This window comes from Drosophila subpulchrella, unplaced genomic scaffold (assembly GCF_014743375.2).
Source record: "Drosophila subpulchrella strain 33 F10 #4 breed RU33 unplaced genomic scaffold, RU_Dsub_v1.1 Primary Assembly Seq354, whole genome shotgun sequence".
Classification (NCBI taxonomy): domain Eukaryota; kingdom Metazoa; phylum Arthropoda; class Insecta; order Diptera; family Drosophilidae; genus Drosophila; species Drosophila subpulchrella.
The window spans coordinates 2,385,550-2,529,728 of NW_023665577.1; the positions used below are offsets into that span (position 1 = coordinate 2,385,550).

The 144,179-nt window shown below is 40.9% G+C and overlaps 7 protein-coding genes and 1 pseudogene across 9 annotated transcripts; 3 read left to right on the forward strand and 5 right to left on the reverse strand.

Moving 5' to 3' along the window:
• Positions 1–431: 431 nt before the first annotated feature.
• Positions 432–5,603, reverse strand: LOC119560461. Of its 2 annotated transcripts, none has more exons than XM_037873921.1 (6): positions 5,286–5,603; positions 4,906–5,224; positions 3,972–4,846; positions 1,357–3,906; positions 1,087–1,298; positions 432–1,031 (listed from the first exon to the last, which is right to left on the reverse strand). In XM_037873921.1, the coding sequence occupies exons 1-6, from the start codon at positions 5,358–5,360 to the stop codon at positions 710–712; spliced, it is 4,353 nt and encodes a 1,450-aa protein (XP_037729849.1). In that variant the 5' UTR covers positions 5,361–5,603; the 3' UTR covers positions 432–709. The 2 variants fall into 2 exon arrangements, with proteins under 2 accessions (XP_037729849.1, XP_037729848.1); XM_037873920.1 differs by having other exon boundaries at positions 5,283–5,603.
• A 51,188-nt stretch (positions 5,604–56,791) lies between these two features.
• LOC119560628 (homeobox protein B-H1) lies at positions 56,792–61,376 on the forward strand. Its single transcript, XM_037874171.1, has 3 exons — positions 56,792–57,759; positions 57,847–57,969; positions 60,946–61,376. The coding sequence occupies exons 1-3, from the start codon at positions 56,892–56,894 to the stop codon at positions 61,374–61,376; spliced, it is 1,422 nt and encodes a 473-aa protein (XP_037730099.1). The 5' UTR covers positions 56,792–56,891.
• An 8,615-nt stretch (positions 61,377–69,991) lies between these two features.
• LOC119560093 (homeobox protein HMX3-A) lies at positions 69,992–97,234 on the forward strand. 2 transcript variants are annotated; one of them, XM_037873413.1, is made up of 4 exons: positions 69,992–70,837; positions 95,758–95,936; positions 96,591–96,673; positions 96,726–97,234. In XM_037873413.1, exons 1-4 carry the CDS (start codon positions 70,132–70,134, stop codon positions 96,961–96,963), a joined length of 1,206 nt encoding a protein of 401 aa, XP_037729341.1. In that variant the 5' UTR covers positions 69,992–70,131; the 3' UTR covers positions 96,964–97,234. The 2 variants fall into 2 exon arrangements, with proteins under 2 accessions (XP_037729341.1, XP_037729342.1); XM_037873414.1 differs by having other exon boundaries at positions 96,736–97,234.
• A 160-nt stretch (positions 97,235–97,394) lies between these two features.
• On the reverse strand, positions 97,395–98,357 carry LOC119560194. Its single transcript, XM_037873558.1, has 3 exons — positions 98,100–98,357; positions 97,864–98,040; positions 97,395–97,805 (listed from the first exon to the last, which is right to left on the reverse strand). The coding sequence occupies exons 1-3, from the start codon at positions 98,355–98,357 to the stop codon at positions 97,635–97,637; spliced, it is 606 nt and encodes a 201-aa protein (XP_037729486.1). The 3' UTR covers positions 97,395–97,634.
• A 12,960-nt stretch (positions 98,358–111,317) lies between these two features.
• Positions 111,318–116,268, reverse strand: LOC119560196 (annotated as a pseudogene).
• A 4,196-nt stretch (positions 116,269–120,464) lies between these two features.
• On the reverse strand, positions 120,465–124,114 carry LOC119560198 (nuclear cap-binding protein subunit 1). Its single transcript, XM_037873560.1, has 4 exons — positions 124,072–124,114; positions 122,150–123,578; positions 121,188–121,497; positions 120,465–121,004 (listed from the first exon to the last, which is right to left on the reverse strand). The coding sequence occupies exons 2-4, from the start codon at positions 123,565–123,567 to the stop codon at positions 120,465–120,467; spliced, it is 2,268 nt and encodes a 755-aa protein (XP_037729488.1). The 5' UTR covers positions 123,568–123,578; positions 124,072–124,114.
• Positions 124,115–130,191: 6,077 nt separating this feature from the next.
• Positions 130,192–131,753, forward strand: LOC119560202 (UDP-glycosyltransferase UGT5). The gene is given in 8 exon segments (XM_037873565.1): positions 130,192–130,219; positions 130,513–130,638; positions 130,641–130,697; positions 130,750–130,801; positions 130,803–131,191; positions 131,194–131,370; positions 131,481–131,622; positions 131,624–131,753. Coding segments are annotated over 8 exon segments (1,101 nt in total).
• Positions 131,754–140,602: 8,849 nt separating this feature from the next.
• LOC119560324 (homeobox protein bagpipe) lies at positions 140,603–142,064 on the reverse strand. The gene is made up of 2 exons (XM_037873705.1): positions 141,494–142,064; positions 140,603–141,403 (listed from the first exon to the last, which is right to left on the reverse strand). Exons 1-2 carry the CDS (start codon positions 141,954–141,956, stop codon positions 140,700–140,702), a joined length of 1,167 nt encoding a protein of 388 aa, XP_037729633.1. The 5' UTR covers positions 141,957–142,064; the 3' UTR covers positions 140,603–140,699.
• Positions 142,065–144,179: the final 2,115 nt, after the last annotated feature.

Sequence of the window (144,179 nt, forward strand, 5' to 3'; positions counted from 1 at the left end):
ATTTACACTAAGCAAAGAACTAACAAAATGCTATCGAATAGCAAAAAAAAATTCAGAAAAGATTTTTTTTCATTTTTTTATTTGCACTTATTGTATATGCTCATATTGTATATTTTCTATAAAAAAAAAGTGGCATCATTCGCAAGAGGCAGTTAATTTAGACAATCATTCACCCGATCGGCAAGCACTTGTACCGTGATTAAGATGAGTAATACGATTTAAATTTGCTCCGCAAAGGTATCTCGATTTAAAATACGCTCTGCAAAGGTATCACCGAGTGCGTAGTGACGAAGTGCACCACAACAGTGTTCGACGGCGACTAATACCGCATTCTTCGCCCTAGATGTCGCTTTAAAAATGTGTATTTATATACACAGGTAGAATAATCATCTGCTGTAAAATGGATAACATGTAGATAAAATAAGTCCCTCTAGCGGAAGGGAGAATTATTTCTGAAATTTATTGTATCGATATATTAACAATCGGTATTCTTCTTTCGCTCAACTTGGCTCTCTTGGAATCGAATTTCAAAATAAAAAACTTGCGAACTGAATTTGTTTACAATAATGTGGACTTTTAAAGATCTCTATCACGTATTGACATATTTACAAACTTAGGTAACTTTTAAATCAAACAAAATAAAATCGGGTAAAGTTAACAAATCACAAATGATGGAATACAATGGCACTGGTAAGCGGGCCAATACGCCTCACCCAAGGAAAACCACATCATCTTCATCACTTGAAGTGCTCATGGTTTGCAGTCGTCTTCGTTTATTAGCAGGTTCTGGTGGCAATTTACCTAGGCGCCGCTGCTTTCGCCGCTCTTTTAAAATGCGTTCGGCTTGCTCAAGAGGGCATTCGGAAACATCATGCCCACGTTCGATGGTTGAACTGTCGTCGTCAACAACAAAGGAACATTGAAGGTACTGCGAGGAGTCATCCTGCACTGGTTGCGAGAATATGTGGGATTCGTCGCGATACACTCGTGAAGGAGGCATCTTAAAGGCACCTGGTCTATGAATGGGGCTCCTGAAATCAAGACGTTATTACTTTGGAAAGCAAATATAGATCAACCACTACACACTTCATTGCACGGAGGTAAATAGCGTGTGCGTTGGTGTCGTTATGGTCCTCGTCGTCGCTTGAAACTATCACAGAGTCCTTCAGATATGCGCCAATCGTGGTCTCCCCTTCCTCCTCATGGTCTGATCCGCTCTTATCAGCCTCATCCAGAATAAAGGAATTGAATTTACTGCGTTTATGGCGAGGCTTTGGAGGGGGCGTAGGCGTTTCGAGCTGAAAAATATAATTTAAATGTAGGCTAGTTAAATAAGTCTCAAGTTAAGCTAAATACCATTTGCGTGTTCGGAATTTGCTCGTAGTCATCCGACTCGAGATCCGCTTGAGTTTCCGCAACCTGTGTCTTCTGTTCTTCCTCTTCATCGGAGCTTATGACAATCTTGCGCTTTGAGGGACGCCGTGCAATAGGGGAATCCTCATCGTCCTTAGCCAACGGGATGGAAGTATTGGTTGAAGTCATTCGGTGAAGGGTTTCGGCAGCTTTGGCCAGACGACCACGGCCTCGCATACGGTTCAAATACAGATCAAAGATGCTTGGGGATTTTTCCTGTGCTAGAGGATTCGTGCGCTTGCGGTTTTCTGGCGAGTTAAGGCTAACTGAATTCGGAGGAGTGCGAGGCAAAGCCTTTGTCTTTGCTGCCAATTTGGCGGCCAGACTTTTGCCTTGTGGCTTCCAAGGTGACAAGGAGTCCGAGTTAAAGATATCTGGCGATACGGTACGTGAACTGTTCTCAGTTGGGATTACCAAAAGTGTTTTCTTTTCAGTTTGTATTTTTGGAGACAGCATTTCCTTCCTGTGCTTGCTCATCAGTTCCAACTCCTCTGCCATTGGCTCAAGGAAATCCTTGAAGTCATCTTCATTTTGCTGACTAATTAATGCCACTTCTTCTTCCATCGGCTCTAGAAAATCTTTGAAATCTTCGGACAGTATTTCAAGTTCATCTTTGCATAGATTCCCTTGCTGCGGGCTATTTACTTTCACTTGTTCTGCCTTGTTTTTGTTTTCCGTTTTCTGAGAGGTCAGTTCCATTTCCTCATCCATTGGCTCCAGAAAATCATTTATATCGATGTCAAAATCATCTATAGTGGATTCTGCTTCCGTTTTCAGATCTGGGGTGGGCTGAACCGCTACCTTTGTCTCGTCCAAACTCATTGGATAAATCTCACTTTCTTCTGCAACAGGAATGTTATTATCTTCTGTTATGGATTCTAGAATAGGAAGTGGAGGTGAAACTTCAGTCGCTTCAATCTTAAAAATCGATTCACTAGTGTTCATCAACGAATTTAAGAGACCCAAGTTGTCACCCAAATTGCTGGCCTCCACCCGGGATTTGCATTCCTCTTCATCCTCCTCCTGCACGGGTTTGAATTTCAGTCTGCTTTCGGGTATTACTCTCAGGGGCGTGGAGCTATGGGGGACTGCATGGGCGGTTGAAAAGTTCAATTGCTGACTCAGGTACATTGAATCACACTTAACCTCTTCCTCCTGTTCCTCCCATTCCTCCTCCGACCAGGATGTTTCAATGCCACCCAGTTGCTCATTTACTGTTGTCTCCAGATTTCGCAACTCCAGCTTTTCCAGAAGATCTTGCTTCAGTTCGAAGTTGTCAGAGTTTAGGCCCTGTTCCTCCAGACCGTCGAAAATCTTATCGCATATGTCTGCAAACTCTCTCTCCCTCTGCTTATCAATGGGATTCTTTAGATCCCTGAATGTTATCTCCGCCACACCACTCTCCTCTTGAAGAAGCTCCTCCAACTTGTCAGAACCACCGCAAATGTCCAGGAGCAGTTGATAATTATTCCTGGTACGCTGCTGTCGGCTGTTCAAGCGTTCATCAGGAATATTTAACTGGCTCTGGACCTGCATCTTTGAATGGGTTTCCCTCAGGAAGTTGGGATTGCTCTGCAGCAAATAAAGCTTCAGTTGACTGGGTAATTGCTCATCCTGCAAATGGCTTATAAGATCCTGGGAGTCAGTGATCAGTGGTTTGTTGGACTGTATGAGGCGAGTGAGTTTTCGCAGACGTTGCACATCTTCCTGGCTGCTAGTTAATGTTGAGCCGCCCTGAGTTTCAATGAAAAAATTCTTTAGATTTACGCTCCGACGGATGACTTGCTGCTTGACCATTTGCTGGGATGCCTCACTCATTTGGTAGGCTGGCATTCCCTGTAAAATGCCCTGCTGACTTTCCGAGGGAGCGCTTTCCTTGAAGTATTTCCTTAGACTGCCACACTTAACAACTGGTTGCTTCCGTTTCCTGACTTCTTTAGTCTTTGGCTTGGGTTTCTCCTCAACAGTCGGCTCCATGTGCTTCTCTTCGCATTTCGGTTGAAATTGTGGTGGCACCATTCGAGGATTATGTTCATACAGCGACAAATTTACGACGGATGAGTTAAGTAGCTTTTTGTTGATCTGATCCTTGCTGGCCAGAACATCCTTAAGCACCTGCTGCTCTCGGCCCTCAGTCACCAGCATTACCACTTCTCCATTCTTCTTCCTACCAGTGCGTCCAATCCTCTGAACAAATCTTGTGGGATTGGAGCTGCACATGTCGAAGCACACAATCATCTCCACCTCTCCCACGTCTAAGCCCTCCTCTCCGATTGACGTGGCCACCAGCACGTTGCTGGTGCCGGATCGAAAGTCGGCCATGATCTGCAGCTGCTGTTTCTGGGTGAGGGCATAGCTGGCTCCCACCGTGCTGCCCTGGCCAACAAAGCAGCGCGGACGCAGCACCGGCCTGTGTTGGAGGAGTAGGCGATGGATCAGCATCACGGACTCACGGTACTCGCAAAACACTATGGCGCGGGAGTCGGCGTTCGTCTGTGAAACACATTTTTTAGAATTTGTTTCAAATATAAGAATCGTGGATATAAATTATTACTTACCTCAAAGTGCTGGACCAACACCTGCCGCAACTTTTCGTACTTGGCATGTCCAAAGTCCAGATCCGTGGGCAACGGGGGCACTTCTCCGTTCGTCATGGCATGCGTGGTGTAGTCCAGGGGATTGGCGCCCAGCTCCTGCCGCACTTGCTCCACCAAATCTCGCAGATCGCGATCTCTGGCCAAAACGAACTTCTCGCGCCCGTCCTCGTCGGCATCGAAATTGTTCACAAACACCCGAAGACCATGGCGTTCCATCAGCTCCAGCGAGTGGTACATGCTGATGCACATGGCGAAGTTTCCCATTATAATGTTGTGATCCGGATGTCGCTGGCCCTGGGCTGAGCGTTCGATGAAGCTTTTCTGCTCAAAGAGCAAACTATTTTTGCTCACGTTTCCCTTGTTGCCTCTGAAGATTTCCGCCTCTGTGAGCTGGCGCAGATATGGCTCGATGATCTGCAGCAGTCGCTCTCTCGGCTCCTTGATCCTTTCCTTCAAGGAGACCACTATGGTTCGAATGGTCCGCCTGTGTATGTAGGGCTGCACATCGATCGAGGTGTCCCAGCGCACCTGTAGATTGGAAATGTAAAGGTTTTGGCACACTGCTGCCACATCCTCCATCGTTCTGCCCGGCGTGGCGGACAAGGCGAGCATCCGGAAGTTGCGGTTCCGCGCCATCAGACAGTCGGCCACTTGGGTGTAGGCATAGCGACCTTTGGCTCGGTGCGCCTCATCCACCACAATCAACTTGATGGACCCAAAGGGAAAGCTGGACCCGCCATCCGCCTCCAGCATGTCGGAGTGCACCACTTGGGGCGTGGCAAAGAAGACCCGCTTGGTGGCCCACAGCTCGGCTCGTTTGGGCCGAGGTAGCTGACCTGGAAAACGATTAGATATTGTTGAACAGAGTAGGGTTTACAACGCCGTTCGAACTCACCAGTAAGTTGCACAGTATCGGCAGAGGCGAAGGGCATTATCTTCTGGGAGGCGTGGATCTGCTGGGACACCAGGGGTCTTGTGGGGGCCATGAACACGATCTTCCCCTTGGGATACCACCTGTAGAAGTTGTACATCACCACCGCCGCAATAAAGGTCTTCCCCAAGCCCGTGGGGAGCACCACCAGGGTGTTCTTGAACAGCGCCGACTGGACGATACTTTGTTGGTAGGATCGCAGGGGAAGGTTGGTCGGGTAGATCCAATTGTGCCCGGCGGCCGTGTCGAATCCCTCGCAGGCTGCATCGGCTCCATCGTGTCCCTGTGGATCGAGAATACAGGATTGTAAGGCTCCTTGCCCTTTGGATAATTCAGGTAACTACCTCGGTTTCCTGCTGTTCGTGCGACGCCAAGGCCGCCGCCAGTTCTTCGTCGTCGTCGATCCAATCTATATCCATGATAGCGCTAATCTTACGATCGCAAATGGGCGATTAGATTAGCATTTAGAGTTTTAGCGACATGGGCCATGGTCAGATCGTAGTACGATCCTGACACGAAATTAATTTTACGACATTTATGCGCACACGGACCCAATTAGACGATGTCCTTTTGGAGGGGGTATTCTATAAACAGAGGGGTTTTTTTTTGTTTATATTTTTACGATCCTGACAAATTGAACCTGGTATCAAATTCAACCAGCTGATATCGATATCGATTGCTCACGTGCGGTATTTTTTGGTGATAATGACGATGAACGATGATGAGGCTATCGATGTGTGTGAATTTAAATATGATGACTGTCGCGGGTCGAATTTGAGCCCGATAGTAAGGTCAGTATTTAATCGAAAGGAATTGTTATTGTGCCCTGATGTAGCAATTGGGCACACTAGAAAGCCCGAATATGGAAACGTTGAATTGTTGAAAGTCATGGAGTGTGGGAGGTTATACTGCGGTAAGAAACTGTTATATTTTAAGCCATTGTAATTGAATTTGTAATCTCCCACAGAATAAAATATATACTATGCCATACAGTCCTACATTCAGGCGTTGCTCTTGCTTGTTGTGGATTGGGTCCGTTGTTTCGACAATGACAAATCAATGTTTAGTATTTTATAGTCTCTGCCAAAAAATACAACAGTGATTTTAAGCGGATTCTTCATGACATAAAGAATCGCAGAAGCAAACCGTATCCGAAGGGAAAGGACGTGCAAATTCAGTTGCTCCCACAAAATTGCAAAGCAACGCAATACTAAAATTTGAACGTTAGCATGTTGAATGTTTTCAGCGCCAAATTCATGGCTATTGATTGATCAAAATGAGATTTAACAGCTACTATTGTGGGTCGGTCAACAGTGGCGCCAAGAGAATTTTTACAAATTAGAGCCGTTTCACTTATTTTAAATATTTATAATACTTCTTCACCTAAAGTCGTAAAAAGTACTGAAACACTGAATCCATGTGCGTGGGCGGTCCCTTTCCGCTGAAAGGAGTTGCAGCGATTATATATATATGTATATATTGAATTCCTTACGGAAGAAAAAGTCGGTGCAGCGGAATTTGATCTCTGAAGTGGAAAACCCCTCTGTGTGACTAGCCGATCTATCCGGTACTTTAATCCTTTTAGCAAGATTTTGACTTATGCAAAATGCGATCATACCAAAAGGCAATTAGAGAATTAGTGAACATTTTTTTATTAAGCTTAAACCTCTACTTACCGATGCCACTATGGCGAGGGCGTTCGCCATGCCGATATCCGCGATGCAGAACGTCGCGTGCTTCTTGATGGCAGTGATGTTGCAGAACTTTTTTTTACAGAAAATGCAGCCGTGCACCAGCGCATTGAATTAAAAATTTTTTTACCGTATTTTCCGTTTTATGTTATATATTCCTCTTGCTCTAAAAAGTATGCTGTTTGCCCGTTCCCTTCAATAATCGAAATAATATTCATCAATATTTTTTTATTATTATAGAAGTAAAGGACTTTACTTTATTGTAAAGTAAATTACATAAAATTAAATATTAGAAATGATTTTTTATTATATTGTATTAAATAAAATAATAATAAAATTAAATTAAAAACAAGGAAGAACGCTATAGTCGAGTACCCCGACTATCAGATACCCGTTACTCAGCTAAAGGGACCAAATGGAAATGGAGATATGCAAGCAGCAAAGCAATATTGAAATGCGCCACCTACCGGCGGTTGACAGATTTAAGCTTTATGGGCGTTAGAGTGGGCGTGGCAAATTTTTTTTTGAATCAATCGATAGGTATTGAGACCAATACATTTCAGTTAAAATGTTGTATCTAGCATGAAAATTGTGGGCGCCACAGGCTTGGGCGGTTTGTGGGCGTTAGAGTGGGCGTTGCATATTCGCGTAACAAACATGCGCTGCGCTCAAGCCTACGGAATCTAAATCTGGGATCCCAATTCTCTATCTTTGATAGTTTCCGAGATATCCACGTTCGTACTTACGATTTTTTGAAGTTTGTGGGCGGTTTGTGGGTTGTAAAGTGGGCGTGGCAACTTTTGGGGTCATTCGATAGGTATTTATTTTTTTTTTTGATTTGATTTGGGGGTGGATTACATGTGTTTGTGTGTGAGTAATTGCATCATTTAGGGGACCCTGAACGGCAGGTCCGTGGGGTGTCGTCTTTTCAATCGCCGAGGTTCAACATCTAGCACTCTAGACGCGATTGGATTTGGGTGGGCTTCTATTTTGTCTAGATGCCGTCTGCTGCGTTTAGCCACCTCTTCGACCACTGTGGGGAGCTTAAAATCCCTCTTGATCGTGGTGTTTCTCACGTAAAAAGGGGCATTTAAAATTTGGCGTAGTATTCTGTTTTCGACACTTTCTAATTTCTTTAAGTTTGAACTAGCTGCAGTTCCCCAAAGCTCTATGCCATATGTCCATGCTGGTTTTAAGATGCTCTTATAAAGGAGTAATTTGTTCTTTAATGATAATATGCTCCTTCTTTGCAGTAGCCACCACATTTGTCTGTTTTTTAGCATCAAAAGTTTTGCTTTGCCCACGATGTGTTCCTTCCATGTTAGTCTGGAATCCAGGGTCAGACCCAGATATTTGGCTGTGAGCTGTTGCGGGATGACTGCTCCGTTCAGCATAATCGGTGCGGATATACCTGGTCTTAGGGAGAAGGTAATATTCGTCGACTTCCCTGCATTTATGATGATGTTCCATCTTTTAAGCCAAGGTTCTATGTTTAAGAGAGCTTGTTGCAGACCTTGTGCAGCCAGTGGCAGGGAGTCTGCGGAGACTAGTAACGCCGTGTCGTCCGCATATGTACAAGTCATGTTGAGACTACCCGGGCTGAGCACGCTGCCTTGGGGGACTCCGGCGGCCACTTCGTGGATGGGCGACTCTTGGTGGTTGCATCTCACGTAAAACCTTCTATTTTCAAGGTAGTCCTTTAATAGTAGGTAGTAAGGAGTAGGCAGGCTGTGCTTTATTTTGTACAGTAGGCCCTGGTGCCAGACTCTGTCGAACGCTTGCCTGACATCTAGGAATGCTGCGAAGCAGTACCTTTTAGCCTCGAAGGAGTCTAAAATGCAGCTGACTACCCTGTGGTACTGTTGTATGGTCCCGTGAGCTCGCCTGAAGCCAAACTGGTGATCTGGGATGATATGTTTTTCTTCTAGCACAGGCATCAATCTCCTCAGGAATAATTTTTCCAAGATTTTGGAAAGAATTGACAGCAGACTGTTGGGCCTGTATGATCCCAGTTCGGCCTCAGGCTTACCTGGTTTGGCGATGACGATGATTTCTGCACATTTCCATTGTGTAGGGAAGTGCCCGAGTCTCAGGCTTTGATTCATGATGGACTTCAGGTTTTCAATGCAGTTTGGCGGCAAGTATGTAACAAGCAGAAGGAAGCGTTTCCTACCCCATAAAGTATATATATTCTTGATCAGGATCACTAGCCGAGTCGATCTAGCCATGTCTGTCTGTCCGTCCGGATGAACGCTGAGATCTCGGAAACTATAAGAGCTAGGCTATTGAGATTTGGCATGCAGATTCCTGAGCTTCTTACGCAGCGCAAGTTTGTTTCAGCAGAGTGCCACGCCCACTTTAACGCCCACAAACCGCCTAAAACTTTGGCTCCTACAGTTTTGATGCTAGAATAAAAATTTTAACTGAAATGTATTGCTCTCGTCAATACCTATCGATTGACCCAAAAAAAAGTTTGCCACGCCCCCTTTAACGCCCACAAAATTCAAAAAATCGTAAATATGAACGTGTATATCTCGGAAACTATCAAAGATAGAGAATTGGGATCTTAGACTAAGATTCCGTAGCTTTGTACGCAGCGCAAGTTTGTTATGCGAATATGCCACGCCCATTTTCATGCTAGATAAAAAATTTTAACTGAAATGTATTGGTCTCGTCAATACCTATCGATTGATCCAAAAATGTTGCCACGCCCACTCTAACGCCCATAACGCTTAAGCTTGTCTATCGCCGGTAGGTGGCGCATTTCAATCTCGCTTTGCTGCTTGCATATCTCCATTTCCCTTTGGTCCCTTTAGCTGAGTAACGGGTATCTGATAGTCGGGGTACTCGTCTATAGCGTTCTTCCTTGTTTTAGTATTATATACTAGCTTTAATTTGTTAAAATAAAATAAATAAATAAATATGCAGTCTTTCCAGAGAGCGCTAAAATTTAATAAATTCAATAAGAAATTTATCGTTTTAGTTTTTTATTGAGCATATGCCAACTCGCTTACATTATGCAGGCGGCATTCGGCAGCTTCAAATGATCACATTGCGAACGATGCGAAATTATTTTATTAAAAATATGCAAAGCACAGCGGACTGAGCTGGGAATCAGATATTACATTGACTCTGTCTGATCACATTGTTGGTTTGCTGGTCAATAAAAAAAATTTTAAGTAAAAAATATTTACTTATAGATGTTTCGAACAGGGCGGTGACGATCTAGGTCACCAGAAAAATCTCGCTGTCCCTGTCAGTAATCCAGTAATCTCCTGCTGGAACTTTGTAAGATGTCCTTGCTAGACTCCCCTCGGAATATCGCCGTCTTGTACGCCCACCGGAGACGCACATTCGATTCGGTATCGGTATCGGCGAAGTACATTGTTCCTGCTGTACCACTGCAAAATTAACAGGAAATGAAGTTAATTTCGGCATGCCGAAGTTTGTATACCCTTGCAGCTATAATTATTAAATTTTAAAATACAAAAAATTATATTCCCAATAGTATAAGATAATGTGTCAAAAAACACAGAAGCTATAATTTGTTTCATATTATTTTCCCGCCAATTTTCCGATCGTTCCTATGGCAGCTATATGATATAGTTGTCCGATTTTGCTAAAATTAAATTCGAAATTCAGAATTAATTAAAATATGTTATTTCCAAGCGTAGGAGGTTATATGTTAAAAAACACCGAAGCTATAATTTGTTTCATATTATTTTCCACCGATTTTACGATCGTTCCTATTGCAGCTATATGATATAGTCGTCAGATTTCGATAAAATTTTTATTCGATATTCAAAACTAATTTAAAAATTTTATTTCCAAGCTAGGAGGTTATATGTTAAAAAACACCGAAGCTATAATTTGTTTCATATTATTTTTCCACCAATTTTCCGATCGTTCCTATGGCAGCTATATGATATAGTCATCCGATTTTGATGAAATTAAATTCGAAATTCAGAATTAATTAAAATATGTTATTTCCAAGCGTAGGAGGTTATATGTTAAAAAACACCGAAGCTATAATTTGTTTCATATTATTTTCCACCGATTTTACGATCGTTCCTATGGCAGCTATATGATATAGTCGTCAGATTTCGATAAAATTTTTATTTGAAATTCAAAACTGATTAAAAAATGTTATTTCCAAGCTTAGGAGGTTATAAGCTAAAAAACACCAAAGATATAATTTCCTAAAATTTTTTTTTTCGATTATTCCAGTGGGAGCTATAAGATATAGTTGTCCGATCCGGCTGGTTCCGACTTATATACTACCTGCAAAAGATATAAGACTTTTGAAAAAGTTTTAGCCCGATAGCTTTAAAACTGAGAGACTAGTTTGCGTAGAAACGGACGGACAGATGGACAGACGGACAGACGGACTTGGCTAGATCGACTCGTATAGCCATGCTGATTAAGAATACATACACTTTAAGGGGTCGGAAACGTCTCCTTCACTGCGTTGCAAACTTCTGACTGAAATCAATATACCCTCTGCAAGGGTATAAAAATAAAATAAAACTTACAATATATGTGTTAAGTAGTTTTTCCATGTTTAATGTTAAACATCAAAAACAATATTTCAAAGTTTTTAAATTCTGGACGAATAATTTTTTGAGCGGGTGTAGTCGCCCTTCACCCACGCCAAAGACCGTGCTGACAACAACGATCGCAGTACACTTACCGGACTGACGTACACCACCCGGAAGATAGTTCCCGGGATGTTCATTATGGCCACTACCATGACCTTCCAGGCCTAGTGGTTGCGACGTTCGCCAAGTGGAACTCGTCGAAGAGCATGATAAGGGGCTCCGGGTTCCTCAGGAGCCTTCCAAACGCGCTGGTTAACAGCGCGATGCCCTTCAACAGGCTATTCTCCCGGGCCACGTAAGCCAGCGTCTCGTCCATTTCAAACTGTCCTTTTTTTGCGAAAGATATGAAACTTTCGAAATGTCCATTTGGGCGGAATGTTGGCTTTTAAATTCTTTTTTTCTGCTTTGTACCCCCTTACCAATGCACACAGTGCTGTGCTGACCCACCCATGACTAATCAAGTTATAAAACGCTTAATAATTTGTTACATTTTTCTATAATTGGTATTAACTAAATCGGATTATTCGGGAGAAACCATGTCAGCCCCGTCCACTCAGGCTTTGTGGCTACAGAAGTAAAAACAATTCTTCAAAAATTTGACAACAACAAATAACTTATTTACCCCGAAAATTCTATTGGCCAAAAATATAATATTCAATTTAAGTTTAGTCTTAAATCTGTGATTCGATTTTAATTCAAATTAGACATTAGACTTTGAGATTTCAACCGCACAAAACTGCAAACGCTTTACAGAAATTATACTACGAAATTTCGAATGCGCAGAAGTTTCGAGGAATCGAACAGTTGATCGAAATTGTTATCTCTTTTAGCGTTATTAGGGTTTTTCCATAGGGTCCATAGGGTTTTTACATAGGTAAGTCTAAGTAAAACTAAGGCAGGGTAAACCGTTGCACATACATTACTTGCATTTGTGGCCGACCAAATTTTGGACACATGTAAATGGGCAATAGGGAAGACTGGCCGCTTCTCAAGGTGAAGCCTTTTGCTCAGCCCGCAGGACATTGGTATTTTTTTGTGGTCCACACCTCCTCCGTTGGTTGTGCTGCGCAGAGCCGGGACGTTGCCACCTGAGGGTGCGAGGTGTCCGCCTGCGTCACAGACCGCTCCCGGGGGGCTGGGTATGCTTGCAAAGTCAACCTTAGTGTCTGGAAATCTTACTTACGTAACTGTAAAAAAAGGTTGATAACTTTAAATATTAGAGACGTCTATTTTATTGTTGCTTTTATAAAAAGCAATGGGTGTGCAAAATTGAAAATTAATTAACTTTTTTAGTAAGATGGACTTAAATTCAAAAACTCACCGAAGAACACCCTTGCAGGTTGCAGAAGGCTCGGAAATTATGTTATCGATATCCATATCAATGCTTCTAATCTTCAATTTTATTGCCATAACGTCCAAAATCGCCTCGTCCAAATTATATTGAAGATTTTTTTTTTTATCTTAAACGATTGTTTCCAGCCATGAATAATATTGAAGCGAAGTGGTGGAATAGAAAATTGGCAAGGAGCTATAATTAAAGGAACTAGATGAAGAACTTATTTGCGTATCAATTAATCTTTCAAGATTTCAAATTGTCTATGATTGGGTCCTGTTTTGCAGAGTCAAATTTTTCATTTATCATTTTAAAATTGTTGCAATTTTTTTTCTCCTATTTTTATATAATATTTGTTCTTTCATACTCGTTCTTCTCTGTTCCTACTAAAAAGCTAAAAATTTCAATAGTTTTGCGTCAAGGCGCCATGTGTTCTTCCTCTTCCAATAAATGTTAAGATGCAACGTTTTCTAACAGAAATGTTAATGTTAACGGTGCCGTTAGATTTGGATACATCTTAACAGTGCTGTTAGATTTTGATCATATTAACAGTGCTGTTAGAAAATCAGAATTTTTTCGGTCTGGCAGCACGGATGCTTTCAATTTGCCAGTGGCAACGCTTGATTCTTTTAGTTTCTGAGAAATTTTAAAATATGGGTTGTGTCCATACTAATTTTATAAATTTATCCCCAGTGAAAAAATCTGGTATTTTTCTGTATCATTCAATTCATTGTCGCCGCTGAACTAGCGGTGTCACACACCGCATATCCTAAGCAGACCGTTTGCGAAATAGCGCGCACACACACCTATCGATTGGCGTTTAACCCATCTCGAATTGCCAGATTCAACGGTAATTGAAGCTCAAAAATAACAATGTCGGTTTCTGATATTTCCTTAAAGTTTGGCGCAACTAATTAATTAAAGACCGTTAAATCGCTGCGGCTAATCTGCTTCTTGGCGGAAAATTCGATTTTTTAAACAGAAGTTGGGTTGTTTCCGTTAAAGTCGCCTCCTCTGCCTGTAATTTATTTTGTTCTATACCTATTGTTGTGTTAACATTTGCTATACAATTAGGATATTCTTAAAACAGTTAAAATTGCTTAAATTCAATTATTAAAAACTTTCTCGGCCCAAGGGTTGCTTGATTTAAACCGTCAACGCTGTGACAGCTCTTATCCAGATGGCGCCACTTTTGCAACATTTACAAAAGTGGCAACGCTGATCAACATTTAAATTCAAATAAAAATCTGAACTTGTGAGACGTTGAAAGTACACCTATTTTATAAAATTGAATTTTTATTTAAAGTTATCGTTTGATGATCACAATAAGTTCTTAAATAATTTCGCTATATTTGGATGGCTCTATTGGAAAGAGTTCTATTTTTAACAAAATACTATTAGGGGCTTTAAACATCTCTGAATAAGTTAAATGCTTAATATGGTTTCTATGCTGAAATATTTAGGCAAACTCAGACCTCACAACTTGCCCGGAAACAGATTTAAATCAGCATGCCCAAGTCAAGCCCCATTAAATGTCGCCAGTTCGTAATTGGGCGAAGACACTGCGTGTTTTTAGATTGCCCTAGAACTTTTTGCGATATTTCTTCCGTAGATCTTCTGATTGTCTTAAATTAGGCGCTTCCAACGAACGGTGATCCGTCAGTTTTCTTGAGTAAAAAGTTCATGGCAATATTAGGAAAACAGCAAGGGTTGTCAATATAAAGGGTGCAGTGTTATACATAAGCCCATGTTTTTAATTATAAGGAAATTCTAACAATTTTTGTTTTGATCAAATTGTTCAGTAAGCAGAGCAAGCATAATTTTTTAAAATTAGCCATTAACACAAATAAAATAATTTCAGTATGAATGATATATACATATATAATTTATAAATAAACGCGTAGGTTATAAATGTATTATATTTCATAATGAGTTATCAAGTATTGCGCCTACTAAACGTAGGCCAACTTCCTTGGTTATCAAGGTTTATGAACTCTATCCTGCGGCATATTGAACCCACCCTAGAACTCAGATTTAATTCGACCAATCCTTGCTGATGAGGGAAAATGATAATTAGCCGAGTTTGATGGAAAAACGTACGTAAATAGTAGCAATCTCATTTAAAAATCTCCACCTAATGAGCAATGACCGTGAATGGGGCAACTGAAAATGAGGGGGGATGGGGGTATATGTATCCCACACCCACGGAAAAGCAAAAGCAGCGTAGAACGCTCCGAAATGTAATTATATCGCATTATTTGTCATTCCGAGCAAATGAATTGAAACAAATTTAGTGTGACAAATGAATTGTTCACTTACATGGGCGTAAGTGAGTTCGTAGCGAAGGGGGGTCGGTTGGCGGGGTAGCCCTTGGCTGGGACAAAAATACACACGGCTACACGAGACACACTCAATTTGCTGGCTCTCTAGTCAATTTCATTTCATTTGCATGAAGTTCTCCCTCTGTTCGGGGGCCTCTCTGTATATAGACGGTGTATCTGGGTGTGCGCTCTATCTGTGGGATATCTGTGGGCCATGGGCATTATGCCTTTTGCCTAATTCAGCTTTATGAGCCATGTCTAATTACCAAATGAATTGTGCAATTATTTATTTTTGTTTATTAATTGGCTGCCGCTCTAATGAGCCTAATGACCAGATATCCGAGAGTAGATATGTGCCTACGAGTATCCCATATGCACATGGGATGAGTCAGAGATTATTGCGATTGCCGCCCGACATGGCCAACATAAATGTCATGACTTATGTGGCTCCGATGCGATGCGATGCGGTTGCCATACCTTTTCGACTTATCTCCGACGACGCCAAGTCGCCAAGTTACGAGTATTTGCGGTTGGCATCATAACGAGCACTTTCCATACAAAGTTGCCCGAGCGGAAGCAGCCAGCACGGAAAACAAGGCCAGAAAGGGCGCAGACCCATTTATGCAAAGTGCTTTCGCTTGAAGATGGGGGATATGGGGATGTAAGGGGTCTGCAATGTGGCTCAAACAGTCACTTAAAAATATGTACTAAAAATATGTATAAAACAGCTACACTGGTGCAAAAATTAAATATTAATAATAAATATATTCAAGAATTCAAAATGTCGAATACAAAGTATATTAATGTGCATGACTAGTATTATACAAAAGGTTAGTCATACTTAATAGTTTATTAATCAATTGAAAAAAATGTTGTATCCAAGTCAATGTTAAAAATTAATAAAAGCTTTAAATTTTAAATTAAATACTTCAATATTGTAAAACAGCAATAGATGAAAATTAATGATACAAATTATTGTATACGTTGGGAGAGAATATTTATTTTAAAATGGCGTCATTAAGGTAAATCCCTAACTTCAGGTTACTTAATATTGCATAATTTTCATATTTGCAGGTAATACCTGATTTTGAACGTAGAATATATTAAATTTAGTTAACAGTAACTTTTCCAAACAGGTGTTAAATTTTTTCCCAAGTTATAGATGGGATATTTATTTCTTCAGTGCTCGCTTACGATCCATTCCCATTCTGGGCTCTTGAAGGATGCATCTCCGGCTCGTAAATGAGCTATACCTCTGCGGCTTGTGCAACTCATTAGCACTTATTAAAACTAAGTGCTGGGGACCTCGGGCGGAAATGGGCCTGGATTTGCGGTGCCGGTTGCGATGACTTGGCGACAGCTGCGCCAGTTGGTAATCAACGTTTCAGCGATTGTCTGCCGCAGTTGCAGTTGCAATGGTAGTTGCACTTGCAGTTGGAATTGGGGCTGCAGTGGCATTTCACCAGTTGCCAGGTCCCAGGTCCCAGAACTCAGAACTCAGCGGCGCGTGTCGCCAACAGACAGACAAACAAACAAACAAATAAAGAGACAAACAAAGCCAAATGCAGCTCAAAATGGCTGCCAATTATCTGGGCTGCCATATTTGTTTCCCGGTTGTTGCCGGGCAATAAAACATTTCGTTTACTAGCCACCACCCGAAGGTATTCCAAGTGGAAGTTTGACTTAAGGAACACAGAAAGAAATAGTTTGTTATACACAATAGATCTCGATTGGCAATAAAAATTGTCTAATTTATATTACTATTATTATCTAAGATTCGTATTTACTAAAAACTTAAAAAAGGAATTATGTATTTTGTAGGAGGTTCTATGATCTTTAGGGTTGATTTGTATTTATTTTGTATATGATAGTAAAACAAATAATATTTGTTTTCCCATTTAACGGATTTGTATTTAGTTTGTGGACAAGGGCACAATGAGTTTTATTTTTAACGTTTATAAATTAAATTGGGTAATGGAATATTCAGGTATAATTAAATTACATTTATTTAATTTGACATTAAAACTGTTGAGATTGAGATTTCCTTGGGAATTCGAAAATTGAGGCTTCGAATAGTAATTTTCTCTGCGCAGGCACTCGCATTTCGCATTAGCTGAAATTGCCAAAAATTGCAGCATAACTTTGGTTAGCTCGTGTCTGCGAACAGTTAGTGGAATTCGTTTGAAAAGCACCTGCAGGATCAGATACTCCGGACTCGTGCGGACTCATCAGGACACGCCCATTGTGAGCCACGAACACTTCACACTTTCACAGGGCAGAACAAAAGGATGCGTCGTTGTGAGTCAACGAAATTAAATAACAAATTGGTCAACACAATTTCATTATAAAGGCAATAGCCATCTCCATCTCCGCGAGGAACCCATCAACCCTTCATCAGATTACGGGGCAGCTGCAGGCGCCTCTGCCCATTCGATGCTCGAATCGATTAACCCCAGCCCGGCCAATCCTTTGCATACGTGCCGCACCTGTTGTCATGGGTTAATCGGGCAGCTCTTCTAAGTGCTGACTGCCATGCGATCGGCTGGGATCGCCATCGCTTGATGGCTATCGACTCTAATGGCGTCCGGGGCATTAAATCGGCCGACAGCTTTAATGGGCCCAGAAGGGAGAGTCCTTTGGGCCAAGGAGCTCACCCTGGAAATTGGACATGCTCCGCGGCCAACAGGATATGCTTATGCGGGGAGAGCACGCATCCTCGATGCGGATCGGTGGCCGGTAGGTGTGAACTCCCAAAAACTGTGGCGTTGCATAATTATATGCAATTTGTACGGACTGCACCGCCAGGGGTCTTCAGGGTCCTTCCTAGAAGGCCAAGCTAGTGCTACCGAGTTACCTGCTGCGTTTCCTCTTCTCAACTGGAGTGATCAATGAATGGAAACCGCCTATTTGCTCATCTAATGTACGTGGGTGTGCCGGCCTGGCAGCTGGCCAAAAAACACAAAAAACGGGCCAATACGCACGAGATACATGTGCATTTATTGTCGAAGCTCACATTCATCAAATTTAATTTATTTGAACAAGATTAAAATGCAATTTCGGTGCATGATATAATTAAAATAAATATATTAGGTTGTATTAACAGGTAAATTTGTATTAATATAATTACAGTGCTACTTTCTTCTGGTAAGAGATAACTTATCTTAATTCCATTGTAAAATACATACTTCAAGTCTATACAAAAACTCGATTTTTTACAGAAACGATTACAAAAGATTTTAGTACATCCATTTTATTTAAATGATTTGTAAAATTTAAACTGTATAAAAAAATGTAAATTTAGAAGGATTTTTTTTAGAATTGAATTTAAATTCGAATCTTAAAAATTTAAATAAATACTTGATATTGCATAAATTTTTGAGGAGCCTTACAAATAACTTTTAATGTACCATCAGTGGGATAAACATTTCTTAACTATCTAAAGATAAAACTCAGCGCTTTTTAAGTCGAGCGCGTGCTCAAGCGCCACTAACTTGGCCATAACTTGCTTAATTAGCAGTCAATATCACGCACTTCATATCGTCCAATTAATTTAGCATATTACTACGGCTAACTACGAGTTACAATTTGCCGTGTGGCAATTACCTGGCTCGCAACATCGTTGCTCCGGAGTTGACGGCTTCGTTTGTTGCAGCAGCGCCAAGTCAGTTGGAGCCGACATGCAAATCAGAAATCACCATATTGCATGTTGTCATAGTCCCCGAAGCCCCTCTCCCTGGGTCGCAATCCCCCCAGTTCCCCGGTGCCTAATGATAGAGCTGACGGGCGGTGCAGTAAACGTCAAAACGTCAAGCGTCTATTAGCCTGATTTTTGCATGCGTCGGAGCTCCCGTCTCCGTCTTTTTACTGGTCCCGCTCCCTCTGTTATCCGACCCTTCAGTCTGCCAAATTGGCTGCGGGCTATACTGTTTTATAATCCTAGACCCGTATGTAAATATTGCGGTGCACTTCGAAAAACACATAGGAAGAAATGCGTATGAAATATCATCAAGTAAAGTGAAGTGTTTTTTCTTTATTTTACCATTTAAGTGTGACGAAAGTTTTACGTTTATTAAATGATTTTGTATTCTTCTGGATGTAGGTTTGAAATATTTATCATAAGAACGATTTTATAAGATCAATTTCATAAATATACCCTTTATTTATGTTTTACCCTTTATTAACTATAAATTCGAGGTAGAATTTCCCCCTTATTTTTACAATTAAATGAAGTTACAAAATATTCTTATATAATAATATATATCAAAAGTGTGATTTTGTAGAAAGGCATTTTCTACCAACCATTCTCGCAGTGCATGTTCCTTGCATGTTAGGTGCTATTTTAAATCGGCTAACTAAGCCCCGATCGGTAACCCCAACTCCCCTGTCCAGCGCCCAGCATCGACTTTGTTTGTTCGTTAACATTCTGGGCTTAAATGCCATAGTTGAGTGTTGCATGCAACGCGCTTACAATGTTGTCGTAGTTACAATGTTTAGTGAATTTAGGCGTTTTTCTGTTTTGTCAGGGTGTCTCCCGAATTCGTGTCATGCGCCCGTGCAATTTAGCGTTTAATGAGAAGGCGTTCGTTGGTCATTAAACCCCCTCGAATCGCCTCGAATCGCCTCGAATCGCCGGGCACGTAATTGTGACTTGGCTCTTTTTGTTAAATTTTCGTATAGCCGCTTATTAATGCCGGTGCTCTAAGCAGCTCGTAAAGCCACTTGCGTGACACTTCAATGCTCCGGTTTGTCCACGATGTGCAAGCACCCGTAATTGCGGGTTAAGCGACCTTAAGGCCTAAGGAGCCTCGAATTTTGGATGCATTCAGCGCAAACAAGCCAGATCGATAAGTTCGCTTCCACCATCAAAGTCATCATCGTTAGGGCCTGGTTGTGTCACACGTACTAAGCGGAACATAACAGAAACTTTGAGCCATTGAAGTGTTGAAAAAATATATACAATTTTTATTAGCGTATAATATTGGTGCTTTTTGTTGTTTACTTTAAAATCTTTGATTATCACGTCAGCTTTTGGGAGTGTTTTTCTATTCATATGATTAATATGTGTACGGTCATCTTGACGTCATTCTCTCATACTGAGAGATTTCTAGGAATTAATTGCCTTATTTTCAAATATAGAACAATTACATTTACCGTTGCATCAATAAAACATCTTTTCCAGAGTATATTTGTTTTGAAAAGCTATTAATCACTGATTTTCGTAATTTACTAGACATAAACTATTCTGACTGATAGTAGCTGAAAAAGAAGACTGATTATCTTCCAATAATAAATTTGTTTCCTCAATATTTCATAAGTACAGCATCTATTATATTTAGTTATTTTAAGGTATTTAAAAACTTTTTCAATTATTTGAGTCACCTCCTTTTCAATTTTGTAGTCCCCGTTTGTTGTAAATACAAACAACCGTATCAAAGCATCCATCCAAATAATTGGCAAACCCATAATAAAGTCATTATAACAAAAATAATGTGATCTATTTACTTGCTCAGGGATCCACATACGATTGCCATCATTTGCCCCATGATTTCTATTAATTTCGGTCTATTTGGGGCTGAACATTGCATTGCACAACGCGAGATTGTTGGCTAATGGCACTTTGAAAATCACATAAATAATAACCTCAATTAATTTTCATGCAAAATACCGAAGTGCCGAATGCAAGGGGCATGTGAAATGCAATTAATTCAAGAGCGCTAAAGCCACAAAGGCCGGGCCAACACCCACAACAACAATGGCAGCCGACAGGGCAACAAAGTGGTAACAATAATAAAAGATAAATATAATGACAGCGTTGACGTTGCCGCCGCCATATTTGAAATTGTGCCAGCCAAGGCAAATGTTGCCGATGTTGCAGTTGTGTTCGCATTAATTATAGACCCGGCAAGTCACAAAAGTATCTCATTTTCCAAATTACACACGCTAAACAAACAGCCAGCTCCATTCCCATTCCCGATTCCACTGCCATTTCCATCCCCCGGTTTCAATTCCAATTCCATTTTCATTTCCAATTCAGTCTCAACTGCCATTTAAGTTAAATATTTTGTCTGTTTGCTGCATTTAAATTGGCGCATTAGTTGGCTAAATGTATTTCTTGGCTTGCACTTAATGCAGCCGCAACTTGAACGAGACGAACCACCATGACGGATGGCAGTCACTGGCAGAAAAGTTGGGGAAAACCGCCAAGTCACATTATTATATAGTATCTTTATATGAAAGCAGGGACTGCCAATTAAAACTGGTTTAATTGGCTCATCCCGAATCGTCATGTCTTGACCGCCTTATCTTGATCGGGCCGTAATGAACTGAATAAATATTTATATTTTACTTTCCCCTATTCAAATTTTTAATCGGCAATATTTTCTAATCTCTGTCGCAACAAGTTTCAATATGTTCAAAAATATATTTATTATATCATGAAATTGTTTGATAAAAATATTTTTATTTCTTGTCAAAACCTCCGAAATCCAAAACCTATTAATTAGGTAAGGTCTGAATATTAAATAAAATTTATATGTGCACTTTTGAAAAAGTGCAAAAAAATCGTAAACATGTAATATTTTTTTTTTGATGATCTAACACATCAAGCTAAACTCGAATTATACCCTTTTATTCATCTAGCGTAAAAATACAATTTGATGTTATTTGTATATTTATATCCTTGATAGAGGATTGTTATATATGTATATATATAATAACATTTAATTTAATTAATATTTTTTTCTTGGTACATATTCCCAATTTTCGCCCAGTGCACTGGTCTCCCACTGTAGGTCTTCTTGGCCTGGACTGGAACTGTGGGCATGGGTATGCAGATGTGGTTGCCACGCCCTCCTGGGGCCATTTCGCTGCCTGGTCGCCTGGTTATTTGTAATTCATAAGCTCGACGGCGGCTTTTTGATGTTTTCGTCCGTTTTGGCGCATGCATTTGTCATTTGGCGGCAAAAGTTTTCCTCCAATTACACGTTGCAACGATATAATAATGACATAATGTGTCAGGCCACGATAGTCGACGGTCGTAGTGGATCCATATGCAAATGGTTCCCCAGAAACACCAGCCCAGCACGAACCCAGCCATCAGTCAAAAATCCCGGCCATTCTTGGATTTCAGTTCCAGTTCGTAATCCCCCACTGCAGTGGAGCTGCGCTGGAGATCCGATCCAGCAAGTTGGCCAAGTGCATGTGGCAAACTGGAAACTGGCCGCTTTGATTGGTCGGCCAGCTGGCCAGGCGGCCATTGCCACTGCCGCCTTGGCTTAAAAGCGCGGCCCGAAAGGCTTAGCTGGAAATTTGTTTATTGCCTTATGCACCGGCCGCCATGTTGGCAGCCCACTGTAATAAAATCTGGCCAACAAAATGCGTCAGAAAGTGCAGTGAGGTGTGGATAAAATGTCAAAATACACATGGAAAAAATGTCTTGTTCAAAGAACATTTATTTTCGAAGAACTTTATATAGATTTTTATACCCGTTACTCGTAGAGTAAAAGGGTATACTAGATTCGTCGGAAAGTATGTAACAGGCAGAAGGAAGCGTTTCCGACCCCATAAAGTATATATATTCTTGATCAGGATCACTAGCCGAGTCGATCTAGCCATGTCCGTCTGTCCGTCTGTCCGTCTGTCCGTCTGTCTGTCCGGATGAACGCTGAGATCTTGGAAACTATGAGAGCTAGGCTATTGAGATTTGGCGTGCAGATTCCTGAGCTTCTTACGCAGCGCAAGTTTGTTTCAGTAGAGTGCCACGCCCACTTTTACCCCCACAAACCGCCCAAAACTGTGGCTCCTACAGTTTTGATGCTAGAATAAAAATTTTTACTGAAAAGTATTGCTCTCATCAATACCTATCGATTGATTAAAAAAAAGTTTGCCACGCCCACTTTATCGCCCACAAACCGCCCCCAAACTTCAAAAAATCGTAAATATGAACGTAGATATCTCGGAAACTATCAAAGATATAGAATCAGGATTTCAGATTTAGATTCCGTAGCTTTGTACGCAGCGCAATTTTGATACGCGAATATGCCACGCCCACTCTAACGCCCACAAACCGCCCAAGCCTGTGGCGCCCACAATTTTCATGCTAGATACAAAATTTTAACTGAACTGTATCGGTCTCGTCAATACCTATCGATTGACCAAAAAAAAATTTGCCACGCCCACCCTAACGCCCATAACGCTTAAATCTGTCTACCGCCGGTAGGTGGCGCATTTCAGTCTTGCTTTGCTGCTTGCTTATTTCCATTTCCCTTTGGTCCCTTTAGCTGAGTAACGGGTATCTGATAGTCGAGGCACTCGACTATAGCGTTCTTTCTTGTTTATATTTAATTGAAGCAAAAATTACTATAATGTAATAAAGTCGGAGACTATTCACAGTATTTCTGTTTTCGTTTACTTTTAAGACACTGTTGTTAAGAAAATCTGTAGTAAGAATTAATTTAATATTTTAAACATAAAAAGTAGTATATTATTCTAAGGATTTTCTTAAATTTTTAACTATATCAAAATCACTTGGAATTGCATGTTCAGTATTGTGTAAGTTTAAAGATAAAATCAGTTGTATAAAACTATTTAAAACTAAATACATAATCCCGGAACATGCCCATTAGAAACCTGTCTTAAACCAATATTACTTATGTTATGTTTAGCGAGATACAAGCTTTAATTAACATCTATCAAGGGTGTTATTTGTCCTAAGCTCCCACTTCCTTTATCACCGGAATGGCTTATTAATACCTCCTTTCTCCCGGCTCTATTTCTCCAGGTGTATCATTAGACTAACTACGATTCCCGAGGCTGCCTTCTCGGCTTGATTGTCTTAATTGCATTTCGCTTCGTTCTGCAGCCATGTTAACGTAAAGCGAAACTAAATCAAAGTGCTAATTTGATCATGTGTACGACTACGTAAATGGGCTTTGGCCCTGTCATAATTATCAAGTGGGTTTGTCATGTGGCTTTCTGTTCCCAACTTCCAGATCCTAAAGCACTTCGTAGTACTCGTGATCGACTAGGTCGGATTGGAGGGGAACTGAAAGTTGAGTCAGCTGCCCGATTTTAGGCGAAACAACCATTTTGTTGGGAAAGACAAACACGAAAATAAATCAATTAGATCGACTTTGTTTGGACTTGGCCATTTCGTTGATTTGCTTTTGGTGTTAGGCTAATGGCTGGCTGGCTAATTAGTCGCCGACTATTTTTGTGGCGACTGCGTAAATTAATTTGTTTAAAGTTTCACCAATTAGCACATTGTGTTTATGGTAATTTCGGTATCTCCGCCGATATGCTGTATTTGCATTAGTATTAATAGTCGACGGAAACCACACCGTATATGACTTCAATTCGCACATCTCAAAAATATCACGTCTCCGTGGCCACAAAAAGCCGCTAATCAAAATTAGTTAAAACCCACTTGAACCCATTTTAGCGTTGCGCAAATCACCCCCCAATCAGCCCCAGTCTCAGATCTTGGATGTATATTTGGGTATACCTCATAGCAGACCGGGGCCTGAGACAGCATTCCTCGGCGACTCAATTAGAGGGCCCCCCAAACTCCGAGTCACTTGTTTTTATGCTCTCATATGAGTTTCATTAGCAGCCCGGCCATAATCAAGCTAAACAATTAAGCCGAAACAATAGTCATACTTGAGCCATGGCAACAGACGGAAAAAAGCCAGAGACACTGACTGTCAACGGCTGCCAATTAGCATTAATATCCATCAAACAATATTTGAGGTAACTAGAAATCATAACCCACTGACTGGCGATTTACTGTCGGCGCCAACTGTACCCGGAGCTGTGCGGACCGGATTATTTATTCGAGTTTTATTCAAAATAATTGATGACTGCTTAATAAAACCCAACGTCTCGTATAATTCCTAAGAATTCGGCAGTGGTGCGTGCAATGAGCAGACTTTTCCGCAGACGGGGGCGTGACTTCCACAGGCTTTCTGCTTGGCTGGGGGCCTGGGAATCGTATTCGGGATCGCATTCGGAATCGCCCTGGATTGGAACCCATCTGCGATCCCCGATCCGATCTCATGAATAAATGTTCGCTTCTCCGCTGCTTTGGGCTGCAATTTGTGACATCCGGCCCAGATATGGAAATGGATATATTATACATATCCATATGGACGACACAGCCCCGAATATGTGACTCTGCTAATTGGACTGTCAGTTTGGAGCTGCTTTTGGTTGCCGCATTTAACTGGCATAAATTTCACTTTGGTTAGCGTTGACCAAATACGGGGAAAAGCCGATCGCGATGTGGCGATGAAGCACGTGAGCGGTACGGAGAGCTACCGAATTACACTGCCAGAAACTGGGAGCCAACTAGATGATACCAGTTAGCCAGGGCTGTTAATTTTGCGAGCCCCAAGATCAAAGCCGAAACCTGTAAGGTTTTATGGGCACGTGTTTGGGGTTGATAATAAATTACGTTCGCCAATTAGTAATACTTAAAGGCTTTCAAGTATGATTACAAAAAAGTTATTTTCTAAATATGGAAAATTGAATGCGCAGAATTGACTAATAGCAACGAATAAATTGTTTTTAGTTTAAAAATATTTATCAACAATATGTGCAAAAATGTTAAAACTTTTAATTCCCTTTTTAATTCATGTGCCAATATGACATAATGTTGCACTGATAAAAAACAAAGACAGTCCAAAGATTTTATATTCTGTTGAAATATTTTCCTTAATGATATTCAACCAATTCGGTTCTTATTAATTTTAAATTTTTAACCATTATCTTTAATGGACTTACGTCTAAAACTTTTTTGTTATGTAATTCAAATAGGTAATACGACATGTTGATACTATTTAATTGTTATATTAGTTATTAAAAAATGTAAATTAACCGAAGCTCTTAAAACTATTTAAGTGCTTCTCAATTTTGTATTTCCTTTCATCTGCCTGGCAATAAATTGAAGATCAAATGCATCAATTTGATGTAGTTTCATAGTTCCCATTGGGCCAAATATCTAGCAGGCATAGTTTTCCTGTGTGTTCACATCCGAAAAAGCGCTTTGCCCCACGCCTCAGTGACGCGGCACAGTTGTTAATTAAGTGCCATTAACTGAAGGATATAAACGCAATTAGCGCCGAATGGATCTCAAGCAAATCGGCAGAGATACACCCCCTTGGTAGGGAGTATATATGTGTATACATTTGTATCTGACAGATACTTCTCAGATACTCTTGAGATACTTGCACACCCCCGAAAACACGGGCGGCGCTGCTGCTGATGTGGCATGGCCGCCGTTTTCCGAGTGCCGTCTGCTTAATTAGTCTGCAGCCCCAAGATGTCCCCTCAATATCCCCCCCCCTTTCCTGAAGACCCAACTCATTTAAGTCGCATTTAATAAAATCAAAATCCATTATGCGTAATTTTGATTAAAACATTGCCTTGCCGGGCTGCCAGCGAGTGCTCATTAAATTGTCACGCATGTTGTGCGTTCATCCCGCCGCAAGATGCAGCACGTCCTGGCCGCGAAGGGGGCGGCAGGCGGAGGGGCGTGGCCGGGGCGGTGGCACTTTGAAGTGACACTTGCCTGACATGCCGGTTGACAGTTTGCATGGCGGCATGACACTCTTCACACGTTCCCTGATTTTTCATAATATTCCGACGCACCCAAAACAACTCCCCCTTTTCGCCGCCCGCCCGTTCTGATTGGTTTGTATGTTGCTGGCAACGTCACCTCAATCTATTTCCAACATCTGCCGGGGTGGCATTTCAGGGGCGGCGGAGGAGGCGGGGCAGGGCCTTCGGAAAAGCGATTTAATTTAATTTTTATTGTTGACATAAACGTAATTGTCAGACCATTTATCCGCATTAAGTGTTGTGATGCGTAAGGATAACAACAGCGTCCAACAGCAACACCAACAATGACTGTGGCAATAATAAGAGGGGCAACAACAAAGCCAACATGGCGCCGAAGCAATCACAGTGGGCCAACTTGCCAGTTTTGTGGACAGAAAGTCATGGCGTGACTTTTACAAATTTAATTTTTATCTTTGTGCTCGGATCTCCATTACTATTCTAAAAACTTTTAAGTTAAGAACTGAAACTGGATCTGAAGAAAAACTTTTAAGATATGTCCCCAGTATAGTCCCCAGTAAAGTATAAATAAATATAATGTTTGTAGTATGAATTACTGTGGTATTAAAAAATTGCATAGGCTGTACAAAATAAGCAAATAAGGAAAGTTATAATCTTAACTTAGAAGTCTGTTCCAAATATGTTGATATTAGGGCGGTTTTAAAGTACTTTTCACAGAGAAAAATTTAAAAATATTATCTTATTTCTATCACCTCTCCAAATAATATAAAAAAGCTTTCTATGTTGCATAAAACAGATCTACTGTCAAATTAATTTTAACAAAATTACTTAAAGTAAAGGTCAAAGCAGAATAGAGAACCTGGTAAAAACAGCGTGTAATTTTTAGACATTTAGACGAACATGCCATTACCTCCATAGAGTAACATCACCCTGCTCTTCCTAAAACACCCCTTAGACACCACTGTGTCCATCTGGGTTACGGGTAGCATCCCTGATGGCAGCTCAACCACTGGACACGTTAGCAGCGTGAACGTAAATATTTACAATTTCGCACACCGTAAAATGAGTTTAACTTTATCTGTCTTTGTGGTTGTTTACCAGATGCGGGATCCGAAAATATTTTCGTTTGCTTTCGCTGGTTATTTATATGCAAGTCAGGTCCTGGGCGGACGTAATGGCGTCAGGAGCGATTCCCGGGCCCATCATCGCATCAATCGCCTGGCTGGCCACTAATGGAAAACCCAGCGACCACCGGGCCAAATGGCAGGGCAGAAGAGCCACCCCTTTGGGCCCGCTGTCCTGGTGGATGATTTAACACTCGGCTGGAAAATGGCTTAAAGAGGCTTAAATCCACCGCCACATGCCCCGAAATGTTTGCCATGCGCCATATTGATCGGATCGAATGCAATCCAATCGAATCATTAAATTGGTATAATTTTTTGCGCTGCTGACTTATTTGTTTTAATTTGCAATTTGCGGGCTGCCACATGCTGAGTTTTGAATTTCCGCTGGGAGCGGCACGTGGCTTTGTTTTCGATCCGGGGGAATGGGACTGACTCATGTTACACACGTGTATCCACACATATTATTTGAGGCCCTAAACGATTGCCGCGCGTAATTGCCGGTATGCAAAGTTTCCTTGGCCTCTAATGATGATGTAATCGCATAGGCAACTCATTATGTAAAGATCATTTACCAGCGCCTTGCCTATATTAAAATCTAATTAAACGCAAATCGCACGGCACAATAGGCTCGCAGTAGATCCCCGAGTAATGGTTTTAATGAAGGGTCTTTGGGGTTGGTTTGTCGTCTTACCTTCTCGCCAGAATTTACTTCAACAGAAATGTTATACGTCAGTTAATAATACTTCCCATATATGAAATACAATACAATCAATACATCTGAATGGTCTGTTTCTCGTAAGGAAGATACCTTATTCCTTGGTTAATGGTACTTTCATTTATGAAATATGTTACAAAGCAGTCAATGTATCTGAACATTTAATTATAAATATGATATAATGATCTGGTTCTCGTAAGGAAGTTTCTTAGAGTTACAGTCTAAGCTACTATTTATAATACACCATTTTTCTTGTGTTTAATTTTGAATAGGCTAATGGACCCATTTGTATACCCTCAAGGTGCCATGTAAAACAGCAAGTAAGCACTTAACCGAAACAAAATGGAAGCCGAATGAGGCCCGAACCTCTTTCTGTGTGGTCGCCCTTTATTTGCAGGGCGTTGCCGTAAGCTCGGCCCAACGTGGCGTATAATTAATAAATGGTACACGCGCTGCGAACAAATGCTTTTCTCTATAAATCCATATTTCATTTCTTTCGGGTGCTGGGCGTTAATTGCACAAATTCGTTTCTGAACAGTCCATTGGCGGACTTTCTCAGGTCATCAGCCCACCAATTTGTTGGTTTGTTTTTCGGGGAGAGCGCGCGCGTCAAAAGCGGAAATTTGTTTATAATCGTTGGTGGCGTGTGGTAGGGCCCAGAGACGAGAACGGCTATATTTAACCAAAGCCATATCAATTTCCTAAATGATTCCGTTGCGAGCCCTAAGCGCACCAATCAAGCCCGAAACCAAATTGATACATTTCCCCGCGCGAGTCCATATTTCAATTTCAGGGGCTGGGTTGGTTTTCTTCATGGGTTTGTGTTTTTTTTTTTACTTTTCTGGGATGGAACTTACTTCTGGGTGTTCCATCGGCCATATGACATGCCACTTTCTTCGCTTCATTGTACGGCAGTGTTTTTAATTTGTGCGTTTCGTAATTTTCCCTGCCTTTCTTTAATAAATTTTTTATTGTTTGTTTGAGTGCCAGTGTCTGATGGCCATTGAGCACGCTCCGCTGGCATTGTAAAATGTATCTATTAGGCATTGTATCTATTAGTGCGCCCTTTCCATCTTCCTTTCATTCCATCTTGTCTATTTATTGTATTTTTTGTATTTTTTCGGCTTTGGGCAACCAAGGAAACCCTTTGTTGGCGGGCCATTGTTTTGATAAAGGATTTCATTGGTCTAATTGCCCGTGGCCGTTGCCGGGTAAATTGCCGCTCGAAAACCGCAACGAAAATGCACGGCCGGCATATGAGCGTCATTAGAAAATTGTTTTGCCAAATGGTTTTTAAATTGTTTATGCTCCTAATGCAGCCGCTTTCTATTTGGCCAACTGTTGTCTGCTCACCGCTCCGAATGAGTTAATCTCCGACTTGTGGTTCCGATCCCGAACATTTTGTATATTTTCAGACCAGTCGATCCAACAACTGTCGTATGGGTTGGATCGGATGTCGTGGTGTCTTTGATTGACGTCAATTAAAAGGGGCTGAAGTCTGGCAATTATCTATGTTTAGATCGACTGGTACCAGTTGAAGGATGTGCTAATCCGAAACGATGTGGGCAAACTTAGCCAAAAGCGATCGTCACGGGCGCTAATCAATTTCTGCTTATACTCCGTTGAAAGATCTGCCTCCGGGCCATAAATATTTGTAAAATATGGTAAACCGAAAGCGGGTTTCTTACTCATCAATCGACCATAAAGATGGACTTTCAGAAGTAATTCAATTAACTGAAAAAGCCGTCATTAAGGCCTATAAAGTGCCCCCGAACCAACAGCATTTATGCCCACTGTAAGTAGCCCGCTGGAGACCCCATAAAACCGCACAACAAAGTCGCAGTCACACCTCAGGCGGTGAGATAAATCAGAGAGAATACATCGGTTCGCCTAGAGATGAGTGCGTGATGGGGGTTACTTGGGAGGTCGTGACATATATGTATATCTGAAAAAAAATTGAAAAATGTCGATTAATTTGTCTTGAAGAACATAACTTTTAAATTTCTAAGCATTTTTTATATTTTGGAAGGAATCTGCAAGAAAATAATAGATACAAAACAAATATAATTTATATTATAATAAAGACTAATTTTATTTATTAAATTATTTTGAAGGTAATTGCTTAAGTTTTAATTTTAATAGTATATAAATATTTGTTTCTTCACTAGCCGTATTATATTTTAAACCATTTTTATTCATTTTATAGTTGCTTTAAGACCAATTTGATAAAAATGAATTACTTAAATTAGTACCTCACACCAACAATATTTATATAGATAATTTTAATATAAGCTTTAAAAATATTTATTAAATATTTAAATTTAATTATTTAATAACTCACAAGTTCCTCACTAACTCATTCCCAGTTCTTATGTATTCCCACTTAGGTCACCGCTTTCGGGCGGCCAATTTTAATTACCAAAGTTATGACAAAGTTGTTTATGACATTTTAACGTGCGTTTTTGGGAACGCATTCTCCGACAAAATTTGACTGTGAATTTATTGATTTTTAAGAGTCTCTGACAGAGTTGAGGCAATTTATGCGCATGCAGATCCGCTTAGTCGTTGTGCCCATCAATAAACAGCGTTTGGGGCCATAAACGCGGAGCGGAAGACAAAAAGCGCTAAACTGTTGCGGCTGCCGTGGGTTTCGATTGGTTTTCGGTGGTTCCTCGGTGGTCGCCGATGGCTTGTGGCCGGCGGCTACCGTTTTGGTGGGGCTCTAGGCCCCCAGCAATCGTAATTTTCATAATCTGCAGACGCTGTCGACCTGGGATTTTCCCCTCCAAACAACCAATTCAAACACACGAATCCATGATTCGCGAACAAACGAAAAATCATGATCGAGTTGCGGCTACATAAAATCGATTTAATCCTTGCCAGCCAGCCGCGCACGCTCGCCCAGATTAATTGCCCACAAGCAGATGAAGGATGGTATGGGATGGTATGGGATCGCTGGGGATGGGTAGGGAGTTAAGAACCGGGATGGACGAGAAATGGAGACCTACAGCAGCGCAGCGAAGCATGCAGCACACACACGAAAATGCCGAGGTATGCGAGTCTGAGTCTGGGGAATCCAATAAAGTCCAAATTATCAATTTATTTCACGCCTCGAAATCACAACAACCATCAAGGACCAGGGGCGGGGGCCAAAGGGCTGCGGGGCAGTAGAGCTCACCGGGTTCGGGATTGGATTGTATTGGATTGGGCTGGAGATCGGCGATTGAAGGCAACGGCTTAATTACGGTTGGGGGTGTTTCCTGCGCTCTCTGAGGTGTGTTGTGCTGCATGCTGTGGGATCGGTAGGAAGTCGATGATGGTAATGAGTAATGCACATGGGAAAGGATTGGACGGTCGGAGGTTCTCAAGATGGAGAAGTCAAACTGGCCAATCAGGGATACAAACAGACCTCTAAAGTAAGTATAAGAAGTGAATTTCCGAGCCTTAACTTAATTTATCAAAAATAAAAACAATGTGTTTTTCTAACAAATACAATTAGGAGAACAATATACTAATAATGACTCACACCTTTACACATTTTGACAATCTATTAATTTAAATGTACTCATAACTTGAACTTACTTCATGGATATTTTGGCAACAATGTAAAGGTCATTTAAATTCCGATTGAATAATGTAAGACTGTTCTTAATCATTTTAGCCCTTATTGAATATGTCAAAGATTTGTGAAGTGTCCTCTTTAAAGTTGTTTCCTCGGCTTGATAGCAAAAATTTTTTTACGCAAAAAGTTTACCCGAACATAACTAATAGTAACTGCTAAATAATTTTTCAAAGTCTTTTGGCTTAAATTTGTAATGATTTTTTGAATGTGACGATCTTAAAATCTTAAAACAAGGAAGAACGCTATAGTCGAGTACCCCGACTATCAGATACCCGTTACTCAGCTAAAGGGACCAAAGGTAAATGGAGATATGCAAGCAGCAAAGCGAGATTTAAATGCGCCACCTACCGGCGGAAGACAGATTTAAGCATTGTGGGCGTTAGGGTAGGGATCAATCGATAGGTATTGACGAGACCAATACATTTCAGTTAAAATTTTTTATCTAACATAAAAATTGTGAGCGCCACAGGCTTGGGCGGTTTGTGGGCGGTAGAGTGGGCGTGGAATATTCGCATAACAAACCTGCGCTGCGTACAAAGCTACGGAATCTAAAGCTGAAATCCCAATACTCTATCTTTGATAGTTTCCGAGATATCCGCGTTCATATTTACGATTTTTTGAAGTTTGTGGGCGGTTTGTGGGCGTTAAAGTGGGCGTGGCAAACTTTTTTTTGGGTCAATCGATAGGTATTGATAAGAACAATTCATTTCAGTTTAAATTTTTACTCTAGCATCAAAACTGTAGAAGCCACAGTTTTGGGCGGTTTGTGGGCGTTAGAGTGGGGGTGGCACTTTACTGAAACAAACTTGCGCTGCGTAAGAAGCTCAGGAATCTGCTCGCCAAATCTCAATAGCCTAGCTCTCATAGTTTCCAAGATCTCAGCGTTCATCCGGACAGACAGACGGACAGACGGACAGACGGACAGTCGGACAGACGGACAGACGGACAGACGGACATGGCTAGATCGACTCGGCTAGTGATCCCGATCAAGAATATATATACTTTATGGGGTCGGAAACGCTTCCTTCTGCCTGTTACATACTTTCCGACGAATCTAGTATACCCTTTTACTCTACGAGTAACGGGTATAACAAGGGAGAACGCTATAGTCGAGTACCTCGACTATCAGATACCCGTTACTCAGCTTAAGGGACCAAAGGGAAATGGAGATATGCAAGCAGCAAAGCAAGATTTAAATGCGCCACCTATCGGCCGAAAGCAGATTTAAGCGTTATGGGCGTTAGAGTGGGCGTGGCAAAATTTTTTTTGGGTCAATCGATAGGTATTGACGAGCCCAATACAGTTCAGTTAAAATTTTGTATCTAGCATGAAAATTGTGGGCGCCACAGGCTTGGGCGGTTTGTGGGCGTTAGAGTGGGCGTGGCATATTTGCGTAACAAACTTGCGCTGCGTACAAGGCTACGGAATCTAAATATGAGATCCCAATTCTCTATCCTTGATAGTTTCCGAGATATCCGCGTTCATATTTACGATTTTTTGAAATTTGTGGGTGGTTTGTGGGCGAAAAAGTGGGCGTGGCAAACTTTCTTTTTTATCAATCGATAGGTATTGATGAGAACAATACATTTCAGTTAAAATTTTTATTCTAGCATCAAAACTGTAGGAGCCACAGTTTTGGCCGGTTTGTGGGCGTTAGAGTGGGCGTGGCACTCTACTGAAACAAACTTGCGCTGCGTAAGAAGCTCAGGAATCTGCACGCCAAATCTCAATAGCCTAGCTCTTATAGTTTACGAGATCTCAGCGTTCATCCGGACAGACAGACGGACAGACGGACAGACAGACGGACATGGCTAGATCGACTCGGCTAGTGATCCTGATCAAGAATATATATACTTTATGGGGTCGGAAACGCTTCCTTCTGCCTGTTACATACTTTCCGACGAATCTAGTATACCCTTTTACTCTACGAGTAACGGGTATAATTATCCTGTTTTGTTGTTAAAGTAATATCTTTATGCCTTAGTAAGGGTTTCTCTTTCAATACTTTTCTAACTTATTCATTGTGGCTTATCCCATTAATTCACTCATCCATACATTAGCTAGACAATTGTTTAATAAAGACATAAAGAAATGAAACGAAATCCTAATTCCCATTCAATTCCCTTTGATCAGTTTTCCGTAAATATATCCAATTCATCAGTGCGGTCTAACGCTTTCCATCAATGACTTTTGAATGCTTTTTTGGCACAGCTCTGTTTCCTTTCAATTCACCGCAGCCGAGACAAACAATATGCCTGGTAGGTGTTAAGAAGGTGTTATCCTTTAGCGCCTTCGCTTTATCACTGACGAAGGCCACAAAGGCCCAGGATCGCCTCTTCCTTTTGCGGAAAATACACACACGAACATAATTGCGACCCGGGACGCGCAAATACAAAGGGGTATTTACAATGCCCGCCAGGATACAAAACGGCAAGAACGAGGGCCTCCAGGGCCATTGTTGGCCGGGCCAAAGTGCCTCTTTGTGGCCCCATAATGAATGAATTCCATTAAAGATTTATGCCAGTTTGATGATGCCGCTGCCGCACAAGGATCGGCGAACAACGCCCCGACTTCGAATAGGGATCGGTGTGCGGTTGGCTTGATTGAAGGTTGATTTGTTGCATTTAGTGGCTCGGACTGGACGGCCTTTGGTACCTGGTCGGTTGTTTTGATGAGATTAGCACACGTGTTGAACACGCACGCCATTGTGGCACATTGTCCAACGAGCAGATTGCATTCGGATCGATATGATCCCATCCAATTCGATCCTGGGTGCGGTTTTTGCTGCCCTCGGGGGCGTTTCGGCGGCGGCTTGAAAGGCCGTTAAATTTATTTTGACAAATGACATTTCAATCGCCGTTGTGCGCCCAGCATGTGGCCGTGTCCAGAGATCCATTGCCATCGTATCGTAATTCAAAATTGAAACGGCGCAATTCATTTGGCCAAATCAAACAAATCGTAAAAGGCAAGCAGTGCGCGAAAAAGCAGCACCAAAACGTGATTGGAGCCACCTCAAGCTGACGCCAGCAGGTCGGCACTGGCACTCCCCCATTCCCGGCCCCATCCCCGCTGGAACCGCCAATCTGCAGCCACCTTGTGGTCCGTGGGTCCACCAGTGTTGGCAGGGCTCTAGAGATTTTCAAAGATTTTAAAAAAGATTTTTAAAAGATTGAAAACCCAAATAGGAACAAGTTTGAAATATATCAAACAGAATTAAGGTATTATTTGGTTTTTCCATTTCAACTAAGAAGAATTAGATACATAATATTTTTCTTTTAAGTATATTGAGAATATTGTTTGCTGGGGATTGTTTATAATCAGTATTTGGATTAAAGAGACTGCTAGTACTGAATTGAAGTGAATTTTCTACTGACCTAAGGAACGTTTTCTCATCTACATGTTGACCATGATTTAGTCTATTAAAAGATGGTTTAATATAGTATAAAAATATAATTTCATAACTGTGATATAAAGCCAAAAAGAAGCCAGATAAATGCTGACTTAACAGCACTGCTGTCCACCGCCGGCCTACCAAGCTGTGTGGCCACAAAGTGATTTGATCTTTGCACCAAAGTGGTAATCCGCATCTAATAATGTGAAGCGCTGCATTCGGCGCACGATCTCCACCAGGATGGAAACGGAGTGGCTCCGGGGCAGAGAAGAGACCTCCCAGTCTGGCGGATCCCAGGTAACGCCGTGTGCAGCCCGAAAGTTGATTGGAGTCAACGATGGAGTTATTTGTACGATTGCCGTGGCCCCGGATCCCAGATCTCTGGACCCGCTCTCTGGACTCTGGGCCATCTGCTGTCCGCTATCTGCGGCTTTGTTGGCCGCGATCGATGCGCACGTTGATTGTGTGGCGCGAATAACAACAAATTATATGCGTTGCGCATAATTGAGAAATATTGAGACATTATGCCCAAAAGAAAGGATGGTGATGGTGTATGGGGGGTACGAGAGGTGTGGCAGCAATTACCGACAAATCTTGTCTCTGTTTCTAATTGCAACTGGAGCTGGAAATAAAGTTAGCTGGTTCATCGCTATATCAAATTGGTTCTATGGTAAAGAAAAGAAAAATCATTGATTACACTGGAAAAAAATAAAAACAAATTACATATACTTTCAGTTTATAAAAAAATTGAAAAAATAAGTAATATTGCTTCTATTTATAAGTGTTTTTACGTTTTCCCCTTATAATTCTCAACTCGTTCTGGCAGAAAGACTTTTTTTTTATATTTGATATTGTAAAAGACTTTCTTAACACTTTCATTTTACAATGATTCTTGATTTCAGAACCTTTTTCCCACGTGTAAGATCGAGAAAGCCGGGGAACGGTGATTTTGTTTCGTAGATAGATCTCTTAAATTATGGCGCAGCAAGATCAACATCGACTGAATGGCCCAGAGCGACCTACAGCAGCGATTGAACCGATCCACAACGATATATCGATGCCAACATCAATCAGCGAGTGAGTGAAAGAGAGTGAGTCAGGGGTAATAAAAGAGCATACTCCACAATACTGCTTTTTTGGCTTATAATGAAACTGAGAAAGTCTGTCATGCATATTTTACTTATATACACGACAATGCCCGGCCATTTAGTGGAATTAAAAGCTGGGCCTGGGCCTTGGCCACACCCACACCCAGGGCCGCCCATGAAGCGAGAAGGGGGGCCGAAAGCGAGATTGACAAATTGAAATGAATGTGTCCATTCACTTGGAAATGTTCATTAAGCGACACTCCCCCTTCCAGGGATCGGTGGGCGGGAGACGGCATCATAAAACGGAGCAGGACGCAGGAACATTATGACGCCTCACCTCAAATGACAGGCACATGATTGCCTAACTGGCACTCGCACTCTTGACGAGAAACCCATCCACTCCCCGAACAGCCCAACCACGTCCCCAGTGCCAGGACCATCCTCTTGAAATTGAAAATTCCTCGTAGTCATCAAGGCCATGACGATGTGACATTGTGGGGCAAGTTAATGCGGTGCCCGTTTCCTCTGCTGGCATAAAAAGCGTGACGTATTTCCGCTTCCCATTTGCACCTGCATTCATTATCCTGCGGTGGTGGGCATGCGTAGCTAAACTTCAGCAGTTGTAAGTTTTTACGTCCTCCGGAGGGGAGGATTGTCTGCCATATCGCATATTATGAGGGCTGGAGACTGGAATCCCTCGATTCCGGAATCCGGATTCAGCGTACAAGTGCGCGTGGCCAATGCGATTTAATGCAGTCAAGTGACTTTGTTTTTATTAGCACAACTTAATGAACCTGAAGTTTTCAACATTTATTACCATGTACGTACATTTCTCCCTTGCTGATTCGGTGAAATTAGAAAGTCAAGTGATTTATGAACGTGCCGTGACTGAAATGAAGTATCGCACTGCCTGTGAATTGGATTTTTTTAGGCTGACCAACTTGCAACAAAAAGTCCTTGAGATGCGGGCTGAATTGTTTATCCATTTGAAAGTTTTGAACATTTTTTTGTAATATATACCAGCGTATGTGTATTATGTGTATGTTTTGTTTTTTTAATTATTTAGAAACTTAACCATGTGGGAACTTTTTTTTATCATTTTAATAATAATGAATAAATTCGTACAAGCCTAAAATATATTTATTGGTAAAATATAATAATATAATTTAATCTATAAAATATAAACATTAAAAAAATATTAATAATAATATATAGGACTATGAAACCCTAATTCGATAAGCAGCTCAAAAAAGTGATTACAATTTATAGGCAACGAAATATTTCGAATTCACATTCTGGACCCCCTTTACACCATTTTAATCCAATATTTTACCTCTTTTTCCACCCACACACTTGTATTTCCCATTAATTAGAGCCAACGACGCATAATATGGCAATGCAATCAGCAGACAAAATAGCGAGAAAGTTTAATTGCAGGCTTTTGCCTGGAAAATGAGAGTACTCCATAATTATGGGCGAGGGAAGAGGGCAATGTCTTCGGAGGGACGAAAGGGTGAGGAGTGCATGACGCATGCGCGTAATTGCTCTGCACACGAAAGTTGCAAGGGCCGAGAGCTGGAACGTCGGGCCCCTCCGCGGTTCTATTCGCATGCCCACCACTGTGGCCGGCAAAAGCCAATCGCATTCTCATTATAGAAAATCCACACAGAGAAGAACTGCTAGCAAATAAAATTACCGGTATCAAATATCACTAATATTGACCTATATTAAAAAAATATTTCGATGAAAATTACATGTAAAAATTGATAACATTTTTACGTGTCTTGTTAAAAATTGCACATCCATAAAAAACAATCAAGAATAAATAAATATTTCCTCTCTATTTCTATTAATTACATAATAACAGTAGAATAGAATTTATAAATATATGCTTTAAAGATTTGACATAACCAAAATGTATACAATAATGTTTTTTGTAGATTAAATGCTAAATTATTTTATAGTTTTATTTCGTAGCAAGAAAGGGACTTAACCATTATAAATCAATAAACGAGGTAGTGATTATTTTGATTTATAATGTGCATGGAGGTGTATCATTAGCCTGCCAATCAATAGATTTTACATTAGCTATATCAAATTACGTATGGCCTTTTATTAATTTGTAATAAACTTTTAGTATTACCAACTGACACAATTGAAACTTAACTGAAGGGGTACATTTTTCCCTGTGCAGGCGAGGCCCTCATCTCGGTTCCGATCCGGGACCCCATTAACGTCAGCCTCGCGTTAAAAATCGATAGATGGATTGGGCTCCGGCAACTACCGACCGTCGTCGTCGTCACTGTGGTCTCGGCGACTTCTCTGGAGATCGGCTGGCGGTCTTGGTCTTGCCTTGGCCGCGGCGGAAGATCAAAGCTCGCGAAAAACCACCATCATCTTCTTAAAGGTGGTAATTATGCCTCACTTTGGACGTATATGGTCGCCTCTATACGATGCGATGCGATGCGATCCAAGCCGAGATGCGTTCAGAACCGAGTTCTCCTCTGGGCCTCTCGTTGATAAAGAAACTGGCCTTGTTGGAATCTCGTTGTGCCGGTGAAAGCTTCGCAGCAAATTTATACGCACTTCCCTGGCAAAACATGGCCGCCGGCTGCAAACTCGTCGCACATAACCCCAAATTTGGCTCCAAGTAGCCCGATATCGAGCTAAACTGAACCGATCCGAAACTGGGCCCTTCATCATAACTCAGCTGTCAGCTGCATGTCACTTCTGCGGCTACCGATCGATGTCCAATCGCCTCGGCAGCACTTTGAAATTGTAGACGCAATTAGTTTGAAATATTATTATCGACACGTACTCTCCCCCAGATCGGTATGAGATGTTAATGGACCTGGCCGGGGGAACTTGTGGTCGCTCTACAATTAGCCTTAATTGAGGAATTTCATTCGTGTTAAACTCTTTGACCGCATCTCTTTCTCTCCGGCAGACAGATTTCACTGGTACCCAAAAGCCGTTCCGAAACCGAAACCAGAACATAAGGCCGCAAGTCGAAAACCCCAATCCGAGAGCCGGAGGAGCAACTACTATATGCTCAATTGAAAAGCTGCTGACAAAAGCTGTCATTGATGATGTTGGCCGCAGCCCAGCCGCTATTTGAAAATCAAATTGCGCCATTAACTGGCGGCAATTAGTGGCCGAATGGAGCATCTCGCATTATAGTATATAGACACGGGTCTGTCAAACGGTAGTGGAACGTTACTTTTTCAATTATGAATAGAGAATGATTGTTTTGTGCGGAGCCAAGTGACGAATGTGCGGCTGCACTGGGAGAAACTTAATGTTATGGTTGGTTACTAAATACTTCCGTTTAATTGGAAGTGAAACTAAAGTATTCTTGACCTGATCCATTAAAAATGCATTTTTCCCAAAAATATACTTTGAGGTCCGTTTCCACATTTAATAAGAAGGAGGTGTTATGCCTGGAAAACCTATTGTAGCTTAGTGTTTATAAAATACATTTAGTTTAATATACGTTCGGTAAACCGACGCTAGACATATTGGATTAGTAAAGCCTTTTTTATAATTTGTTTAGCTTTATTAAATAATTTTTAAAAATGTACTACTTCTTAGGGACACGTTAGAATTAAAGTTAGTGTTACTAAAAAATCTATGTTAGTTTCTTTGTCAACTGCAGAACCAATCATTATTATTTCAAAAACAAATACCAAAACTATTTTTCCACTGCAGCCCGGATAATTTGAAAAGCCGAAAGGCCTTTTTCGTTGGTCCGCCATAAAGCCTAATGGATTACAATGCTCATGTACTCGTTCCCCGTCCGAGTTAATTAATTTGTGACTGTCCGAGAGTCGGGCTAATTAATTAGACAATGGGCCTCGAATGGGGCCTCTCCACACCGCGAACACGCTGATGGATTTGCTCGATCAGCTAAAAGCTGAAAGCCAAATGCGCCATTATCGTTAATAATATGACATTATAAGTTGGGTGAATTTATGTCTGGGCTGCAGGTAATTTTACCCTGGCCAAATTATACCCTGGCTTCAGACTCCACTCAGTGGTATTGATATTGAAATGAGGAAACGGCGGCGAAATGTCACAATGCCATTCGTCTCCCATGTGAACTCACTTCATTAATTTATTTATGAGTCGACTCGACTCGACTGGCACATGGCAAACAACAGAAAATTACACTGGAATTATAGCCACAATTATTTTAAAATTGAATTGCGTCCAATTACGGGCAAAATGAAATGCAGATGGCATCGAGATAGCGTTCTCATTCGGCATAATGGCCGCCAGAACTTTTGGCATTGGGTTTCTGGGTTCTGGGTTCGGGACTCGGGATCGAAATGGAACTGCAAGATGATGTGGGGGCGGCAGTTTAGTGGGTAAAAACGGGAAAGAAAGACCGAAAGAAATCCAATTACGTGGATGCGAAGTGGTGGATGGGCGGTGGCCGTGTCAGGACGTAAGTTATTATCCTGCAATTAATTTGGCTAAATGTCCGCTGCTCCTCTGTGTATCCAGTGCTTCCTTTGCGCCGACTCCGTTCGGCCGCCTCTGATTGGCTGCGTGCCCCAGTGACGTCACTGTTGCAAGTGGCATGTAAGACACGCCTGCAACTCTCGGAAACCAAAGAGCAAATGAGAGAGATAGAGAATGAGAGAGCTCTCTTGCAACACCGTGGATGTATGACGGTTGTGGGAGTAGGTTTCAAGAAGGCTATACTCTATCTGATTTTGTAAATATTTATTGCGCAGTTTGCATTTATTTTAGCTCAATTAGAAATTGTTACAAGAAGGAGTTAAGTATAAACCATTTGATTTGGTTATCTAAAGTGCATAGTTAAGTCCGGTGTACAAGAACATAAAGAATAAATATCTGAGCAATACATTAAAAGAATCTTAGTGGCTTCGTTTAGCTAAAATCTTTAACATCTTAAATTTCATAAAAACCACTATAGTATAAAGAAACCTTTTTAAAAACTTTTTTAGTGGCCTAAGTATGAATATATTTTTTAGTTCAATTTGAAACATTTTAAGACTTCAAATTTGAGTTTGCGGGAAATAATTTTTTGGAATTATGAAATTATGGGAAAGTTTTTAAATTAAAACGGTTCTAATTGATTCTCATAGTCAAAATAAAAATTCAAATTTATAACTTATACATTTTTGTTTTAAACTGATAAATATAAATCATATCAATTACTTTTAAATATTAGTAAAAATATATAAATATTTATTTTATACCAAATTACGTTAGCCCCTATATTCGACTTACAAATAAACCTTCTAATTCTGAAACGAAACTAATCCTTTTGTCAGAATGAATTTATACAAGTTAATTAAAGATAGGCTAAATGAAGTCTTGGATTATATTCCCCAATTTATCTAAGGCGTTCTAACCAACATTTCCCAAGTCCGAATTCATTCGGAGAATGGCCTAATTGGAATCAAAGCCCCACAGTCATTTAGCTATCTGAAATAGTAGCTGGCCGATGTAGCGCCCACTTGAATGCCCTCCGATCCGATTCGAATCCAATCGAGGGACTATCGCCACACGCATTTTCGGGAACCATCAACCAAATTAATTTTCGGATTGGTCGCCCATCACGCTTATCGAAAATGGCCGAAAGTGGAAACCTTTTAGGCGGGTTCCCCACTTGCCAACGCGCCGTCTTGGGTGGCAAATTAAAATTCGATTTTTCAAAACATCAACTTTTGATGCACAAAATGAATGCGAGTCTACTTAATTCGATTTAGTTTAATTTACTTTTTCATTTCGGCCAGTGTTCCTTTTGTAATTCCATCGATTTGTTGATGTTACAAATGGTACAATCCGGGATCGGGGACTTCGGGTGTGAAGCTCCTTTGTCTAGGGATGCGTAGCAAATGTCCCGGACAAAGGGAATCGGAATTGGCACAGGTTTGCCAGCAGGTCTGGGTCTTTACTTTGCAGAGCAGGGAAAACTCATTACGGAGCGTGTGATAATCCACAGCTCGGCACAAAGGACTCGCATTAGGCACACGTAGTTAGCGCAAGGACCCGAGTCCTTCTTCGTCCTCGGCGTTGGTGGCTAATGGAACCCAGGACTCCGGGACCAAGCACTTTAGTTTTGGTCAATACCTTTCACACCTACGATCCGCTGAGCGTGGAGAATCGTAAACGAGAGGGAGATTCGTCCTTTCGATCCTTTATCTTTGATCGGTGCCGACCCACACAGGTGCCGCTTAGCCCGCTTAGAGCCCGGCCACAATTAGGCGTTAATACGCCGGAGAGAGATTTATAATTGTGTTAAAACCCCGCACTCAGATTTCATGAGAACGGAATCGATATCGATCGCGTCCCAAGCCCATTTCCATTCCCATTTCCATGCCCATCGAGGGCGTTTCTGTATTTGCTGTTGAAATTTTAGGCCAATTTACACATTTCCCTACAACAAACGCGGAGCGAAGCGAAAAATGTGGCGTCACTGTGTTAATTGCCGCCCTTGCCCAGTCATTGCACCCAGATCTATCTGCATCTGCCCCCCGAAATCACGCCCCAAAAATTAATCTCCATTAGCCGGGGATGGCAACCCCAAAAGCAGACAATCCTGATCCTAAAAGAAATAAAATCATTCAACTGCTTTCAACGCGGAAGCAATAAAATCTCAAATTACTTTTCGTTTACATCCTGTGCGGGATTTGCTCTCTGTCCCCCACTCAAAAAATGTTTAACGTAATGATAGCAATTAATTTCCCAGCACAGCACCCACACAAAGTCAATGCTTGGTCAAAGATAAACAAATCGGAAAACATATTTTTATTGTCGCCTCGCAAAAATGCCGCTGGGGGCTATTAATTACCGAAATCCCCCGAATAGAGTATGGCGAATTCTTATCCCTTTTCAATTTCAGCCAACTTTTCCCCGTATATCAGTCTGCTGGGTCCGCACAAAAGTGTCGCCGTGATTTATTGCCCGGGTCGTAATAAATTTCTTCACTCCAGGTGATAACACATAAATCAATCCATTAGTTTTTGCCCACTCGCATGTATCATCGACTTCGATCTGTTGACTCTGGACTTTTGTTTACCCGCGGGGTTACTTGAGGGTGGCTTGCTTTTCTTTGGGGGACTGGATAGGCTCACTGGATTCGTTGCGCAGCTTTTTGGCTTCGCCGGGGGAGTGACAATAAATTATTGGCATGATTAGTCTGAATTTGGCCCAAATGCGGAAACAGCAGGTTCCCACAGCGCCGAGCTAGACTTTCCCAAGATTTGCCAAATACCATTCCCAGGGCGAAAATTGAAAGAAGCGAATGGAGATTGGATTAGCAAACTTCGAGTCGAGGTGACAAAGTGATGGGGCACAACCGTGTGGAACGCCCCAAGGTATGCAGCATTTCGAGGGCCACTCAACTGGCGGCACCACCACAACACAGGTGGCAATGTGGCCATTATGGCTAATGGGCAAAAGACCTGGCCCCGAAGCGATGCGTTAAAGTAAGCCATAAAAAAGACAAAGCCGTCATTTTTCTAATGAACCGGCAGAGGAGAACGCTGGATACTCAATGCTTAATACTGAGGACTGGATGCTGGAACATAACGACTTTGGCCAATCACGCAGCCGCGCCGAACTTCAAAGTCTGGCGGAAGATATGAGCCGCTTAACGCATCCAATGGATACTGTGCGAGCGAGAGGCAGAGAGCTCTTGGCCAGCTTTGATAAATGGCCAGACAGGCGTACAAAGTGGAGAATAACGAGCGAAAACAGGCCGAGAGACGCAGGGTAACGAGCTTCGCAGTGTGTGTATCTGTATCTGTGTCGGCTGTATCTGCTGTATCTGCTGTGGCTGAGAGAGTGTGTATCTCGTAGGCTGTGTATCTGCGGCTTAATCACATTGCCTGGCCATTGGCCAGTCGGCGGCGGCGGAAGATCAAAGATCAAAGCCGTCTTTGGCTGTTAGAAGCGGCTAGCTTGGTGGTCGCTCTGGGCTTTGCTGCCCCAGTCCTCCTGCCCCCCAGTTCCAGTCCCAGTCCTCCTCCTCCTCCTAGAATAATTGGCAGGTAGCCGTGCGGCGGCATCCGACCAAATGACATGCCGATGCCGATGCCAATGCCGCTTCCAATGCCACCAACAAACAAATAAAAGCCAGCAAAAAGCCCTCTTCCTGCGGCACTGCCACCAAATGTGATATTTTCACATTCCCATGACATTCTGCAAGATCGCTCAGCAAAACGCCAGCGGAAGTGGCAAAATGAGTGGCGTTTAAAGACGCCGCCGCGATTTGGGTGGATCGGTTATATTTCGCTGGCGAAATGCGAACTGCTGGCTGCGACAAAAGTGACATGCAAAACTCTGTCAAATTAAAGTCAGTCATTCGGGGCATTGGCTTTAAGTCTGGGGACCCCCGGGTGTCATTAGCATAACTGTCAAAATCTCCCAGAAGAGGGGCCACATCAAAGGCGTCTGTAGCCCCGCCACGCATCGCTGCCAAGCAGACAAATATCAGCTAAATAAATTCGCGGTAGACATTAAAAAAGGGAGGCGATCGGTTGCCGCTTAAGTGGGGGAAAAGTATGGGATATATAAGGAGAATATATCCACCGTTTCATATGGTCTTGAAGTTCCCATGAAATTCAGGACTGATATTGCTTAACCATTAATAAAAAAACTTATTTTAATGAGAAATATTATAGTTGATATAAAAAAACGGTTTGAACCCCTTTCTAATTTAAAAAGCTCCTTAGCCTTTTAAGAATACACTTTTGCATTTCTTTAGAATTTTATTATGTACACCCTCTGGAATCAGTATGTGGTTTGTCTTCAGTCTTAAGGTATTTATACATTCATCAAATGAACATTAAACAAAACATATGAATGCTTTAAAATAATGTACTAAGCCATAAAACAAACAATTTGGTTTCATTTAAAAATAGATAATAAATACTTCGATTGCTAGTATGTATATAGTATTTAATGCTGTAAATTAAAAATTATATTTAATCCATCAAGTCACAAAACACAGCTAATTACAAAGGAAATCCTTTAATTGTTGTTACATTTTGAGTAATATTTTTAACCAAAGAGGGACTTTAAGAAACTCGAGGCCCATTTCCCAGGCGGCATTTCCTGACTTTAAAAGCCGCCGCCGAGTGGCAAAAATGAGGAACATCCTGACGGCTGCCGGACAAGCAAGTGCCACCAAGGAAGCGGGGAGAATTCGATGGCAATTACAGAAACACAGTGTTGCACAATCAAAACACACTTGCAACGCCCCTCGAGAGGCCTAAAACAACAAATAAAGCAATCAAAGACGATCCGGCGAACGGACACATGTTCTTTCCCACAGCGGAAACCTTTCTCCATCAGCATTACGTCAGAGGGACGTGAAAGAACAACAAATTGTGGGATATTTATAAACGTCAAAATAGGCAAAAGTCAAGATCCCTTGAGATATTTTATGGCCACAAGAAAGAACACTTCCCACCGCCGTGGAGCTCCTGGGCCAGGTCCAGGGAATCAATATTTGGGACTGGGCACTTGTCAAAGGCGTGTGAATAGTATCGTCAAACAGGAGATCCTATATAGAGATGTGGCAGAATCAGAAGGGAACTCACAAAATCAAAGGGATTCACCATCGGGGTATCGTAAAAACGCCGACGATTTCACACTCACCTCTTTGGGGCGTAATAAAAATTAAACGGTAGCTAGTTAGGAGGCATTCTTGGATCCGTATTGTATTGTTTGCATTGATTTCGGGTCGGCATCGGGCTCTATTCGTTTTATGTGCCATATTTTCATTAACAAACCGGAGTTTTCGTGGAAACACGAGGGCGACTGCGAGGACGGCACTTTTGAAGGCGATTCTGACCTGGGAATGGGCCTTCCCAGAAAGCGGATTGGCAGTGGGACCCGGGTTCCAAGGCTTCTGCTAATTAAAGCACACAAAAATGTTAATTTGTGAATTTGTTCCGGGGCAGGCGTTGATGGGAATCAATCGCAATGCCACACACACGCGAAAGCTGCCACATCACGATCATCGATTGCCCATTGGAACCAAGCCACTTCCCCGATTATCAACGATAAGAACTGGCCCCTTGATTGATGGATCTCCGTTCCGCAGCTGCTAGATTTAAAGTAAAAACTGTGCCACACATCACGATCATGTCGGATGTAGGGCCAGCAAATAAATTACAGGCTAATCACCAAAAATGAATCGCAAAGCCAAAACGCGACTGTAAATTAAAATGTTTACGCGGATAAGTTATTGCGTTGATGGCAATGAATATTCATGATGCGGTCGAGAGCGGCATTTTAAATTAAATAAAAATAAATTAAGGCATCTTGCCTCTCACTAATCAAATTAATTAATTATTTACCTTTGAAAGACACCGAAACGCGGCCATAATAAATTCAAAAAAGCGATAGAAATTAGTGGCATCAGACCAATGGCTGACCATATGGAACTAATCACTGTTTATTAGCTCGGCCAAATGAACAACGAATTTGCATGAACTGTGGCACTGACAACAAATAAATTTGCAATGAAATAACATAAATAAGTCATAAACTATATGTTGATTGAGAAAAATAAGTCATTTCGTTTGAGTAAAGTAGGGAAATAATGTTAATGATTTTAGAAAAATATAATCTTGACAAATTTAAAAGTGATACAAATAAGATTATTAAATTAAAAATAAGTCATCAATTCGTAGAAAACTGCATGTCGTAAACATACATATTAAATATTTAAATCAATTAAATATTTGTATTTGCTCATGGTATACATTTATTATTTTAAATCTAAGATATTAGCTAAAAGATTTTCCCTTATAGCTTATGTTTCCTGTAGTAAGCCCACGCGTTAACCCAATGCCAAAAATTTTAATTTCACTCATATTTAATTGCTTGAAATAAGCGAATGGCACTAAATAAAAACGAAGATGAGATTTATGCTGCAATTTGCGTAAAATTATGTTAATGGCCGCACGGTGGCTGAAGGAGGTGGTTGCAGTGGAGGGTGGTGCAGTGGTGCGATGGTGGATGATCTGCAACCACGGCAACGCCACTTCAGGTTTTTCATGCACTCGAGCGCGAAAATATCATTGATTTAAATTAATGGACATGTCAGGCAATTAATAAATGCAAACAGCATGGAAACCGCGACGGAATAGACGACTTTGTATTCAGTGGAGCTCTTTGGGATGAGGGGTTGCAATTTTTGAGTTTTCGGAAGGGAAAACCAGCAAAACACCACTATTAGCTGAGAAAAATAAAAATGTAAATATAGTCTTATTTTTTAGGAAAAAAAAACCGACGAAAAAATGCGCAAACAATTATGTGAAAAGATAAGCTGAAAAGGCACAAAATTAAATGAAACGAAGGTAAACATTGCATTTAAACTTCATTTCACATACCGTTTTGTGTCTGAAAATTTATTAAAATTAATTTTGGAACTATCCCATCTGTAGTTTATAAAACAAAAAGCTTTATGTACTCTCTAAAAATTAATTAATTAATTAATTTCATGTTGAAGTATCACTCTACTTTCTAGTAAGGTGGAAGTTCTATTTTTGTGCAATCTATTAATATTTAATTTAATTTAATTTGCAATATCATCACGGATTTCATTTAATTAAACAATGAAAGTATATAAGTGGTTCAGCCTATTCTGCTGTAATGTGGAACTCCAGTTTTGGATCGATCTATTAGTTGTTAATTCATCCGAATTCTCCATCCCCATCCGATTCTTTGGACACAGTGCCAATCAATTCCATGCAGAGTCCTCAAGTTGGCAAATGGCATGGGGAAAACGCACCCCTCTGTGAAGTACTCATGGATTTAATAGAGTCATAAATATGAACTGCAAATTTCCATCGCCCAGCTGCAGCATTTGGTGGCGATTTCACGCTGGCAATCAGTTTGCCTTTGACTCCCTTGCACATTGTCTCCTCAATATTTATTGAGTCCTGCCCGCAGAGCCCTCGAGGTCCTAATGAGTTTTCAATTAAGTGTGACACGGGCATTGTCACCGGGAAATTAGGATGAGGATGCAGCCACCCCAAAGTCTGAATATCACGTATACGCCGCATTTGTCACGGGAGGGTGCAAAAACAAACCCTTTTCGCCTTTTCCACTCGACTGCAGGGACTTAATTTGTTTGCATTAAAATGACATAAATCTCGGTACAGCCCCAAAAATTGCCCACTCATCTCGCATGCGCCAAGTGGCACTGATACCGAGGGCCAACTTCAAAAAGAACCCTTTTCCGCCGTGAGTTGTGCGAGTATCCACTGGATTCGTTAGTCAGCAGAGCATTTCCACTGTCGCGGCACTCGCCATTTTCACACTCATGCAGCTAATGAGCAATAGAATTAAATGAAAATGCCACAGAGGAAAAGCCAACAAGAAAAGGCAGCGACGGCGACAAGGCGGCCAAGAAATCGATTTGGTCAATTTGTTATTGTTGCACTCGCCTTCTGCTGGTTGCCTTACACTCTTCTTAAGCCTACACAGAGAGAAAATGGAGTGGATAATGTTTAAGTGCTCAAATAAATAATTGTACTATTTTTTATTGGCTGTTTATAAGGAGTTAAGCATTAAACACATCATATAGTTTTGTGTAACAGATTGCTGGTTATGGTGAAAAAAACATTGAACGTTCATACCAGCATTTTTTATTTACTTTAAATTATCAAATAATTTGTTTTAATTACTTGTTTAAAACTATCTTAAACGAAAATATATATACCAGTTAACGAAAATCGTACCTAAAAACAGTTTATACATTTTTTTTTTCAAATTACTCAGAAAAACCAATTATGAGTATTTGTACAATCAATATTTTAAGGACACATCTCTTGACTTTATGAAAATTGTATATTACAATAAAAGAAAAATGTGTTAAGGATATAAGTCATGTATAATCAAATTTTACTTTGCAGTGGCAAGGACCTCAATTTCTCGCGGTGTACCCTGCCACAACCTTTTTGCCAGCCAAGAACGAAGCGCGCAAATCTGGAGTCGCCGCAGCTTTAGCGGCCAACTTGAAACGCGTCGGCGTCCTTTGATCAGTTCATATTATAAAATACTATGGTCACGCCTTAAAGGCATTAAACGAGATGGCGCTCTGCTCCACACACACACAGATGCCTGCGCACCCATACAGGGGCAGAAGATGCTGCACAGAGTGGGGCAATAGATTCCGGCCTGCAAGTTCTTTGTTGCATCTTCTGGCTTCTTCTTGGCCAGAACCAGAACCAGAACCAACTCATCGTGATGAGGCCGAAACCCGAAGCGGGCTCAGATCGGCGGAGGGACAGGAACAGGAATCGGAATCGCTGCTTCCACATATGGGCTCGCAAAAAGAAGAAGGGAGAGAAAACACAGAAGGGGGACCAAATAAAGAAAAACCCTTCCTCGCTTCCTGCCAACGTCTCCCGATTGAGTTTGTGGCTCGAAGCCGATCTCCGGGCAGCATCGCAAATGCAACGTCATCTCGAGAGGCGCACGGCAATCAAGCAATGTGGTCTGACCCCTCAGCAGCCCCCCCCCCTTCCCCGCCCCTGCCCCTGTCCCTGCTCATCCGTGTTGGCCAGGTCTTAATGCTCTCGGGGCGTTCGGACCACCAAACGAGCGAGTGCAGCTCAGAGGTGTTTGAAATGCGCTTTTTAACTGCAATGTAGTTGATTTGATATTCATACGTGCAGCGGCCCTTTCCGCGTCTCCGCTTTCGGTGTAATTGTGCCGCTCTGTCGGCCTTTTTAGCCACAATAGCACTCAAATTAGGTAGTGAGGCAGTCGGGAATACCCTTTTTAGTTGGGCTTTATGTTTTTTAAATAGCAATTAAAACGTTATTAACTAGGTACTTGAGTGCTTATTACTTATAATGTAAGATACTTGCATAATTTAGGAAGAGAATTCATATAACCATATAATAATAGTAATCATAATTATCGTCTTTCGTACTTCCTCTTGCAGAAAATATTTCAACAGATAACCAAGAATTATTTAATTAATTTAATTTATTCAAATATTTACCTATCTCAAATTTTAACTCAGTAATATGGAAATGGTCGAATAGTGTACATAAAATCCATAAATATAAAACCCAACTCATTGTATTTTACAAATAAAATTAAAGTTCTTAGAGTCAAAACAAGATCTTGATGATTTCCTTCTTTTCGGAAATAATATTTCTTGAATTTCATGGAAATTTATAAGTAACATTTTAGTTTCTTTAACAAGAAGACAAATAAATTTCACATGCTTCTTTTTTGCCACTAATATTTCTTTAATTTAATGATCATATTTTATTTAAGCGCCAAAGTTTCAGATTATTTGAAAAGATATTCAAGTTAATAAGTTCATGAGGCGCTTTACGCTCTTTGATGAACTTAAAATACCCTGCGTGAAAGTAAAACAACTTCTTCAATGGTCAGCCGTAGCCATATAATTACTTCTTTTTTGCATGCAAATGTTGATTGCATTTGCCCCCCAAAGAAGGAGAAGAACACCGGCAGGCAGCGTAAAAAAAAACATTGTTTCCTCTTGTCAGTCGGTGAGTCAGGCCCTCGAAATGGAGGAGCTACTGTAATTTCCACTCGCATTAATTATGTTAAACACAAGTCTCAATATTTAAACAAGCGACCCCCCGAAAAAAGTGCAGTCCAAATGAACCACTGAACCGTTTGTTTGAGCACGGCCAACGCAAAAGCCAAAGACAAAGGGGCCGCCACCGCTGATGCCACTTTTTGTATTTATTTTCCCTGGCCTTTGTGGACCAGTCGGTAGCATCCACATAGCCACATTCACCTCCACATCGCCAACCACGGCATCGACAGCCTCATCAAAGCCGCCGCAGCTGGGGCAGCGCTGTAATTATCACACGTCGGTCAAAATCAACGCGGCCACGCGCACTCTCGGCCAAGTCTATTAACTCAATTAAGGGGCCAACGCACAAATATTTGTGTGCGGCATTCAGTCGAAAAAGTATCCAAACAGTGTTCTCTGTCGCATGTAAATACGAGAATTCCCCATTCCCCTTCGAGTCTTCTTGGAGGAGCAAGAGGTCCCATGTTGACACAGCACAGTTCGATGCGTATACGCCGTGTGGCACGTAGCTCCACAAAAAAGAATTATTGTTAGGAACCTTCAAGAACTCGAATTAAATAAAATATATCACCTAGAAAATCCAAATGCAAATTTTAGATCAACAAGAAATAAAATGAATCAAGTTAAATCATAATCCTAATATTCGATTTTTATAGAATTACGAAATTAAATTCTTTAGTATATAATAAATTATTTATTTATAAAATATCTGTGAAATTATATTCAGCTATTTTTTTGTACAGCCTTCTGCCAGCATTATAGAAAGGAATTCATCTAAAAAATAATTTAGAAATTGAATAAACCAAAAGGGTATTTTTTTAATAAACTTTCACAATGTAAAAATAAAATAAATGTTTACCTAAGTTAATGTTTTAGCGGTCGCCAAGTATTACCATGCAATTTTGATTTTACTTGTAAGAGTAATTTTTTCGGTGCAGTTAATCGATGCTGTACACTCTACATGTGGTGGCAGAGTTGTAAGCCCGCTTAATGGGAAGCTGCTGATCAGGACCTATTTACATTTTTTATTCAAACGTAAAATGTAGATATTTTTGCCAATGCCGGCTTGAATATTAAAATCAGTTTTTTTACAGAACCTAACGTAATTTTCTCCAGTGTAGACCTGCTGGCCCGGATCGAACTGCCCTGCTGCGGATCGCTTGGCCCCCTGAGAGCCAGGAAAAAATGTAGCAACAGATTGAGACGAAAGCACAAGCCCCGAAAATAGAAACGAAGATGAAAAAGTTAAACATTTCAATTTAAGCATCGCTTTAATTAGCATGCGCTTGTTCATTGTTTTCCGTTTTTGTGCTTTCCATCGAGCGTTTGATTTGTGTCTCGCATTTGCGTTTCGGTGTTCGGATTTTGGCTTTTAGCTTTTAGCCATCCCGGCTTGATTAGCGTGCCCAACGGAGGCTGCCCAGCTTGCCCCGAAAGCGAGGTCTCTTGGCCTGGTCTTTGGCTTCGAACCCGAGTCCAAAACTCTGGAGGCGCACTCGCTTTGTGGGTGGCCCCTAAACGGCTTACTTCGCTCTGCTACTTTTTCCTCTGGGCCACCTTTTGTTCGGCCAGGGCTTTCTTGGCCATGCCGATGATTACTGTGAAATTGGCAATGTTTAATGGTCGCTCCAGCTCAAGTGTCTTTTGTGTCTAACTACTTTTCTCTTTGATGAGTTTTCTTTTCTGCCGTTTTTCTTATTTCGGCACAAAACGCTCGAGTCGGAGGACTTTCTCTTTGATTCTCGAGTCAAAGGCGGACATTTCTGCCAACTAAACAATACGGTAATGACTACATCTTGGTTAATCAAGATTTAAGCTAGAAATATGACAAATTGGTGGCTCAAGTTGTAAGGAAAGTTTGTCAGTCATGGGAAAATATTAAGGGGTTTTAGTTAGTGTTGATGAAAAATGAAACCTACTCATTAAAATGAAAGTAAAAATAGGGATGAAGAATATTAAGAAAACTAATTTTTAATAATAATATTGTTAAAACGTGCAAACCTCTTTAAAATAAATAGATAGATTTTTAATTTAAAGTATACAAACAGTACTTTTTATTTTTAACCCGAACTGTAAGCACTAAAATTCCATACAATTTGTTGTAATATCAATAATCCATTTACTTGCAGTTCAACTAATTGGAAATAATGACTTGCCAGCGATAATCCAGCATGGCTAACTCCCAAGCGCTTTTGAATCATTTTGGGTCAATCGAACACACCCAAGTCGAGCGGACAAAGTAAAGGCGGCTTAAATGCATAATTATCGTCTAGCCATCGGTAGTGATTTTCGACATGCTACCAAACAGCCAGTCGATTCCAATCTCGTGATTTGTATCTGCCGCACAGGCAACATCAAGTGGCAGTGACGGGCATGTGTCAATGCTGCGTGGGTCGCTGGCTGGAAATCGGAACCGAAAGTGACTCCATGGCATATGCAAATCGCTCGGGGCTCAGGGCAACTAAAAAACACACAAAAATAAATTTGTTTATGGAAGCTGTGACTACGGGCTGTGGCTGCCGTTGAAAGCTTGCTAATTGACAATTACAGACAAGTCGTTGTTACAGAAGTTGGGGCTTTTATGACAACGGAGGCAATACACTAGCTCCAATGGAATCAAGTATGGGATACACATAAATTTATGCATACATTATTAAAGTGAAGGGACTAAAAATTGATAACAATTTTGTTACCCGCTTCAAGCAATGATCCGCCAAATAAAGCTGTATCAAATAAATCGTATTCTTAAAATATTGGATTTAAATAAAACCATAAAAATATTTATTTTGGAATAGATTAAAGATCTCTAGATCTGAAAAAATTTAATTTTAAAATCCTATATATATTTTTTAACCATATATTTAAATAAGAATATCTTTGTTCCTGAAAAATGTTTTCAAAATGGTACGATAGAGAACATTAAATTATAGGTTCAGAAAGTCACCTATTATTTTTAAAATTATGGACATTCATTTCTTATTTCCCTGCTTAATATAAACCCGAGCTTAAACAGCTGGCGAACTAGTACTTATGAGCCATTTAGATACATGATGATAGTGACGATCTAAATTATAGAAAATCTATCGTTTCCGGGGGAGCCAATCAGAAATGAATCAGCTGCCCCGGCCGCTTTGTCCACCATTATCCGGCAGCTGCTACTGAATCGATAAATCAAAGAAATCGTCGCCCTGCATTTAAATTTGAATATTAATGAACCCTTTCCCGGCACTTTCACCGCAGGAGTTTATCAGCGTGTGAATGGAGCCACACACAGATGGGAACTCAGAGGGGGCACAGGTGTAAATTGACTTTCCCCGCGAAGGATTCATCGACTTCAAGGACCTGGCATAATTAACACGGCGGCTTTTCCCACGCAGCCACCGTGTGTATCTAATAGATACACTAATAGCCGCCGAGAACAAAGGGGAAATGGGCAGAAGAAATTAGAATTATAAAAATACAGAAGCGCTAAACGCGGGGAATCAAACGCACCGCTCGCGGCGAGACCCAATCACAAGCCGAATGCTCAAATATTTGTGTGATTAGTCCTTATCAACAGCCGCTCTCCGGGAGCACCAGGTAGTAGTGGTCTCTGGACCTCGCCAAGGGTCCCGGATAAGGTCGGCACCCAAGAACCCGAAAACCAAAGAACCCCTGAACCCAAGAACCCGAGACCAAGACCCACTGCGGCTAAAGTCGAGCGCTGAGCCTGCGGTGGTCGCCGGCGATTCCTTTCTCGTTTAGCGTCCTGCTGCGACGGCAATTGGCTTCGATTTTCGATTCTTCGTTAATAGACCTCTGGCCCTTTGTCTTCAGACGCCTTGACGCCTTTGTGCTGCCGGCACTCTGCCGCCGCTGCTACCATGTACTCCTTTGTTCTCCGCTGTTTGTTGCAGCAATTCGCATTTGTTTCAATTAAAAGGATTTGGCGTTGTTTGTTGGGCCTCTGGGTGTCAGCGATTGCCTTTAAGTTGGCTAAGACGTGTGGACAATTGCAAATTGGCTGGCATTTAAATGCAGCTAGGTGTCGGGCGGCAGGGATCACACACTTGGAATTCTGAAGTCCATTTAATAAATGTAATTTCTCACAGTCAGTACTCAATATTTATGAAGTTTTATAATAAAAAACAAAATATTAGGCTTTAATTCATTTAGTTATCTTGCAACTAATACCCGAAGACTTCAGTCTTCGAGCATTAAATAATTTTTTCAATACCGTATTCTTCACTCATTTCAATATTTAATATTTTTATCAGACCTACTTACTAATTAATGTATCTGCACATTGCATTAAAAATTTTTTAATAAATATTTAAATTTATGAATTAACATAGCATTCAACAAGAAACATAACAAAAGGAATAATTTATTTTCAAAAAATGAAATCGATGCAAAAAATATTCGCAACAATGTTATATTACCCTTATACACGTCATTAAAGAATAATATTAATTAAATTAACTTTAAATCCATACTTAATATAATATGTACATGCTATGACAATTATGAAATTCCTCTTATAAGTTTTTTTTGCTGTACCCGATCGATATTTGCATAAGTGTTAGTGAGTTTGAATATATACAATGGTACTTTTTTTAAAAAACGTATTCCGATAATTATCACTTTTATGTATCTTTTTAGAAGTTAGAAAAAAATTTCCCAAAAGATAAAAAAAGATATTCGAAAAAACCCGGTAGTGTAAAATTTGATACTGAAAGTTTCAATTCAAATTTTTTGCCGTCGGGATAAACAAAATTCAGTTCTATCCTGGAGAAATAACTGTGATAAAAGTAATTATATTATTTGGACTCCAAATAAAACGAATTGGAGTGAAACAAATAATCCGGACAATTAGTTTCAATTAAACAAAGTGGCCCCTAACCAATATCCGCTGAAAATAGAGACTATTCCTTCTCGTTCAACCGAAACTGGCATTCTTAGACCCAAATTAATTTTCAAATGTCTACAAATTTATGAGCAATTTTTACTTCCCCACCGTTTCGTTTTCGTTTTTTCTCTTCCACCAAATTAATTGTTCGTTTTTCTTACAGCAAATTAATTGCAAACGCTTGACAATTAAACGCGGGCTGCCTTCGGGGGTCATCGTCATTTATGCTAACTGTGCGGGGGGTTACGAGCCCCACTCGCTTGGGGGAGGGGGCCTTCAAAGGGGGATTTGCACTCCTCTGCCGCGGCCGCTGCCGGCGTCGCCGTCGACGCATCTGGAGTTGTGAAAACTTTGCAGCGACTAAAATACTAAATACAGTCTCGTTACAATCTGAGGAGCGTGCGTCTCGCTCGCACCCGCCGCCTGCCGTCCCTCTCGCACACCAGTCGCATGATGAACGCCATAATTACCGTTACGTATACGCCACCATTGCTATTTTTTGTTGCTGTAGCCGATTGGTGCTGAGAGCTGAGCAGAGCGAGATGGCAGCCGCATGGTGCTGTTTCGCTCTTCCGCAGAACGGGTTTGCTCTCTCGCCAAGAGAGCGCAGTTATGATTTGATTGCGAGAGAGGGAGAGAGAGAGAACGAGCTATGCGAAGCGAGAGGGCGAGAAAGAGAAGGAGTGGGAGAGGGAGAGGAGCGAAGAGAAGCGCGGCAGCAAAAGAACTGAAGAAATATCGACGTGTCTAGTTAGCAAACCAATCTTCAATCTAGTTTCGAACAGTTGACTGCGAAGCGTCGAGTTGAGAGGTCCTACGCGTCGTCGTGTCGAAGCCCCAGTGTTGACTGCTAATCAGAAGAAAATAACAAGATTCGAGTTCGGGACTGCCATCCTCAGTAGCCCGTCGTCAGTGAAGTGATAAAGCCGTTCCACAAATACAAGAAATAGAAAAACAGTTTAGTGCTCCAACTAACCTAAAGCAAGCGAAATCCCCGGACAAAAAACCAAGTGCTGTAGCAAACCTAATGCTCTGCCCTCCAACCATGCGCCCGGCCAGTCCCGCCGAATCCGAGATCTCCGTGGGCGGAGCCCCCAGCCCGCTGCCCACGCAGCACCATCCGCTTCCGCATCCGCACTCGCATCCGCTGCAGCATCCGCGGGCCAGCACCATCGATCTGCTGCAGCAGCAGCAGCTGCTGATGCAGCACCATGCCGCCGCGGCCGCCGCAGCCGCAGCAGCGGTCTCCGGCCTCAACCGGAGTGCCGTCGGCAACCTGCCGGAGGACTACTTCCAGCCGCTGAAGCGCCTGCGCATGTCCTCCTCCTCCTCGGAGCCGCGGGAGCACACGCCCAGTCCGCCGCCGGTGGTGCCGGAGCCGCAGACCAACCAGACCACCAAGTCGGCCATCGAGGGGGTCAAGAGCTTCTCCATCGCGGACATCCTGGGTCACTCGGAGAAGCAGCGGGAGGAGTCCGTCTCGCCGCCCCCAAATGCCGGCCTACTGGCTCCACCCGCCTCCCGACCCATGGCCTCCTCGGGGGGATTACTGCAGCCGCGGACGGAACCCCTTGACGTCCATCCGGCCGCCGCCGCTGCCATGCTCTTGCCCAGCGGACAGATTGTCCGGCCGTGGGACCACCTCCTCGGTCCCGCCATGCCCGTCCGCCCCTTCATCCCCTCCGCCCTGCTGCACTACGAGCAGCGCCTGGCCCTGGACTACCACCGCCAGCTGCAGGAGCACTTCAACGCCCAGGCGCAGCTGCTGCGCCACATGGGCATGGACATCATTCCGTCGGAGAGCGGCTCCGACCGCTCCAGTTCGGCGGCCAGCGACTGCTGCTCCCCGGAGATCGCCAGGGATTCTGCGGCAGCCGCTGCCGCCTCCGCCGCCAGTGTCCGCCGGAGTCACAGTCCGCAGTCGTCGGCCCAGGCCGGAACTAGTGGATCCACGAGTGCTTCAAGCCCCCCGCAAGGAGCAGCCGGAGCTGGAGGAGCGTCCAGTGCCGCCAGCAATGCCGCCGCCGTTGCCAAGGCCAAGGCCAATGGCACTCCGCTGGATGCCCTCTTTCAGATGACCACTAAGGACTTTGACGAGTCACAAGGTAAGCATCTTACGAAGAGATATGAGATATAAGATAGATAGATATATGTCATAGATAGACAGAAATATATTATAGATAGACATATATCACAGATATAAATAGATATTTATCTTAGATGGATAAATAGATAATTTAGATAGATAAATGGATATATATCATAGATAGATAGATAGATGGATTTATATCTTAAAGATACAATTCATATTGAGAATAACAATACTTTCGGCTTAGATGTACCTTTTTCCTTTTCGTTTTCTTACATTAGGAAACCCCAATTTGAAAATATTACCATTCATTGTTAGGATATTTTTGTTTTTTTTTATATTTATAATTTGAAGTAATCGAAGTATTTACTGTACAAACCATCAGATAAGCTTAGTACTTTACTTATTACATTTCATTACCCACACCATACATTTCCGATCACTTAAGATCGCCAGCGATTTTTACTCAGACTGTTTCGATTGATAAATGTCTCAATTTCCTTAATGAATTTACGCGATTTCTTAATTAGAATAAAAGCTTCTAATTTGTTATCGTTTGGATATGGGGGATATTGAAAACACAGCAGCTGAATATTCAGCTTGTTATGATGTTTGCCATTTATCAATCAGCAAATTCGTATTTCGTTTAATTGAAATAAATGGCCCGCTTACCCCGCTCCCCATTTTAGAGTCTTTTGTTATGTAAATTCCTGAACCGATTCGATTTCGGGCTTTTAATTAATTGGCAGCATGCGCCAGTGGCAGACAGAAACAAATGGAACAAGTTGGCGATAAAATATAAGGCATTTAAGGGAATCGAATTTAGTTCATCCACTTTGAAAGTATAGTACCGGTCACACAGTTCAAAGCGATAGTCATCCGAGGACATTTTGTGGGCGTTTCAGTACTACCCGCCCCCACCCCCAAAAACCTGACAGTGATTTCATGGCAATTAATGGTTAATAGTGCGCACTGTCCGCATTAGTATATTTGTGTAGTCGTGTCGATTCTGCAGCGATTAGCAACAATTAGCTGGCTGGTGCATTACCTAATCGAGTTTTGTTGCCGCGGCTCCTCGGCGAACAATTAACATGCCGTTTCCATTTGTTGCTACTCAAAACTAATGGCTGACAAACTCTAGCCCCGACTATATAGTGGCTATAGCTCCAGTCGTAAACATGTTTTAAAACACACTGAACGGCGATTAGCGACGACACTCGCCGTTGTATAATGCCGTATCTGCGAGTTTTAAGTTGACAAAATACACATATTACTGTTTATCATGAATTGTATAACGCGTAGACGAAATATTTACGACGGATCTCTTTGGTTTTTCGACTTCGGAGGCGTCGTTTGTCTATCAGCACCACAGACTACAGTTCAGATAGGCAGCTGCGAGGATATGGGTCTCTCTTAACTTATGACAAGATCCCATTAATATCACTCACACCGTAATGGAATGGAGATACTTCCACATACGAAGAGAAATCATTTCTGAACTCATTTTGCGGTTGTATTAACTGGTTTTTTTTTTTATTTTTCCCCGTAAGTAAGTCCCAGACGTAGTGTCGCCTTGGCTGGCCAAATCCTAATTGCAATTCCCAGTACTCGCGCCAAATTGAAACATAAAATCCCCGTGGCCAACTGTTGCTCTGCAGGTTCCTCGAAAACCGATCGGGTTTCCCTAGCATTCTGGACATGGAACCCTGACAAATGCGACCAAAACAAAACTCCCCCTAACTAAGGGCCATATTTATTGTATTTATGCCCTGTAAGTGGACACCTGAGAGGGTAAAAGGATACCCAAGTGGCCCCTGCCCGTCTCCCTTTCTCCAGAGATAAGTCAGGGAAATTACTTAATGAGGCCCCGATAAAAACAAATACGAAATAGCGGCGGAGAAAGAGGGAGAAAGGCTCGGAGAAAGGGAGGCGTGCAGTCAAGTGCCTAATGGGTTTTGGGTTACAAAACGTGCTCGAGATAACAAATGACCAAATTATGCATTTCGAATACATGTATAATGGTATGGAAAACGGGTATACCCACACCCATTCTCCGGGGACTTCGTTTGCATTCGGTTGGAGGGCATTTAATTAGTTTTTAATGTCGATCTAGTTTGTTTGACAAGCAATCGGAATGGGTGTGAAGCCATCGTTCGGCGAACCAGTTAGCCAATATTCAATAGATAAATATTTATGCTGATGATCGCCGATCGCTGATCGCTGATCTCCTTCGATCGCTTTGATTGGCACCGCGCCCGGGATTTTGCACCAGGAAACGTTATGCAAGCTCAATCAGCGCTTTAAGTACGGGTCAGTGGCTCATTAATCAAGCCATGGCTACGTGTGCCACTTAAAACTGATTTGTAGGTGTCAATAATTATTATAAATCACACTACAAACGAGACAAATGAGCAGCTGCCTTGCATAAGAAAGCTGCGGTCGTCATTAGACCCACAAAGCCAATGAACGCCCACAACTCGCGCAATCAATCAACTTGAAATTATACACTTCAAGTCGCGAGCCCAGCTCTCAGATGCGAGATTCGAGATCTCAGAATAGCAACTGCAATTGCGCTTGCAGTTGCATTCATAAAATGTAACAATCACGGCGTTTAAATCAACACGCGCCCAGTTTGGATCGACAATTAAAGCCAAATGCGAAGGCGCTCGTTAGTAACCGGTTCTCCAGATGCCAGGCATCGCAGAATTCCCCTTGAATGTAGCCAACACTAATTAATTTGAAATTATATTTGCAACAACTTAAGATCATATATTAGGCTAGGCAATAAAGATTTCTCCAAATGCCAGGCATTGCAGAATTCCCCTTGAATCGAAACAGACTTGGGGAAACCAACACTAATTAATTTGAAATTATTGTTGCAACAACTTAAGAACATATATTAGTCTAGAATAATTATAACAGCATACTTTATATCTAAGGATAAATAAAGTTCTCAAAAACTAATCAATCTCTGCTTCTTTTACCATTTTAGATAAATCCCATTTGGACATCTTCTCAAACCGGCCGCAGCCGAAGAAGAAGCGCAAGTCGCGCACCGCCTTCACCAACCACCAGATCTTCGAGCTGGAGAAGCGGTTCCTCTACCAGAAGTACCTGTCGCCGGCCGATCGCGACGAGATCGCCGCCTCCCTGGGCCTGTCCAATGCCCAGGTGATCACCTGGTTCCAGAACCGGCGGGCCAAGCAGAAGCGGGACATCGAGGAGCTGAAGAAGGACTTCGACAGCGTGAAGGTCTTCTCCGCCCACAAGTCCTTCCTGGAGAACGTGAACGACCTGAGCATCCTGAAGAAGAAGCCCATGCACGAGGCGGACATGGTGGGACTGGCCGCCGCAGCAGCCGCCGCCGGAATGGTCGTCCCTGTGCCGGGATCCGTTCCCATGGGAGGGGCACCGCCCAAATGAGGGCGTGGCCAGGTGCGCACCGAACCGCCAAGGCAACCTGATGATTGGTACAGAAAGTGAGCAACGAGGAGTCGAGTATTTTGTTTAATTTTGAGTCGAGTGCCGGGGAAGTTGGGAAGTTGATTTCTAGCCCATCGGACATTCCCCAAGGCACAAGACGGCCAAAGGAAGTGCCAGGACATCCTTAACAGCTTCCGAGGCCAATAGGAAGAGGGCAAAGGCAACATTCACTGCCAAACCCAAATGGAGAAAGACCAGACAGGACCAAGGCCCTCTTTAAGGGGCCCGCGAATAAGCCAGAACAATCATAACCGGAAACGGAGTGGAAATGGAACCAGCCAGAACCAGGATTCGGCCTTATAGCCAGGATCACATCGATTATATTCAACCCAATCGGCTCTTTTTAGAGCCACCAAGCAGATACCCAAAGAGATTTTGGAATTTTCTTAATAAGGATTATCAAAAATGTTTTAATTGAATAAACTTAGTTATGAGGAGTAATGCATAATCACTATTAATGAAAAATTTATTTATACTTTCTTCTCTTATTACATTTTAGAGTTAATTTAAAGCAGATAGGAATTCAAGAAATGGTAGTTACCTCATAAAGACAAAAGGCTGGATAAAATATTTACCATCCCCCATCATCAGATTCCCATAGCTGACTTTTTACACATCGTTTTTATATTCTTAATATTATTCAATAATTCTTTTGTTACCACATACTTATAGATTTTTAATAGACTGTGGGCATCATATTACCAAGATTTTATTACTTTTTGAACTTTGTTCGAGTTACAGAAAACCCGAATCGACAGTTTTGAAATACATCTGTATTCCCCAACCAATTAGCGTTCGAAAGCGAAATCTGTTTCACTCCAATTAATAACTTGAGGCGAACAAAGGGAGATACAAAAGACCGCAAATTGTTGTCAATAAATTTAAGCATATTTAAGCAAACAAAGCTCAAGTCCCAGCCAGAGCTTCCATTTGGCCCCTCATGAGTCGGTGAGTTCAATTCGAATCGAATTTGTGTATCTGGATGCCCGTTCTAATTTGAATATTCTGCTGCTGCCCGATCGATCTTAATGATCTTGCTACGTATTTTGTTGAGTGGCGGAGAGTCTTAAAATAAAAGAAATCTTTTTTAATTTTTATTAATGATTATTTACAACCGTTATTCATAAATTCAAACTAATTAATTATTAATTTAATCACTTGCCACGATCGAAAACGAGTTGGCCAAAAATCCAAAAAAAGCACAACACTTTTAAGTGTGCAAAGCCGAGCGATCAGATGATGTGAGTGGCTTTGCAGATTTGTGCACGGCGCCAATTTGCATACGAAATTTACTCGAAATTATTTCGATATTTATTAATTTTCGAACCGATCGTTTTCATAAATTTCCAACTGGAAGCCGCCTGCTCCGCGGCTACCGTTTGCGGCAAAGTTCAAAGGTGGCCCATCATCGCCAGCGGCGCACACATTTTTCAATCCCAACCCGAGGAGCTGAGAAACCGAGAAGGTGACCTGCGAGCTCTCCGCGACTGAAGTGCGCCATCAATCTCGGTCTCGAAGCGGACTCTCTCAAGCGAACCCAACGAACTTAGCCACCAGCCGATCGTTTGTTAATCATTTGAATAATCAAGCTATCAATTCCGCTGCTAATGATGCCCGATACCGATACCGATCCAATACGATCCGATCCAAATCCACCAACTGGCCCGTCCAAAACCCACTCCTAGTATCTCACAGTTCGTAAACTAGACGGGAAAATGGATAGATGCATATGGATGAGATGCAGATCGACGATCCATATCCGAAACTTCGCCGAAAGCAATTTATTTTCATTTCCAAACGTGTGACAATGCAACGCATGCGCCGCGATAAAAAAGCTCTTAGAGCCCCCGAAAAGCCCCTGATTATTGGGTCTTGGGCGTTATTTATGCGCCTGGAAAGCGGCCCGGCGAAAGTATCACCGAACAGCATTTAATTGAAATTAAGATTGAGTTGTACTTCAAATTACTGTAGCCATTACCGGTGGCATTTGTTTTATTAGCTGAGAAAATTTGCCAGCCAAGTCGAGTAAACTGTGCCGGGCTCTAATTATGGGAAAATCTCTCTGGGCACTTCCGTGAAAACAAACAGAAATGCGTAAATGTCGAAACCCATTAATCGAATCAACTAAAAATGACTAATGAACCTACCGCACAGAAGTGGAAGTGCCTCATGAGCCTTACAACCCGCTTTAATGGGGCCAGGTGCGAGTAAAATAGCCGTTTCCATGATTACGGTGTTGAGTAAGTTGGGAAATCGGTGGCCTGTTAATAGAATTCATAGCTTGATTTCGGATAGCTCATAATATCAATGGGAAGAGGGTCGTTACCGATCTGCTGGGAGAGAACACATTGTTCATTTGGTTTCAAATAAAGGTTCTTGGATAAAATAATGTTCCAGGTGTTTTAAATGTTAAAAAAATTGTATTTCTTAAATATTTTAACGTTCTATAAACTGAAAAGGGTAAACTTATTTTAAAATCAAACATTGTGCTTTAGTAATGTTTTAGTAACATCAGTTTTCATTGGAAATAATTAATTCAACACCACAATTGGTTTCTATACCTTCTTAGTTAATAAATTTAGCCTTTTACCTTTTCTGACTTCACAATAACCAAAACTACATATAACTTAACAGACTTCGGGACTATGATACAAATATTAAAAGTAAATAGGAATGTTCTTAAAACCGCCTATTTTAAGAGGTTTGATTTGATCTTAAAACGGAACTAATAAAAACGTCAAGTAAGTACCCGGCCCTTTTAAACTTTTGTTTCTTCCCGAAAAGTTTTCGGGGACCCCGTCCTCCACTTGGCTGTCCGATCCTTGACTAAACGCGTTGTCTGCCCTGCTCAGCCATATTGTCAGCAATTACTCAACGTTTCCCCTGTCAGGTGATCAAGTGCCGGCACACAGATGCAGATACAGCTACAGATACAGATACAGAAACCCGACGAACGACCTACATCAAGTGCCAGTCTGGGATGCAGATGCATCTGCATCCCGAAGTCGGACCTGGACTTCCAGTTTAACTGGCGCCGCGTTGCCAAAAGATGAAAAGTTGCCCTCGCGGCGGTTACAAACGACTGGAGTGCTGATTATGATAAATGTAAACAATTCAGCTTGGCACACAAATGCAATCAAAGGACTGCAATTACAACTTAGTTGTGAGAGCGGGCCCAGAACCGGTTTGGAGAGGCAGGGGCCAGGGAACCGGGGAACGGAACCCCCAAGATGCCGAGAGCCAGAGCCCGACTTGGCCAACATCCGCATCTCCAGCTCTCTTCCTGCCAAGTGTGCGAGTATCTATGTGCCGCTCGTTGGGCATGTGTGCGTGTGCGATAGAGATATAAAAGCTAAATTGGTAACTCATACTTAATTTGTTGGCGGCACCTTTGAACACGCTTCCAATTAGCTTACAGCCGACACCTCGGGCCGGCAACTTGGCCACGTTTTGGGCCACAGGATAATGCCGCATGGGGCATGGAAATGATGCAGCACAAAAGGGGATACGGCCGCCGAGTATCGGAGTACCAACCGATGGCAATTTGTTTCTGCTTTCTGCGTTTCTTATTTCTTATTTCTGATTTCTGTTTCAGTTTCTGATTCATTTCATTCATCCCGGCATCTTGATCGTGACGCGGCATATTTCGATAGAGGACTCAAAAACAACAGGGAAAAACTCACAATAAACCCACAATATTTTCCGATTCATGAATGAAATTTTATGATTCGTTGCGATCTTACAAAGCGTTAATGAAGTTGTAAATTGTGGAAAGCAACATTAACATTTGCTGTGCCCCAAACCAGATGAAAGGTCGATGAAAAATACCATTTACTTCGATCGTAGCCCAAAGGGTTTTAACAAGAAGTAAATTATGCTGGCTTACCGAAGCACAATTAGCTCTAATTGAGATATACATCTAACTATATTGATACTAAAGTACCATTTCAAGATATCTTCTAGATAAAGTTATTGAAAAATTACCATTAGTCATACAAATTTATAAATTAATTATAGAATACTTTGTTAGTAATTATTATCTGTTACTTTCTGTCTTGTAAAAACATCGGACTTTATGCGATTTGTTTTCGTATACCAAAAATCTGTTGTTAAAAATAAAATACTTTAAGGATTGTGAAATGTATTTTTTATCCCGGAAACAATTGTATTTTTAACAAAACTATTGTTATATGATTTTGTCAGACAGGCTTAAAAGCATCTCTAGCAGTTGCATTGGGACCAAATTTGGTAGTCCCCCAATCTGGTAGCGACTAATTTATATCACGATAAGATCACACGCGCAGAGCCGCCGCATCCAATCACATTCCCATCTTTGATCTTGTATCGGGGGTCTCTCATTCCCATTGCCGTTCCGAAAGCCATCACAATCAGCCACTTAGCCCATCTCGCAGGGAACACACACGTAGGCGCCTCCAGCAGCAGGTTCTTAGGTGTCCGTCAACGGAGCTCGGAATTCGCCGGACTCGTTCGCGGACCAAGATCGACCAAGGTGCTGTGGGGGCCACTTAATTCGTTTGATGGCAATGGGCTGACGCCAGCCTCCGCAGCTGTACCGCTACATCATCGATAAGGCGGCGGTCAGAAATTTGGAAATCAAACGATTCACAGCTCCTACAAGCCCAGAGAAGTGTTAATGGATGTCACTTTAGTTGGATGCCCCTTCCCCACTTTCTTAGCCCTTTATATTTTGCTTCGATCCACCTTTGGCTGACATTAAGCTTCATCAGACATTCAACTCGATGCTGAATTAGCATACAAATTACACACGAGCACTAGCACTCAAAAAACGCTCTTCGGTATTCGGGTTTGGGTATTGGGCTTTTGGTTTTCGGATATTCGGTCCTCTGACCACAACAAAAAGCCGACAAATTTCGCCCCAAACGCTTCCAAGTGGCAAACGGCTACCGATTTTATTATTGATAATGTTTTGATTTATCACAAAGATATACAAATTGCCACTGCCCCAAAGTTCGGTCGAGGTCCACTCTGTATCTTGCCGCAGGGCGCGGCACTTTTGTGTGTATCTTGTGGATAAACGCTGGGGTATTTCATTCGAGACCATAATTTGTATGCGGTAGCTCGAAAGTCGGTTGTTGGTGTCATTTCGTGCTAAGTTCCATTGTATATGCACAGGGAGAAAATATGATGTGTTTATTAAAATGTTCTAAAATATACTAATAGCGTTTGAATAGTGATTTTATACCAATATATTAGATAATACATTTTATGATGTCAATAAATTAGAAAAGCTGTTTAGGATTCCTTTTCTGGATTATAAGGTGCTCTATGATCTGAAATATAAACATAAACACGATTATTTCTTATTTCCGTTTATCAATCTTTAAAAGCAATATCTCAAAATTACAAAAATTAAACATTAATTTTTACTTCTATTTATTTACTTTCCGATTAGAAGACCTTTTAATATTATTTTAAAATACCACAAAAGACAGGATTTACTTATTACTGTATTTCAAGGATAATTAGAATACCCAATATTTTCCCACAGTGTGGTCTTGCGGCTTGGCCGCACTACTTATGTTGAGCGATCTCCGGTGCTGGTCTTTATAGACGGATCCGATCCGCATTGACAAATGCTGCTCGTCGCGTTCAGTAAATTGTTTTCGACATTTTCTTGTCGCATTTGTGGTCGAAATCTGCATAATGAGTTGGCAAAACGCTGACAGCTGTCCCAAGTGCCAAAGATTACCCGATGATAAGGCGAGGATCGCTTTGGCCATAAGCGCATTCGTCACAGATTTCTTTCGGGGCGCAGCTGAAAGGTTGAGGTTGAAGTTGAGGATACATGGCTGCGAGCTGGCCATAATTGGCATGCAGTTCGGGTCTTGGGATCGGTTTTGGAAGCGTCGAGCGTTGATTGTTGACAACTGGCTGGCACAACTTCATCAACGTCAGCAGGGGAACGGGAATCCGAGTTCTGGTGAGGTGAGGATCGCATCGGCGAAACAAAGGCGACATTAATGCATTGCCAGCAGCCACTCTGGCAGTCGCCGAAGGGGCGTGACGAATTTGACACAACGGCAATGACTTTATTACCAACCGACTCCTGCTCCGACACCCCAGATCACCCCTGATCGCCCCGGCACAAACCCCCATCCATCCCCGCCCCTGGCAGTGTGACAATGTGACAATGTACACAAATACGAGGACCGTGGTGAAGAGCCCTCTCCGGGGATTTGGGCTTGCCAGATGCGACAATAAACACTTTGGCTATTTATGAGGTTTTAATGAACACGGGTTCGCCATCTTGGACCGCCCAATGAAAGGATATAGAGCCGATACATTTGGCTTATGAATTTGCAGAATTAGAGGCGTGTCGGATCGTTTTCGAGGGGCTGTGAATTTGAGGCCCGGTTCGAGTGGCTCTTTCCTAGGGGCGATGGCTAATTGTGATTGACAGGGCGTGTCGCGTCTATTGAGGCGCCCAATTAAGAGTCGTTTTATAATTGATTTTGAATACGAAAGCGATAGCGAATGTTCGCAAGGGAGGCCAATTTCCAGCTCACAGTATTCAGGCCCAAGCGAAAGGAAAGGAAACTCTGGCCCGTCAAGTCAGTCAAGTGCAGGCATTAATCAAACAACGCGGCCATCTTGCAACCAGAATACAGGGGCGGGCAAGGGGGTTTTGAGAAGGGCTCTTATGCAAATGCCGACAGCAACTACAGCAGCGTCATAAAAAGCTAAATATATAGGGGTTTGAGGGACCTATGTACAACGAAACTGGAACACCCTTTCAGAGGTCTGAAAAAACAGGAATTCAAACTGGGTTTGAAAAAAATATAATTATACTTCGCTTGTTTCTTTATAAGCTGGTAATCGGCTTTAACATGTGAGTTTATTTACAATTTAAGTGCTTTAACTTAAGCTATAGTACTGTTACCCTTTAAAAACATGGTATTCTGCAGATTTTCTTATGTAACTTATGTAACCCAAAAGTCTTAATAAGATATACCAACTAGTTTAAATCAGCACCACCTCTTAGTTGCCTTCGTTATTTCGAAATAATCAATTATACCCCGTTTCGGGAGGGCAGTGTGAGCGAGGTAGAGCCCATTATCGATTACTCCGAGGCAGTTACATCATTTCACTTAGCCGACTCCCCAGTCACATTCCCACCGGCAAAGGGCGCAATGCAGTTAAATAGACATTTGCATGCAAAATGCAAGAAAAGCGAGAAATAAAAAGAAAACCAGGACAAACAGCGGAGCGAAATTGAATAAAAAACTGACACTGACAAACAAACGAAGCGCGGCGCATACAGGGCGCATACGTGATACAACAGCGGACCAAAGTTGCAATCAATTTGGAAATGCACCGAGTTTAGTTGGGGAGTGGGAAACGATGGAAGTGGCAAGACAAACGAATGTGTGCCAAGAGAATGCACTGAGGAAAAGACGCAACCACTTATAAAACCTAGTTTTTGATCTTAAAAAACTTTTTTAAAGAGAATACTGTTTTATATAACTAAGAATAGTCAATTGGTTCGTGATAAAAACGTATCTAAAAAAATGTATTATTGTATACACATGTATGTATGCGGTTGGAAATATTTTTTGTTGCGTACTTTTTAATACCTCATTAAGTAAGGGTGGATTTGAATCCCAAAATACCCTCCAAATATCCGCCCATGATGGCAGTTAATATTTCTAAGTTGATAATAAAGTCTACGAAAATAACGTAATTTCACAACGTAAAATATTTGAGTTAAAGAACTGGTTCCTTATATTCATCGTTCATATTCCTTATTGCATAAACCCAAGATCGCATGCTCTTTAATACTTATTTTTAAAGAAGTTAGGGTTAATATTACTTTCCCAACATATAGTTTCTAAAGAAATTCAGGTCTCACTGTTCTATCAAGAAGTTATATCATTGAATGGATTTTAATGGTTATTTAGAAAACAATATATTTCGGGACATCTGATCGGGAAGGGGATTTCTCGATCAGGGGAACTATATTTTTCCCTGTGCACCAGAGGTCTCGAAATGCGGATTCAAAGAGGCTTGCTTTTTCAGCGGAAAATAGATGAGGAGCCGAAGCCAACGGTACAACGAGACATCATTATTGATGACAATTGAGTGGGCCAAAAGAGAGCTGCGAAAAGCGGGAGAGCCAACAATTACGATAATTAACGCAGTCAGCCGCCTGGAAAGAGGAGGGAAAGAGAAGAAACGACAGAGAGAGCGAAAGGAAGGGAGAGCGCATGTCAAATTGTACAAATTAATGACGTTCGCACGTTGACAGCGACTTTCGGGGGGTTGAAGGGGGCTGAAATAAATGGCCCACTGCCATTGGTCCGCTAGCCCGCTCTCACCGTCTTGCTCTCTCTTTCCGACTGCTCCGCCCCCTTTGGACAGAGCGAGGCGGCGCGAGTGGAGTCCGTGACGTCATGAACCAGTTTAGAGCCCCCAAAAACCAGTCGAGAGAGCTGGCCAAAAGAGAGCGAGAGCGAGAGAGAGGGAGCAGCACTAGCAACAAATTCCGGACAAGCCATTTTCGTTGTTGGTGTTTGTGTTGCACGTTGTGCCGACGTTTTTCGTGTGACAGCCGCGCGATTTTGCCGACGCGTTTTTAATCGCGAGTTGAGAAGACCATTTTCTACAGAGAATATAGCCAGGATGTGCTAAGTGGCTAGCGGAAAACCACCTGAAGATGCCGCAAAGAACCCCCAGTCCGGCCAACTCCGAGATTTCGGTGGGCTCGCCCAGTCCGCCGCCCACGAGATCGCTGAACATGAAGCGTTTGCGGCTTTTGAGGAGTCCTGTGGGCCTGGAAAATGGCCGTCAGAGATCATCACCCGTCAGGATCAAGAGCTTTTCCATAGCCGATATCCTGGGCCGGGGAAACGAAGAGGGCAGGGAGGTGGAGAAGAGACCGGAGAGGAGTACGGTTCCGAATGCCCTGCCAGGAGTATCCGCTCCTCTGGTGCTGATAAACGAAAGATTGCAGATGCCACTGGTGCAGAACTGTCCACCGCCGGCTGCACTGCATCCGTTCTTGTCGCCCGCCCTGCTCCACAGCTACGAGCAGCGACTGGCCTGGGACTACCAGCGCCAGCTGCAGGAGCACTTCCAGGCCCAGGCGCACCTGCTCCGCCACATGACCTTGAACCCCGCCATCATCGCCTCCGAGGACGGCAGCTCAGAGCGTTCCCAGCGGTCGAGCAGCAATGGCAGCACCGACTGTTGCAGTCCCAGGCAGGTGGAAAAGCTGGAAAACCGAACAACCCAAGAGGCCAGTGAGGGAGCCCCGAAGAAGTCGCAGGAGCAGCAGCCCGCGGGGGCGGGAAAATCCAGTGGCGACACCCCTCTGGACGCCCTCTTCCAGCTGTCCACCAAGAACTTTGATGAGGAACAAGGTGAGTAGTTCCGTATATGAGTGAAAAGCCATTAAAACAATGCTGTATTTATGAAAACCATTATTCAATGTGCCCTATAAAGAATAAAAAATCGAAATCGACTGTGAATTCAGAAGGTATTCTAATTTCCTTGCATAATTTCAATATATTAAATATATATATGAAATTTAAATGAATTTATTTATTATTTATAAACTATATATTATATTTTAAACACTATACTATAAACACATTTTATAAAGTTATAACAACTCTTAAAAGCCGTATAAAATCTCCACTAACATGAAATAAAAAGGGTTTTGTATTTGTTTCCATATGTTTTCTTTTAAAAAGTTCCTTATAACAACGATTTATAGGTAACATGAGCAATTTTTGGCAGCTACAAAAATATCTTCCTCCTGAATTTATATTTACTCAGCGGTCGCCATTCTACTCTGTGCACACAACCGCAATCAAATTACATTTTAATATAAACTGATTTCCCAACGAGACCCATCATAACCATTAGCCCGGCCAGCGATTGATCAATTGTTGTCATTACGCCTTGATGAGATTCTGCTTAAGGCGTAAAAACAGTAGTGAGGTCAGTCTGGTCGGCCGAGGTGGCTAAATCAATTTCAGGCCGGCTGGCTGCTCGCTCGGCGTCGCCTTTGATGGCGATTGCCTTTCCCAGACCCAGACCCAGTCCCAGTCCCATGCCAAGACCCACTCGAGAGCCCCAGCCCGATGATATGATGGTGCTCCAGCTCGGATTCACATTCAGAGCCAGGCTGATGGCTTATGGCTCTGGCGCATGCGTATCGTTCGGCATAATTTGCTTAGCGGCGTTGATTTCTCGTTAAGTCGCAGACGCGAACCGATTTATCCCACACTCGAAACAAAACTGCAATCCTTAAAATTAGAGATGAGATCTACATTTGATAAAAGGTATTGTACCAATACTATACAATAATACCATTCCATAGTAAAATTAAAACATTTTTTAAATAACTATGATCATAACATACTTAAATCAATCAATGCTATTTTATCCAAAATACGGCTACATAGTTACTGGTATTTTATTATTTATTCTCAAACAAACATTTGTTTGTTTTAGATTATTGTAATGACAATCTCCTACTATGTGTATTTTTGGTTATAATTGGATATTAATTTGTTTGTTGTGAAATCGAATATGATTATAATTAAGAAGTAGTTCGCTTACTTAGAACACCATTACAATTTGAATACAAGATATGCTTATAAATTTAAGATTTTTTGGTATAAATATATTTTAACTCAATAATAAATACTTATCGGGGGTACTAAAACCATGATTAGATGTCTCTTTCTCTCTTCTTTTCTCTTTTAATATTTATTGAAATTTCGTGGCACACTAGTTTCCGTATTTTCTCCCAGTGCAGCTGCCAGCAATCCATCAGCGAACCCATGGTCTGCGCTTTGCTCATCAGCTACTGAAATTGAATTTACGCGGCGCACGTACAACGGGCAATTGGTTCGTGCTCCACTCCGGATTGCCGTACTGCTGGATTGCCACAGAGCCATCTAATCAGCATCAGCTGATTTGATCGGTTGATCGGTTGATCAACTGCTACTGGCATTGAGTGCCGCCCGGGATGATTATGATTATCGCTCAGGGGCACTTAGGCGCCGCAGTTTGCGAAAATTGTATTATATTTCTTTTCCCAAGGCAGCATCCGGTGGGGAGATCGGTGGGGAGATCCGCATCGACCCTTCGCTTCCTGCAACTCAAACTGCAGGGCAATTTGCCTGGCTGATCAAAAGCCATAACCGGCCAGTTGGGGAAAGATCTGAGGCACTTCCGCCTGGCAATTAGGAGCAGCGACAACTCCCATTGCAACACCATCGTAGATCCACTTTGGCCTGCTCACTGCTCATGACGACTGCCAGCAGATTGGCAGCAGATAGACCTAGAACAGCCCATGTAGCACATACAAAATAATTACAATGCAAATGGCTGAAAACTTGCAGCTATTTGAACAATGGACCTGTCGTTAGGTCTTGTCAATTACGAGTACGGGATATGTCTTCACCGAAGGTTGGGTGCCCTTTGTCAAGTTCTATATAGGTTGGTAGTATGGGTAATATTTAGGATATTGATTCAAAATGTTTAATCTTACACTTAAGCCGAAGCATATATAACAGTGTTCTAATTTATAAAAATAATTCTGATTTGAGAATGTTAATGATAGCCAATTTCCCACAGTTACCCTTTTTGGAAGATTTATCTTTCCCTCAACATTGAAGTCAAGATGAAATAATTCAAAATATGAAATATTTCTTTATGGTAGTAAGATAGTTATTGAATAATAGCTAGTTAGTTAAAATTGTTTTTATAAATTCATAACATCCTATGCATATTTACACGCATTTTTAGGTATTATCAAGAATTGCTAAGCTGAATAGAAGCACTTTCTCAAGATACTTTAGAAAGTTTATCGTTATGGCTGGGACTCCCCTTTTGGCAGGGTATAACCATAATGGCAGTGAGCTAAAGGGGGCGACTAGGGCAGAAGAAAGCCCAGTTGAGGGGTGATCAGCACGGGTTGTTATAGCTGGCTGCCGCTGAAAAGTTGGCTTGATGAAACGCCAAGACAATTGGCACAGACAGCCACATTATTGAACGCACAAACGGCACAGAGAGCGGCGGATGCATCCCTAATTACAATTTAATTACTAAAACTTTTCCCACTTGACAAAAGGCGGCGGCCATGGCTGAAGACCGAAGACCGCGGCCCAGCCGAGCATGAACCACCAAACGCACCGCAGCCAGATACATTTACAGACCCCAGAATCGAAACAAACTCACCGAAACTCACACAGATACGAGGGCCACAATGATGATGGCACTTCGGGTTGACAGTTGATTTGACAGATAGCAGTGTAAACATTTTACAACATGCGGGCTGAGGTCGCGGGGGGCGGAGCAAAGTAATAACGAAAAGTGCAGGGGTGTGGGGTTTTGGGAGGTGGTGGTGCCCAAAGAGTCAGAGCTAATTAGTTCAACTAGACGTATACTTAATTTCGAATGAGAGCAAAGTCGAAAAATGTAAATAAGTGGCGGATTGAGCATAAATTATAGTTATAATTGGAAATCCGCACGGATAATGGGCCGGGTCGTGTGCTAACCACCATGCAAATGGATCCCAGCGAGAGCTGTTAGAAGGCAATTTTCAGACACGTCAAATCAAACGATCCATAACCGGTCCACGTCTAGTACTCTTACACATATGTATGCCCCATCGGCGGGTGGGGTAATAGCTTTTTGAGATTCTACCTCCCGAACAACGTGACATTCTAAATGGCGTGCCCTGGCTATCTGGGTGGCCTGCAACGCCCCACCATATATAATGCAGGTATTATATGTTTATCTGCTGTGCCAGATAGATTTCCATCTTTCGCATTAGTGGCCACTTGCCCTGTAATTGCTGCTCAAATATTTGCCTCGAGATCGTGGCGTATTAAAAATCTAGCTCGCCGATAAAAGAAATGCAAGTGCTACGTGCATCGAAACCCATAAACAATTTAGCACTCTGCTATTTGGATAATAACAAATGTGCACCGATAATTTATTGGTATTTACAAAATTGATTTCATTTCTATGGAACCTAAACACAAATCGCAAGCCCTTCAGAATCAGCAGTGCGCAAATTACTCAATTGCACTTGCAATTTCATTCGTTTTAAATGCTTCCCAAGAAACCCATTCAATGGGCTAAAACCCCTGGCAAAGTCAACAAGCTGCGGGTTCAGAACACACATAAATCAAGCAAACAAAAAGAAATCCCATCCCGCCAGAGTGTAAAATAAAAATTCATTTCAAATGATTAATAGCTGCACAGCGTTTCAACAAAATTCGTTAATGACATTAAAACACCGCGCGAATACTATAAAAAGTGTTTGTATATTCGCATGTGTTTATTAAATGCTATAAGGCGAGACTCGTTTGCCTCAATAAAATCGAGAAAAATGACTGCGGGCACAAACCGTTCTAACGTCGCATAAAATATGCATGAAATATTGCAAAAATGCCTCCGAGCAGCCGAAACAAGTTGACAAGCCGGCGCTCGGCATAAATTCTCTAATTAACGGTTGCGCCTCAAATCTTTTATTAAAAATTATAATTCGCTTGTAGTAAAAGTGGCAGAGAAATATGAGTTTGCGTGCGGGCTGACCATAAAGCATTAGCATTAATACGAGCCGGGGAAAACTACGAAAAAGAAGTAAACTAGGGAGACCTGCGTGGCGGGCTTTCAAAAATGGTTAACTGCCTACTTTGCTTTCACTAACCCTCGGCCCTCAGGGATGGAGACTCGCATGCCAAGCCGTGGTATTCCATATTATACCATACTAAGCGGTACCACTCGGGTGGTCCATCATCATCACGGGGCACGGGCACCCCTCGAGCAAATTGCATACCGTATCTCGCTCGGTCCGGTTAGAGCCAAAGTCAGAACAGCCAGGAGATGCTCAGATACAAATATACTCGGATAGCCAGATACCCAGATAGCCAGCTACTCAGATCCTCAGATACTCGAGTCCCGAAGAGGTGTGCGAAAGCAACGCACTGAAGGTGTTACCTGCACGCTTTTGATGAGCACTAATTGAGCTCAGGTTGCATTTTTCTTCTCTGCCCATTACCCGCGATCGGGCGGAAAGGGGTCCATCGGCGTCGAGATCAAAGCCGGCAGGCCGATCATAAAGACAAGCGAAAATCAAGCATCGACAGTTGCACAAGAGACAGCAAATGAGAGAATTAGCCGGGAGACTGAGACTGAGAATGAGAACGAGAACGAGACTGATAGAGGTGAGAAAGAGAGTTGGCCAAGGAGCGCTACATTTCGGTAATAACTCTATCAGAGCCATATGGGAGGCCCAGGCCCAACTGTTGCCAAACGTTAAAAAGGGTTGGCTACACTGAGAAGCAATAAGGAAATACTAGACCATGTTAACAAATTTTAACAATTTAGGTATCATCTTTGTAAGGATTATCTACAGATTATCTTTGATAACATTAAAAAATAAACCCACTTTATAAGCAACATAATTTGTAGCACTTGATACTTCTTCCCACATCATTTGATTGTTTGTAATCATTTGTTTCTTGATAAAATACTAAATAGAAATACATATTTGCTTGAAATGTAAGTCCTGAAATGGTTTATCTAATAAGCACTTTTTATAGATCTATCTGTTTTTATATACATTTTAAAATATTTTCATTATATATATTTATATAATATTATTTATTTTGTAAAGTTTAAGACGCTACATATATTTTTGTATTATTTTAATTCAATTCCCTTCTTTCCGTGTAACAAATGAACCCAGAAAGGGGCAGGAATGCGGCATTCAAGTCAGGACCTTGTCAAAGTTCTTAAAAACGCATTCGCATTCTCGTTCGCACCGCGATTCGCATTCGCATTCGCGTTTTTGCCAAGCATTAATCACTGGCCCGAGTGAAGAGCTGGGACCGCCCGAGCTGTGAATTTTCGGCATGTGTCGAACATCAAAAGCCCGCGCCACGCATAAAAAGCCATTTAAAAACGCATTTTCTGCCTGGCCCCATGGTCCCCGGGGGCGAAACTCCTTGCTGACCCCGCGGGGCCACAACTACAGCCAACTAACTGCACACTGCTTTTGGCCAAGAGTCCACGGTCTTGGCCAGGAAATGCAGAGCGCGAGATTGATGCGTTCACGGACAGCCCAGCGAACTACTGCAGACGGAATGCGGGGTGGCCCAAAGGCTGGGGGGAGGGGGGTAATACGCATTTCCTCGCGGCTTTTCCAGCTGCACATTATGTGGGTCAGTTGGCGCCGGGCCTGGCGAAACCAGTTTTCCATCCTAGGTGTTGGCCATTGTGCAGATATCAGGATTCACTGCGAAAAAATATGGCTAAATAGAAAGAATATAATCACTATACAAAGTCTTTTCTTAAAAATATTTCCCATCCTAGGATCTGATTCTCATTCATTCATATTTTCCTAATATGTATTGTTTTGTTTTTAAGTAAACTATGGGTCTACACAGAGAAAATTCTGACGTTCTCATCTTAGTTGAAAATGTTCTCAAAAATAGAACGACATTTTTAAGTTGAAAATGTTTTTATATTGCTCTAATCAAGTTGAATTTTCGGTATTTAAGTACATTGTACATTGAACTATTAGTTCAGTCCTTAGTGTATACTTATCAAAAAGTTATTAAATAAACTCAATTTAACTTTTCTCTTCTCACCATTTCGTTCTTACATTGATACCAAAATGTACTTACACGGTTTTTAATACCGAATGTTCTCAATTCAAGAACAATGTTCTCATTTTAAGAACAATGTTCTCAATTCAAGAACAATGTTCTTAGATAGTTTTCTCTGTGTAGGATATTATCATTGATACGAGTAATATCAGAACTTAATGTAAAAAAATATGGCAAAAGACAAAGAAAAATAGGATGTTTAACACTTTTTTTTATAAATATTTTCCATCAAAACATCTGATTATTATTTATTCACTCTCTCCGATTATTTATTGATTTTTTTCCAAGTGAACTGTGGATTTGAAGAGACGTGGCTGTATCTATAATAATCGTGAAAATGCACGGCGACAAATCATATTTATATGCCCATGTCTTTGATGATAAATGTTGAAAAGCCAGCATAAATTAAAGCATTGAAATCATTAGCAGCGATGCCGAACAAACGAGCGGCGATCGGAGGATAAAGGGGAGGGTTTAACCAAGCGGATGGGGAAATTATTCACAGCTACGGATCGGGCGACATTAAGGCGAGGGAAATGCCCAGATGCAGGAGCCCAGGGTGGAACTCCACTTCCTCCGAAAGAATTCCGATCGGGCCTCCAGTTCCACAGCCTGCAAGGTGTCTGCTCTTTTTCTGACCATTCGCTGCGCCGACAGGTGCAGGCATCATCCCGTATCCATTCAGTTCATCTAGATGTCTGCACTTCAGTTTTGATGAGCCCCGAGTAGCGTTTGATACATTGTAATATAACAGGATTCGTCAGGGCAATCAGACCGAACCAGACATAGGATCTTCAAAGAACGTTCAAAATGTAAAGCGTGGCGGATTCTTAATGTCTGTCGATAAAAATATGAAAAGTAGCAATCTTGATAAGATGGTATATAGGGGTAAAAATATTATAGGAAAATTTAGGGAGACTTTTGAAAAGCAAGAGTAAAAACTGGGTTAATTTTAACACCCCTGTCCAAGTGTTGTAATCGTGGTATAGGGGTTTGTTGTAGTCCCTAACCCAAATAGTGTAAATTCCCCGTTCTTACATTACATTCCGTTCCTTTAACGTAAGACTGAAGATTGTCTTGAAAGTGGATTTTAGTTGCCCACATTTTCACTAACATATTTTTAAAAATAAGTTTTAGATCTTTAAGTACTTGGTAAAGAATTTTTTCAATCGCATTTTTATTTAATTGACTTAATCTATTTATCCAAAATTTTCATACTAAACCTTTATAATTATTAGCCATCACTGAATCTTTTAAGTCTTAATGTTCTCAATCAATTCGGATGCATAAAATCATTTCCTTTCCGACGATTGACTTTCTCTAATTAGTGTATTAAGTCATTTTCACGCCTTCCCCTTTCCGAAGAACACTTCCCCCGCATTGTCAGTACATCAAAGAGCATATTCAGCCCTTCGCTGGAACATATTCGAAATAGCAGAGTCGAAGGGCATAACAAATTTCGGACCGAAAAAGAACCCAGTGATTTGGAAAAACAAGCACAAGTTGGTGTTATTGTGTGGATGGGATGTTGATGTTGCTATTTACACGCAACACGACTGAGAACCAACCACCGACAATCACCGCAATAAAGCAAGCGAAGAACGACAAACTTCACGCTAAAATCGAAGGAAGCTGTGAAAAATGTTTTCTTCCCCCGAATCGCTTCCTCCAATCGGGTATATATAGTATAGTATGGTTCTATATTGTTCTGCTGCTACTGTGGACAATGTCAACAAAGCATTTAACACCTTCATCGAATAACGAATACCCACCCCATGTGCTGGTGGGTATTTGTGTAATCGTTTATTAAAGTGTGAAGAAAATTAATTTGACTATCTGAGATGTTTGCCGCTGTTTCTATGGCAAATGACTTGCAATCGCTGACAAGATTAATTAATCCCCCTTGTGCAGCTGCGGGGAAATCGAAGGGAGAACACAAATGTTCGCCCTAATTGATTTTCTTTTCCACTGCATTTCTCTTCAATTTCATTTGTATATCTTTTTGCAGTGCAGAATTGTTGTGACACGTCTCGTTATGCCAACGAAGGCGTTTTATTCCAGGTTTTGGCCATATGCAGATGAGGTGTTGTACAGGGAAAGAAATAGTTACAAAATAAAAGAAATAATACATCTACAAAATTAAAACATGCTCTTATTTACTTTCAAAAATATTATATTGAATGATGATTTTTCTATACATTAATTGATTATATACAAATATACGTGCATCAGTATTCTATAGATTATGTGTCGTACATATACAACATACAAAAAATATGTGTTAGGTTTAGTTTAATATTTATAGGTAAATTTGGACGTATAACTTTTACCATTTAATAATGTTAAATAGATATTGAGAATTGCATTGGTTGAAAAAGAGCCAAAAAACCAGATGGCGACTAAAACTTATTTAAGTAGTCGCGAGAAGTCCTGTCTAAAATTCATTATTTCAAACACGATACTTTCGAAATAAATTGTTTACTTTTTTGAACATGTTGGGCTAAAATAAATATAAAATTTCCTTAAAACGATAATCGTTTCTTATCAATTATTTTAATCTGTGTACCGATTAATTTAATTTAGTCTGAGTATGTACTTTTTCGCATTTTTTCCGGTGTATACATATGCTTAGTTGTCTGGGGCTGTTTCATGTCCGCCGACATTGCAACGCCCCCCTCCCCTTTCGGGCTTTAACTTTAACTCCAGCTCGTGTATGCACTTTTGACAAGTAATTTAATAAAGCCAGCGACATGGCGCGTTGTTGTTGCCAAAAGGTGTTGCAGTTGCTGCTTAAACATGCATAAGCCACGTTAAGAGCGGGGTGGGAAGTGGCAAGTTGAAGGGGAAAGGGGGAAGGGGAACCACCGCCGTTGGCTCGAGTGCCAGTGCCAGTCAGTTAGTCACTCAGTCGAGGAGCAGAAAAGCCGAAGAGCCGAAGACCAGCCTTTAGTTTATTTTCGTTGCTGTTTGATTGCAGCTTGTAATCACAATTAAAGTGTTAAACATAAATGCCAGGGGCCAATGGGCAACTAACGAATGTAAAAGAGACAGTCAACAAAATATAAGGAGGCGCACAAGGGTTGCTCACTGTTTTTGGTGCTCAAGTGGCCAAAAGTCTGGGGATCGGCCGACGGTTTTCTGGGCTCGGAGTTTATCATTTCATGGACATGTCTACGGGCTGACAGCTTTGGAATTTCGGCAGTTTTTCGATTAATTAATTGACTGCCTGCCACCAGCCAGCCAGTCAAGTTCGAATGCATTTAAATGCTAAGTTTAATTTGTCATAACAGCGGAGCGTGTGAGCAGAACTAATCGGATGGGGGTTGGCCTCAACGGCTGTTTTCTAAGTAAAGAAACACAGTGTTAACTTGAACCAGGGCTGACTTAAATAGCAAGGTTAAGCATTTTAACTTACAAATTATATTTATATTATTTATTTAGTTGATGTCTGTTTACTAAATAATGGCAAATTACCCCAAGCCTTGTTTTAAGCAATGGTCTATGGGATATTTGCACTTTAAGATTCCTAAATTAAAAAAAAATAATTTTATGCCTTAAAAAAATGTTAAAAAAGACAAAAACATGTTAAGCTACGTATCTTTTTTAAGGTAATGTTAAACAATTAATTTTTTTAAAGTAATATGTAACTTTTCAAAAGTGTAATAGCATAAAACCATAACATCAATTCGGTAATACAAATATTTTATAGGAAATGCTTAGCCCAAAAACCTTATTAAAATTCCTCAATTTAGAAAAAACTTTCCCTAATTATAACCCCATTTCTATCAGTGTAGAATCGTTTACAATGCAAAACTGGACTTAATGAAGCGCTTTGCGGACAGATCGCGACAGGCCAACACCTTTACAAATTACAAGTCAGCATTTAAATGGCCGTAAATTTTTATGACACGGCGTCTACCAAATAGTCCACTGGCGATCAGGCAAAACGGGCTCATTAAGATGCCGGGCGAAGATCTGTGTTCCAGTTCCACATCCCAATCCCAATCTCCATTCCAATCCCAGAACCGCGTCCATCAAAGTCGGAGCAGTTAATTGATTTTAATGTGCCAATATCCTGACTGGGTCGTCGGACACGAAACATGTGCTGGCGATATGGATCGCCACTTTTCATTAATCGGTTTGGTGTTAATTTATGGCGTATCTTTATGGCCCAGACTCGGTATCAATTGCTTCCGTCTTCTGTCGGCCATCGCGGTGGAGAATCCACCCGGCAGACGTCACTTCAGAATGCACTTGAATCTCCTTCCAGCCCCCAGTTCTCGCTAATTACGGCAATTAAAAACCACTAAATGTAGTCAAGAAACGAAATTTCCTATACCGATCTTCGTCGTCGCCGTCAAGTGTTCCCCAGCCAGCCAGCCAGTCAGCCAGTTGAGTTCAAGTGGCTCGGATTCCCGAGTCCCGATTCCAGTAATAAAAATTACATCTTAATAAACCATAATTACCAAATGGAACCCCGAGTGTTTTGTCAAGTAGGAGAAAGCAGCCGTCGGCGGTATCCTTTGGTGCCCCTGCCCAGGACACTAGTCAGATATCGCCGCTGATTAGCCGATTAGCCGAGAGTTTGGCTTAGAGTATAGCCCCTCCATTAGCAGTCCCAGTTGCATTACATTATCGAACAACAGCCACAACTGCAAGTCATAAACAATTTCAATTGCCGTTGCACATTCGCAACACTCAATTAACGCTTTTCAACAAAGGCCCGGGCAGCACTATACCCCATACAACACCATACAACGGCAGCACAATAACAATAATAATAATGCATTCATCACTTTATGACGGGCCCACATACAAACTTGGCCTAGACAATAGTGTCAACCATAAAGAGATTGCAAGCCCGAGCGGCGTATCTATTAAATTACGCTTAACTATGTGCTTTTGTTGGCCCAGTCAGTGGTATTGGTAGTATGTGTGGCTGTTGTTAAGGCCACTTAAGATCGCGGAGGCTGGACAACAAAGGAGTTTGCCATCCGATTGCCTCTTCTTCAGCATTAACACTACCCTCCCTAATAAGTATACATGGTAACCAAAGAGGAGCCCTTCTTAAATTTACTGCCCTTCGTATCGATGTCTCCAAAAAGAGCAGTAACAAGACATCAATTGGTAACCCAATTCGTAGTTCCCTTACACATTCAATTTTGCCAAAAATAAACGGCCCACGTAGCTCGTTTTGGCGGACACAAAAGCACCAAAACATATGAGCGAGTGTGTCGAATCTACTTGTGCGAGCTCAGATGTGAAATACGTAGGAAATAATACGAATTTTTCATAAATTCTCCTTAAGCAAGAGTGCGTGGGACTCATGGGATCGCTGAAAATGAGAATGCCGTAGCATTCCCGAAATACCCTATATTTTTAGAGAGAAATACACAGAACAAAGTTATACTCGTTAGATATAATAGAAGAAGATTATAAAATATAATAATCAAATCAAACGAATTTGATTTATCTATTTAGTATTTGATATTATTATGTAGTTTTATTATTTCAATTTTATAAAATTTATTAATATTAAGTCTTTTATAAAATGATCTTGAAATTAGAACATACGTTTCCTGTAAACTGGAATATTTTTAATTTGTTTTCATTTTTTAAGCAGGTTTCAAAATTTTTTATTTTTAAGAAGGGTTTTTTTACCGTTGTGAAAAGTCTTAAAAGGGTTTAGGGTAACATCATGTTTCTTGCCATTAAAGCAACATTTATGACCGCTCTGGTATCCCTGGTTAAAACTAGACCCCTTTGCAAGGAGAGACCCATCAAAAGCTGTCCACATCCTACTCAGATCCCAAGTTGACTGCATTTTATGCCAATTCAATTGACAATGACCGCTGTATTTCCCCCGGGGTAGTACGCACATTTGTGAACGCCAACGTTATTGTCATTGGGCATAATTCCTAGTCGCTTTTTCTCGCCGCAATACGCTGCGTATACGTGATGACCACTTGGGCGAATGCAACTGCAACTTCGCCTGCGGCTGTATCTGCCACTGAGCAAATGCATAAACTGCTGAATTTATGCGCATTTGGCAGACCGGAGGAGCTGGGAGCCAAGGTGGCTGCCAACGGGGCGTAGATTTAATTAAATAAATTCCGAGCGAAGCACTCGGCATCGTGGCATTAAGTTTTTGTTTTTTTTTTGCATATTTGTGCGTAAATTTGTGTTATAACTGTGCTAATGTATGCGTGCTTGTGCGTCACCTGCAATTAAATAAATCTGCGCATTGTTTGCAGTGCCGTTAACGTGGCAACCATAAATGGGACGGCAGAGTCTACACTCTCCTTTTATAATGGTTTTAATGTAGGATAGTTTCCCATAGAGTTTATGCATAAAATAAATAATAAACGAAATTTCATAGTCACGTTGCTCAGGTTATTTTATGCGCACGCAATTTTATTATAGAGAAAGCTTCGCAAAATTGGTTTTATTTAGAGCGCTGATTTCTCAAAATTCGAGATCCGCACCTAACTTTTTCTTGAAATTTAAGCAATTTCAATCTTGAAAGATAGTAAGTTTCTTTAAGTAAATTTGCTAACTCATAGTAAATAAAGTCAGATCATTTATTTAAAATATCCTTTTATTTTTAAATTCTGCACATAATATATTCACAACAATAATCTTAAAATACTTATAAGCCCATTTCAAAATTTTACTAAACAACATTTTTGTAAGGATGTGCTTTAATAGTTGAATTGGAATTATGAAAGTGTATTAAAAATTGTATAAATACCATGGCTGAGAAAATAAAACATAACATACTTACATTTTTATTTATATTTTTCAAATACACCTTTACACTACCTCATATTTTTGAATTCAATAACGGGTTTTTTCGTTTGCAGTGCAGACAATGATGTGTTCAAAAACTGTATTTGCACAATATTTATTGTTAATTTATTAAGCTTGTCATCCGCCGAGCCTTGTAATTACGAAGGCGAAATGTGTGCCACGCCCACCGCAGCCCGAGTGTCGGGTCTACAACAGATATACATATACAGAAACACGCACTCGCCGAATCGGGCATATTTCAGGCATATATCAACGGCTTAACAATTGGCTCAGACTTGTCGTCAGGTGGCCATTGCCGTTAAGCCTGGCTCTTTTTTCCCCAGCCAATTTCCATTTTCAATCCCGTTCTTGACGCCTTGCGTGAGCCCCTCCCCCCGCCCACTTCCCACATTTCCAGCCCCACCCGCCCCTCACGCACTCTGATACTTTAATTTATGGTCTCGCCTGCAGTTTATTTGTCATGCCAACATGCTGTCGCCGTAATTATACACATAACCGTAACTAGTTTTATTTTTTGGTGCAACATGCAAAACATTTTTTACGGCCCTCGTAACACGAACGCACATCAAAAGCGCCATGCAAATGGTCGCTTGTTATGGCTAATGGTTCGGATCGGTTGTAAAGAGAACTCGTTCTGAAGACCGTCAGTAGAGGATGCAAAAACGGTTATTGGATCCGCAGACGTGGCTATTTCAGCTCAAATGAATATCGAGACGGCTGGGTAATTAGTGTATATCTCACTTGATTGGAATGTCTTTATTTTGTCGCTTTTAAATTTAAGACAAGATTATTAGCAAAGAGTTGAAAAGAAATATTGGTTGTAAATAAACACATATTACGAAACCATAATCACGTAAAGTCACAAATTAAATTTATTAAAGATATTGAAAAATGTAGAGAGATACATTTTGAAAAAGTTTCAAAATAAATATTGTAAAAACAAAGTATATGTCAATATATTATGCTTGCCGAAGCTAACAAAAATACAAAAATGTAAAACATCAACTTCTGTCATGAAATTAATATTTCTAGTCCAAAGTGTAACCAATTTGTATTTATATCACACAAAACACCTCTTAACGGGGTAAAAGACTAGTGACGATCGCACCTTCTATATACAAAAGTTCTGATATCAACTTTTACGACTAAAATATATTAAACGACCCACTAAGTAAATACACCCTAAAGATTTTTCGTATTCAGGCTATATAAAGTTAGGCGACTATCCTTTGCACACCTTCCATCTTGCACTTCGTCACTACGTGTGCTGCCGTCCACAATGATATATTATTTATCTATTATTTTACGTTTTTATTTGATTGTTTTTACTAATATTTTTTTTAAATACTATAATTTTCACTTATTATTCATTGTTTGCTTTCCTTAAAACGTGGCTTATTTTACAGATATATTCCGGTATGCCAGCAATGTGTATTTGGCTACATGTTCTTCCAAACTTGAATGAATTATTGCTAAAATTATTTTATAAAAAAGCCTCTCAGCTGGTAGCCAAGTGACATTTTTCCACCTCCTCTTAAGCAACGGCAGTCGGCACTGAACTTTCATTTTATGGCGCTCACTAAAAACAAAACCTACGAGCCCGGCCCACTGCTCCTGCTTAAAGCCGCTTATCTGGCCGGCTATATCGATAAACATAAATTAGCCGATATTGTCGTTGTCGCCCCAAACCGGCGACTACAAGCTGAAAACGGCCGACTGCCAACTGCAAACTGCCAACTGGAAACGGCCAACTGCAAGCGGGCCAACGCCTTTTCAACCTTTTCGAAAACGGGCAGTCAACATGCAGGCGCACATAAAAACTCACCATAATGATAACGATAATGATAACGATGCGCAGCGGTTTGTTGTTTTACAAGAAAATTATGTATTATTAGCGCGCAGGCGCACACTGCGATGAGAGATGCACTTGTTTGTCGTCCTGCTGTGCGATCGCAGTGTTATAAAGATGCCTGCTTTATCACTGGGGTTTCGGGATCGGCGGGATCGAAGATCAGGGAGATCACGGGGCTAGGCGTAGTTAGGCCCGCGTATCCTCGGCAAATTAACTTGTTCCTGAGTTGCGAGCTCTGCTCGTGCCGCAATCCCATGGGCCCCTCCTCATGGGTATTAACGGAAATTTATCATAAATTCCAATACCCTACTACTAATGGGCGTTGATTAGCTAATTTGCTGCGCTCGTTTCATTTTCCACTCATGCCCGCCAAGTCATTTCAAATACTTAATGCTCGTTGGCTGCTTTTCGTCGTCATTGCCGTTCGATCAAAACCGTCGGCAGCATATTTGCCAAGATTACACTGGGGAAAAACGGGTGCCTTAAATGATAAGATACCATAATAAAAAAATAAGTTTTCCTTTATAAAAACAAACCCATTTAAAATATTTATGTTGGCGTCTAATGCTTATTTTAAAGATATAAATTTAGAATACTCCTTAAAAATAAACTTATTAAAAAGGGCTTAAAAATAGTTCTGAGTTTCAAGATTTCAATTTAAAACGCTTATTAAATTATTTGAAAAATCGCAATAATAAATCTTACTTATAAAAAGGACATCCGGTATTTAAGATAACCGGTGACTTGTTCACACCAGGCAGGTTAAAATACTTCCCTCTCTCTTTCTTCCTTTTTTGTGAATGTCTTCTACTTAGGCACACCTCCCATTAATTTAGGTTATCTTTTCCTAACCTTAGTTAAAGATAGTCGATTATTCCCAAAGTGTATTGGTCTGTCCATCTCCTGATGGCCGTATCAGCCGGCGGCTTGTTTGCTTTGATCTCCGCTTAGGAGCTACAAAATCATTGCTCGCCCCGAAATAATGAATGAAATCGAATCGGAGCCAAATACCGGGCTGAAAACAAATTAAATGCCGTTTTGGCTTTGTGCGTTAACAGAGTCTGGTTAGGCAACCGACGGATTAGCATAGCGTGTTGTTACTGTATCATTTTTGGCACGCATGTGCACCGGCACTCCTTCTCTGTCCCGCTCTAACCCGACCTGCTCTCCCTTTCTCTCTCTCTGGGCCCAACAATGAGAAGATTAATTTATGTTATTAAGTCGGCACCGCCGTCTTTGATCTACGCTTCTGCGAGGTGTAAGGTAGGCAAGTCAATGGCGGTGGCAATGCCGGCACCTGAAGAACCCAAGCCCCCGCCCAGAACTACAGAACCACAGAACCACGGACAATCGATGCCCAGATCGAGATCTTCACGATCAGATCCAATCCAGCGAGCAATCGATCGATCGCACGACCCTGACCACAGAACAGAAGACTCGGACTACTCAGCTACCTGCAGCGAGTTAGATTGCCCCTGGTCCTGGCCAAATCGAAAGTCGAAGGGGTCCCAGGTTGAGGAAGTCATTCGTGGATTCTGGTTCCGACTCCTAACTCTCTCTGCCTGCGCATCATTACATTAATTTGTAATTTATGACAGCTTGTCATAATATCAACGATATTGCGCCTGAAATCCTTAGCGGGTGCACTGGAAAAAAATAGTTGGATCTATGTAAGGGTTAAAGCAAAGGGTTACGATATAATTATAACAATTAAATATTTCTAAGATATATATTTATATGCAATGGATATTTAACAGAAAACATAAAATAGAATAATATAATATAATAATGGGGTTATTTAAATAGCGTTAAAAAATGAATTTTAAATTGTATTTAAAAGATGAAAAAATCATATTTCTGTACCTTTTTTCCTAAGTGCAACAAACTCATCCCCACAAGTTATTCACATTTAATCAAATTTAAAATTGATTCCCAACCTATGTTTTTCTGTTGGCCTACGCTCATTAATAAGCCCCTCGATGTATTTTCTTGTTCGCTGCCGCTTTGGTTTCGCTGAGTTGTCAAAACTATCGTACAATGTCTCTGGGGCAAGTTTAGCGGCTCGGCGATCGCTAGATGGTTATGGTGATCATCATCAGCAGGGATAGGGATCGGGATCCATTCATCTAGTGGCTGCTCGGGGCATTGTTGGCTTTACATGCCGTTGTCAACGCTCTTTGTTGTGCCACCAATAGAGCGGCGGCGCCTTTGATCCGGCGGCCAGTTCAAAGCCCCCAACGAACTTCTAACTCAATTAGTGTGTAGTTTTTTAAACGGTTTTGATTACAGCGCATATTTCTTGCCATCCAATAGCCCCATCCGACAACATAGAATGCATGCTACTTATAAAGACATTAAGCCAGCAAACCCATCCCGACTGGCCCACATTGGAGTCGAGTGCTGAGGAGGCTGGTCCAGAAGTCGGAGGTGGGGAAGGGGAAGGTCACTCAATTAGGGCGCAGGATCCTATCCCGAGAGCCGCCGCCGCCCGCTCTTTGATCGCCTTTTAATGATGATGACCATTGTTAGCTGATGTTAGCGATTGCAAGCCCAGATTTTCACTTAACATCAGCCGCCAAATGCCGCCGCCGCCCCAGATCGGGAGGGCTTAAAGGGCATGCAAACATAAAAATGATGAAGTGGAGTCATCCGGGCAAAGGGGGGAAACTGTGGGGAAGCAGGCATTGACTGCTCGGCGTCCAAATTGCAATGCTACGTAATTTTTATTGTCTCGCACCGACCAAACGATGCGCACACAGTGGTATAAATTCTATTACCAGTTGGTCATAAAGTTGCTGTCATGGGAACTGGACTCATTAATAGATATGAAAGCTAGTATTTTCAAAATGTTTGTTTTGCTACAAAAGATAATGTGTTATTATCTTACTTTAAATTGTAAATTGCGATTCAAAATCTTAATATATATAAAATTTTCCTATTGGAAAGGTCAGGGTTTGTCTCATAGGACTCTGCTGGCTTATCCTATCATTAGGGACATTTTTTTTATAAATTCTTTTACCAGTTGGTCATAAAGTTGCTTACATGGGAACTTGACTCATTAATAAATCAATGGTCTGGTATACTTTTGTTTTACTTTACTTTACATTGAGAAATGCGTTGAATATTTCGTATGGGACAGAACAGAAATTGACCTATAAGTTAATGGTAGTTTATCCTACCATTAAGAAGATATTTCTTAATCAAAAAAACAGCACATATTCCACTTGAATCATAATCACATCTATGTATCTACATACATAAGATACATGTATTTTAAGCCACTTAAGTTTTACTTATTTATATTTTAAGTCTCAAGTGCAGAAAAGGACCTCTTATAAAGTGGTCATATAGGATAGCAACATGTACTCAACTGGAAACCCGCACGAATGTACACTATTAAGCATTACAAATATTTTTTAAACCTTAACGTGGCTTTCAAAGATGTTCTTGATTAACTCATAACTCTTCACTCTTGGGGCTACTCTTAAAAAACGAAATTACAATTACTTTTTAACAATGTTCTTGGAAATAAAGGTTTACATCGACAAGTTTATGGTTTTGACCCACTGTCGACCAAAACTGCAGCCTCGGGAGGCGTCGAAACATGGTTCTTGCAGACATCGCCTGGGATCCAGAGACTGGCTTGGAGCCCCCTGATCTTCATCTTCGTCTCCATCGCCACCTCCATCCCCGTCCCGCTGATCCCAATTCCCAGTCTGCAGCTTCGTGCCCGACCGACTCTTACACTGACTGACTTCATTGCTCTTTACGTTACGTTAAGTTTAAGTATACGTTGCCCACTGCCCGAGCGCCATCTCGTTTAATCTGCCTTTTAGAGGGCGTGGCCATAGTATTTTATATGTGCTGATCAAAGAGAGCCGACACTTTGTCCCGGAGCCGACGCGTTGCCCCCTTCCCGGTCCTTCCAAAACTTTTGCGTAGCGCATGCGCAACGGTCTGATCGTGAATCATGTGGCTTTTGCTAAGGATGGGGATCGGGATGGGGATCGACTTGGATGGTAGGATAGATGGATGGATGGATGGGTGTGCGGAGGAGGAGAATCGGTGTGTGGCCGTGGCACTCTGGGACTTTTCCCGTCTGGGCCTTACGTATTCATTATTGAATTAAGGATGACCACGTTTTCGGCGCTTTGTTTGGCTGCGTCGGAGTTGCAATTGATTTGCCAGCCATTAAAATCAATCAAAATATAGAGTCGGGGGTCATCTTAGGAGTTCGGTTGCAATTACAAGAGAAAGTTGCAACCGCTGAATCAATAAATTGTTAGAACTTGAGGTATCTTTGATAATGTACACGAAATGCTTATTTTTCTTAAGCTTTCCGGTTTCGTTTAATTTTCTTGGGGCCAGTGTAATTTCGGTGCCCTGTAAAGTGAGTGAACATCGTGCGCAAACGGTTTGTTGGTTTACCCGTTTATGTTTATACTGGAGTACGAGTCCTCGGGTCCATTGAAAAGAAAGCGGCCGACTCTCCGATCGTTCGATACATGTATGAAGAAATTAACCCTCGAAAACATCTGATTACTGCCCCCAGGTACCGTTGACATGTTCTTCCACTCTGCAAATTGCCGGGGCACTCGGAAATTATTGGCCATGTTAATGTTTACAAGATGTAATATCGCAATCAAAATAGCTGCGGGCCAACATGAACATGAAAACTTTACGCTGGGCAGTGACGCTTTGCCTTAATGTACGAAAATTTCAATTAAAGAGAAGGGGGAGAAAACCCCAGAGAAAGTCCTTGATGCCGAAAGGTAATCAGTAATTTTAATAGCCTGAAGGTATTCGACTTTGTAGAGGGCGCCCTCTATAAGTGTTATTATCTTGATCTTATAACTTTTAAGAACTATTCCGTTCTATTTCTTAAAAACAGCGATATTATTTTGCGCTTATATGTTTTTCAATAAAAATGAATCCTAGTTATAAATAGAAGGCGGTGACTAAGAGTCTTAAATATGATTATAAATGTTCCCCAGATACATAAGCTTTAAATAACCTTGTGAAATATGAGCCAAAAAGTATCGGCTCTTTTCTGGTTGATCTATAAAAGGCCTCTCGGAATCAAGTCCCATCAGCACCTCCCTAATAACGTCCATTTTGGGCTTAAAATAACTTCGGTTACCTGAACATCCAGCCAGTTTCCAGATCTCAGGGGCGGTACAAATGACAACAAAATACAAAAAGTTATTGGACGCATTACGAGCGTGTAAACAAGCAGCCAACAATGACAGTCGACAGTCGACAGCCCAGTTCGAAGACCGAGACCCCACCAGTCGACAAGTCACCAGTTTGGATGTATATTGAAAAGAAAATACCAAAATTTATAACTTTCTCGTTATGGAGAGCTGCGCCCCGCGCTCCACTTCGATCCGTAATGATAATGGGAATCTCCGTGGCCAGCTCACTTTGTCGGCGGCTAAATTTGTCTCATCTTCTTATATTAATTTGTGTTATTGTGTTTCGGCTTTCGTAGGTCCAGCAACAGCAACAGCCATAATAATAATAAAAGAGCCAGCAAACAAAGGTAGCCAAAAGGTATCGGGTTTTATAACCTGCTCGAACTCATCAATTTCATTGCTAACAACACGCAGACACGCCAAAGTGAGAAAAATATGCAGGGCCCGCCATCGACTTTGATCCGGTCTGAATCATCGCTGGGATTTCGTATCTCAGATTCCAGATTCCAGAACCCATAGTTGTTATTCTGCGGTTATGTATTCTTATTTTCGTTTTCGAGAGCGAGAACGAGAACGAGAGACGCCGGCAACGTCATAAGTAAATTTCTGGCGTTGTTTCGGGGATTTCAAAAAGCCATTTAGAATAAATTAACCGGGACCTACCGCTAAAAAGATCTCTGATCCGATGGGATCGGATCACAAAGAGGCTCTTCCCGGCTTCGTTTTCGTTTTTGTTTCGGCGTTTTGAGGAAGAAGGTGAAGCAATGCGGGAGTGAGCCCCAAACAGGATTAAAATTAGTTTTTGATTACGCTTTCGAGCTTCTGGACAACGCAATTTGCGGTCTGCCCCTGCAGCTCCCCTTCTTCTGACCATAATTAGCGCTTTTAGCCCAACTCTTTTGCATCCGAAGGTCGCCTTTGTCCTTTGCCGGTTTCAGTTTGTCATAACTCTGTGGTGGCGGCAATCTTATAAAGCTATTGGCAGGTATTTAGCCAGAGGGACCCCTGAGAATGTGAAATTCCTTGCGGTCGTAAATCCCCCGAAAAGGCAAAGCTTCTAATTGAGTCTTCCGCTGGCAGCCCGAATCACATTCCACATGTCATGCTTTTGGCCTGGTTCTGCAGCCAAATAAAATCCGAGCCTGGCTACCTACCTACCTACTCGTCTTTCAAAGGGTCCGCTGCCATTCGAGGCATTTGAAGAGCGTGTGAACAGCAGGCACCTTGTGGCCAGCTATTCAAGTATTCCCCGGGCATTAGCATTAGCCTTATCCGATCCAAACGATACGCATCTTGGTAGCACCCATCGAGTGAGCCAAGCCAAAGTATCTCGAGATTGTGATCTCGACGGCCTTTTATTATGTTGTTCGATCTTATGCATGCATCCCCGCAGATAAAGGTTACCATTACTGCCACATATTCGGCCGCTGGCTGATCTCGGCTGATTGATTTGGAGTTGGCTTTAATTGAATCGTTCCTCGCCCTCGGACTTAATCAACATAATTGCTCCAGCACTTTGGGCCTTACTCTGGTTCTTAGCCGCCCGAGCAGCTCGTTTTCCAATAGGATTTCAATGGCTGCTGAGCGGAAGAGCCGGTCGTGATCCGGCATTAACCAGCGAGCAATTAATTAATTGCTGTTAATTTATGTGCCTCCCAGTAGCAGAGTCCAGCTAATTTGCCTAATTACCAGCCACACCATTAGCCATGCGCACAGGTCTGGGCCCAGATTGGTCGTTGATAAGGCACGCCATCTCGAATCGCGCTGTGCTAGTGCACTCGAAAAAATATCGGGGGTGAGCAAGGTGTCATATTCGCATCACAAATAAAACAATCTCCAAGTCTAGAAGTTGGGAATTAAAAAAAATTATTCGATTTCGGCATTGTTACTTAATAACCAACTTAAATTGTTAACTCATATTACTGTAAAATATTTCATGTAAAAAGGATCGAAAATAAATAACTTATTATTTAATAAGTTTATACGGCTAACATTACTGGCGTTTTAATTTAAAAATATAATTTCTTAATTCTGTATTAATGTCATGTCAAAAATCTAGTTTGTTATCTTTTAACTGATGGTACATTTTACGGATAGCAAAATTATTTTTCTTAGTGTGTAGTTAATTTATTAAACGATAAGATATTTAACAGTTTTCAGTCAGATAAAACGGAAAATGATATTGAAAAATAAAAATTTTTGAATACTGCAATTTAACAGAATGACTAAAGTTAAAAAGGCATTGAGAACTCGGCTCAAAAGCCATTTCTAAGCTGTCAAGAATTATATTTTTAAAACTGTGAGAATTTAGGTAAACAGAGCCAAAAATGTTTAAAAATAATAAGAATGAAGTAATAAATTCATATTGATTACCTACAAATTCTCCAAATAGTTCGAGCAAGTGGCTTAGATGCTGAAAAATAAGGTCAAAATAAGTAGTTTGTAACCGAAGAAGATTTAAACTATAATAAGTGTTTATCAATCCTCGATATATTTAACTCATTCTGACTTTTTGAAGTGTACATATCCCCGCACTAGAAGCAGACCAAACCTACTTGCGTAAGGACAATGCGTCATTTTGTTTGTGTCTCAATTAGCAACGCTGCCAGGAGGCATAAGTTATGCTTACTTCCCAGACAACGGGAGCAGCTCCTTGGATCCATTGTGCTGAATGTAGACCGGTGGTTCGGTGACTCGGTGTCACCGGCAACTCTCCGCCGGCTGTCACAATGATTAGTTATGCTGATGACATTATTTGTTGGCCACCACACGAGGTGGAGGTGGAGGTAGACTAGTGGGTGCTCAGGTCGTAATTCTTTCGGCAAATACCCGTGCACTGTAACTTCAACTCCGTCTGCGTGGTTGTTAGTGCCACAACTGACATACGCTCTCCATGTGGGTTAAGCCATTAACCAGGCTCCGACTTGGTCCAGCCCCCGAAGTGGAGTTTCCTTAATTAATAGAGCTCAGCAAATGGCCAGAAACACACCCACCATCGCGAACCCCGACCAGTTTTTGGCCAAGAGAAGGCTTGCCATGGCTTTTAATTAGAGGCGTGGCTAGGACGTGGTATTGATGGTAAGTGGGGGCCAAATTAAATTGGCTAATGAAGAATATTGAACTAGTTAATGAATGGAATACAGTTATACCCATAACGGTTGATTTTAAAAAATGCTAAGATCTTTAAAAAAAACTAATAAAATTGGTATATGTTTGATCCTATAGTATGCTGAAGCGGTTTTAAAGCATTATATAGGGGCAACTTCATTACAAGTCGTATAAATCCAACATTATAATATTGTGAACAGTAAATAGTGCAGTGTTTTTTAGAAAATATAGAGAATATCTCATTTATTTTTCTATTCTTTAGTTACTACTTTTCTAACTTGTTTTTTATTGATATTAAATATCTGAAGCCGTAACTTTAAAAAATTCAAATACTAAAAACTTTATCAGGGGTGCCACAGAAATCAATGGTAAGACTTACAAAACCACACGATGTCTGCATTTATTTAGGAATGTTATTAATTGTGTTAGCAACAATCCCCTTTGATGACACTACTCACGCACATTTAGACTGCCTTAGGGACATTCCTGCCGTTAACCTTTAATTAACTCTTCATGTTCCTACTCCTGTAAATGGAAAACACCTAAATGTGTGCTTCCTGCCGCCAAGGATCCTTTCAACCCTCGAGTATTATGGCAAGAGGCGTTTACAAAACAGTAGATTATCTAACCTCACAATAAACACATCAGGGTAGTGTCAAAATGGCTTTAACCACAAGGCCGCAGAAAAAGAGAAGAGGGACTGAATCAACCCCGTCATCCTTTCGCTGTTCAAGGACCAAATTCGGGTGTCTTAATTGTTATTCGTCGGACATGTTTAGCAACAACAAAGTTGCCCCGACCGCGTTTCCAATGCGCAGCTGCCATTTTCATCGTCCGACTTCCTGAGTCCTCGGCTCCCTCCCTATACCTCCCTTTATATCTCCAACTTCAGCCCTATAAACAAACGACGCAACAGCCATTTCCGTTGATACTTTGGCTGGAGCACTCATTCCCATTCACCGCGATCATTCCGCAGGCAAATAAATATCGGGCATTAATAAACACTCAGCCGAAAGGCGCAAAAATTGAATTGCCCACGATAAATAAACAATACCTAATGGGGTTGGGCTGGCATCCAATGAGTTCGCCGGGTTGAAAGCCGTTTCCGCCGAGAAATACTTTCGAAAAAGATACCAGTAAAAACATCAATCAGCCGCCGTATTACCTTTAAACATGCCAAAAACAAATACCGGCCATCACAATCCCAATCAAATCAAATCCCCATCGAATCGCTTACGAAAACAACACAGGAAAAATCATCCAATAAAACGCGAGGTTATAAAACGAAGAAGCTAGAAAACCCCCTGCCTGGCTTTTATGGCCACCGATTTGTAGATGTCGATTGTCTATTATGAATTCCATCGAATTGGGTGTTTGAAATTGTTTTAGCCGAGCATTTCACTGATTGAATTGAAAGTGCCAGTGAATGCGTAGAGATCGGCCATAAATACGGACATTAAAGCATCCTCACAATGCTCTCCGGAGAAAGGTCAGACCCTGGTACTCGTACTCGCCTGCAGAGGGCCGAAAGCCCCATAAACTTTTCCGTTTTACGATCAACCGTGTGAAGCGTATAAAAAGTTGACTGATCGCTGAATAATTTACGATACCATCTGACACCTCTCTGAATCGATTCCATTGCTGACATTGACTTTAATGTTGATATTGTTGTCTTGCAGATCCCGCCACGCTGAACATATTTGCCACGCGATCCAATCCAAAGAAGAAACGGAAGTCCCGCACCGCATTCTCCAACCAGCAGATCTTCGAGCTGGAGAAGCGCTTCCTGTACCAAAAATATCTATCGCCTGCGGATCGCGATGAAATTGCCGGCGGCTTGGGCCTCTCCAATGCACAGGTGAGTATTGAAATGTCTGTAGGTGCTAGCTAAAAAAGAAAATACGGTCCAAAGTCAAGAGCACATTATCCTGAATGCTGCAATTCAAAGTTTTGTTCAATTCTAAAGTAAATGGAACATGGTTTTATACTACCTTATTAAACATTTTAAACATTACAGGTAGAAAATTTCTTATTCTATACACAATACATAGTGTTAAAGATCATCCTCTTAGGCCATTTTGGCTTTTCATAATAGAGCCACTTAGCTCCGTTATTCTAATACTTCAATTTTAAAAGATATACGGAAACACCACAGATATCTCTACGGTTTTTAAATCCTTTTTAAACATCATATTAGATGTATAAAAGTATGCAACCATATATTTTAAACATAAAAGTACAATGAACTCATTCGGTATGACGACTATACTTTACCCACTGCAACCCTTAGTGAAATCTGTGACAATCTACTTAATCACATTAATCTAAAATTCTACGAAATGAAAATCTTCATACCAAAGTTCGTTGCTTTAATGTTCCGCATGTCATTTATTTATAGAAGTTTTCATTTTGTATGCTTTTAATTGAAGTGAGTATGAGGCTTAATTCGATAAAAAGTATTCTCCTCTCTGTATAGCTGTGAAAAGATTTTAATAGATTTCATTTAAAACAGGTCATCACTTGGTTCCAAAATCGGCGGGCCAAACTCAAGAGGGACATGGAGGAGCTGAAGAAAGACGTGCAATGCGAGAAATTGTCAGCGAACCAAAGCTTTTTAAAGAACGTTAATGACTTGAGTATTTTAAAGACCCGACCAGTCAGCAGATCCCAATCGCTCGCACCACCATCTCCACCACCAGCATCACCACCTCCCCATGCAGAGCATCGGGTCGGAAAAGGATGCGGATCGGGAGAAGGACAAGGACAAGGATAAGGAGGAGCTGCGGATGCTGAAGCTAATGACCCTGATGCGCTATTCGGATGGCAAGTTGCTATATACGCAACCACCGGCCGTATATTTGCCCAATCCACAGGCAAAACAGTGATTAGCTTAAATTGTAAACTACTTAACACAACGCTTTTATCTGCATCTAATTTGCAAAAACAAAAAAATCACAGAGCAAGAAGGAATTGCAAATTTATTGTGTTGATTTTGTTAACTCAAGTATTAAATTTGTATCTCCCCTGCATTCGACTTCAAAATATTATATTTCAATGTGTATGATACTATAAAATGTAAACAATTTTAGCTTGTGCTAAGCTTAAATCATTTATTTCTAACAGTATATTGAAAAAGTAAAGCTTGTAAAGAAAAAACGATTTTTTTTATTTTTTTATTCAATAAATGATAAGATCATCAGGTTTCTGACATCCCAAGTATATAAAGTTTTAACGAGACCCACTGTAAGTAAAGGACAATGGGAAGCAACCCATTATACGAAGTACACCCAAAATATTTTCAACTTTTCTAGGCCATTAGGCTTGCGTCTTACGCGCTTTATTTTATTAATTTTTAAAGACAAATTATTCCAAATCCCAATATACTTAAGTGTATTTGCATATGCACATAATCATTGTATAGTATGTGCAAAAAATATCCCCTGTGTTGAATAAAATATTTTTAAAGTAATGTACTTTTCTATAAAAACAATAAAAAATGTAGTGATGGGGTGTTAGAAATTCAACAAAAATAGAGTAGTTAAAGTGAAAGTCTAAGTTAGCCTTTCACAATATCGCCAATGATTTCCATGCATATCTCATTAGGACGCTTAACATTGGCTTTGTCAAAGGCAGTATATATTATAAGGGCCTTGTGACGTCCTGGAGTTAGGGGCACAGCGTAATTTATTAAAATTTTCAGTTGAAAGGGTTCCACAATTAAAACTGTCTGGAAAACCACATAATAGTTATTGACTTATGATTTTTTTTATAAAATTAATTCTTACCCCAGGAATATTTACGCATTTGTCCTTGACTTCCTCCTTGTTGATCACGTGTTCCGTCGAATGAGGATAGTAAATGGTGTTCTTGTCATAAAACGACTTGCAGAAATCTTTATCAACCCCTTTGAAAACGGTTGGTTTCCAAGTTCCTTTTTCTAACTTTAATATACCAACTTCAACCTGAAATGTGAATAATTATAGTAAGTTTTGCACCTTTAAAAAGGTATAAGAGCTCTAACCGACACACGATCTGACGGTTGTACATCCCATTTCATGGTTATGTTTCCATGTATATCGATTCCACCATTTTTATTCCTTTTACGGACAAACTGGGAAAGGTCCGCTATTTTATCGATGTTTTGAAATCCTGGCTTGTCCGTGCAGTCACTGAACAAATCCTCCCTCTCAGGCACAAATTCGTGATTCAATTGGAATGAAAGGCTTACTATTTGCAGCAAGATAAGAATATGCCATTGCCAAGACAGTTCGCGGACCATTTTGTACGATTTTGGAGAATGCTTCTGATGCCTGAGCTCTTGTCGCTTTTATAGGACATGCTTTTAATATTGTATAAGCCAAAGTGTAAGTAATTAAGTTTTTTCACGCTCATGATTTATATCTGAAATGAATATTGTGTAGAGTTTTATATCTTCCTTATCAGCACTTGTTTAGCGTGCTTATAAATAACATTAATCTTGAACACGGATATCTACTTTAGAGAGAAGTTAAAACGTGAAAAATAAGACGAAAATATATGTTTTTTTTATCGTATCGTTTGAACTCGCCCCTTATAGATCGAATTCGCTCCGTCTCGTTTGAATTCGTCTCTTCTCCTTCGAAATCGCCCCTACATCACTTCTACATATCAGTTACATCGTATCTACTTGAACTCTACATGGAAGGTTGCTGCTCTAACCGTTTAATATAGCGCCATCTATGACAGCTCTGTCAAGTGTCACCGTTACGGCGAACTTAACACCACCACTAGATGGCGCACTTAACTCGATTTCTATTTAATATTATTTTCATCGACTGTCTGGTTTTTGAAAATAAAAAATACGCGAACAATTAAGTCAAGGTAAAGTGTTAAGATCTCGAGTATTAGCCATTTCTAGCTTTGCAATGATTTTCGTACTATTCTAAATTTAATTTTTCCTACTTTTAACACAATTTCTCTCAAAATAAAAAAAATAGCAATACCCCAGTCGTAAGTTGCGGAACGTGTTTTAAAAAAACATAGTTCTGGGTCGTATCTTTTTTACGCAAAACAGCACGCATGCAAATTTTCCAAGGCAAATGTGTGTGCTGGGTGCATTCTATTGCGGTGCCTTCTAGTTGTGTTTCAGAATAATGTATCCAGAAGCATGCCCAAACACCCGTTTCGGGAACGTATTCCGAAAAAAATAGTTCTGGGTCGTATCTTTTCTACGCAAAACAGCACGTATGCAAATTTTCCAAGGCAAACGTGCGTGCTGGGGGCAGTCTTTTGGGTGCCATCTGGGTGTATTTCAATATAGTGCATCCAGGTGTATTTTAGAGGGAAGGTAAAAAAACCAAACTCAAACCTGAAGGTTGCCGATGCCCATTTTTTTACAATCGTCTTTTTTCGGTACTGTTCTCTTGACAAACAAATACTAAAGACAAAAGGGAATATGCAAGGAAGCACGCGGTTTTTCTTGTCTCTTGCATTTCTCGTCAGTTGCATTTTTAGTTCTGAAAAGTGAAGTTCGTGCCTCGTGTTTTGAAAAAGTTTGTTGCTTTCTGCCACCAATTTTACATCAATATTCTCACAGGTAAGCAAAGTGTAGATAATTTAGTTCAATATGAGCACAACACAGTTCAATATGAACATAACAGAGTACATGTACATTGAACATTCAAACTAAAAACAAATTAAATTAATAAAATAAAATTTTATTTGAATGTAAATCGTACAAACAACAGTGTTAATGTGACATAATAAATATATTGTATATTTGTAATATATATACACATGTTTCAAAATATATAATATTAAATTTCCTTTATATCTTTCAGAATCGCAAGAAATGAATGGGCACACCAAGGACTGAATTGCGTAAATGATAAAAGTACATCAACAAGAAGGAAGCAGCAAAGCCCCGTACAGTAGGAGAGTGACTCCGATCAAAAATTAGTTGAGTTCTTGAATATTGAAATAAAAAATAAATATGAAATTGAAATCCAGTCTTATGTATTCCAGGAAAACTTCCAGATATTTGATTTTTGAATGCTTCTAGGTGCATTCCTGGGTACATGTTACAGGTGCATTAAAAAAGAGTACACCCAGAAGGAGTTTAGTATGTTGCTTCCAGGTGCATTAAAAAAGAATACACCCAGAAGGTGTTTAGTATGTTGCTTCCAGGTGCATTAAAAAAGAGTACACCCAGAATGTGTTTAGTTTGTTACTTCCAGGTGCATTCCAGATATATGCTTCCAGAAGCATGCAACGGGTGCATTCTTTTTTGTCCCGCACCCGTGTAAAAAGAATGGACAGACTCATCACTTCCGGAACACCTTTTTGATGCCATTTCATAATGAAAGAACGCATGCTGGAATGCTGTAATTTACGACTGGTACCTTTCGATTGTTGTGTTATAGGGTATTCAGAAAGAGGGGTCTCTGGTCAGGGACCATATTCCGCTTCAGCAATTTTTTCTTCTATAAGCCTAGTACTCACATCGACGAAAACCGCGAGCTAACCATAGGAGTGAGCGAGAGGCAAACAGGCGGCTAAAGGTTTTCGTCGGGTCTGTTTTTCAGCGCGGTACTCAGATGAGCTAAGGAAATACCAGAAAAAATACCAGATTTCGCGAGTGAATTTTCGATGAACGCCGTTAGCCGCGGCCCAAAGAATAAGAAATTTAATCTTTGGCGGTGTTCGTGCAGAAGCGGTGGGGAATTTAAAAATTAAAAATGGAAGAAAAACACCCAGTGCAGATGAAAAAGGATGCCTAATCCAAGCTGCTGCCCATTATTGTGGGACTTGACCGACAGGAAGCAGTACCACAACGGGTCAAATCCGCAGAATAGTTGAAGCGCTGGAGGAGATCCACTAGAAAATGCCAGTGGGATGGAACATGGAACATCGCTCGATCTCCGACGAGCTCTCCATTGAGGACTCCACCTTCACCAGCTACTTGGCAGCTGGTGATGGAGCGGAGATAGAGGATGAGCCGGCTTCTATAGGGAGGAGGACATAAGGTCGCCCGCAAAGGGACAGCTGGAGGAGCCATTACCAGCCATTATTGGCCAGCTCGGAGCTGGACTACAGATGGCGAATTAATTTACTAATTTACATAAATAAAAACATTCGTTGAAAATTTTATTTATTTTTATTTTAATTTCTTTGTGCACCAGCAGACTCTCCTTTTTTAAATTGCTCCAATTGATTTGTTTTCCGTTTGTCAACAAACCCAGCTGCTTGACAGTAAGACCATGCCACATGCATGGCGGCTGAACTTTGAAAACTTCGGTCACACTACGAAGAATAAGATTTTTCGACTAGTGAAACTCTTAGCCGATCTGAGTACTAGGCTATAAGAAAAACACGCGCTAAAAAGAGACGGGGAAAGTGGCTACATATCTACCTCCTATGCAGCATTTTAGTATTTTTATTCAGGATTTTTAAGAGTTTAATTGATTTCTGTACTTGCGTTTCGGGTTTTTTTTTTGAAAAGAAATGAATTTGTCTTTTTTTAATGGGGTGTCGGAATTCTTGATGGACTGTTGAATTAATTGCATATATGCAGTCTTTCCAGAGAGCGCAAAAATTTAATAAATTCAATAAGAAATTTATCGTTTTAGTTTTTTATTGAGCATATGCCAACTCGCTTGCATTAAGATTGCATCAGGGCGCTTTCGACTTAAGCCCAAATTTTCTTTTTCGAAAACTTATTACCAACCTTTCTCTCTGCTTCTAAATGGTTTGAGATTGAGATTGAGATTGCATTAGGAGGCTTTCGACTTAAACTGCCCCAGTTTTCTTTATCGAATACTTATTACCTTACCAACCTTTCCCCCCGCATAGGCAGCCACTCAAAAGTCATCAATATGGCTTTCAACCCCTTTGGTTCGATACCGAAATCCCGATGGTTGTAATGTTACGAGAAATCCACCGGTTGCTTATAGAACATGAACTTTATCAAAGAACTAACTGGCTTCAAAACGGTTTGTCTTAGGGCAAACCACTATGTGAAAATAGCTTTCGCTTTGAACTTGGTACCGCCTGGTTCAGATCCTTTATTAGGTCCTCGAAAACTTTAAAGATTCGATCAATCCCATTTTGTATAATCATAGGTATAACAAATGACAAATATTTATGCTGGATAAGCTCTCTAAAAATCTTAATGAAATCAAAAATTTCGTTTCCCTACTATAACTACCGTTAACCATTTTCTGGCGGTTTCTACTTATTTTTATAGTCTTTTTAGACAGAAAGTTTCCCGCAGCAACAACAAAATTCCGCTTCAGTGCCTTTCTTCCAAAAGATGTACTTTTGCGATTATGAAAATAGTTATTCCACGGCATTGTTTGGCTCATACATTATAACAATTTTTTGTCAAACTACAATTTAATGTAAGTGCGAGCAAGACAGATACATGTCAGCTCTAATGAGTAAAATTGTAAATACCTATAGGCACTTCTGGTATTTTTTATGGTGTTCTAAAATAACTTAATACGGTAATATGTAGACCGATAGTTCAAGGAGCAAAATATAATCGAATACCCTCTACAAATAGCCGCTTTAAAATACTGTTACATCTTTTTTTATAATCGCTTTTTTTAACAATTAAAACATTTGTTAAGATTGAATTCGGTGTATCTCATTAAATACTAGCACTTAAACTTATCATAAGGCAACAAAAATAGTAAAAAATGTCCAGATTTTCAACCAGAAAAAGTATGAGTACTAAAGCAAAAAATGGCAGTGGCGCTGTTATAAAGAAATGACCAACCATCAGCCTATGTCCTTCTTGGCAACACCTGGCACCTGTTGCACCAAAATGTATATTGTTTATATAAAGAAAAAGTCATTTGAAGGAGCATTCACCTCCCAAAGTTCCCAGTTCATTTCACTACGCTTGCCTGAATGGAATTCTCACCCTTGATCAATTTGCTAATAGCAATGAAATCATCATTTGGCGCCAAAAACATTCCATATGCAAAATGTATTTATTTTTGCGTTGTTTTCTATTTTTTTTTTTTTTGTAAAACTCAATTTGCATGTCCTTTCCTTTCAGATACTGTTTGCTTATGCCGATCATCTGTTCACTTCAGCGATTCTGTTGCAATTTAAGAGGGTCTTAACATTGATAAATCCCAAAATTGCCTAGTAGTGTTAATTCGGCTTCAGCCAAACACTAAAAATACTAATAACAATAGATATGCTGTGCTGGGGTCACACTGCATTTTGGCATTTTGGCGTCACTTGAGTTGTAGTTGGCTCACTTCGTTGCAATCAGTTTGGTAGCATATTCTGAGCATTTGAGGTCTTCCAATTCTTTAATTTTTAACTTAAGCAGTACATTTTTCTCACAAGAAATATTTTGGTGGTCACGCAACCTACGGACGTAGCGCCTACTCGTTCTCTGGATTTCTTCCTCCACCCACGGGAAGTTGAGTACATCATGAATGGTGTCGTCGTCGTGGAACAGGTGGGCATTGGAGGCAATGCGAAGCATTTTATTTTCGAACGCCTGAATGATGTTCACGTTGCTGTGCCCCATATGCTTCCAGAATATTAAATTTATGTGATTGTCATTCCTTCAAGTTATTTGTTCCTTGGCTTCAATTATGGCAGGAAGTCCACTGTCAGTCTCTAGAAGATAAATTTGATGCGTGACCGATATTCCTTAAGATCTTCACGCTATCAGCGTCGAGGTATGTTACAATCTCCCAGTTCTCTGTAGATCACTTTCCGTTCGTACTCAGTACTGTCTGGGTCCAAAACGGTTTGCTTTATGATGGATCGTTCAATTGTGGCAGGAAGTCCACTGCTAGCTTCCAGAACATCAATTTCATGTCTGACCGTTATTCCTTAAGATCTCTACGCTCTCAGCGTCGACGTAGGTCACAATCTCCAAGTTCTCTCTAAAGATCACTTTCGCTTCGTACTCAGTACTGTCTGGGTCTATAACGGTTTGCTTCACGATGGACCGTTTTTCCGCCTAAAGATTCTATGTTTGGTTTTGGAAAACTTTAAGGATTCGATCCATCCCTTTTTTACTACCATCGGTATAACAAATGATACAGTCAAGATATTAAGATTGTTCTGAAGATGAAAATATATTTATAATCTGAACTGGATAAGTTCTTTAAACCAGGGATTGTAAAAATAATGATTTAACAATTATTTACTGCTTTCTAAAGTACAACTTCAGGAGTTTTAGAATAAAGGTTAAAAAAGAAGTTATTAGTTCCTTGGCTTCAATTGTGGCAGGAAGTCCACTGCTAGCTTCCAGAATATCAATTTCATGCCTGACCGTTATTCCTTAAGATCTCTACGCTCTCAGCGTCGACGTAGGTCACAATCTCCAAGTTCTCTCTAAAGATCACTTTCGCTTCGTACTCAGTACTGTCTGGGTCTATAACGGTTTGCTTCACGATGGACCGTTTTTCCGCCTAAAGATTCTATGTTTGGTTCTGGAAAACTTTAAGGATTCGATCCATCCCTTTTTTACTACCATCGGTATAACAAATGATACAGTCAAGATATTAAGATTGTTCTGAAGATGAATATATATTTATAATCTGAACTGGATAAGTTCTTTAAACCAGGGATTGTAAAAATAATAATTTAACAGTTATTTACTGCTTTCTAAAGTACAACTTCAGGATTTTTAGAATAAAGGTTAAAAAAGAAGTTATTAGTTCCTTGGCTTCAATTGTGGCAGGAAGTCCACTGCTAGCTTCCAAAACATAAATTTCATGCCTGACCGTTATTCCTTAAGATCTCTACGCTCTCAGCGTCGACGTAGGTCACAATCTCCAAGTTCTCTCTAAAGATCACTTTCGCTTCGTACTCAGTACTGTCTGGGTCTATAACGGTTTGCTTCACAATGGACCGTTTTTCCGCCTAAAGATTCTATGTTTGGTTCTGGAAAACTTTAAGGATTCGATCCATCCCTTTTTTACTACCATCGGTATAACAAATGATACAGTCAAGATATTAAGATTGTTCTGAAGATGAAAATATATTTATAATCTGAACTGGATAAGTTCTTTAAACCAGGGATTGTAAAAATAATGATTTAACAATTATTTACTGCTTTCTAAAGTACAACTTCAGGAGTTTTAGAATAAAGGTTAAAAAAGAAGTTATTAGTTCCTTGGCTTCAATTGTGGCAGGAAGTCCACTGCTAGCTTCCAGAATATCAATTTCATGCCTGACCGTTATTCCTTAAGATCTCTACGCTCTCAGCGTCGACGTAGGTCACAATCTCCAAGTTCTCTCTAAAGATCACTTTCGCTTCGTACTCAGTACTGTCTGGGTCTAAAACGGATTGCTTCACGATGGACCGTTTTTCCGCCTAAAGATTCTATGTTTGGTTCTGGAAAACTTTAAAGATTCGATCCATCCCTTTTTTTACTACCATCGGTATAACAAATGATACAGTCAAGATATTAAGATTGTTCTGAAGATGAAAATATATTTATAATCTGAACTGGATAAGTTCTTTAAACCAGGGATTGTAAAAATAATAATTTAACAGTTATTTACTGCTTTCTAAAGTAAAACTTCAGGATTTTTAGAATAAAGGTTAAAAAAGAAGTTATTAGTTCCTTGGCTTGTGGCAGGAAGTCCACTGCTAGCTTCCAAAACATAAATTTCATGCCTGACCGTTATTCCTTAAGATCTCTACGCTCTCAGCGTCGACGTAGGTCACAATCTCCAAGTTCTCTCTAAAGATCACTTTCGCTTCGTACTCAGTACTGTCTGGGTCTATAACGGTTTGCTTCACAATGGACCGTTTTTCCGCCTAAAGATTCTATGTTTGGTTCTGGAAAACTATAAGGATTCGATCCATCCCTTTTTTACTACCATCGGTATAACAAATGATACAGTCAAGATATTAAGATTGTTCTGAAGATGAAAATATATTTATAATCTGAACTGGATAAGTTCTTTAAACCAGGGATTGTAAAAATAATGATTTAACAATTATTTACTGCTTTCTAAAGTAAAACTTCAGGAGTTTTAGAATAAAGGTTAAAAAAGAAGTTATTAGTTCATTGGCTTCAATTGTGGCAGGAAGTCCACTGCTAGCTTCCAGAATATCAATTTCATGCCTGACCGTTATTCCTTAAGATCTCTACGCTCTCAGCGTCGACGTAGGTCACAATCTCCAAGTTCTCTCTAAAGATCACTTTCGCTTCGTACTCAGTACTGTCTGGGTCTATAACGGTTTGCTTCACGATGGACCGTTTTTCCGCCTAAAGATTCTATGTTTGGTTCTGGAAAACTTTAAGGATTCGATCCATCCCTTTTTTACTACCATCGGTATAACAAATGATACAGTCAAGATATTAAGATTGTTCTGAAGATGAAAATATATTTATAATCTGAACTGGATAAGTTCTTTAAACCAGGGATTGTAAAAATAATGATTTAACAATTATTTACTGCTTTCTAAAGTACAACTTCAGGAGTTTTAGAATAAAGGTTAAAAAAGAAGTTATTAGTTCCTTGGCTTCAATTGTGGCAGGAAGTCCACTGCTAGCTTCCAGAATATCAATTTCATGCCTGACCATTATTCCTTAAGATCTCTACGCTCTCAGCGTCGACGTAGGTCACAATCTCCAAGTTCTCTCTAAAGATCACTTTCGCTTCGTACTCAGTACTGTCTGGGCCCAAAACGGTTTGCTTTATGATGGACCGTTTTTCCGGCTGAAGTTTTTATGTTTGGTTCTGGAAAACTTTAAAGATTCGATCCATCTCTTTTTTTACTACCATCGGTATAACAAAGGATACAGTCGAGATATTGAGATTGTTCTGACGATGAAAATATATTTATAATCTGAACTGGATAAGTTCTTTTAACCAGGGACCCTAAAAATAATGTTTTAACAATTATGTACTGCCTTCTAAAGTAAAACTTCAGGAGTTTTAGAATAAAGGTTAAAAAAGAAGTTATTAGTTGCTTGGCTTCAATTGTGGCAGGAAGTCCACTGCTAGCTTCCAGAACATAAATTTCATGCCTGACCGTTATTCCTTAAGATCTCTACGCTATCAGCGTCGACGTAGGTCACAATCTCCAAGTGACCTCCGTGAATCACCGTTTTTCCGCCTAAAGATTCTATGATTGGTTCTGGAAAACTTTAAAGATTCGATCCATCCCTTTTTTTACTACCATCGGTATAACAAAGGATACAGTCGAGATATTGAGATTGTTCTGACGATGAAAATATATTTATAATCTGAACTGGATAAGTTCTTTAAACCAGGGATTGTAAAAATAATGTTTTAACAATTATGTACTGCTTTCTAAAATAAAACTTCAGGAGTTTTAGAATAAAGTTTAAAAAAGAAGTTATTAGTTGCTTGGCTTCAATTGTGGCAGGAAGTCCATTGCTAGCTTCCAGAACATAAATTTCATGCCTGACCGTTATTCCTTAAGATCTCTACGCTATCAGCGTCGACGTAGGTCACAATCTCCAAGTGACCTCCGTGAATCACCGTTTTTCCGCCTAAAGATTCTATGATTGGTTCTGGAAAACTTTAAAGATTCGATCCATCCCTTTTTTTACTACCATCGGTATAACAAAGGATACAGTCGAGATATTGAGATTGTTCTGACGATGAAAATATATTTATAATCTGAACTGGATAAGTTCTTTAAACCAGGGATTGTAAAAATAATGTTTTAACAATTATGTACTGCTTTCTAAAATAAAACTTCAGGAGTTTTAGAATAAAGGTTAAAAAAGAAGTTATTAGTTCCTTGGCTTGTGGCAGGAAGTCCACTGCTAGCTTCCAAAACATAAATTTCATGCCTGACCATTATTCCTTAAGATCTCTACGCTCTCAGCGTCGACGTAGGTCACAATCTCCAAGTTCTCTCTAAAGATCACTTTCGCTTCGTACTCAGTACTGTCTGGGTCTAAAACGGTTTGCTTCACGATGGACCGTTTTTCCGCCTAAAGATTCTATGTTTGGTTCTGGAAAACTTTAAGGATTCGATCCATCCCTTTTTTACTACCATCGGTATAACAAATGATACAGTCAAGATATTAAGATTGTTCTGAAGATGAAAATATATTTATAATCTGAACTGGACAAGTTCTTTAAACTAGGGATTGTAAAAATAATGATTTAACAATTATTTACTGCTTTCTAAAGTAAAACTTCAGGAGTTTTAGAATAAAGGTTAAAAAAGAAGTTATTAGTTCCTTGGCTTCAATTGTGGCAGGAAGTCCACTGCTAGCTTCCAGAACATAAATTTCATGCCTGACCGTTATTCCTTAAGATCTCTACGCTATCAGCGTCGACGTAGGTCACAATCTCCAAGTTCTCTCTAAAGATCACTTTCGCTTCGTACTCAGTACTGTCTGGGTCTAAAACGGTTTGCTTCACGATGCACCGTTTTTCCGCCTAAAGATTCTATGTTTGGTTCTGGAAAACTTTAAAGATTCGATCCATCCCTTTTTTTACTACCATCGGTATAACAAATGATACAGTCAAGATATTAAGATTGTTCTGAAGATGAAAATATATTTATGTTCTGAACTGCATAAGTTCTATAAACCGGGGACCGTAACTGTTATGAATTTTATTTTAAAAATAATATTTAAGCAATTATTTTTCTCATTACTAATGTTAAATTTGAGGAGTTTTATAATAAAATATGCTTTTCGCTATACTTTTAGTTTCCAGAACCATAAACTTTATTACACGACAGTCATTCCCCAAGATCTCCATGTTCTCAGCGTGGACGTAGGTCACAATCTCCAAGTTCTCTTTCTTTCTTTCTTTCTTTTCGTAGTCGGTACTGGCTGCCTCCAAAACGGATCAGGGTTGGGTGCATCGTCGACGGAATCGGAAAAAATATCTACGGATCCGTTCCTGGGAGAAGGTGAATCGGCAATCGGGGAGGGATCGGGGACTTTCCAATAAGTAGCTCGATAAGTAGCGCGGGGATGTTTTCATTGCGCGTTTGCTTTGTTTAATAGACAAAATAATAGTTTCCCTACATACCATATTAATCAAGACTGCAGTAGTTTTTATGTTTCTTGCTGAAAATTGTTCTACAAATTACCGAAAAAATAAATTACACAGATATTTAATGTTATTTTGCGCAATTTTCCCAATGTTTCGGTTGCTGTTGCTGCTCACCTTCAACTTCGGTGGTTTTCTGAAATATACATAAGTAATACATATTTATATCGTATTTGTGTTAGCAAATATAGTTATTTTAAAGCTGTGCTGAACCGTCCTAATTGAACGTATAGGAAAAGCATCTTCGCGCTTATTTCACAAAGTCAACATCTCGGAATTTGGTTTAAAGTGTGTGTATAATTCTTTTGCAAAACTCAAAACTCCTTTTGACATGACTCGTAGCATGCTTCTATTGGCACATTTTCAGTCATTGGCTCGTTTTCGAAATGTATATTAAGCACCGACATGTGAGTGGTGTAAATAAATCTTTCTACAGTCATTTCAAGTCGGGTTCGAATTATTTGGTCGGCGCGAATTTTCTCGATTTAAGAACAAAAATTTCAAATTAAGTACGAATAGTTCAAGAGCAAAGTTATGGATTTAAGAACGAACTATCTTGATCCAAAGAATAAAATTGAGTCCACGTATATACTATACAAGATTGCTTTAAGAAGAAAAAGTCTTAATTATATTATAATATAAAGTCACAACGAAAATATAAGACATTAATGAATTTCTGAAAAACGAAATAAAGCAAGAAAAACCTTAATAAATAAATGCAACACATGGTACAAAAACATTAAGAGCACGATATTTGAAGAAGAAATTAGCCGAATTGACCAAAGGTATAAGTTTCCGGTTGGGAAACTCAAACGTAACACCTCCTTGATCTAAACGCTCCACGAAACTGCCATCTCTGCCCATCATCAACCCCTGTAAACATTGAACACAGGACATTACGAGTAACGAGTATAATAAAAATTAATCTGAACGTTTTGGTGCAACAGGTTCCAGATCTTGTCAAGGACAAAAAAATGAGCATAGCAATATTTCTTCTTAGATGAGATAAATTGCTGGGTTCCGAGCCGTTGGGAGGCCCCTTGGGCCACCAGCAACAACAGTTTCCTTAAAACGGCACCATTGCAGTTGAAATGCATTTCCGTCCCTTAGTACCACGTGTATTTCTTATGGAGGAAAAAGTTGCGGAAGCAAAAATCTCTATGTGTGTGCATTAAAAAGTAATATTTTGCTCATTTATTAGAGCTGCAGTACAAGTGGAATAGAGTTTAATAACATATTTTATGCTTTCTGCTTGCGTTTTTAAGCTCCTTGCGGCCAATTTAAACGAATAAAAACAAAATTAATATTTTAGCGTCTTCATTAGTCCGTTACGATTTAAAAATAATAGCTTATAAATAATGGCAAAACTGAATAGTAGTATCAGAAATATGAATCAAACGGCTTTTGAAGGTTTTGCTGCCGGAGATGATAAACATTTGGATTTGGGCTGGGATGGGGTTTTCATTTCGTCTGGCGGCCATTCGATTTCTCAATTATCTCTATTATTACCAACCGGTTGTCATTGCCTAATTAACTAATTTGCAAATAAATACTGATCATAAATTAACACGCCTAACTCGCAAGTTAATTAAAGCTTTTGGAACAGATTTTGTAAAATACGCATACGCATTTATCTGGTTAGGAAACCAGGCTCTAATGGGAGAAGTGTTTCTAATTAGATAAGCAATATCAGCTAATGGGAGTAGCTAAACGAGGTTTGTGTCCAGTGTAAATAGGGGCTAATTAGGCATATTCCACGATTTCAAGTTTGCCCTGTTTTGCAGATTCTCTATTTCGGGGAATATGCATAAATACAAGTTTCCCCCGAACTTTGCCCGGATCGATTTTGGGTCACTCCCGATTGCCCCCATGCTTAGCGCTGATAAAGAAATTCTATAGCATAAATTCTATACATAAACATCTCCGAAAAAGAGAAAGTTGATTAATAAAGTATTCCAGTAATAAGAATTCTATATACAACTCACAAAAAAGGACCAACACCAACTGATATTAATATTTATTTACTTTTAGTAACTACATAGATGTCGAATTTAAATTTAGTCTGTTAAATGCATCTGTGTTACCTGCATGCGGTTTAGATAGTAAAAGCCAGCCTTGGCCAGAGCCTGAGGCGTGATGTTGGGATTCTGGAAGGAAGATGGTATGAAATATTTAGATTAGAAAGATTCATAAACATATATATATTACTTCAAACAAATTGCTAGCTATTGCCAGTGCTAGCTGGAGTTTTTGTCACTGGAGAAATACTCGCCCCGGGCAGGGAGTTCAATTTGAAGGCTGCCGCCTTGGCTAGCTGGTGTTGCTGCACTGCCGCCGGAGTTCCAGCTGGCGGAGGAGTTGTCGTGGGCGTTAGTTGTGGCGTAATGTAGGTTGAGCAGCAGCGGCTCATTCAGGGCGGCCACACAATGCGGCAGAGTGGCCAGAAGACGCTGCGGGGGAGTGTCACTGGTTGTGAATCTCTGGAGATGCGTGGAAGGTAGTGGCAGAGTGGCTGGCTTGTGGGATGAGCTTCTGAAGGGCAAAGTACGAGCAGCACTCATGTTGGCGGCTACGGCGTTGACTACGCCAGCAGACTGAGCTTTCACCTGAAAGACTGCTCTGCTGCTGGGAGGCACCGGCGTGATCTTGGCCACTGTCGCAGGTCGAACCATCGCTGGTCGGTGTGCAAAGGGAGGAGTTTGCGTTGGCGCATTTGGCGGTGGCTGCTTTTGCAATAGATGAGCGGGTGGTGGCGTCTGCTGGGGGAATATCCGCCCTTTGCAACATGGGTAGCTTCTGAATCGTCATTGATTTGTGTGTGTTTTGGTTGACCACGGGCAAAGACGGTTGCTGAGCTGGACCTTGTTGGCTTATCACAGAACTCATTAGTTGTTGGGCCATCTGTGCCTTTGGTGACTGCTAGCGTGGGGTCATCGTCAAAGGATTTCGTTGCAGGAGCTGTGGCTGAAGTTGTGGCAGCATCAGACCCATCGGTGCCTTTGGAACCTGCGGCTGACCAAAAAGAATCTTTTGTTGCTGCTGTATTAGTCCTAGGATAGACTTCTGTGGCACCTGTTGCTGTTGAAACTGACCCATCATGGCTCCCTGTTGCTGTTGAAGTTGTCCTATGGATATTCGTTGCTGTTGCAGTTGCAGGAAGGCTATTTGCTGTTGTTGCAGTTGAAGTTGACCCACGGGCGTCACGGTCCACGATGGCCTTCGGTGGCTGCTGCAGCTGTTGTCCCACGATGGCCTTTGGTTGCTGTTGTAGCTGTCCCACGACCGTTAACTTCTGTGGCACTGGCTGTTGGAGCGGTTTTGCCAGCGGCTTTGGCTGTGATTGCAGTGGTTTCGGTTGCTGTTGCATCGGAGTAGCCAAGGATCTAGGTGGCTGCTGCTGTTGCACCTGCTGTTGCTGCTGTCCTGCAATAATCCTCTGTTGCACTTGTCCTTGTAGCGTCTTATGCTGCTGCTGCTGCTGTTGGTGGTGCAACATTTGTCCCATTGGAGCTATTGGCTTGGTTACACCCACAAATATTGGCTTCTACTGCTGGGGCGGCGGCTGCAGCCGTTGCTGTCGCTGGGGCTGACCTATTACAAACGGCGGGCGAGTCATCGGCAACACTCGGCTGGGCGACTGGATGACTTTTGCTCCGGCTGTCACCCGTATTTGGTTGCCAGGCGTCACCCTCACCTGGTGACTGGGCACTGGGGTTTTCAGGGCATTGGATCTGGGCACTTTGCTGCTCACCGACCAGGCCACTTTCTGGACGGCGCCCATCTTCACCTGCTTCACATTGTTTTTGTAGCTGTTGTTGTTGGTTTTATTTTTATTGCTCTTTTTATACCCTTGCAGAGGGTATATCGATTTCAGTCAGAAGTTTGCACCGCAGTGAAGGAGACGTTTCCGACCCCATAAAGTATATATATTCTTGATCAGCATGACTAGACGAGTCGATCTATCCATGTCCGTCTGCCCGTCTGTCCGTCCGTTTCTACGCAAACTAGTCTCTCAGTTTTGAAGCTATCGGGCTGAAACTTTCCCAAAAGTCGTATATCTTTTGCGGGTAGTATATAAGTCGGAACCAGCCGGATCGGACAACTATATCTTATAGCTCCCATAGGAATAATCGAAAAAAAAATTATATTTTTGGTGTTTTTTTTATCATATAACCTCCTGAGCTTGGAAATAACATTTTTTTATTAGTTTTGAATTTTGAATTAAATTTTATCGAAATCGGACGACTATATCATATAGCTGACATAGGAACCATCGGAAAATTGGTGGAAAAATAATATGAAACAAATTATAGCTTCGGTGTTTATCAACATATAACCTCCAACGCTTGGAAATAACATTTTTTAATTAGTTCCGAATTTCGATTTTAATTTTATAGGAACGATCGGAAAATTGGTAGGAAAATAATATAAAACAAATTATAGCTTCGGTGTTTTTATACCCGTTACTCGTAGAGTAAAAGGGTATACTAGATTCGTCGGAAAGTATGTAACAGGCAGAAGGAAGCGTTTCCGACCCCATAAAGTATATATATTCTTGATCAGGATCACTAGCCGAGTCGATCTAGCCATGTCCGTCTGTCCGTCTGTCCGTCTGTCCGTCTGTCCGTCTGTCCGTCTGTCCGTCTGTCCGTCTGTCCGTCTGTCCGTATGAACGCTGAGATCTTGGAAACTATAAGAGTTACAATACTGGGATTAGGCATGCAGATTCCTGAGATTCCTGCGCAGCGCAAGTTTGTTTCAAAAGAGTGCCACGCCCACTCTAACGCCCACAAACCGCCCAAAACTGTGGCTCCTACAGTTTTGATGCTAGAACAAAAATTTTAACTGAAATGTATTGTTCTCATCAATACCTACCGACTGACCTAAAAAAAGTTTGCCACGCCCACTTTAACGCCCACAAACCGCCCACAAACTTCAAAAAATCGTAAATATGAACGCGGATATCTCGGAAAATATCAAAGATAGAGAAACGAGATTTCAGATTTAGATTCCGTAGGCTTGAGCGCAGCGCAAGTTTATTACGCGAATATGCCACGCCCACTCCAACGCCCACAAACCGCCCAAGTCTGTGGCGCCCACAATTTTCATGGTAGATAACAAATTTAAACTGAAATGTATTGGTCTCGTCAATACCTATCGATTGATTTAAAAAAAACTTTGCCACGCCCACTCTAACGCCCACAACGCTTAAATCTGTCTACCGCCGGTAGGTGGCGCATTTGCTGCTTGCATATCTCCATTTTCCTTTGGTCCCTTTAGCTGAGTAACGGGTATCTGATAGTCGAGGTACTCGACTATAGCGTTCTTCCTTGTTTAACATATAATCTCCTACGCTTGGAAATAACATTTTTTAATTAGTTCTGAGTTTCGAATTTAATTTTATCAAAATCGGACGACTATATCATATAGCTGCCATAGGAAGGATCGAAAAATTGGTAGGAAAATAATATGAAACAAATTATAGCTTCGGTGTTTTTTGACATATTATCTTATACTATTAGGAATATCATTTTTTGTGTTTTTAAATTTAATAATTATAGCTGCAAGGGTATATAAGCTTCGGCTTGCCGAAGCTAACTTTCTTTCTTGTTGTTATTGTTGTTGTGCTCTGCCAGGGAAATATTCAGATTTCCATTTGTGGTGAGGATGCTCTTCTGGTGTTCGGTAACTGTGATACCACTGGGGATGTGCATGGATCGGAGAGGATCCGCTGGGACTGGAAATACCCTCGCAGGTCCAGCTCCCACTCCAGGTACTGTCACCACGGATCCCAGGGACGCCTTTGGTATGTTCATAAGTTTGGCGGGGAAAAATTGCCTGGGGCCAGATGAAGCCATTTGTCGCAGGGGATCCTCGAGTCGTCTTCGTTTGGCTCCATTATTCGACTGCGTAAGAAAACACCCAAAGATATCATTTAAAAACTGGGCTCTACGTACACATTCTTTATAAATAAACATAAAGATCTCAAAAACTTAAAATAAGCTGCACTTACCTGTTGGCTATAGGGCATCGAAAACCACTGTAAATAAATTAAATAATATGTAAAATTAAAAAAAATGGAAATTATTTACCCTTGCTGCTGGCGGCTATGTGAGCGTCCAGCTCCTTCTCCATGTCCGCCACGTAAGCTGCTTTCTGAAAACATACATTTAAATATATTAAAAACGATATCTGTATTAATGAAGACTTACTTCGCAGCGATTCTGGTGAATTTTAAGAGACTTAGGGCATTTGAACAATTTTCTGCACGTCGCACACAACAAGGTGGCGCGTGAGGTTGCCTTTGTTGCTGGACGTTGTTCCGCACCACCTGCAGATGACGACGGCCGAATTTTGAAGGCCAAATTTGGCCCTCATCTTTTTGTCCAGATCCAGATGTTCGTCCGATCTGTTGTGTTCCTTTAAAAGTTTTTTGGTACTAAATACCATATCGCACAGATGACAATAGTCGTGACGAAACTTGTTTCCCGAGTCTGCGTCTGGAAAAGGGAAAACATTATCGACGACTACAAATATGATACGATTTAGACATAACTGGCTCGACCTCCGTCCAGAGGTACATCACCTCGGCGTCTTTATCGAACACCATCTGTGGTTCTGCGGTCCCTGGGAGGTTGTCGTCGTTGTCCTCGACTAGAAAAGAGAAAACGTTATCGACTTGAACACAAATTTATTAGGAACTTAGACATACCTAGCTGGTGAGTCAGGGGCTCCACGGGTGAGAAGTTCCCGACCTGGACGTCATCCACAAGAGTTGCCCTCTACTAGAAAAGAGAAAACGTTATCGACTGGAATACAAATTTGTTAAGGACTAAGACTTACCTGAGTTGGGGCTCATGGGAGACAAGAGGTAAACGACCTCCGCGTCTTCATCCATGACCATCGTCCTTGAGAGGTCCATGTCCGTTTCGTCCACATCCCGGTTCCGGCTGTTGGATGAGCACGCGCTAGTGCTGGAGGTTGTCGTCCGGGCTAGCAACTGTGGCTCTATAAAATAAAGATAAAGTCAAGGATAAACATTATTGGAATCACGGCTACTCACTTTGGAACTCCGGGGACTTTGGCAGACGGTAAACGCCGAGCTCATTAAAGGCCAACCGCCGCTTTGCCTTTTTTTCCGGTGTCTGCGCCTGCAAAGCAATCACATACATATGTACAACATGTTTTAAAATATAAAATAATAAATAATAATAAACAAACACATACATAGGTATTGTTAGCAGTGTATTAAATAGGTTCATAGAATAAGCTGTATGCCGATGACTATTTAGTATTAATATCATTTACATGCTAACTTCCGCGGTTATGTACCAATTCCGATATTCCGTTCAATGTAAAACTAAGTTAAGCTAATATGGAAAGCTAAGGATATTGAAAAGATCGGAGAACGGTCACACTGCGATACGAGAGAGACTAGCGAGCACATGTGCAAATTGAAGACCACATAGAGGAATACGAATAAAAAGTGAACATAGAACGGCGATAACAGTATAATGTATTTTAAAACAAGAAAGGAAGTTAGCTTCGGCAAGGCGAAGCTTATATACCCTTGCAGCTATAGTTATTAAATTTAAAAATACAAAAAATTATATTCCCAATAGTATAAGATAATATGTTAAAAAACACCGAAGCTGTAACTTGTTTCATATTATTTTCCTACCAATTTTCCGATCGTTCCTATGGCAGCTATATGATATAGTCGTCCGATTTCGATAAAATTTAATTCAAAATTCAAAACTAATTAAAAAATGTTATTTCCAAGCGTTGGAGGTTATATGCTAAAAAACACCAAAGATATAATTTGTTTCATATTATTTTTCCACCAATTTTCCGATCGTTCCTATGGCAGCTATATGATATAGTCGTCCGATTTCGATAAAATTTATTTCGAAATTCAAAACTAATTTAAAAAATGTTATTTCCAAGCTTAGGAGATTATATGCTAAAAAAACACCAAAGATATAATTTTTTTACATTTTTTTCCGATTATTCCTATGGGAGCTATAAGATATAGTTGTCCGATCCAGCTGGTTCCGACTTATATATTACCTGCAAAAGATATAAGACTTTTGGGAAAGTTTGAGCCCGATAGCTTTAAAACTGAGAGACTAGTTTGCGTAGAAACGGACGGACAGACGGACATGGCTAGATCGACTCGTCTAGTCATGCTGATCAAGAATATATATACGTTATGGGGTCGGAAATGTCTCCTTCACGGCGTTGCAAACTTCTGACTGAAATCAATATACCCTCTGCAAGGGTATAAATATATATTCATACAAAACTCTTTAATATTGTACTTTACCTCTTCTTCATCCCTTGCCCGCTTCGGGACAGGGCTAGAATCTCCGGCTCCGGGCTCGGAAAGATCTTTCAGCGATTTTACAATTTCCAGAATCGAGGTATTTCTAAATAAAGACCCCGAGCTTGATGCAATTTCTAAGGAAATGTGTTTGTTTTTAAAGTTAAACGAATCCATATGCACCAATTCGCCAATTAACTCTTCTTTACTTTTAAGTCGGTTTTCGATAGTATTAGCAAATGCAACCGTATTTCTATCTAGTTTTATGCAGCCCTGTTTCTAGTACGTTTGAGCGCTAGCGCCGTGTTTGTTTTTAGTCTTAACTTTTCCGAGCCTTGTAATTTGTGATGCTGGATACGGATGAGGACATGGACATGGACATGGAGGACGTCGATTTGCTCAACGAAGGAGCGCAAGGATATGAAGGTGATGTGGATGAAGCTACAGATGCAGTTCCCGATATTGATATAATGGAGGTGCTGCGAAATATACCGTATTTTGAAATTTTCAGGATTCCAGCCGGCAGTTCCCTGGAGGTTACCGGCCCGACGCTTCTGAAGTTTGCGCTGGATGTGAGGAACGGCGGTGGATCAATCCCCCTTTTCACCCCCTTGGAAAGGAAATGGGATTTTACGAAACCCTTCGTCGTCCTAATTGATGAGCTACATCTGCCCCAGGTGAAAGCTTTGTGATCGCCCCGAAAAAATAAATTACACAGACATTTAATGTTATTTTGCGCAATTTTTCCCAATGTTTCGGTTGCTGTTGCTGCTCACCTTCAACTTCGGTGGTTTTCTGAAATATACATATAATACATATTTATATCGTATTTGTGTAAGCAAATATAGTAATTTTAATAAATATAGTAAATTTAAATAAATCTTTCTACAGTCATTTCAAGTCGGGTACGACTTATTTGGTCGGCGCGAATTATCTCGATTTAAGAACAAAAATTTCAAATTAAGTACGAATAGTTCAAGACCGAAGTTATGGATTTAAGAACGAACTATCTTGATCCAAAGAATAAAATTGAGTCCACGTAAATACGACACAAGATTGCTTTAAGAAGAAAAAGTCTTAATTATATTATAATATAAAGTCACAACGAAAATATAAGACATAAGAAAATGAAACCTTAATAAATAAATGCAACACATGGTACAAAAACATTAAGAGCACGAATATCCGCACATCAACATTCTCTTACATATTTGAAGAAGAAATTATCCGAATTGACCAAAGGTATAAGTTTCCGGTTGGGAAACTCAAACGTAACACCTCCTTGATCCAAACACTCCACGAAGCTGCCCTCTCTGCCCATCATCAACCCCTGTAAACATGGAACACATCCTAGACGCATGCCCAGCAGTTACACACAACGAGTATGATACAAATTAATCTGAACGTTTTGGTGCAACAGGTTCCAGATCTTGTCAAGGACAAAAAAATGAGCATAGCAATATTTCTTCTTAGATGAGATAAATTGCTGGGTTCCGAGCCGTTGGGAGGCCCCTTGGGCCACCAGCAACAACAATTTCCTTAAAACGGCGCCATTGCAGTTGAAATGCATTTCCGTCCCTTAGTACCACGTGTATTTCTTATGGAGGAAAAAGTCGCGGAAGCAAAAATCCCTATGTGTGTGCATTAAAAAGTAATATTTTTCTCATTTATTAGAGCTGCAGTACAAGTGGAGTAGAGTTTAATAACATATTTTATGCTTTCTGCTTGCGTTTTAAAAGCTCCTTGCGGCCAATTTAAACGAATAAAAACAAAATTAATATTTTAGCGTCTTTATTAGTCCGTTGCGATTAAAAAATAATATCTTATAAATAATGGCAAAACTGAATAGTAGTATCAGAAATATGAATCGAACGGCTTTTGAAGATTTTGCTGCCGGAGATGATAAACATTTGGATTTGGGTTGGAATGGGGTTTTCATTTGGTCTGGCGGCCATTCGATTTCGCAATTATCTCTATTATTACCAACCGGTTGTCATTGCCTAATTAACTAATTTGCAAATAAATACTAATCAAATGGGTTTGCAGATCAATATATATATATTTCATAAATTAACACGCCTAACTCCCAAGTTAATTAAAGCTTTTGGAGCCGGTTGTGTTTTGAAAAATACACATACGCATTGATCATCCTAACCAGGCTCTAATTGGAGAAGTGTTTCTAATTAGATAAACAATATCAGCTAATGGGAGTAGCTATGCTTGGGCCCTGTTTTGCTGAGGCAAATTTTCCGTTTATATTTTTAACATTGTTTGCGACCTTTACTCCCTTTTCTTCTCCTAGTGTGTATATTATCCATTCTCGTTCTTCTATGCCTACACTTATATAAAGCTAAAACAATTCAATATTTTTGAATCAAGACGCCAAGAAGATGAGTCATATTTTTCCTAATCTGGTAACACCATCCTCGTCTTTCTCTTCACAACTCCTACCATCATTAAAATAAACTATTTGTAATATATTCTAATTTATAATAAATAATTAATTAATTAATTTTTAAAGGTCGGAAAAAATCGACAATATTTTTTTTTAGTAATTTACTTTATTTACTTGAGTACAGATTGTACACATGAGGGAGTTTTCTACTTTTAGCTTTGCTTTTATACATTTCATTTACATTGGCACGTAAGTCCCCAAAAAGTGCACGTAAATTTCCAAGTCTTGTAAATTTTACAATTTGGTTTAAGTTGTACCGCTATCGTCCGCTAGGTGCCGTGGCGGTGGCATGAATTCAAATTGTTTTGAAATTCGCTTAGCCGCATTGGAATTCGCCCCGCCCAACAGCGAACACTTAAATCCAACACCACAAATAGGTGGCGCACTTACAATTTGGATTTCAGTCTTGCAACGGTCACACTCAATTCAATATTTTATGAATATTACGCGGTTGGATTTGTCCCCCAAATTCACGTCCCGTGGAACCCTGAATGGATACCTAGTTACCACCACAGTGAATTTGGCGTCGTAAATCAGCTTTTCCTTGTATTTTTATTATAGTGTAAATGTACAAAACTGATAGAATACAATTATGCCCTAACAAAGGTTAGAAACCCCTTCATCGTTTTCGAAACGCTTTCCCTGAGATCGGCCTCCTCGGTGATTTTGTGCAGTTTGCAGGAAATATTTTTGTAGTCGTCCGCATAGAGGAAAAGCGTCTCCTGTAGCCGGCCAAGAACCCAGTGAAACCAGTAGTGCTCCTCTGATCCCTCATGTTCCTCCGGAGCAGCAGAAAGGGCCTTCACGAAGCGGTTCACGATGTCCAGTAAAATGCCTCTGACTGCGTAATTCGTCCCACTTGGACAGTCCACGTCTATAACTTCATTCTGCTTTTGGACACGCTTGACTTGGCGCACAGTTGAATGGAGCAGCTCCCAAATGTACATCTTGGTGAGCTCCTTCCGCATTAGCGGACCAAAAATCCAGGACACTATACATCTGGGCTCTATCACCTTCATACGGACCAGTCTTTCGCTCACCACCAATCTGAATTGCTCGCTATCGACCCAAACCTCGAAGATTCCATTTAAGATCGCATGTTGCTTCTCCGATTCGCCCGCAGTCAGTTCCTAGAGTGGAAAAGTTAGCGTGAGCAGTGAGTTTAGAGTTAGTGGTATAAATGGGTCTATAAAAAAGGGAATAAGAACTGCCTTGATAGCTAAGATTAATTTTCCGAAATAAATCGACATAGAAATGAAATGAATTGTGCAAATGGATGATATATTCACGCTTTAACGAAATTATAATCTTACCTTGAATACCGAGTGGTATTTGCAGAGTATTGCGAAAGTATGGCTGAATGACTTAGAACCGAGGTGGAGGCAGTTCTGGGTAAGAACGTTGATCTTGAGCAGCGGTGCGATTCCTGTGGTGCCATTTATAAGGGTGGAGATCATTTCGGGGCAGGATTGCTTGTTGCGCATCGTCTCCAGGAGATTCTTGGACAACATCGCACCCGGGAGCGTTTCGTCGACGAACTTGAAGTGTGGAATGGGAGTCCGCGGGAGGAAACCGGCGAGAAACTCCGGTAGAATTTGTGCAATTCTCTCTGGGTATGAAAGTCTGCGTTTTGAGAGATCATTTTGTGGTACAAAACCCATAAAGTATATAATTAAAACAAGGAAGAACGCTATAGTCGAGTACCTCGACTTTCAGATACCCGTTACTCAGCTATAGGGACCAAAGGGTAATGGAGAAATGCCAGCAGCAAAGCGAGATTGAAATGCGCCACCTACCAGCGGTAGACAGATTTAAGCGTTATGGGCGTTAGAGTGGGCGTGGCAATTTTTTTTTTTGATCAATCGATAGGTATTGACGAGATCAATACATTTCAGTTAAAATTTTTTATCTAGCATGAAATTTGTGGGCGCCACAGGTTTGGGCGGTTTGTGGGCGTTAGAGTGGGCGTGGCACGCTGCTGAAACAAACTTGCGCTGCGTAAGAAGCTCAGGAATCTGCACGCCAAATCTCAATAGCTTAGTTCTTATAGTTTCCGAGATCTCAGCGTTCATCCGGATAGACAGACAGACGGACAGACGGACATTGCTAGATCGACTCGGCAAGTGATCCTCATCAAGAATATATAAGCTTTATGGGGTCGGAAACGCTTCCTTCTGCCTGTTACATACTTTCCGACGAATCTAGTATACCCTTTTACTCTACGAGTAACGGGTATAAAAACTAATTCCTAATTAATTGGTTAAGTATTACGCACCTGACACACTTCTTGAGCAATTCCCTGAGGAAAACCGCCTTCGGCTGGAGATTGGTGGCACTCGGAACGATCGATGAGCGGAGACTGTGGCCCCACTTGTCCCAGTAGAAGGCGAACCCGAAGTTACTCAGGTGGTACGACAGCCAGTTGACCAGCCGGTCGAAGCAGGCCACGCTCATGGAGTCCATTCGGTCGAAGAGAATGAGCGCGACGTGGTCGACCACGCGGGGCACCTTTTCCGGCTGCCGCTTGCAGAGCTCCACCAGCAGGGCTCCGTAGTTGATGTTGATCCACTCGGAAGCGGGCAGATGCAGCATATCGCTCAGAATCACCTCCACGATGCAGTGGTACACCGCCAACTGGGTCTTGGTGGCGGCGTAGGCCAGGAGGTTGTCGGCGCAGATCCTCCTCTCCAGATGGAAGGACTTGAGGATGTCCTGGATCTGGACCTCCAGCAAATGCCGCTCGATGCGCAACGGATGGGGCAGTTCGCGGTGCTCGTCGCCAGTGTCGTAGGGAAAGAGGCAAAAGGATACTCGAGGTGGGGGATATGGGCACTTGTGCTCATGAGGCGCCACCTTGAAGTCACGCAGGCAATGCAACGGTCCGATACTCAGGGCCTCGTCGAAGGCCAGATAGGGTCGTGGGATCAACTGGTGCTCTGGTTCGGCCCAATGCTCCCGCCTCAATCCATCCACCCTCTGCCAGAGCAACTCCAAGTAGTCCCTGTGCTTCGAGTCCCGCCAAATACACAACGCAGCGGTGGGCAAGGTGCTTCGCTTCTTGATGTAGATCTGCAGGGTGAGCATTAGTCTCTCGAATCCCGCCTTACCCTGCAGGTCTTTGCCGATCAGGGGAATGGCGGATAACACACAATAGGCCAGCCAATCGCGACGAGTCTGCGGTACAGAGTCTACCTCATCATCCGCGTCCGTGACATTCTCGCACTCCTTAACGAAGCCCGCGAGGAAGTTCAGCAATGACGACGAGGTGACCACATGGCAATTGTACAAGTCCACCAAGAAGTGGACCACTCCCCGCACTTTGAACCAGTCGCGGTTGCAGATGGTTTCGTGCAGCTTCTGCATCATGAAGGCCAGGCATTCGAAGGCGAACTCGAAGTTGACTATATTCAAAAGGCCCACAAAAGTGGCATAGGCACTGGCCTGCCCCGGATGGTTGCCCACGCAGGTGATCAGGAGTTGCAGGATGTGCTTCCTGAGCTCGGGGCTGATCTCGTTTCGCAGCAAGTACGAGAGGTTCTCCAGCTTCAGCTCGATGGAAGTGCCGCCCTGGTAGCTCAAGCCCCGCATCAACCTGTCCACGGTAGCCACCTTGACCTCGGCGGTCCTCTTCCGGCGGCAGTCGTCCACCTCATCACCACTCGAATCTGCACGCTTGCGACGACCTGGCTCCATTTTTCCTCGATCTGGAAATCAAAGAACACACTATTTGCCAATGTGATAACTTTACTAACAAACCACTAAAAGTATTACAAGTAAAATAGGAAGAACAAATTATGTATGAAACTGTTTAGTTCTTATTTAAGTGTATTAAAAAATTACCGTCAGAATTGATTTTATAAATTATATCACGATTATTCAAGTTACTTTTATTTATACAATTATTCCTAATTTCTCGCACGTTTAGGATCGAATGAAGAAACCGTAATGAGCAAAAAAATTATTTTTAAGTGACATTTTAACTTTCAAAGCCTGCTTTGCAAAGAAAACTCGGGATAAATGAATCACGTAACAACTATGTATAAATAATAAAATAAATGTTTTATCCGTAACGCAAAACAAATGTTGCCCGTATGTGTACCTTATTTTTAAACGATTTTTCACCAATTAAAACGCGTATAGCTGAAGTAAGTCAAAAAATTATTCCCCTAATTATCAGGGGACCTAATATTTTATTACTCTTTATTAAATTGATATTATTCACCGAATTAATCCGAATTTTTTAGACTTCTCGAATCGACTAGAAGAACCGGAATGAGCAAAAACTGATTTTTAATTGACAGTGAAACCTTTAACGCCTGCTTTGAGTAGATTTGACTTATTTGGAAAATACATTTTAAACTGTGTGCTTAAATCTGCAACATATTTTATATCAGAAAACAGAGGATTGAGCTTATAGTGGTATCTTTTTAACTTTATTCACCAACACAAAATGTGGTTTGGCATGTTTGGGGTCATATCTCCGAGGTCAACAAACTACCAAAAAGCCATCACATCTCCAATGGAGTTCAATGGGTACTTGAGCACCCAACTTGAGAGGCTTCACCCTTTCCCAGGCGCAGATAGCGCTTCATTACGGCGCAATTATGTCAAATAATTTGGCGGCCACTTCAGTTGCACAGCCATATCTGTCCCAGGGCCCTCGATTCCGACACTTGCAAGTGGCCGCTTTCGCTGGAAATCAATTCAATTATGGCTCAATTTTATTCTCACAGGGATTACAGTCACCCACCACATCCTACTGCATCCGCACACAATGCTCTGATTAATTCCACACGAACAGCTCCGAAGAGCGGCTGATGATTAGCACACGGGAGGGGGATCTCTATCCCCACATCCACCCAGTACCAGTACTATACATCATATCCAGCGAATGCATAAATCGAAAGGCCCGAAGACCCAAGGTGGGACCACCCACATGGCCGTCTGTGCTTTTATTGCTCACAAAGTAGCATAAACAAATTGCGCTTCTAACGGCGGCGGCATTGGAATATCCACATCCAGAAAGCCAACGCCACCACACACCTGATGGCCTGATGGATGGATTTGGATGGATGGAGCATATGGATGGTTAGGGATGAGCATGAATGAATGGAGCCAAGCCAAGCCGAGTTGAGGAGTTCTCCTAGTACATTAAATGCTGGGGGAATTCATTTAATGTACTAGTGGAATAGTGGAATGCACAGGAAAAAATCATACCAACAAGAAATTAAACAGCTAAGACAGCTATACTTCTTCAAAGGGGCTTTTAAAAATGAAGATCCCTATTGAAATATATTTTTGTAATATTTATTTTATCTATTATTTTTATATTTTTATTTTTTTAATTTTTATTTTTTTATTAATAAAATTGTAGAAATAATCATTCAAGACTTATTACCGGAGTAAAGTAGTAGGATTGATTAGTTTCCATTATAAACATGCTATAGAAAAGTTTGTTGCGATGATTAGGTACATACTTCTTCTATACCATAAAGCATGGTAAAAATAAATTGTATTCTTTTACTATGTAAGTGAGGGATTTAAATAATATAATGGAATATTTGAGAAAAAAGTGATATCAAACAAAGCTTGAACCTTTATTACTTATTATTATACTTAGTACACTCATTTTTAGTATCATCAAATAAATTTATAGATCAAAATCATTTCTATAAATTGCAGTTCCCAAGAGATTTACTTCAAAATAAAAAATGACTTCAATCTTTCATAGAGAAATATATTAGTAATTTTGATCAAGTTCTTTTGGTGTACCATTGTTTGTTGTTGCATCGCGCTTTGCTTATTTGGAGTACGGTTTTGGGTTATTTGCGTCTGTTGTGTGGTCCGTTCCCTTCAGTTTTTCCGCCTTGGCGCTGCTTTTCCTACATTTGTTTCCAAACAGTGGTCAACTAATGTGTCCCAAATGTCCCGGGGCGACAATCACAACAAACCACTTGGCTGAGGACCACCGCAGAACAGCTGTCTAGACTGGTTTCGAGTGGAGGTCCCAATTAGCCACCTTGACCGAGACTCCCAAACACTGGCCACTTGAGTAGCCGGGGATCCGGATCCCGGAGGAACCACGTTCACACATATTTCACCGTCCTGCCGACATCCTCGAGTGTGTCCTGTCTGGTCGGGAGCGGCGACAAGGCGTGATTTGTAAACAATGCCACACGCATGATTACATGATCATGGAGCCGGTGCATAGCCATCGCCACGAGTGCGGGGAAAACTGACTGGTGGCCCCGACGGTTTCCAATTGCATATTAGCGTCGCCGCAAAACAGAAGGTCGGCTCCTCACTGAAAAATATGAATTTGAAATATGTGCTATAAGAATTTCTGTGTTATTATTTTACAACTTTTAAAAACAAGTACATTCTCAAATTAAGAATGTTTATATGATAACTAGCATCTTGAATCTAAAAGAATATTAATTACCTTAAATAATAAGATTACAGTATAAACTTCGATATCAACGTTTCGTTTTGTGTTTAGCATATGAAAATCAAACATATTTAATAATACCCTAACCATTCTTAACATTTATGCAAGCTAAATATTTATTACTTAAGTGCATTGATTAAAAATATTGATTTTGCAATTTAAAGTGTATGCATGGCTTGTACAGGAACTTATAAATTTTAGGAAGTAAAATTAAGAAACTAGCATTTCGAAAAGGAAGAAAAAAATAATATCACAGATTTTTAGAAATTTGCCATTGATTTTTGTTTTTTTAACTTAAACTAAAAATTAGAAACACTTTCCACTCCATAAGAATGTTTTTTTAGGAAACCTAAAAAACTGTTCTAAAATTTAGAAAAATCGCCAGTGTCATAGACGAACTTTTAGAATAGAATAAAGATAGAATCAATATCGCACAGAGATTCCGATTCAGATACAGCTGCAGTGAGGCAAGATGCGCACTTTTAAGCTCTTAAGTACAGACGATTCACTTTGGCCAAATGTGCGCTTTTCAATTCCATTTCTGTTTCGATTTCCACATTGGAAATAGCCGATTTTTCAATTACCATTGGGTCGGCCGAAAACAAGTACGCGTATTATTAATGTAATAGCGGCTAATTGCGCATTCGCTGCAAAGGCAAATTAGAACGCAAGCGAAACACTTCAGGCAGCGGCTTAAAAGCTTTGATTTTGATGGAACACTTGGCCATCCGACGCGGAATTTATGGCCGCATTTGGCCGTTGAGATCATTGCAGTGATTGCCAAGAATGGGCATTATCCCAAGATTAGAGAATTTGCAATAACTTCATCCACTTGAGCCCCTCCTCTGCGGGAAACACATGACCGATCAAGGTTTATGGCCAAGTCGCAGCAAGCACCCGCCAAATGCCAATCGGCAAATGCCAAATTTACCGCAGAAAGTCGTTGCATTTATTTGGCCTGGCCGAGACAATAAACAAAGTATCACTGCTGGCATGCAGCAACAAATAGAGGCAATCTAAATACGAGTACGAATGCGGCCCGCAGAACAATAAAAACACATTGGCAAAATATGACAAAGTAAACAATAATAATAAGTCCGCCTCGAATGGCTGCCAAATTGAATGATCGGTGCGAATGCGGTACTGATCAGAATTCACAATCCCAATCCCCACAGAAGTTCAGGCCGGACGTCACAGAATCTGCCCAAATTCCAGTTCAAACATAAAATTTAATTGCCTACAAATTGGCGCGTTGAGTTTAATGGCAATTTAACCATTCATATGGTTAAATGGGTGAATACATATCTTTGGAAGACTGGTGATTCAAAATGTTTACAAGGGATAATAAATCAACAGCATTGGGGCTTATTCAGCACACCATTCACAAAAAATCGATTTAGCGTCACTTGTGACCGGTTGCGTTTATCTCGTGCTATGTGACTTTGAAAAATTTTTGTATTAAGATCTGTGGTACTGGTGCCCTAATTGTTTTTATATTGACAATTTAACAAAACTAAATTTTAATTTTTTTGGATGGCTACATAGCTCTGGCCAATGATAGCTCTACGAAACTGTTTGATAATTGTTGAAAGTTTAAATGTAAATTTGTGCTGACTGCCGTTACCTCTTGTCTAACATCGGAGAGAATATACTCTCATAGCCCTGACAATATGGAATTTGTTAGTGTAAAAGTTTCTTTGCGATCCTTACTTATTTTTGTAACCTGTTCTTATATTTGACCTGGATCTGACAAAATAATTTAAGAGTACCATTTGTCTGGAGTAAAATCTGTCCTATCCCATCTTTCCAAATCTGGGTGATTTCAATCTCACTGATATTCCTTGGCCCGCTTCTACTGACTCTTTTGTCTCTACACCTTTATCTGTCCATAACTTTATTGATGGTCTGTTTGAATTATCATTACAGCAAGTAAGCTTTATATGTAATTCACCACACAGACAATTAGATCTTGTATTTGTTTTAGGCTCTTCTGAAGTCACGGTATCTAGAATTAACGCACTTGTTGTCTCAGAAGACAAATGAAATTAAAAATTTGCCTCCCCTAAACTATAGTTTAGATGCTTATAAGCTATATGATTTCCCAGTATAATTGGACAAATTTTAACAATTACATTGACATTGAAAAAGGCTCTGAATTATTTTATAGCGTCTTAAACCCATTTTATAATGATTGCCATCCTGATAGACTTCCTTCAATGCAAATCGGGCCTCCTTCGTTTACCAATGCGCTTTATAGTGTCAGAAACCTTAAAAGAAACACTTATAAAAAGAACAAAAAGTCGGGTAAGCCATCCGATTTCTCACGATATGTGGTGGCTCGATTGGATTTAAATGTTCTCAACAGTAATTGCTCAGTCAGCTGATATCACCGTGTCAACATGGTTTTTTAAGTTAAGATCGACCACCACTAACCTACTCGAATTGACATCTATTATAATAAATGTATGTAACATAAAGTTGAAGACTGACGATTTACATACGGATTTAAGTAAAGCCTTTGAGCCTCTAAACCATTCTCTTCTTGTATTTAAATTAGATCAGTTCGGGTTCCCCAATAAATTATCAACTTGGATTTCAAGTTATTTGAGTGGTAGAACTTAGAGGTTTATATTTTAAATGAATATATACGTGACATCTGGAGGGCCTAAGGGTAGTCCTTTAGTCCCTTTGCTTTTTACTCGGATTATTATTGAGCTTCACTCTATCGTAACACTAATATATGCTGATGTGGTTAAGCTTTGTTACCATATAATGTAGAATCTGGGTTCTGCTTGCAGTGAGATCTTAATTGATTCCAGGAATGGTGTTATGAGTTATTCTTTTCAGAACATGCCACTGGACCGAGTACAAGTCAACGGCTTAGGTGTTGTTCTGGACATAAATCTTAAATATGACTCCTAAATAACTTCTACTGTAAATAACCTCTACTGTATTAAGCTATAAAGTGTTCATGGGTTCATAAAGCGTTGGTAAAAAAAAATTTGAAGATTTATTTACAACCAAATTGTTATTTACCTCCCCTGTTCGCCCTAATCTGGAAAATTGTTCTTCGGCTTAAAGTACACAACATCAAGTGCACATTGACCGTATTGAGTCGATAAAAAAACAATTTTTTCTTTTTGTCCTACGTGGTTTAAACTGGGATCAAATCGTTGGGTTACCTTCTTATCCGAGTAGTTTGCTTTTGGTTTATTTGCCTACTCTAGTAAATCGTAGAATAATGCTTGTTACTATTTTTATGCACAACCTTATTAAAGGTGATATTGATTCTGATATTGATATTAGACTAACGCGCAATTATTATACTGTTAATTTGCCACAGTTCCTACTATTTTTCTCTTTATTGTGTCTCATCTCTATTTGTTCCATATACCTTCCTCGCGAACCGTATTTCCGCCCGAAATGATATATGGGCCCCGCGTTCAACAATAATACTGGGTGGCAACCGGGAAGCAAATATTTAATTTTTTTGTGATTTATTTACTACTTCCTATCGTTTGGGAAGTACTACATAAACTTGTAGGGGTAAGTTTTGAAATGAGGAGAATATTTTTTTAAAGATCACTTCGGTCATGTCTTTTTACATAACTGGAAATTTTTTTAATATACATCAAAGGATCAAAAATAGGAAGTAAACTACATGTTTTCTTTAATATTATTTGGTATTAAAGCTTAAGCTTAAGTACCCAAAAAGATTTTAGTAAAAGACAGCAGATAATCACTTAAAAATGTAAACACCTTTTATCAAGTTCATACTACTGCCGGGTATCTATATAGATTTTTTGCACTCATAGATAAAATGTGTTGACTTAACTCTTATCATTAAAGATTACTTACTTGACTAGAAGATGGGGAACTTAATAAGGTATTTTATCGGTATCATGCAGTGCCGTTGAACTGAAACAATCTACAGACTTATCTATCCGAATTTTGACAAAATAAAAGAAATACCCCCGCAGAAAGATGAGGTAGTATATAAAAACTTCTGCCAAGATTGTTCCCTGAGCAGTATACCTGTGTCTCGCGAGTGCTTAAGATATAAAATAAATAGTTTGCTTTCTAAAACCGAGTTCAATTAATAATAATTTTAGCCCAGAATGTATTATTTGACCGTTTTTATATATTTTTAAACCGCAGATACTACTTATAAAGTTGCTTTTCTTTTTGAGCCCGCATTCTGGCACCTTTCTTCCTACCCATACCTAGCCATTTTACGATGACAAATGCTATTATAAGAGAACTGGTAAAACGTGGACATGAGGTCACATTCATAGCTCCGTTTTCGTTGGCCAAGGAAACTTGGGGCCAAACTATAGAGAAATTCTTTTGCACCATTATGACTCATGGGGAGATGGTAAGTCAGTTTAGTACTTAGAAAACATAAATTCTAACATATTTTTCCACAGTTTCTGCAAAGATGAATACAAAATTGGCGCTGGATATGATTGACTTGTCAGGAATCACACTTGCGTCTGAGCCAACACATTGGTATCCAATCAACGGATTTTGCACTGGCCCATCCGGAAGTTCAGGATCAAATTCACGCCAAAGATAAGATCGGTAAAATCGATCTTCTCCTTGCGGCACAGTTCTACAATGAGGGTGCTCTAATGCTCGGCCATCTCTACCAAGTACCCGTCATTACCATAGCACCCTTTGCCTATGCCAACTACTTCAGCCAAATCTTTGGCTCTATAAATCCCTTATCATACGTCCCAAATACTTTAATGAAATGCACCGATAGAATGACATTGTGGGAGCGATTGAAAAAAGTCTCCTTTTACCCGGCCCAGGATGCCATTATCAAGAAGTATTTTGGCAAGTTTTTACCAGAAGTGCCGACGGTTAAGCACGAAACATCTCGGATTAACTAATAAACAGCTACATGCCGCTGACATCACCGATACCAATGTCCTTAAGCATGATTTCGGTGGGTGGACTGCAAATCCAGCCACCCAAAGCTCTGCCAGAAAACATAAAAAACTTCCTTGATGATGCAGAGTTCGGTGCTATCTACTTTAGTTTAGGTGAGTTAAAAATAAAATAGTACAGGCCCTAACTTAACCAAATCTTAAAAGATGTATCTAAAATCTGAATTTGCATTAAAGCTATGTATATAAATCATTGGCATTTTTAGGATTTCAAGTGCGCAGTGCTGACATGATGAAGATGTTCCTAGGAGTCTTCGGCAGCTTAGAACAACGTGTCCTTTAGAAATTCGAAAGCGACCAGTGGTCGAATATTCCCGACAATGTCAGGACTGAAAAGTGGTTACACCAACGATATATTGGCCCATCCGAATGTTAAAGTTTTCATTGCCCACGGCGGACTCTTTGGAATGCAAGAGGCAGTTTATCACGCTGTTCCGGTGCTCGGAATGCAATTCTATTTTGATCAGGCTCTGAACTAAAAGCGATTGGCTTGGACTACCGCACCAAGACAAAATCGGAATAAATATAAAGTAACGTTGAGTGTTGCATTAAAAATAAAGAAAATTGGAAAGCTTAAAAAATTTGATTACTGTGTATTGACTTTAACTGAATTGTAAGTTTGTAATTATAATGCAACAGGTCAAAACAATTATAATAAGAAAGTGAGTTTTTGAGCCATTTTAATAACAAATTAAGACAGTCCCCACATGGTCATTTCCATAAAATGTTTTATAAATACTTGATCTGCACTTTGTTGCTTCTTATACATATTTTTGCAATAACAGCCCGAACACTTAAGCTTTGGCACTTGAGCTTCTACTTAAGTATTTAATGAATCCAAATTGGTATGGTCCTACAATATTGTACTTAAGGCGCCTGAGTGCTGGGCCAAGTGTTCTTTTCGAATTAAGCAAAATTGCAAAAGTCTTGAGGAGAGAAGAAACCCCTTCCCCAAAAAGCACACTCATCATACATTTAATGGGATTTCACCATCATCATCGTGTTGCCAGGGGCCTGGATTGCCCAATTGATGATATGACCTCTAAGACTGCTAAAGTATGCGCTTACCAAATCATCGAGAATCAATAAAACTACTCCGGGAAAAATCATAAAATTTTCAACTTGAAGCATAAGAAATTCAGAAGACTTACCTGTTAAATGAAATCCCAACCCACTATTCATTTTGAGGAATCCCAAAGACTCGGTTTTTTGTCATTAAAGAACTTTAGATCCCGTGTTTATACTTGGAACATCTAAGTACGCACACGATTATCCCAGATATATGCAATATAAATACATGTTCAATTTCAAAAATCGCATAAACAAAATGACCCCAAAGACAGTTGCTTCCTGCAATGGCAGCGCCATTTAGAGCGCCATTTGGACCCAGAATGGGATGTTTACACGACTCCGGAGACTGGGAGACTGGGAGGCTGGAAGACCGGGTCTCCGGCAAGTGCACTTGAGGCCGGAGTGCGGAGACACGATCCGCGGAGCTCCAGGGCTCATTATGCATTCACGAACTGACATTGAAGTGGGTGCGACGCCCCATGCTGGATGCTTCCTGGGCTATAGGGTTACATACATGGCCCATCGGCTTTATTATTGGTATTTGTAACACATGATTACGCTTTATTGTAAACAAAAGCGCCGATAAACAGGCAAACACACGCACGCACTACTGATATGTTAATGCAGATGGCGCACAGGGCGTATGAGTGCTGTTTTTGAGTGTGGGGAGCGGAAAGGGGTGAACCCAAGCTGTTTGTCTGTCAACGGCTTAGGCAAATAAACTTAAAATCATACTCTGGCGGTGGAATGTGCTTATGCGATGGCTGCGCGAATGATGAAGACAGATCAACTAGAGGGTCTCCAGAAGGAATCGCTAATTGACCGCCAATTTAGATGGCCACCTCTGAATGCAGCCCAATCAAAGGTGGCTAACCAAAAAAGGGAAAAGGAAAGAAGTGCTTGTGTAAACTGAAGTTTTGATACACTTATTTCTGAACAGTAAGGGATATTGGAAAGAAAACCTATGAAAAAGAATAGATATAGGCCGAAGGTGTCCAATTTTTAGTGCCCGTTACCTTAAGTTGTAAAAATAAAATAAATAAATTAAAGTAATATGATATTCTAAAGTTAAGTTATTTGGTTAAGTAAGTTATATCTTAAACTTTTTTTTAGAAAAACGAAGATACCATAAATATTGGTACTTTCAAAAGGTGTTCTGATTGTTCAAATACCCTTTTTTACTATATTAAAATTACTTGACTACGTGTATTGTATATTCTATATTTTCTACTTGGTCCCAAGCCCAGATCAATTTTATAATACCCTCTAGAAGGTCACAAAAGGCTGACCACCCAGGGAAGCTAAAGCTGTCGACACGCCGCAGCGTTTAAGTGTAATTTTCTTCTTATTCAATTGAAGCATGTCCTTTGCCGGCAGGATAACTCTCCAACTCACTGCAACGCACTGAGCAAGTCCCCAGCTCCCCGGCTCGTTAAAAATTCACTTCAGCCCTCGCTTTCACTTCGGATAAACATAATGGCCGTTCATTTGCGCCCGTCTGGGCTCTATTCTCGACCCACTCAACCATCAGCCACCCAGCAGAAATTGCAAGAAAATGTTCTTTTCGAATCGAAGACGAGCGCTCAGGACAATTGCGTACGTGTGCGCCAGGACCGAGCTCAAAAAGGGGGGAATCCAACAAAAATAAGAAAAGGTAAAAGAAAAAATAAGCGAGAAAAGAAAAGCTAAGGAAAAGTGAATGTCTTATCTTGTGCGCCATGTAATTTGCTCTCTTGCCATGTGCTTCATCAGAAAGGAAATTGAAAATTGCTGCTAATAGCTGCCGACATTGGAGTGGGTGTGGCCGATAGGCGTTTGGGTGGCAGGACGAAGGAAATTCTCCGTATAATGATTATGAAAAAATAAAAGAGAAAAAACGAGGAGAGATAAAGGATGCCACTAAGAAAAAGTAGGTGGAATTCATTTGAAATTGCTCAGCTTAGTGACGAAAGCTAACGAGGCGTTAAACTGCTCTTCTTCGGCAATTTGATGTTGATTTATGCGTTGCAGAAAAGTCTCGGTAATTTCAGTGCCTAAAAGCCAATTAGTGGAAGCCCAAGACTTGGGACTAAATCATATACCTTTTTTAAGAATGGTATATTTGTTAATCTTTAATCCAACTAGAAATTATTATCATTTGATTGTGATATATAGATGCTATTTACTCGTATAAAAATAGAAAAGCACTGAGTACTTAATTTGTAATTGTTTTTGAATAGCTTAGTGATAACACTCTGGATATTAATAGACTAAAGATTCATACAATAAAAATGCAAGTAAATAATCTTATTTAATTTAGCCATTTTCACAGGGCTTCCATAGTTTATGTCCCAGAACTGGTATGTTTATATCTTAAAGCATTTGATTTATTTATCCCAAAGAGCACCTAGTCAACTGTGAAATCCTAAAGCACCTACACCTTCTTGTGAATCATTTCTCAGCATTCGATATGAAGACTGTTTACACAAAGCAATGGGCACTTAAACAGGCTTTAAGCGCTTTTATGTTGTTCCAAATAAATGGAGGAAAACAAAAGATTAACGACCTAGTAAGTTGCAGGTGCTCAGCCGAAATATTCCGATCCGACAAAAGTTTTCCACCCAGGAAACTGATTCATTGAAGTGTTTACCCATATACGACACCATTCCGTTTGTTTTCCCATCTCGAACCATCCAAACACTTTTCGGTGCCAAATGATGCAGGGAGAAAAACAGATCCCGCCCGTTCACATACCAAGTGACTGTTTATCAATGGATCTTCAAGTGTGTTCCGCCTGGTAGCGCTCTATTAGTAGCGCTCAGGCAGCTGATAAGGCGCCCGGTCTATTGGGCAATGCTACATAGAGGGAACCTCGAGCATCACATCTCACCCACTCAGTTCTTGGCCCCGGGGCCAATCTAACGCCCGAATCGACTGGCGGGGCAACCAAATGTCTATTGCGACTTTAATTGTCGGGCATTACGAGTCGGCAGGTCCATTAAAACGTTAATTAAGTTGCCCCAATGGAACTTGGACACATGTGCGTATCCCGAATCTCTCTCTCTCAGTCTGCCACACCACAACGTTTTCATCTAAACAGCTCGCGAAAAAACAAACCATCCATCTAGTGCTAGTTGGAATCATCTCAACATTTGCCGATTTGAATGGCTGTCCATAAAACGCGATAAAGTAAAAGGAAGACAACAAAAATTGAAGAACACCAAAACCGTTTTATGCATGCGGTGAAAATTTGAAATTTTTTACCCGAAATTTGAACAATAAACAAAATCACAAAAGCCAAAACATTTATCATTCAATTTGATGCCGCTATGGCGGCCGTTCTCGAAATCATTTAAATGATTTTTTATTTGAAGCCAAATAAGCAGAGGAGTGGCCACGGTTCGCTGGATCTGATTTGGATTTGGAATTGGCATTGCGCAAAGATTTTTCAACAGCTGCCGGACGGGAGATTGAGTTGGAAATTGAATTTCAAATTGAAATTGAGGTGGGTGGCCATTTTGTGGGACGGGCGGACGCGCCGAACAACTTGCGCAAATAGCACCATCATCAACAATTGGTACGAGTATAATATCATCCGCCCGCTCGGGTCTGTGGGCTGGATTCCCAGGAATTCTCGGGGACCGCACACAGTCACCGCTCGGTTTGGTTGGCTAATGAAAATCTGGAAAACAATTAACTATAAATTAAACGCACAATTTTCAAAACAAAATAAACATATATGGGCCGGGGCATCATTTGTACTTTGCTTTCCGTGTTTTGTTTACAGAGCAATCGGGTTTCCGTGGGTGTGAGTGGGTTAATCGTTCGGGGAGCTTCATTCATTCATTTACCTAGCCAACCGAAGGGAAGATCCCTATCCCCGCCCTTCCCACTGGCAAACCCCATCGCCCGCCCGGCAGCAAAGCAATTAGGCAGTGTCGCTGGCTCCAATCCCTTTCGGGATTCCCCTCTTAGGACCAGGTCCATCCCATAAAACAAAGAGCACAACTTCAACAACAAAATCGAGTTGGAAACGGGCATAATGGTATTCGAACACTCTACAAAAGTGAAGATAGTGTACTTATTTCCGTATTGCAAAAAGAAAATCTAATCATGTTTAGGCAAATCTAATTTTCTTTTTAAATAAATTATAATTTAGTATGTCTTATTATATTATTTTATATTTGTATTGCCTATATTTTAGAGTAATTGTAAATATAATGCAATAGACCAATAAAATTGCCTAAATGGAGTATTAAGTAACATTTAAGTTAAGTATCTGCAAAATGACAAACTAATACATATTATAACAAAATAGAAAATCTTTAGTTTTTAAAATTGAATTTTTCACACTAAAATAAAATATTTATTTAAACCATATTTTTGACCACTTTTAATAATGTAAGCATTACTATTAAAATACAATGCAAAGCCTAAACATGTTTTAATAATTTTATAAAGCTAACCCAAACTAAATAATACACAAATAATTTAATATTCAGAGAGTACATTAGGTTTAATGGACTCCCCCAAGAACCAAGAGTATCCCGCTCTAGAGTTTGGAGTTTAGTTGATGAATTTGTTGTGAAGTTATTCCTACCAAGAACTGTTAGTCGCAGGGCTGTTGCATAAACAAATGCGTCGGCAGAACAACACGTGCAACAACAACAACAATAGCAGTGGCAATAGCAATAGCCATATCCCAGCGGTGCCTGCAAATCGAAGTGTCAGTCGCAGTCAAAAATCTCCTCAGCCTCCTTTTATGGCACACATGTGTGCAGCAGACGACGTCGATTTCGATCGAGGGATTTGGATATTGCCTTGGATGGGGACTTGGTCGGGATCGGGATGGGGTGGCACATCCGAGGGGCGATGATCAGGAGCACGGGAAGACAACGGCAAAAACGCTAAAGCAAAGTGCATCGAAATGGGCCAAAACAAAACAAGAATGCAGTGCATTTTATAATAAGTGAACGTTTCGGGCATTTTGTTTACACTTTAAGCTGTCCGGGCCAGGGTTTTGGCATTTTCTTTTGAATTTCGCGTTTCGCCATTAAATGCACTCTCTGCTTAAGAATGCAGGCCTCCGCGAAATGTTTAAACAAATAGCGATTGGCGAATATCGCTAAAATTGTTTACCCCGCCCGAGGACGTCCGGTGACAGGCGACGACTAATTGCAGTTCAAAGATTGCGCATACGCCACTTGGGCCCCAGGGCCGCATGACTAATTTCCATATTAATTACAAGTCAAATATCGGCGGCCCGGCTTAAAAGGATTGCCGTCAAGTAGCTGACATCTCGTAGCACCCCGGCCTGCGATGTGTGTCGTAAAAAAGGTTGCATAAACAAATCCGGAGGCGGCGCAATATAAACAAATTAGTAGCCAAGCCGCCGGCAGCAGGACGAACGGATTTCACTCCAAGACCACATGCAGCGAGTTTTCTTCAACCCTTCAGCGCGGTAATACGAAATCCGAAGCGTGCTATAAAACTGAAACTGACACTCAAAGACACCATGAATAACCAGGGTGAACAGAGGGAGGGTCTGTGGAGTGGGCAGGGTCTCGGAAAATTCACTCATACCCTTCGAAAACCACTCAATCTGGGTTGTCACTCAAGGCATTTTTGTGCATGATTGGGAGTAAATTGCTTATAGAATTTTATTTCTGGTCTTATGAGTAATTTTACATTTTTAAGGAGCTCCATTTCACTGAATTTTTAAGGTTATCTCCTAATTTTTTAAGTTTTATGTTCCAGGTATTAATGATTAATTTAAGAAAATGTTTTTTTTTGAACCGTATCTTTAAATAAGTTCTTGTCCTTGCAAAGAAATTACATCTTGTGATATTGAAATTATAAATGTTTACTTACTATAATGATATTTTACAATAATAATAATAAGAAATTGACTAAATAACATTACACATTGAAACAGAATGAATCAGTGGCAAATTTCCTGTAATATTGTTGAATGATTTGTGGAGCCTACTGGCAAAAAGATACATACTCACACCACTGAAACTCTTATTGACACAAGTAATTACAACTGTCAATCGATTTTAGTGTCCCAAATTTGTCAAATGCCTGCGGGCTTTTAGTCTAAGAATGCGCCCAAGAGCAGTGTATGTACTTAGAGCGATCGCTCATATTAAAATTGTTTTTTCAGTTGGCAGTCACCAGACGCACGTTCAATGCCCCACTTCCGAAGACTTCCAGCACTCGGAAAAATTAACCCTAAAGATACTTTTGGCGCCAACGGCTAACATAAGATAGAGTAGCTCAAATTATTGTAACACTTATAATTAAATCTTTTAAAAATTCTGAGAATATATTATTTTATATGCATTATTTTGGTATAAAACTATTAATATTTAAGACATAATTTCAGAAACCTTTTCTGAAACATTAGGTAACATTTTTAACAAAGAAGCAAGGGTGAATGCTGTCAATGGCAATTTGAAAATGTTTTACAAGAAATATGAGCAACATTGTTGCCAACCGCCCCTGAACCTCTTGAAGTGGATGTTTAGCAATGATCAGTCGATTATATTTGTCACGGTCACATGTCCTGTTCAGATCCTGGGCGTCAGTTTATGATTCCATTTGTTTGTTTATAAACATCGCCTGGTAGGGCCGTTGCAGTTGTCGCCGCCGGGCACTTGAGGCTTGTCCTCTTCGTCGTCAGCCACCAACTGTGCCGCTAAGGACATGTCTATGTCCGTTCCCATCCCTCCCCCGCCCGCGATGATCTTGTGCGAAAGCGCTCGGGGATCGTATGTAAGTCAGTGGTTTGTGGGTCACAGACGTCCGGCCCGACCCTCCTGACACATTGAAGCACTTCTATGTCGACATTGAGTGGGCTCGTCACAGTCGGTCATCATCAGCGGCTTTCGGATTTCGGTTTTCGCAAGGCTCCGGCCACACGCATGGCCACTTCAGCGGAACGCCTCTCGAGGCCCTCATCCGCCCGATCGCTGTCATTCTTGAGGGTCTGAGCAGCCCCAGGGGCCTCTCCCGCCTGTTGATGCGAATTAAGGTCATGTGGTATCAGTTTATATAACAATCGCCTGCAAGTTTCGATAACTCTTTCAAATAATGTTCTCTTACATTATGATAACAATTGGATTTTAAAACTCCTTGGGTAAAATTGACCAATACGGATAGTTACGTTACTCTTAAAAAGGTTAACAACTATTCAAAACAGTTAGGTGTATTTTGTTCTTGCTGTGGTTATAAATATATATAACTATATATATAAACTATATAAAATAGAAAGTTTTGAGTATTTGGTTGTTGGTATAGTAACTACTTCGGTGGTCAAATTGGCAATTCGAGGGGTTGGGCCATTTATCCTTTATATTGGTCAATTTCACCAAGAAGTTTGTTTTAGTGCGATTACAGTAAACGGTAAATATATTTCTAGATTTGTTTAGCTAATATTAAATAATAAAGTCAATTTTTTAATATATTTGTATAGTTTTTGAAGAACATATTCAATGTTATTTGCTGATCGCGTAGATATTCTCCAATATTCAAAAGTCAATGAGTCTCTAGAAGCAAATATGTATGTAATTATTTATACGTTAGCATAGGTAAAAAAATTTGAGAAAGAATACTCTCCAATTCTTTTTCCACTTAATCAGAAGAAATAAAATATTCGTACAAAATATCTCAACAAATTGTGTTCTCAATTCACTTTCCTCTCCACAAATTTAATGTCTGTATACCGAATATATTAAAGCACTTTGGTAAGGATATTATCCATTAAACGACTCATAGGGCAATTTTCAATCGGTTTCAAGGTTTTAAAAATACCCTTAGTTTACCATAAGGACAATTTACAAATATATTTCTTTCAATTTAGATATTTGGTAAAAATCATGCAGAATTTTCTGTATAAATGTTCAAATTAAATTTATAAGTATTGAAAAATAAAGCCTAAAACGATTAAGGTTGAACTTTAAATCATTACTGATGGCTATGAACATAAAAAAGTAAAGAGTAGAAAATACTTCTTCAAATTTTAACGCAGTGATGTTCTAGTTTTTCCAAGAGAAGTTATAAACTGTTTACAGAACTGAAATGTTTTGAATCAAAGACTAACGATAGGATAATTAATCGTGTTGACTTGATAACACAAACAAGAAGTAAACCCAGCACAATACAATTAATCAAATTGCCAGTTGATAATTAAACCAAAACACAGACCAAGTTTCTTTTCTTTTATGATTTTATTTAGCTCTCGGGTAGATACAACTAAAACTTAAGGCTACTAAAGCTATGGGACAACTATAGGTTACACATAGAGACTAAAACACAATTTCTACGGCTATCACAAAAACGTAACCCTCTCCAGGATGGAGATCTATCCAGATCTAGTCGATCTCCACATTCTCGTCGCCATCCTCCGCCGCCGAGTGAACGCTCTCGGCTCCGCTTTCCACACTCATCACCTGGCCGTTGGGACTGGGACAGGGGGTTCGCTGCGGACGCACTGCGCCCGGCAGGGGGAGGGGAACGGGTGAAGAGGAGGCCGAGGAGGCGGTCACGAAGCTGGACGACTGAGTGGGCGGCGGGATGGGCTGCGGCACCTTGTGCTGCGGATAGAAGTACGGGAAGGGCATCTGCATCTGGGGCAGCGGCAGTCCGCCGTAAGCCAGCTGCAGCTGGTGGCGGTATATGTTGATCAGGGCGGGATCCAGGCCGTGCCCCGCCCCCGCAGCGGACATGTGGGCGTAGGTGGTGCTGCCGTCCTCCCGCACAAGGACCTGGACGGGCACCCTCTTGCTGGCCCCCAGGAGAGCGGCCTCGTGCTGCTGGATCTGCTTGCGCTTGGTCTTGTAGCGACGGTTCTGGAACCATATCTTCACCTGGGTCTCCGTCAACCGCAGGCTCTTGGCCATCTCGCTGCGCTCTGGGCCAGACAGGTAGCGCTGTTGGGCGAAACGGCGCTCCAATTCGAAGACCTGGGCATGGCTAAAAGCGGCACGCGACCGCTTTTTGCGGCTAAGACCACTGCCGTCATGGGAAAGTGGCGATTCGGAGGGCGAACTGCTCAATGGAGGCGGTGAGTCGCAGTCTGTAAAGGGAAAATTAGGGAAAATTAGCCAAAGAAATATAATAGGCCATACAACGCGATGGTTCCATTAGCCAGGCTTTTAAAACTTACCGGAATCGTTGCTGGTGCAGCGCCTCATGTCCAAGGGCGCTGCGAGGGTGGATCCAAAGTAGGCCAATTTGCGCTGCATGTAGTCCGCGGCACTGGAGTTCGAGGTGCCCGTTGCCTGGTGATGATGGTTTTGATGGCTATGATGGTTATTGTTGTCCATCGCCGCCGCATAGTACTGCAGATAGTTTGCTGTAGGCCTGGGATTTGCTCCCTGCATCTCCTTGGATTGGGCTAGTTTGTACAGGCTGAGATCTCGGCAGCAGAGGGGCGGTGACTTTGAGGTGGATCGCTCGCGATCGGTGGACTTTAGCTTTTCCGTTTCCGGCTCTGTGTCCACGCTGGACATGCGACGCGATTCCGGATTGCTGCGCGTCAGGATGTCGTTGATGGAGAAGGGCGTTGTCAGGGATTTGCTCAGGCCCGCCATCGCAGAACTCACACCCGCACTTTCCATATTCAACATTTTTAGAATTTTTCGAATATTTTTGGGCGTTTTCTAGGTTTTTTTTAGGTTTTTCCTAGTGGCTTTTCTCGACACTTGTTCACTACGGACTTTCCTTCGTTTTCCGATCTTTACTACTCGAGGGCTGCGCTGCGAATGTGCTTCAGCTGGACGCTCCGGGCCGTCTTTAAATAGCCGCCCAGATCCCCGGCGAGAATCACTCGGTTCCACGGAGTGGAAATGTGCGCCGCACTCAAGTGGCTCGTCAGCATCTGGTGGTGGTGGATATTGGCATTCGATTCCTCCCATTGGTGGACTCAAAATGTGGCCAGAGAGCCTTTTGAGTTTCCTCTCAAGTGCGTAAACAAAATTTGTCGTAAAATGGTTACGGCTGCCTCTACTTATACAGTGCGCCTTATTTCCTAGGGGAGTGCATGCATCCTGTTTATTGTTTATAACCCTGCTAACTACTCTCTAGAATTCCGTATTTTATATTTTGGGTACAGTCTCCCCAATTCAAACCCACACTAAACCTATACTATTCCAATCTGCATCATTTGTTTAGGCTAACGATTTGTTTAGAACTTAAATCATTCAGAAGGAATCCGAAAAGGTATCCGTAAACTCGCACTCCTGCCTCTAAGTAGGTTAGTTGGGTAATGGTATTGTTTGGGATTGTATGCCGAAAACTAAACAGCACTTTTATGGCTCTGAAACAAATTTTCTCGAGGCTTGTTGTATATATTTTGACTTCGTTTTTAGTAAACTAATATTATATAGGTCACTGTTTTTCAAAACCGTATTTGCCTCATGATAAAATGGTATGCTTTTCCCTTTCATATGGTCTTTAAAATTAAAGATATGAGGACGATTTTTTAAATTTCTACCTTTGTGAGTTCAATTATTCCTATGAGTATCATATATAATTTAATAAGTTTCTGATTCCAGAAATCGTAATTTAACAAACATTTTGGATTAATGTAAGAGGCTTTGTTTTTAAAGAGACAACGCTTAAAGGTAATCCATAATTTCTAAGATTATCATCTAAAAGATTCTGAATATATACAACGAAATTAAGTGGTTGGTTCATACCCTTTTAGAATAATAAATAAAAAAATAACATACTTTAATAAACTGCAATTGAATTAATTATAATATAATATAATGCCTTTACATGATTATCTTTATATAAATATATTGTGTCAAAATAATAATACTTGATAGCTTTGACATTTTTTGATTCCGACTGTTAGAATCTGTAGGTAGAAAGAATCGTGGGGCCCTCAACCCTGAGATTCTCGAGGGAGTTCTCCGAGAAAGTTCCCGCCATTGGCTGGCCTGGGGCCCAAAGAGCACTCTTCCTCGCTGATTGGATGCTACGCGGAGATGGCAACATGGCTGCGCAGTCGGTCGGAAAAGCACTCGTTTATTTTCACTCGAATCGAGTGGAATGCTGGGAACAAGCCCGAGGAAAACCAGCACATGTTCTCATCGCCTCGCCGTTGGGGGTGGCTTTTGTGCCCTTTGGTGCGGTGATTCTGGCTCGATGCGATTCCCTGCTCTCCACTACACTTCACACCTTCGGGCTATAATCTTTTTATTGCCAATTCAGTGGCTCTTAATGCCGCGGGCGCCGGAAAGTCAAGCCAACAATGGAAGACCAGCTCGAAAGGGGAGGAAGTGGGGGTGAGAAGGTCTCCGTGTTTTGCGGTCAGATTTGAGTAACCAATTCAGGACCAAGTGCGGTGTGCGATTGGGAACGGATCGGGGCAGGAACTGCTACTCGTTATTCCTTTTCATCTGAACGACTTTCGATAATACCCGAGTAATTAGTGTGGTAATGATGCTTGTGGCAGGCGCACGCGCCCAAAAAAGAGCGGATCTCGGACTGTGTTGTCGCTAATTTTGTTAGCTTCTTTTGCTGATGCGATTACCCTTGAATGGAGCAGGTATTCGATTACATAAAAGAGCAGGGTGGCCGATGCCCACCATGAATTTCCAGCCCTCCCCCTATGATGAATTGGCGTTTTCAATTAAACGCGACAGTTTCTTGTTTGATTTCGGGGTTCCCACTCCACAACACACATACTTGTTGTCCTTGTGGTATTGAGTTTTATTTAATGGTTTATCAAAAGCCACTTCAAATGTTTGCATTTCCCTGTTTTCCTTATCATTCATGGCTCTGGCCCAGAAACCCGATCCATCGTGGCACTTTAACGTTGAACGGATGCAAGTGTTCCTCGT

Bases quoted from the DNA above. Each gene is read 5' to 3' on its own strand.
- LOC119560461 (XM_037873920.1), bottom strand. From the start codon at position 5,360: ATGGATATAGATTGGATCGACGACGACGAAGAACTGGCGGCGGCCTTG. The intron at 4,847-4,905 runs GTGAGTTCGAAC...ATCGTTTTCCAG, and splicing joins CGATACTGTGCAACTTACTG to GTCAGCTACCTCGGCCCAAA. The intron at 1,299-1,356 runs GTATTTAGCTTA...TATATTTTTCAG, and splicing joins AAATTCCGAACACGCAAATG to CTCGAAACGCCTACGCCCCC.
- LOC119560628 (XM_037874171.1), top strand. From the start codon at position 56,892: ATGCTCTGCCCTCCAACCATGCGCCCGGCCAGTCCCGCCGAATCCGAG. The intron at 57,760-57,846 runs GTGTCCGCCGGA...CGCAAGGAGCAG, and splicing joins CGCTGCCGCCTCCGCCGCCA to CCGGAGCTGGAGGAGCGTCC. The intron at 57,970-60,945 runs GTAAGCATCTTA...TTACCATTTTAG, and splicing joins GGACTTTGACGAGTCACAAG to ATAAATCCCATTTGGACATC.
- LOC119560093 (XM_037873413.1), top strand. From the start codon at position 70,132: ATGCCGCAAAGAACCCCCAGTCCGGCCAACTCCGAGATTTCGGTGGGC. The intron at 95,937-96,590 runs GTGAGTATTGAA...CATTTAAAACAG, and splicing joins TGGGCCTCTCCAATGCACAG to GTCATCACTTGGTTCCAAAA. The intron at 96,674-96,725 runs GTCAGCGAACCA...AGTATTTTAAAG, and splicing joins GACGTGCAATGCGAGAAATT to ACCCGACCAGTCAGCAGATC.
- LOC119560194 (XM_037873558.1), bottom strand. From the start codon at position 98,357: ATGGTCCGCGAACTGTCTTGGCAATGGCATATTCTTATCTTGCTGCAA. The intron at 98,041-98,099 runs GTTAGAGCTCTT...TTCACATTTCAG, and splicing joins AACCGTCAGATCGTGTGTCG to GTTGAAGTTGGTATATTAAA. The intron at 97,806-97,863 runs GTAAGAATTAAT...GTGGTTTTCCAG, and splicing joins AATGCGTAAATATTCCTGGG to ACAGTTTTAATTGTGGAACC.
- LOC119560198 (XM_037873560.1), bottom strand. From the start codon at position 123,567: ATGGAGCCAGGTCGTCGCAAGCGTGCAGATTCGAGTGGTGATGAGGTG. The intron at 121,498-122,149 runs GTGCGTAATACT...CTCAAAACGCAG, and splicing joins TTGCTCAAGAAGTGTGTCAG to ACTTTCATACCCAGAGAGAA. The intron at 121,005-121,187 runs GTAAGATTATAA...TTTCCACTCTAG, and splicing joins AATACCACTCGGTATTCAAG to GAACTGACTGCGGGCGAATC.
- LOC119560324 (XM_037873705.1), bottom strand. From the start codon at position 141,956: ATGTTGAATATGGAAAGTGCGGGTGTGAGTTCTGCGATGGCGGGCCTG. The intron at 141,404-141,493 runs GTAAGTTTTAAA...TTCCCTTTACAG, and splicing joins CTGCACCAGCAACGATTCCG to ACTGCGACTCACCGCCTCCA.